At 43.7% G+C, this 143710-nt stretch overlaps 4 protein-coding genes across 6 annotated transcripts in view; 1 reads left to right on the forward strand and 3 right to left on the reverse strand.

The window, feature by feature from the left end:
- Nucleotides 1–3320, forward strand: part of ONECUT2 (one cut homeobox 2) — a 19299-nt gene extending 15979 nt beyond the window's left edge. The window contains exon 2 of the mRNA XM_052777379.1: nucleotides 2538–3320. Coding sequence (XP_052633339.1) covers nucleotides 2538–2824 — 287 coding nt within the window. The 3' untranslated portion in view covers nucleotides 2825–3320. The remainder of the gene's footprint in view (nucleotides 1–2537) is intronic.
- Nucleotides 3321–23635: 20315 nt separating this feature from the next.
- FECH (ferrochelatase) lies at nucleotides 23636–44971 on the reverse strand. The gene is made up of 11 exons (XM_052777380.1): nucleotides 44869–44971; nucleotides 42378–42483; nucleotides 41013–41132; nucleotides 40488–40636; nucleotides 34190–34324; nucleotides 33569–33675; nucleotides 31407–31505; nucleotides 30510–30617; nucleotides 29329–29493; nucleotides 28836–28895; nucleotides 23636–28368 (listed from the first exon to the last, which is right to left on the reverse strand). The coding sequence occupies exons 1-11, from the start codon at nucleotides 44924–44926 to the stop codon at nucleotides 28234–28236; spliced, it is 1242 nt and encodes a 413-aa protein (XP_052633340.1). The 5' UTR covers nucleotides 44927–44971; the 3' UTR covers nucleotides 23636–28233.
- An 8654-nt stretch (nucleotides 44972–53625) lies between these two features.
- Nucleotides 53626–68578, reverse strand: NARS1 (asparaginyl-tRNA synthetase 1). Its single transcript, XM_052777378.1, has 15 exons — nucleotides 68445–68578; nucleotides 67466–67548; nucleotides 67187–67252; nucleotides 66987–67079; nucleotides 66461–66550; nucleotides 65078–65156; nucleotides 64001–64071; nucleotides 63636–63722; nucleotides 60423–60644; nucleotides 59822–60021; nucleotides 59221–59356; nucleotides 58051–58164; nucleotides 56319–56450; nucleotides 55529–55660; nucleotides 53626–55121 (listed from the first exon to the last, which is right to left on the reverse strand). Exons 1-15 carry the CDS (start codon nucleotides 68485–68487, stop codon nucleotides 54990–54992), a joined length of 1680 nt encoding a protein of 559 aa, XP_052633338.1. The 5' UTR covers nucleotides 68488–68578; the 3' UTR covers nucleotides 53626–54989.
- A 658-nt stretch (nucleotides 68579–69236) lies between these two features.
- Nucleotides 69237–114759, reverse strand: ATP8B1 (ATPase phospholipid transporting 8B1). 3 transcript variants are annotated; one of them, XM_052778456.1, is made up of 30 exons: nucleotides 114565–114758; nucleotides 113532–113620; nucleotides 111378–111514; nucleotides 98578–98770; nucleotides 94812–94909; nucleotides 93378–93491; nucleotides 92766–92864; nucleotides 92598–92659; nucleotides 92081–92153; nucleotides 91917–91987; nucleotides 90603–90685; nucleotides 88791–88949; nucleotides 88527–88615; nucleotides 87571–87761; nucleotides 86450–86658; nucleotides 85538–85581; nucleotides 85235–85391; nucleotides 83911–84099; nucleotides 83043–83155; nucleotides 82399–82563; nucleotides 81928–82039; nucleotides 80703–80778; nucleotides 79778–79910; nucleotides 78329–78614; nucleotides 76053–76276; nucleotides 75001–75084; nucleotides 73198–73443; nucleotides 72806–72944; nucleotides 71573–71703; nucleotides 69239–70706 (listed from the first exon to the last, which is right to left on the reverse strand). In XM_052778456.1, the coding sequence occupies exons 4-30, from the start codon at nucleotides 98756–98758 to the stop codon at nucleotides 70476–70478; spliced, it is 3759 nt and encodes a 1252-aa protein (XP_052634416.1). In that variant the 5' UTR covers nucleotides 98759–98770; nucleotides 111378–111514; nucleotides 113532–113620; nucleotides 114565–114758; the 3' UTR covers nucleotides 69239–70475. The 3 variants fall into 3 exon arrangements, with proteins under 3 accessions (XP_052634415.1, XP_052634417.1, XP_052634416.1); XM_052778455.1 differs by lacking the exons at nucleotides 111378–111514; nucleotides 113532–113620; nucleotides 114565–114758 and adding an exon at nucleotides 102463–102558 and having other exon boundaries at nucleotides 69237–70706; XM_052778457.1 differs by lacking the exons at nucleotides 111378–111514; nucleotides 113532–113620 and having other exon boundaries at nucleotides 69238–70706; nucleotides 114565–114759.
- Nucleotides 114760–143710: the final 28951 nt, after the last annotated feature.

Below are 143710 nucleotides of genomic sequence, written 5' to 3' on the forward strand. Positions count from 1 at the left end.
GCCCAGGGAAGGAGAGGGTCAGGCTTTAAGGCAATAAAGACGATCCGAGGAGGAGGGGGAGATTTATTCTCAGATGAAAGACTTTTGCCTGCAATCCCAGGTGGTTTAGACTACTTTGTTGCCCTGGAAGGAGCTTCAAAATGCATGCTGTAAACCGAAATGCAGATAAACTCAAATATATAGGGCCCGGGTTTCTAGGCAGCTCAGCTGGCAAATGTTGGGAAAAAAAAAAAAATCAGCCCGTGTCTTTCAGCAAAGCTGCACGTTCATAGATGATTTCCGCTGGGAAGCATTACCTCATTTCTGGACCAACTTGTGAAGAGCGTCGTGCGGGGGGGGAGCGTATCGTGCTGTGTAATGCCATCCCTGGTTTCAGCGATGCTTCCGAGCTTGCTTATGGAAAATGCAGTCGTTGCAGTTTAAGACTCGGCTGTGAAGCAGCGATGAAGAGGACGGAGCTGCCGGCAAGCGGGGCTGCGCTGCACCCCGTGGCCGTGCGGGGGGGTGTGAGGTGCCTGGGGGAGGTTGCCCGCCTGGAGCCATGCAGCAGGCAGCTGCAGGCAGCGAGGAGAAGCCTTGGCTGGCCTTAAACCACGTGCATCAGGTGGCAGCTGCCGGGTGGCTTTGGAGCAAAGGGGCTGCCTGGATGTCCACGCGATCTGGGGATGCGGGGAGAGGTAATTGCTGATGAGGGACACTGCCTAAACAGCAGGCACTGCTACTGTTTCATCTCAGAAAGTTGCAATTTCATGTCTGTCTGTTTTTTCCATAGCTTTTCTACATTGTAGTCTGTGAGAGACCACATGGAAGTGCAACCTTATAGAGAGTTGTAGAATTTGAGACGCACTAGGTGGTCTGGTTATTTCTGCGCAAGGCCGTAAACAAATGGTCTCACAGCAGAAGTTAAGAGTTTATCTCACAACAGATGTCTGAAGTTTTGGCAGCTTTTTTCAGACAGCAGCTGTTGCAGCAGTGGATAGAAACCACAAATAAATGGGTAAATGGTTAAAAAGTGGCCACAGAGGTCTCTTTCTGGAGAAAACAAGCACACAGAAGGTTCAGCTGGAGGATGGCAGTTTGTGCTCTCGAACATGACTTTTCCCCAATGGTGGTCACAGGGAGCTGCTGCCACGGGAGCTTTGAGCGGGGTTTGCTTTGGGGTGTTTAAAGTAATAAAACTCCTGTGCCAATGTTAGACCTGGCTGTTGGGGAGGTGGCACCAGGCCTCCTTTTGGGGATGGAGAAGATGAACGTGGGGAGCGGAGCAGCCTGTCCTGGCTCAGAGAGAGCAAAGCTGGGAGCAGTGTTCGACCACGTGTCCTCCCCTGCCACGGAGTTTTACCTGTCCCTTGGTGTCTGTGGGTGTATCGCCAGCACCTCTCCGTCCTGTGGACATCTTCTGGGAGAGGACCCGTTGGCACGGGTGCTGTGAGCATCCCTCCTGCACGCCCGGCCGCTGGGCAGGAGTGAGTGGGGGAAAGGGGTGCAGAAGGACGTGGGGGCACCAGTTCCCGGGGAATGCCTGGCAGGAGCTGGGTGCTTTCGCTGGCAGGCAGGAAGGCAGCCCAGTGTGCTGTGGATTTCAGCTGGTGCCCGGAAAAGACACCACAGCCCCACATGGAAGGTGGTTTTGTGTTGCAAATCGTGTAGGGAGCGCGGGGAGGGGGCAGCGGGGCAGTTTCTGCTGTTCTGTCCCATGTACTAACCAAGCGGGTTTGGGGGGTTCCTGCCTTCACCATTGTGCCCACGGTAGTTGTTTTAAGTATGTGTTTGGAATGGCAGATCAAAGAAAAGGCTATCTGTCCCAAAATATGAATAGATTTCTTCTAAATGCATGAAGAGCAATTTCCAGTTGTGTTTCCTCTGTCCTGTACTTTACCCAAGGGGTGGGGTTTACATTATGGAATAGTGGCCTGCACAGTTTTGTTGAAAAATAGTAATCTGCAGTTGTTATATGCTACGGCACAAGATCAGTTTCTACAAAGAATTAATCTTTGTCTTAGCTATTGAAGGGAAAAAAAGGATCTGCTTTGCATTTTCTTTCCTAGACTGACATCAGGTAAGCTAAATTGTTAATTTGAATGCTGCTGTAACAGAAGAGCAACGCATTTCTCAGACGGTGGCTTTATAAAAAGCGTGGAGAATCTCGGAAGTTGGCCACTGTCCAGAAATGGCAAGCGAACTCGAGGGCTGTGTCTGGGGACGGTCGGGGGGAGCGCTGCGATTGCCTAGGAGTTCCGTGCCCGAGCACCCACCAGGCAGGTGCCCGTCCAACATCATTTCTGAAAAGGCAAAGGTCTTTGGGGTGCGAGCGCAAACACCGGCGTAGCCCCCCCGGGGATTCCTCCGTGAGCCCTCGGGTCCCGCGTGCCGGCACCGGTGCCGGCTCAGCCGGCAGCCCCGCACCCCTGGTCCGGCGGGTCCTGCAGGAGGGTGACAGCTCGCGCCCGCCGCTCCGCGTGGCCGGCGGGGTCTGCGGGCCGCTGCGCGCGTCCTGACGCTTGCTTTCTCTCTGTCGCTGCCCACCCCTTCCCCAGCCTGCAAACGCAAAGAGCAAGAGCCGAACAAAGAGCGGAACAACTCCCAGAAGAAATCTCGCCTGGTTTTCACGGACCTCCAGCGCAGAACGCTTTTCGCCATCTTCAAGGAGAACAAGCGCCCTTCCAAAGAAATGCAGATCACCATCTCCCAGCAGCTGGGCCTGGAGCTCACCACCGTCAGCAACTTCTTCATGAACGCCCGGCGGCGCAGCCTGGAGAAGTGGCAGGACGACCTGAGCTCCGGGGGCTCCTCCTCAGCCCCCAGCACCTGTACCAAAGCGTGACGGGGAGCGGCCGGCACGGCGCGGCGCGGCACGGCGCGGCGGAGGGAGCGGCTTCGCGGCGGGGCCCTTCACTGGTGACTTAAAGCACAATCCTCCTGGAAACGAACCCCAGCCCAGCTGTAACAGAGGACACTTCTTACGGCTTTTAGTCAGTCTTAGCAGGCGCAAGTTGAAAAATTAACCTCTTTCTCTACAATACTATGCTCAGGACAGGCGAAGCAGGTCTGAAACGTAGGGGAGTCGTTCGTGAGGCAAGTTTCTCCTGAGCCCCAAAGAGCCCCGGCCGGCGGGGGTGCCGCTGCGAGCCCGGGCAACCTGCGCGTGCCCGGCGTTTGCCAGCAGGGCGCCGGTGCTGGCCACACCGCCCTGCACCAAAGCTCGCCGCAGTGGCGCGGCCACGCGAGAACGGAGCACAAAGTCTGACACGTAGACGCTAAAGAATCCGAGAACCTGTTTTTAAAACTCAGGCATGGTTTTGTTAAGTGTTTTGGGAAAAGAGATCAAATTTTAAGTTTTTGTTTGTTTGTTTGTTTTATTTTTAGTTTGTTTAATTTAATCAGTGAGTATAGCTTGATCTTGGATCAGAAAAATTCAGTTCACTTGAGCTCAAAGTATCAAGCACAAAGCCGGTAGCTATAGAGATAGGTACGATCCTGGACTCACTACAGCGATTGTTTCAAGTTGCAGTCTAACTTCCAAGGTCGGTAGGGAACACCTCTGTGACCACACGAGCCTCAAGCACAGTTTGCAGTTTGTCACAAGTTCTGTGTTTGTACCTAATGCAGACGCACACTCAGGAGGTCAATTTAACTGCTACAGTACATGGAGCAAACACAACGTTTTGAAAGATCTAGATTTTTTTAGGTCATTAATACGTCCTTTTTAGTTACCAGGATTCTAGTTTCTCCTCAACAACGTTCTTGTTACTGAAACGTATTTAGCGTTCAGTGTACTTTTGTTCATTTTTTCAGTATTTTATGGTACTTTCAAGCAGGAAAAAAACCAGAAACAAGCCCTCAGATGCCACTGACCGTTTTAGATGTGCCGCATATGACTTCAATATGCCATCTAGACCTATTGCATCCCCTAAGTTCCTTTTATCCACCAGTTACCCAAGCTGGCGGGAACACAGCACACCAAAGAGACAGGATTACTGCAAGCCAAAGATGTTTATAACTTGCCATTTTCTCTTTGTCATCGCTGGTGCGGGTGGTTGTTTGGCGATGGGGAAGCCTCACAAACTCCAAGCCCTCTCTCCACCTCCGGCGGCTGCCCTGTGGCGGAGCGGGCAGGCAGCGCTGGCAGCCGAAACGAGCAGAGCCCCGGCCGCAGCCGCCGCGCCGATGCCACGGCCCCGTCCGCGCCTCGCAGCCCCGACCCGCGCCGCCGAAACGGCCGCGGCCGCTCGATGTGCGCGCTTACCAGTGAACGGCCCCTCCTGGAGCACCGGCCGAGTCCGCGGCAGCAAGCCAAGTGCGGTCGTGGTTCTTTAGAGACACTTGAGACTTTTTTTATGTACTACTTAATCGAAACCAAAGAAACGTTTTCTGCACCTACTTCTTCTGCAACAAACTGTTCCATTTAAAAATAAAATAAAAATAAAAAAAACAAGGAAGCACGTCAGGAAGCAAATGAGTAACACACTGTGTTTTGACAGACATCTTGGACGTTTTAGGAAGCAGATCTCAAAGAAAGGGTTGACAAGAACGAGAACAAAGCAAAGCCAGTACGATTGCTGCTTCATTTGACAACTCAGTCATCTTAAAGTTGAAGATTGTCTTTAATTTGTGCCTATGCAGTTTTTTCAAAAGAACAAGGAACAGAGCAACCAAAACCTCAACAGCTACAATACCAAAGATGAGGATTCTCACTACTTGTGTTTCAGTTCATTATCTCCTCTTGCACGACTAAATGCATATAGCACCATTGATCTCTGTACAGGTAATCACTTCTGTTTCTTTGCGCAACCAAAAGAGTGGGTTTATTTATGTTTTTCCTGTTTCTGCCCCACATGGGATCTCTCCAAGAGCTGCATGGACTCCAAGTGCAAGACGTTGGGATACTACGCTGGTATGTCTCCTCTCTCCAGAGCCACGTAGGAAAAACTTGTCGGTTGGGTATGAATTGTTTTGTCGGGTAGAGTGGGTCTCCTGTATGTCTAGAGCTTTGAACAGCCATCCTTCTGTATGTGAAATCGGTTGAGTAACCTACACCATTCTTTCCCTTCCCTGGGGATAAAACTTGCAATATATATGTACCGATTTATGTCATTGTAAGTGCTGAGCACTGCCACAGCCTGGCTCACTGAGATCAGATCCCGATCTGAACCAAAATTGAGGTTTCAGCAGTTCATGTGGCAGTTCAGTAGTTCGTTTTGACATTAGACTTGTTATGTTGGTTGATCAAAGTCATGATGATCCAAATCATGACACGCAGACCTAGGTCCAAATTTATCTTCACAGCTGGAGCACAGTGCTACCATTTTTCTCCATCTCTACCTTTAAATGAGGGCTTCTTTTTAACTACTTTGCAAAAGTGCTGCAGTTATTTTCCAATGCTTACACTTAAAAAAAGAAAGAAAATCAAAAAGCCTTGTCCACTCAGGACAGGAAACGTTTCTGAAAAGTGAATTCAGGATCCTCACAGCTAAACTGACAAGCTCTGGGAATCAAAACATCCCTCAACTTAGATTTCCAGACAGATCATGCATGATTTGAAAATGATCCAAAGAAGCCTTGTAGTCAGACATGGAATAAAGCTGCCAAAAAATGGTTCAGGTCTGGGCTGATGTGTACGGATGCCTCCGGGTATTTGAGTGAGAAGTTCTGAGTCAGCATGTTGTAGGGCAGGGCCCAGCTGAGGTGGTTTGGTCACGTTGAAGTTTCACCTTCATTCCCATCCAAGGGGGTCCACTCAAACCAGCCTCTCCATGTGCGCTTTGAACGTGGCATTGCCCTCCGGGGAAATGTCTCATTCTGAAAGCGTCCTCTCGCAATCTGCAGCAGGCAGATGCTGGCTTTCGATCACTTTTCTCACGCTCCATTCCATAGTGCCCCTGTAAGCACCGCAGGAGATGACACACCACCCGTGAAAACCCAACTGTCGTTCCTTACCTCCCCTCCCCTTCCCGCAGTCCCAAGGCAGAGAAGCGTGTCGTCTCGGACAAGGACCGAGTCCCAGGCACCCCCTAAGGCGTGCGCCTGGCGGCCGGTGTCCACCGCAGAGATGGGCACCTGGGACACTTCACGTTAGGGACGTCCGCGGACCGATGGGTTTGCCTCCCGCGTACCACCGTCCTTGGAGGCAGAGGGGAGCCTGCCCTGGGCTTCTGGTGAAGCCTGTGAGCAAAGACCTGGGCTTTTTATTGCTCTTCAGAGATCATCCCAATAGCCGTAACGAAGTAAGTCTAGATCAATTCCTGAATTATAAGAAAATGTATCTTCAATGAAGTCATTCATTTTCTCCAAATTGTGGAAGGTTTTGTTATGCAATATTATGGCTTAAGTTTTTTTCTTGATCTTTCAAATGTTGATCCGCCATCTCACACCAGGAACGACATAATTACACTGAGTAGTGCCAAGGCTGACCTTACTGCCCGCACTGCAGCATTTGTTTAGCAAAATGCATGAGGCTTCTCTGTGCTGGGGATTGCAAATATATCAATGCCCATGTTTCCTCCATATTTGTCAAAAATCATTTTCATCTGAACATCTGGAAATACTGCTGCATTTTTTATCCCTGCATCTTTCATGGCCCTATGTTATGTCTTCCATTTCACTGTCAACTCTTGTAGGCTTTTATGTAGCAGCTATCTCAGAAGAGGAGTGTCGATAGCATATACTGTGGGTAGATATATTTGTATGTACAAGTATGGGTAGAATATATGCTATATTCTGCCCTTACTAAAAAAAACTCAGATATGTTACGTTTATATACCATATATTTATGAATCTATAGAGCCGTGTAATGTAACTTGTTCCTTTTATTTATTCTGATACAAAAGACTGGTATGTACAGATAGTATCCCAGCATCTTCTGTACCGTGTACTTGGAGTTACTACCACAGGCACATCCAAGATGAATTCAACTTTCAAGAAACCTTGGATATTGCTTAATCATCCGTGAAGGAACAAAGAATGTGCTTGATGACTTCGGTTGAATAGCTTTATTCTGGCTCTCTCTTACCTAAAGCTGAATCCAAAGACCTGCGAAGGACTAAACCAGCAAACTACGCTCAAACCTGCATAAGGGAATAGGGATCTCCTCTTCCAAAGCAAGACACGGTAACGACATGGTATTGCAAAGAGTGTGCTAGCTTCGGACAAAACCCGATGTTTTTCTTGCTTGTCACAATACCTAAGTATTTTTAAGACATGGGGAAACTTTATACTTGGCCTCCTTTATATTTATTAAGGGGAATTTTTATTGTTTAAATTTTTTAAAAAGGCAAAGCTTAAAATGGTTTTATTTTTTTCCAGACACTTGTGGGTTTTAAGCCAATATATTATCTATCAATAATGTAATTTATTTAATTTAGTCTTAGAGTAGGTCCTGAAATCTCTGTTCAGTCTAAATCCCATTGAGTTTCATTTTAGCTTTAAAATTCAATGGGAGTTTTGCCTGAATACAGGCTGCGGGATCAGGCTCCAATGTTAGTTATTTGTTACTATTTATTCATAAATTCAATCATTTATGAGTTAATTTGGGATTAATTTTGCTTATTTATCCATTTTACTGTTGTAGCGCATCAGAGATGCGAAGTCTATGTTAGTAAATACACTTAAAAGTTAGTATTGCTTCATAGAGCAGCCAGGTTCTGTTACAGACAGCAGAAAAATTACGAGTTACGTAAAACAGGAGTCTAGTTTTGATTTCTTCTTTTAATTAATTTTAATTGTTTAAATATCAAAGTTTAAATTATTTAAGTTAATCCCTTCCCATCTGATTAGAAAGTGCGACGTACCTTTATTATGGCACATAAAGCCTTCATAATATAACTTATTTATTTAACTTATTCATCATCATCTGAGGATGCCCTTGTATAGTTTTTATTTTTTATTTAGAATTACCTTTAAAGCACTACAACCGATTTTCTGTAAGAACAACAGAGCGAATTTTGAGGACAAGCAATGAATATTCAACCAAAAACTGTGCATTCAGAAACGATAGGAAAAAAAAGACACTGGGATACTTTGCCTGAACTTTGTGGCTTCTTAAAACTTAAGCTGGGGGAAAAATAATACATGCCAAGCAAAAAGAGAGAAACCCTTAAACTAGCTGCTTCCAAGAATGAACTTCTGTGTGTGTAAAAAAAAAAAGAAAAAAGAAAAAAAAAAAGGAAAAAAGAAAAAAAGAAAAAACCTTTCTATTTCTAGTGAGAACCAAAGAGGCTACCTCACTGACTTTTTCCATTTGTAATTTTAATCGTGTTGATGATACCAAAGATACCAAAGATTTCTTTCTCTGTGCGGTCTGCATTTTGCTTGTGCTCTTTTATAGTTTCAACTGTTCTCTCCTACACACTGTAATGTACAGCTGCAACCCAGATACCCAAAGAAATACTTCTTCTGGAAGCTGCCAATTCTGGTGACGACATTTTCTGTGTTTCCCTTATGCCTTCCTGCCAGCCAAAAACGTTTGGAGACGTGAAACCATTTCACGTCCATCCCCACGCTGAATTCCAGTGGATGGAGCGGTTGTGTTGACCTGGAGATGAATCCAGGCTTTGTCCATCAGCCGATTCCCTGGGGAAAGGGATCTGCATGCGGCCACCTGCAGAAGTCCTGCTTAAGTATGTATGGGTGGGCGTTTGCAGCAGCAGCAGCAATTAGCATTAGAAATTATTATTTACAAGCAGTGCCATGCTTGAACAGAATCTAACGGGCTGGTCCGTGGGCCCCCACGCTGGCGGAGCCCACTGCTGACAGCTAGGCTGAGGGGAGGGGGATTCTTCTTAATTTTGGCCACCGAGACACCGAGCAGCAAGCCCTTTGCTCGGACGAACCCAGTTCTGCCTGGCCCACGCACACACACAGTGTCTGCTGAACCTGGCGAGCGCGGCAGACACGGAGGCTGCTCCCTCCTGCTTACATTTTTCTGTTGTTGTTGGCAGTTACAGTTTTCATATGAAATTCAATTAATTATTTTTCTCAAGTTAGCAATGAAACAAAGCTACATTAAGCTCCATTAGTATCATGTTCCTAAGCGATTACTTAAAAGTTGGTTGTTTGTCTTTGGGGAATTAGTGGTGCCCTTTAGCATTTGTTTCTTTGAGCCTGTTTTATCCTGTTTATACGACTGAACCAAGTGCTCTGATGAGCCGAATCCACTCCTGGGCACTGCTTGCTGCTCCCACCACGCTGTACCTCCGCAGCTTCCCACAGGCACATTCAGACACAAGTTCAGCTTTTCTTTCGGAGCCCCCCTAATCCTGCCATTAGCAGAGCCTGTTCCACAGTAAAAACAAGACGACGGTGAGCACGGGCTGGTAGGTAAATTTAAAAGAGAAAAAAAAAAAATTCAGATTGCAGGTATGCACTTTTGGCTGAGCTTAAAAGCTGGTTTATAAATCTCCGGACCTGACCCGCACAGGTACAAACGCCTCGATTTAATGACAATTAAGGCAGGCGACACTCACCCCAGCGCAGCATCTCCTGCGTCGGTGAGGCACCGCGTCGGTGCAGAGCCCGGAGCAGCCACATCCCAGGGTGGGACGGGGCCGTCTGCTGCAGGGGCTTGAGCCTTTCCCTAGGAAATCTGCCTGAGCAATGCCTTGGGCTTCACATAGACAAATTACCAACAGCTCAACGCAAAAGCTCCGCTTTGGTTAAGTGTTGCCTTTTAATTTGTGTTTCGTTTTTGTTTTAAGTCTGTATTGGAAAAGATAGGGACTTGACAAGTGTGCTTTTTATATCTATATATATATGTATTCCTTCAATAAAAAGCTATAATAATTCTCAGGATGCCCTCTGGGCGTGGAGGAGACGATCTGTCCTTGTGCTCGGCGAAACCTTCCCGCCGTGCCCCTCGCCACCCCCTGCACAGCACGGGCGGGTGGCAGGCTGGACACAGAAAATCCCCAGAGCTGGCAGGGTCCTCTGCAGCAATCGCGTTCCTTACCGGACTCATGCTTCACTTGCAAAGTGTGACATTACCACGGGACGAGTGCCTTGCTTGAACCAAAGCAACGATTTTGCCAGTCTAGACCTCTCTGTGCTTTTTTTTATTCTTCCTGTGAATACCTCAGCTTCAACTGGGCCGCCGAATCGTACCTGGGTGGGCTTTTTGTACTGTGGTGCTTTGCAATGCAGCCCTGCAAAGAACAAACTCCTAATAATACCAAAGGCTCTCCCCCTCCTCCCTCTCCTCCTCCCTCCTCCTCCTCCTCCTCCTGTTCCTCCTCCTCCTCTTCCTCCTCCTCAGTCCTCCTCCTCCTTCTCCTCCTCCTCCTTCTCCTCCTCCTCTCCTCCTCCTTCTCTCCTCCTCTTCTCCTCCTCCTTCTCCTTCTCCTTCTCCTTCTCCTTCTCCTTCTCCTTCTCCTTCTCCTTCTTCTCTCCCTCTCCCTCTCTCCTCCTCCTCCTCTATTTCTTCATGGTTCCAAGCTTTAATATAAAACTGGGCATGTTGGCAACGCAGACCGTGCAATCCCTTACCGAATTTTCTCAGATATACCTCATAGAGAATAGTTGTTTAGAGTAATGTTATTATAGCGTATGTAATAAATTATTCACTGTTTCTTTTTGGTAACTGTGATTTAAAAAAGAAAAAGCTTTATACGTTTTAGGTTGTGCTTTTGTAATAGACGGAAAAGGTGTGCGCTTAAAAATGTACGTCAGTCTTTCTTCCCGTTGGGTTTTTTTTCTTTATTACAGATTGGGGAAAAGTTGCAGAATGAGCCCAAAGTTTACAGTTTCATATTTTGCTGAAGAAACAATCTGTGTTAATTGCTCTGTTGAAAAAAAAAAAGAAAAAAAAAGATTATTTTCTACATTTGTGCTACTTGGTCTGAACAGCTAAGTGTTCTGTGTGACAGTGTAGTATTATAATTAGCAACTGCCAATCAGCGCTACCATTTTTATGCATGAGGCAAAACCTTAGCAGTGTGATGCATCGTGGTTCTTAATGGCAACTTCTTTTTTTGAATTTGAAAATAGGTCTTTTGGTTTGATGGTATTTATTTATGCATGGAGCCTGTTATCTGTTAGCAGCTGTGGCGCAGTTGTGTATACCTTTAAGCTGTGAAAACATGCACAGTTTTGCCTCATACGGTTAAGCACTGATCAGAACTGATACTCGCATCGGTTCTGATCCATCCATGTTCTAAACACAGACTCAAATTGAATTCCAGTTAAATTGTTTTTTGAGGAAAAGTTTGGCCGGCTGGCGGCTTTTTCCCAGCCAATTCGACCCGTAAGCCAGTCGCGTGAAAATACACGTCTTGCTCAAAAGGGAGCCAACTGTGCGTTTTTTCCAGGAACGGGAGTTACTTTGGCTTTATGGCAGGCCCGGGGCACCGGACCGGCCGCGGTGGCCGTGCTCGGGGAGCGCCGGCTGCCTCCCTTGCCTCGCCTGCGGCTCCTGCCCAGGCCGACCGTCGTGTCGCGTGTCGCGACGGGGTGGGCGCTCGGCAGGACGCAGGCCAGTTGGGGGTCGGCGGCGCTCCCCCAGCCGCCTCGCCTGTCGCGACGGAGGAGCCCGTCGCGGGGCATCGGTCCGGGCGGCGCGGCCGGTGACCCCCGCTGCCGCGCTCCCACCGGGAGGGAGCAGGAGCGCCGGCACCGGCCCCCGGCCGCCCCGCCACTCACCACCTCCGCTCTGGGTTCAGGTGTCTTAAAATGTTTTATACCCCGCTTTGATTTCGCCCTCGTGTCACAAACCGGTTTCACGCCCAAGACCCCCCCCAGTTTTGCAGTGCCGCTCGCGGACCGGCAAATTGATTGTCTTTTATATCCGGGTCCAGCTTCAGACTCCTAACGTGACCCTGACTCGCTGATCGTGCTGGACATAAAGCCAAATCAACTACTAAATACACTTTACTCTGCGTAGAAAGAGTGCCACTTGGGGAATAGGAGTACGAAAGTCGCAGTCTTCTAATGAGGCATCTGAGAGTAACGTCGGTAGAGTGTTTATATTGTCTGTCATTAAGGATATATTAGAGATGTGCTTTCATTAGTGCAAAGAAACATATTTTTATTTGGCCTTATACAGTAGATTGTGATAATGAAAGCTTTGTAATATAGTCTGTTCATTTTTTTTTCTATTTATCTGCCAAAGACAGTAATGGGTACGAGAATTTTTAAATAGGTTTTTTTTGTAAGACAGTTAATGATTGTAATAGTGTTTAATCTTCCAGGAAGCTTTATATGTTTCTTCCGCAATAAGCAGACTCGATATTCGTTTCGGCAGACTCAACTCATGCTAGCAGATCCCAACGCTACTCAGACGACACGCAGTTGTTGTAATACCTACACGCTGAGTTCACCTGCATTTTTCAGTCCAAAGGCAAGGAGGGGTATGTGAGACAATGGCAATGTTCACTACTGTGGCCAGCAGTAGATGGTCCAGCTTGCTAAAATTTGCCAAGGGTACTTGTATTATGAAATTTAAGGTATATTTTATTATGTCATTTTATGTCATTTTTTAACTTTGTGGAAGGTGATATGTTGAACTGAGTGTAAGCTGAGTTTTTCAGACAAATAAAGTAGCTAAAGAGTGAATGTTATTTTATCATTAAAGGGTTTTTACTCAATGATTTGTGCCAATAGATGTCCTTTATCTTAATGACAAGTATTACATTGCTTTCAAATTTTTATTTATAGCTATTGATGTAAAACCCACACACACATATTATTTGCCAAAGTTCAATAAAGGAGGAAAACAACGCTTTTGCTTCCTTGTGCGATGAAAAGTTCCTGTTTTTTTCCAGGTGCCTTCTAGTGTCTGGCTGCTCCCACAGCCCGGTCCCGCACCACGGGGCGGCGCGGAGCTTCGCTGCCCGGGGCCCCAGCACCGGCTCGGGCTGTTACCGCTGCCAGGGGTACAGCAGGGTAAAGCAGAGCCCAGCACAGTCAGACTGATGTAGGACCACATCCCGACAACGCTACGTTGCATGTACGGTCTGGCCAAGTATGAGCAAAAAAGTACTTGAAAAAAGACCTGGCACATTCTTCTATGAACACAGCTCGTGTAACTAGCGCCAGATGCAGATTATAATGGAATAGGGACAAATCAGGGCAGGGAGAGAGGCAGCTTCATTATCCCGCAGATGATCTCTCAAGTGGAGCGTTTTGCAAACCTCCTCTCCCAGGTTTCCTCTCGCACAGACTTTCCAGTGCATTAACCTTTACTCCTCCTGCTTATCATGCGCGGTACGATGCATACACATTGACTTCACTGCCACTGCTCAGCGGTCTTTGGCAAGACCGGACCTGGGGCTCTGGTGTGTGAGTATTTAAGGTCTTTTGTAAAGAAAAATCCTTTAATATGCAGCCTGACTGAAAATGAAACAGAGCACTGCATTCGCATCTGGTAACGTCGTAGCTTCTGGGCAGAGGGCGATGATATGGCTTTGCTCTAGAGGCTGAAAGCACGAGAAGAAAATGGGGATGAGCGCTGCTGCCTGCTGAGCATCCTTCTTCCCCCCGAAAGGGTCGTTGGCCCCCCCGGGGCAGGGGGTGACAGCACCAGCAGCGCTTCGGAGGTGAGGCGACGGGAACATGGCCCATCGTTCCTCTGCTCTGCCGGTACCTGGCTGCGGGACCCACGCACTCCCACCGTTCTCCCCAGGCGTTTTAATCTCAGCACTGGTTTGGGGGGTGGGGGGGGCACCGGGTTTGGGTCTCACAGGTGGGGACAAGCAGGTACAACTGCATTTATAAGCAGAGCTTCGTTATTTGTGTGCAAAATCCGGCCTCAGCCTGGCCACACACGTCAGGTCCTGTTCAAAGAGGGTGACTCCTCCGGGGAAACCGCCTGTCCTTCAGCAGCAGTCACTGACACCGCTCCCGAAGGGCTCGGGCCCCTATCCAGGGCAAACCAGCCGAGGGAGGGACCGGCAAAGACACAGGCCATCAGCCTCAGCTGCTTTGTCCTTTTCCTTTTCCAGTGGCCTCTGGTTTTCCCAAGAAAATTCCAAAAATTGGTTCAGTTGGTGGTAACTCGCTGCCTACATTACAGCAGTGAAGAAGTTTGTTAAAGGAGAAATCACTTTATATTTATGTAAATCACAGAATTACATGATGCAACGTAATTACCATAAAATTAAGTAAATTACCACACTTTCATTCCCTGAAGCAGCACTACTGGAGGAGGCAGGAGGTTCCTCGAGCCGAAATTTCATGGCAAGGAGAACGTAGCAGGTTTGCACTCATTCATTCATTTTACTCCAGCTATGGGCAAGGTTTTTTCTTTTTTCTCCTTGAGTAATCTCATCATAAGTAGATAAAACATGAAACTAAATGAGCAAGGAAAAGCACTTTCCTACGTTTACCTCTTAAAAAAAAAATCCCATAAAAACGGCCCTTTCCTTCCTTAACCTTTTGGCAGCGGTGGAAGATTCACTCCAGGTGCCATACCTCTCTCTGCCCACCCCGATGCCAGTGGCAGGGTCGGCCGCCTCGGCGCAGCCCTGGGGAGGGCACGGGTGGGCGGGCGGCCGCGGGAGGGACGCTGCAGCCCCCCCGGGAACCACTGTGTCCCTTTCCCGGGCGAGCACCGCGGACTGTGTAGGGGGGGTGCCGCAGCACCGTCACCGGTAAAAAGGGCACTGTGGGTTTTATTATCTTGAATCTAACCTTACCACCGATTTTTAACCTTGGGGTTAATAAAATCACAGAAGAATTTGTTTTCATGCTCATTCTCTTCATACCCCTCTCTCGACACTGAGCCAGATTCTGCCATTAATTAAATTTACGCTGCTTCATTTAACTTTGCTGAGTGGCTACCAGTGCAAATAAAAGCAGACCTGCCTCTTCAGCATTTTGTGTCAAAGCGCCCAGGACGCTGCTGTTCGAGTCTCCTTTCCACCTTCACCCTCTTCACCTGGGGGTGCGGTGGGGACCCCCGAGGAGGGGGAGGGAACCGAGCCCCCCCCGAGCCCCGTGCTCCCAGCAGCTCACACACTCCCTCCGGCCAGGCACGGGGCTGAGCATCTCTCCGAGCGCCCTGCTCCTGCCCCACGCTCCCCTCGCACAGCTACGACTGACCAGCTGCTCCGCGTACGGGGGCAATGGAAGCGACAAGGCAGCCTCACCCCAAAACCCGCTGCCCCCGCGCACCGAGGAAAGGAGCCCGCCCGCGCAGACTGGGCTTTGACCCAAACCAGATCCCGGTGCTCGGGCTCTGCGGGGAGAGCAAGAAGGATCAAGCTGGGTCAGGTGTGTTTTCCCGAGCCCTCTCTCCATGCAGAGCTCCGGGCTCCTGCCGTGGGCAGCAAACCGCCCCGGCAGAGGGGTCTGCTCCGGGAGAAGGCAGCGGTGACGACCACAGGAGCGAGTGCCTCCGGGATGGCTGCTGCTCCCAGGGAAGGGCCGGGAGGGTAGCTGACCACTGGGAGGGTAAAAACACTTTTAACAGAAAAAAACAGAAGCGATGACACTGAGACTAATGCAGCCCATGGTAGGTCATTTCCATTTCACTTGCGGGATCATTCCCCTGGGAACGCATTTTCTAGGCACTTAGCAATGGGCACATCTGGAAGAAGGAAACGGGACCATTTCATTAAGCTGACGAAAAGCTGAAGGATGACCTGAGCACGTGGCAGGATTTTAGCCGGGCTCTATCTGTTCGGCTCCAGCTACAAATGCTTTAACTGCTGAAAATTCCTCAGGCAAAGGGACACCTTCGGCTCTGCCAGTGCCCAGCTGCGCTGATGCTGAAGCCGCCGGCCTCGGTGGGTGCCGGGCTGTGCCACAGCAGCGAGCAGTGCCGCGAACGCTGGGCATTACCCACCGACCCGTCAAACGGGGGCAGCTGATCCAGCCCGGCGCCCAGCAGACTTGCCGGAGCATCCTCAGCACAGCCCACGCGCAGCCGTGGCCAGGCCCCCTGCCCACACAGCCACGCGCGCTTCCAGGGGACGGAGGAGCGGCCGCGCTCAGCCGAGGAACCCCACGAGGATTCAGTGCTCCAGGTCCTCCCGTTATCCTGGTGGAAGATCCTGGCTGCGCACAGCAGCCGCAGCAGCCACCCATGGCACCGGGCGACCCACACCACCTACGTGAGGCTCTTCTTTGCCCACCTCGGTTTATTGGCTTATGTTTGAGTCAAACGTGGGCCTGCAAAACACATCGGTATGAGCCCAAAAGGGCCTTCGACAGCCACAGCGTTTCTTCGCACACCCTCTGCTGACTCTTCCCTACAACCCGAGGGCGGGCAGGCCGCGCAGGAGCTGCGGCGGCCGGAGTGGTGTCCCCGGAGCAGAGCTGCTTCCATCTCCCGACTACAGCCTCCCATTCCCCTCCGCCGGCTGGCAGCAGCTGGAAGCCTCCCGAGACGAGAATTGCTGCTCTCTCCTTTTGCGGCTTTTCCCAGCACCAGGTCGTGACATCTGCGCTCAGGCCCAGGGCAGACTTGGCACCCCGTGGCGAGGGGATCGGCTTCCCTCTCCCTGTTGGAGCAGCTCACCCCTGTGAATTCCCCTCGACTCGCTGTTTCTTAACCCTGCTGGGGCTCGCACAATTATTCCAGGTTAAAACGCTTTAAAAAAAACCTCAGTTTTGTTACCAATGTTAAAAAAACACCCCACCAAAACCCAGCACTTACACCGTGGGGATGCAAGGGCACGCCGGGGCGGCCAGGCCGGCTGGTGTCCCTGCTCCCCAGCTGGGCTTCCCAGCACGTGGTGGGGAGTCGGGGCTGCTCCCCTGAACGCTCACTCCCGCTTGCAGGTAGGGCAGAGCAGCCCGGCCTGAAGGAGCGGGCATCACGGTCCCCTCCTCCTCCTCCTCTTCGGGCAAGCCGGCACGCAGCAGCACCGGGGACGGCAGTGCATCCGTCAGGCTGAACTTGACGGTAACGATCTGCCGTGTCGGACCCCGCGGTGGTCATGGCATGGGTCCCTCTTGACTGCAGATGAAGTGCTGGCAACGGGGTTTTTAACTTACCGTATTGCCATCGGTTTTGATCCAAACGCTCAGCCCCGGTTTGAAGCCTTGTAGGGAATCCCAGGGGAAAAGCCTGGAAGCCAGCACGCAGGGAAAGACACACCATGTTACAGAGCGTCGTTGTAAGGCAACTGCCTTTCTTTTGGGGGAAAACAGCAGAAGCCTTTGCAATGCCGCTGATATGTATTTTTAGCACATGTGGCACAGAAGTGCTTAAGCAAAACAACCAGGAGGAAAAAATCACTTGTGATACATAGCATGGCAGGGCACCGCAGCGGGATTGTCGATGTTCGGGTGGAAACAACCAGCATCAGTGTGCGCACACGCACACACAGAGGAGAAAAACCTAAGATTAGTTCTGCCTACCATAAGATGTACCCATTGGAAAAATGCCTTTCAGCGTCTGCACATATAAAACGTCTGCGAGTGACTCCAGGGTCCATCTCAGAAAGGCATAATGGCAGGAAGCCATAATATATTAAAACAGTAGATTAAAACAAACAAGAACACTTTGGATCGTATTACACATCACTTTCCTCACGCCTGACAACAGAAGAAATCAAAGGCAGTAAAAGACAATCGTAGACCATAATGGCCTAATAACTCTGTGATAAAAGCGCTTGTGGGAGTTGGCTGCGAGGAGCCCAGCGCAGCCGCAGGATGCAGAGCCAGCCCTGGAACCCGCAGCGCTGCACTCAGGAGCATTACAGCTTAAGTGCTCGTTTAAGACTTCCTTGAAAATGCAACGTGCTCACTTGAGAAACGTAATTAGGCCTCGATTGCGGGTGATGTTCACACATTATGGATCATCCTTAAAAATGACAGGAAAAGAATGACCGAGGGCTCTGGGTTCTGCATGACAGCTCCTTCTCCATCATCCCAGGAGAAAACCTCGGGCCGCACGGAGGGTCCATCCCGTCCAGGGCTCCTGGGCGGCCGCGCTGGAGGGGCCGGGGCCGGTTCACGCAGCACGGGTCACTCCGAAGGGCTTCGCTCCCTGGTATTTTCAGGAGCGCGGACTGTGGGCGCACACTCTCTGACTCGCCGTGCACACAGGCAGCCAGGCGAAGCTGAAGTTTGTCCCCGGGCACCTTCGCATGTTCGCAGACCTTTGAAAAAGATGTGAAGTGCCAGTGGCCGCTAAGGTACTTCTTGCACCCTCCAGCACCTCATGCACACACAGCAACTTACACCAAAGCCAGAGGCCAAACCTCTAAGTCATCCCGTGGCAGCTGGCTGTTTTCTCGGTGCAGAATTCAAGGAGAAAGTCCTTTCTCCGGGGTCCTTCCTGCTGTTTCTCACTCTCTAGCACTGGGACATTTGGGGTCTGTGCTGGGGCGTTGGGCAGAGGCCGCAGCTCTCCCACAGTGCTGCCAGGTGCCGTTTGAAGGAGCACAGATGTTTTGCACTGACTTGGCTGAGAAGCTGCAATCCCCCTTTGAAGCCATTTTGGGCTACTGGGTCCCCGATGAGCAGTAAATTATCCCCAGACTGTTCAGCTAACCAAAGGACCAACCGTCCTCGCCGTGAGAGCAGACGGTCATAGCAACTTAACTATGAAATCACAAATCCTGCAATGCTGACTCGGCTGTTCAGTTGGATTTGGGGTGGTTTGCAATGGCTGCTAACACCATTCTGGTGCCCACCGCTCCTGTACAAGCTCCCAAAGCCTCCCCGGGGACCCTCTCATTCAGCTGTGCATACGGCAGTCTTCAACCCTCAGACCCAAATCTGCTTTGTCTTCTCAGCTCCACAGCACATGGTAAATCCTGGAGCTGAACCAGGCTGACTGCAGCATTGCTCTCGTGTCAGGTGGCATCATGGATTTCTATTAAGCACTGAAGGTCCTTCCAGAGGGTACAATTCACATCACCTTCCTGCCATCTGCTCCTGGTTCCCACCATTGGTGCCCATTTGTCTCTGGGCAGGGGCGATGCTCGCACCACGCCGTCAGCAAAGCATCTCCCAGGCGAGACGCGGTGGATTAATGCTGTCTTCATCCATCAGAGAAGATCTCCGTACTGCTAAGCAGGCTCACATCAAGATCCCCCTCAGTTTCCAATAATCTGCTGACAGACCTCGATGTTCTGCAGACAAGCTTTTCAGCTTCCACCAGTTACCAGGCAGGGAGGCACCCGTGCTGGGCGCACTGGGAAGGAACTAGCCTGGAGCAGGGCATTTGCACAACACACTGCCTCTGTGCCGAACGTGGGCCATTTTCCTGAAGAAGCATGGAATATGGAAAGCATTCCTGTGCACAGCTGCCTTGGGCATCTTTTGAAGGGACCTGAACAGAACATGGATCCTGATGAAGTCAACAGAGCTGGCCAGAGACGATAGATAAAAGCCTGGGGACGTGCTGTCAGGCAGCAGCATCCTCCTTTTTTTCCTTTTTGTGAAAGCAGCATTTGTCTTCCATGTGAGCATCCATGTCAGAGGGAGGGTATACAAATACACTGACTCTAAACAATGACTGCTTGAAACTACAGAGCTTGTGGTTTATGAACTGCAATCCTGACTCCACCCTGACCATAAAGCCAAGGAAAGGAAAGAGCTCAACACCTGCAGCACCCCTTTGCCATCATCCAAAACCGTGTTCCTCATCACCCCAGGGTCTGGCCGTAGCCCACCGGCTTGGGAAGACCCCACTGGTTCAGCACACATCAACCCGGGTCTTAATTAAATTCCTGGTAGCTGCAATTAGCAAACACATTTGCAGGGGACATCAGGACATTATTTACTGCCCATTTAAGTCCCATCTGTCCCCACTGCATATGCTGAGCCCACCTTACGTAGCATGGGAGCATTTCCAGAAACACACTTTTTGCCATATTTTCCTGAGTTTGAGCGCTTTATGCCCATCGTAGCAGTTGCAGTTCGGACCAATGCAATGAGGCAGTGCTGCACTGCTGGGAAACAGTACATTGTTCAGCAGGATAATGCGAGATACCATTAGTCTAAATCATACGCATAGGCTCGACAATCCCAAATCTCACTTAATATCTTCAGTTTAGCTTTGTTATGGAAGCAGAGTGCTGCAGTTTAATTTAACAGGCTGTCTTCTGATCCAAGTTATGCTGGCATAATTATTCAAGTAGGTATATTGACTTCAAGTTATTTACCCCAGCCAAAATTAACAGCAGCAAACTGTCTCAAACCCCAACGTAAATTCTGAACACCTTGAGCAGAATCCTGCGCTCACGTGAAGCTCTGACATTACACCGACTCAGGCAGGCTCCCCTTTGCCAGAGGTGTGTTTGCACGCTCGTGGTGCAAGTCCGGCGACGCCTGCGGTCCCCAGCCAGCTGCAGCAGCCCCGGCTGCAGCAGCCCCAGCCCCTGCTGCTCGGAGAACAATATTTCAACCACCCCTCTGCCTCTCAGCTGCATCCATCAGCTCTGCGGTTTGAGATCTTTCAAAGCCTTTCAGGCACCGCATTAGGTGCCCCAGCACCTCGGCCTGGGAGCACTGTTTGGGGAGAGGTTGCTATTTATAATGGCTTTTTCCAGGCGCTGCAGCGTAGGTGCAGCAGTTATGTTTTCAGCTCTGCCAGAGTATTTCTGCTCTCCGCCGCTGTGTCAGGTTTTCCTCGCCACTAGGGAGTGTAAATGTGTCTTCACATGCATTTCTGAGAGACCCTGGAAACCTCGCCATAAATCAGCAGGAGGTAATGTCGCTCTTTAGTACTTTGTGGATAACGTATTTTGACATCAAGGTAATGAGACAGAGGTTTGACTTCAAACTCCGCATCCTTCGCGCTGGGTCTGGTCCTGGGAGGGATGAGCCCTCGCAGCCGTCGCCGCCAGGCATCAGCTCCGCCGTGCATTACAGAATGCAGCGGGGCGTCCCCGTCCCCATCCCCGTGACATTTGGCCCTTTCTCCTGCCCCGTGAGTGATGTGATCGCGGGCACGGTCCCCTCCTCCGAGGACAACGGCAGTGACACCTTTAGCGCTTTCTCCCCACGTTATGGCCTCGTGATCTCTTGGCCTTTGGAGTTCAGATGTCAGCGGGCAGCCGCTCCCGACGCAACCTCTGAGCCCAGGGGGACGAAAGGCCACGCATCTCAGAGGTGATCCATCTCCGGGCGGTCACGTAAAGGATGCCATTCAGCCAGGCCAACAGATGCAAATTAAATAACCTTTTCCTGGCACTTACTCATGAACACAAATTTGGCAGGAAAACAAAAGGCAGATTTTAGACCCTCTGTGCTCCGTTGCAAGAGCAGAACTTGCCTGTGAGGGCTTCAAAGTTATGAATTATAAATAAATCACTTGCCCAGTGCACCACGGGTGGTATCAAAAGAAGAGTGTGTTTCACAGAGAATGAAGGACACAGCGCAGCCTCTACGTGCTCTGATGGCAGCCTGACCCAGCCAGGAGGTACGAAGCGGTTTGAGCCTTTGACCAGCCTGTGCTGAGCAGAAAGGTGCGAGGAGCCGCTTGGCGGCCACAGTTTCAGGGTCTGCCCTCCACAAGGAAAGTGGCAAAGCAGGAAAGCAGTTGGACACGTTACATCTGCAGTTACCGACAAATATATGGGCCGTTTCCTTGGTCTCTGAAAACGCACTTGCAGCGGGCATGCTGGTTTTGTTTCTAAGGGGTTGCTGTAGGGTAGCAGGGAGTTCAGCTTACCTGCTGTTAACAGGACATGAATATTCATCCTCCTGCAACCTAAAGCCCCATCTATCCAATACAAAGTCACCTCGTTGCCAAGACAATTCCCTAACTTCCCAGGATTAGTTTAGGGAAAACATGTGTCGTGCAGCCCCGTGCAGCCACTGCGGGCCTGAGCTGCCTCCGCCTGCAGCATCACCCGTCACTCGGTGACGTCCCACGGATGCCCTCGTCGCCGGTCCCAGCGGGGCACCCAGGGCATGCACGGCTGCAGAGGGACGAGCGGCTTCCCCCCGAGGCCACGATTCCCCATGCAAACCTCAGCAGAAACCAGCAACAAGCTGATTTACCACAGGGCGAGAAGTTGCCATAATCAGCTTCTCTGCTATGACAGCAGCAGAGGGACTGTCGCTCCTGCTGAATGCGGAGGAGCTTCTCTTCGCTACCGCATTTGGGAAATGAGACGAGAAAAGCCAGCAGGGAGGCGATTGCCACTAACTGATGCTTGGCACTTTTTTACCCTACTACAACTTTCTAAAGGGAGAGTGAGCCAATGCTTCCACAATGTTAAAGAGATTCTTTTGGATTCAGATAAATGTAACATTGCTTAAGTTCTGCCATGTTTACTCAGCCAAACCAAATCTCCATTCAAATGCAAAATGGCAAAGCTACTGACTGAAATACCAGAGGAAAAAAAAAAGGAAGTAAAATCACCACTCTCCTTCACTCTTCCCATCTTTCATCCATTCAGCTCTCTCCCGTCACAATCTAGTAATGAGAGCTCACTAATGGATCAGCTTAAGTATACAACAACTCTCATCACTGTTCTAGAAAATAATCAATCAAGCACTTAATTTTTAACATAAGAAATAAGCTGCCTAGAGACTGTTAATAGATAACTGAATAAATTAACAATCACAGGTGGAATTCAAAACTACTGCAAATCTTTCATTCACCATCTTCTCGAGCCTGTTCTTACAGAAAGCACGCAAACCCCGTTTTCACAGAAAGCAGACTGACGCTCAATTCCACACCTCCTCCAAGCATGTAGCTGGACCTCGGCATGAGGAAACCACACCGAGCGCATCTGTGTGTTTTATATCCCCTTCCACATCCTGAAGCGTCACTCGGCAGTGTCCCAGACAGTTAGCGAGACTGTGGCAAACAGAGCCGAAGAGGCAGGGCGAGGTGTAACTCACCCCAGCCTGACCATGCTCATCTACGCGGGAACAGACTGCGCCTTCAAAAAAAAGGCTCAGGCTGAATTTGACCCCTTTTACAGGAAACTGCAAACAAAGGCACTGCTCTCTGAGCCAGAGGTAGGCAGATTCCTGTGCAAAAGCCTCGCTGTGCAATTGTCACCTCCACCAAGGGACCAGTTTAACTGATACTGGGGTTTGTTAGCCCAGCTGGGAAGTCACGGAGGTGAGGGCCGCATGAAATTATCACATCCAACATTGCACTAACTGCTGAAAGGTTATCTATACAGGCACTTCTGCATGAGCAGAATAAGCAGCTTTGACTACTGGGCACATCCATTTTCAAAACCACACATAAATACCCAGATAAATGCTGCTGTTCAAGAACTTCATTAGCGAGCTCTGCCCTCGCGTGCGCCCGACTTGACCCTGAAGGACTGCAAGCCCGGAGGGCTCAAGTGCCATTATTTCCCCTGAAAACCTAAGGGATGGACCCACCATGGCTTGGCTGCTTCAGCAAGTAATTTGGCACATCGGGACCAGACCAGTGTATCTCAGTGGGTGCTGAGGCCCTAACTCCAGGTAACATTAGTCTGGTTCCTTGCACCGAGCATTCAGACAGGATTTGGCCGAGACCCCCGCGCAGTGGGAGTGTTTGGTGCACATCTGGAGTGCTTCCTTCCAGAGGCACCCTGAGTTTGAACCCCTTGTGCACAAAGTGAATCAACTCTCTGTCAGGAGGAATCATGGCTTCGCAGTTCACTACAGATCCGAATCGAAACGCTGCCCAGGACACGCCCAAATACTTTTGCTTTCTGGTGCAGAGAAAAGGGAAGGAACAGAGAGAACATCAAATACCATCATAAAGGGCTCTTACTAAAGACACACAGCTCAGTTATTTCTTCCAAAAAATTTAATTGAAATTCCATCTTTATGGCAAATGATACACAGTAAGATTATACAATTTTTTTGTGTTACATTAAATGGAAGTCCTTGTTCAATCTGAAATATGTATGTTGGACTAAAAGCAAGTATTTGTACACATCTGGCATTAAAAAAAAAAATTAAAGGAACTTCTCTCTCTCTTGCATCTTACACTTCATACTGATTACCAACTCTGTCGGTGTGGTAGAACGGGAAAATAAAGTGAGCTTTTAGATATTCCTAGGAAAATCCCAGCCCCACTGAACTCAACTGTAACATCCTCTTCTCCAGGGGAAGCAGGAGTTTAGCTCACAGACACTATCCGCACACCTTTCAATATTACAGCACCACTTTTGGAAGCTATCACATTTTCTAAAATGCAGCCAGTAACAAGGGAGATTTTATAAACTCCAAAAGAGAAAAACTTCAACTAAACAAAAAAAGAAAAAAGCAAAGTTGCAGGGAGTTAATTCAGGAGCACAGCCTAATCATGAGCAAATTCTTCAAAACATTCCATTTGCAAACACCTTTACTTCCCACTTCTTTCCTTAGGACATCAAGGGCTCTGTTTCTGAACTCCTCTATTTTTCCATCAATATCTCCAAGCCAGAGCTCCACAGTGCTGTGGGAGCACTGCTGTGAAGATTCCACTCCCCAGCTCTCATTCCTACTTTCAGGTGCAGTCTCAGTTGTGCAGCTGTTTGTCGGCCTGCGCTGCAAACAGCACCGCCAGCATTAGCAGGAGTACGACCGAGCAGCTTGGGCACGGGGACAGCAACACCGTACTGTCCCTGAAGCCTCGCCACTGCTCAAGTCCAGCCTGAGGACTCGGCTCTTACTGACGAAATCTTGGGATACAACGCTGCCTCAACACATCACTTAAGCTCACTTCCAACTGGTTGCTTTTTGTCAGGGTATATGTAAATGATAAACACTTGCAAATGAAATAAAGTACTGAAAAAGAAGTGTAACTGATAACGAAAAAAATCAAACTGGATTATTGTCTGAGGACTAGAGTCTCCCAGATGCTGACACTTCCGTATGCTCAAACCAATCCAACCAGAGCAGAAAGTGCTCAGGATCTGACAAGGCTGGGTCCTGAGTTAGTAGCACCACATGTTTAAAATCTGCCAGAGGGGCAAACTGAATGCATAATTGTAGGATTAAGACTGCAATCTCCCAAGTGCAGCAGCTACACACCACTGGCAGAGTGCTGAAGAAGAAGGCACATAAATGGATGGGATTTATATCTCCTCACATTAGACATGTGCAACGTAGCTAACTACCTCCGAGTTAGTGCACCATGCTCCCTTCATGGTCAGAGGCAGCAACGGAGTGAAACTCATCCAACCTGCTGCGGACATCTGCTTTGAGAGATGAAAAATTTCTCAGAAATGCATATTAAAACAATCTTTTGACCATAAATAGTACCTAGGACACCAGCTCAGATGTCAACATGTAGATCGGAAGCATCTAAAGTAAGGTCAAATTAATTCCATTGTTAGTTAGCATAGTTAGAAATGCTCCCAAACAGAAAGCCCGGGATTAGATTTCAATGGCAGCAGAATTCCCACTGTTAGTAGTCTCACTGTTATCTAGACTTCTATTAAAAATATTAAGCAGAGCTGCCAGCTAACTTGCTCAGGTAGTTTTTCAACAGGTTTTTGATGCTGCTCTAAGACAAAATAATGTGTGTTAAATAGCAGAACGGAGTAATATTACATGATCTGTTCAGCAAAATGAAGAACCCCACCAACACTATGAGATGAGATCCATCTGCTAAAAGCTAGAAAAATTAAGTGATTTCTACATTATGGTCTAATAGCAGCAATGGGCTTAGTAATTATCTCACTTGTGGTTAGCATACTAAAAAGTGAATTTTAAATACCTTTCATTACTGGGGACAAACATAATGCCTCATAATTAGTGCCAGCTAATATTTTCAGTACTCTCTCCAGTATGGAAATAAAAAGCCAATCTATATTTATAGTATCGCAGTGTTCATAAGAAGTTAACCTTCACTTTCCAGCTTCAGCCACACTTCTAAATGCACTGGTCACAACCTGGATTTGAAGGTCAATATACCCTTCAGCTGGTAGGAAAGAGGTGCAAGTAGGAAGATTTTACAAAACAGATTGTTTTCCACTGACCCGTAAGTGTCAAGCAGAGAAATGGGATCAGAGAAAGTTCTTTGTCCAACAAGAGACGTAAGGCTAGTGTTCCCTTCCCAGATATATTGCAGCCATTTTTATTCTTTTGATGTTGATTCAAAGCTTTTCCATGAAAATTTCGTCCTTCCACACACGTGATAGTCCTACCTACTCCACCTGAGCAAGGGCAGGAATCAGCTTTGCACTCCTTTTTCCTGCCAAGGCAGCGAGCAGAGACCAAGAATGGAGCAAGAAAGGGAGAACAGAAGCCCTGGCTTCTAGTTCCCTGCCACTGAAACAGGCACAGGTATGAAGGGTCAAGGAAGACTTCTTTCTGCTAAAGCAACGAGGGACAGCAGTAATATAGGAGGTTCTGGCACTGAAGGAATTCAAGTCTGTCTCCCCATAATCACACACGGAAGCTGCAGTATGGCAGTGGAGACATCAATCAACTCTCAAGACATATTAGGCCACAGGCCCTAGCGAGGCTGTACAGTAGGATTTACATTGCTCCGTGGCAGTACTTGGCCCACTGGCTGATCGACACAGCATCCATTCATTTCTTTAGTATCCCGTGTTTAATTCTTTCAACATAAAATAGAACAAGATAAACCCCTGTTATACCAACAGAGGCCTATTTTCTTTTTAAACTACCCTATCCTTGAAAGATCAGAGGTTCAAACTGTTCATGCCTCATAATTACATACACAAATAAAACTGTCTGAGCAGCACGGCATCTGCTTCTCAAACATCATGATTAGCTGAATCATCCATTTACAGAAAACAACCTGTGTTGCCAAAGTACTGGCATTTCAGTGCTAATTACGTAAAGTAAACATTTATACCCATGAAGCTGACAGCTAGACTAATACACATATGGCTCAGTCCCACCAAACACTGTCACAGCTTTGCTCCTCCTTTGTCCCTCCCAGGAGGAGAGGTCCCTGTGCGAGAGGACCACTGACTGAGGTGCTGCGGTACTTCTGCCCTGAACTACTTCAAGTGCCGAGCTCAGGCATGCTTTGGGGCGACCAGCCTTTCAGAAAAGCCCCCTCCCAAGACTAACCTGGACACCGGTCCTGGTGCCGACAGTGAGGGAATACTGCCCTAAAAAGGTTTTTCACTCTACAAAACCACCACTGCTTAGGAGTGCATTCAGCAGTCCTGATGCACCCCAACGCCTGCCAAGACAAGCAAGAAGTTTAGCTGGGTTATGAGTGCATACTCCTGGCCCACTATCAGTGCCAGAAATCGAACAGACAAAATTCGGCTTTTGTCAAAAAGTATGCATAAGCACCCAGCTGTTAACCTGCGGGGCTGCCTGCTCTCGGGCATCTGCAATGTAAATTATTCCTGACTTATCATCTCAGTTTTAAACAACAACATCAATTAAGCTAGATCAATTGTACCCGTGGAACTCCATAGGTATCCCACAAAAACCACAGCACTGTGGCACAGTAGATAGCACAGACCAGATCTATAAACCTTCTGGAGAGCAAGCCTGACTTCCTAAATTTATGTAGCCAAACAGGGAAAGCCCTTTTTAATAGTAATTTTAAAAAGCCATTTTGCTTAAAAGATAAACCAACATGTTTCCATACATGCTGCTGATAGCTGCTGGATTTGAAACATACAGTTTGTTTCAATTGAGCATGTTCTTCAGCATCACCCAAGCAGGCTTATTCCTTTCATTTTATGCTCTTCAAACGCTGAGGCTTTCCTGCAGATAATGAGAGTGTTTTTTCAGAAAATGTAAACAAATCTTGTGCGTTCTACTATCCCAGCTAAGCTTTCACTGGAAGTTTCTGGCAGGATAAAAAAAACAAACCAAAACAAAGCCTTATCTTTATGCTCTAAAAAAAAATATACACATTATTTAAAAAGCATTAGAAGTCACTTGATCTTCAAACCCATCTGAAAAAAATCACCCTCAGAAGAGACAATTGTTGACTATGCTGGTTATACTGTACCTTAAGCATAATCAAAACAAATAATTGTATGCTTGACTTGGAAAGCTGAAATTAATGCACTCATGACAAAACTGCATACAAATAAATCCCTGCATAGGAAATAGAAACTAATTTGTAGAAAATTTTTTTAAGTTTTTCAGTGCATACTTATGGGCTCATGCTAAGTCCAATCAGAATCAGATGAAACGAGATCTTTTCACATCTCACAGGATAAACGCCCTTATTTCCCTGCTTTCTACAAACTCTTCTCAAACAAAGAAAACGTAAGAAAAAACAAAACAAAACAAAAAGTCAAGTTCTCCTCACTGTTACATGAGGTTAACACCACTGAGACTACCAGCCTGCAAGTATGTAACGGAGGAGAGTTTGGTCAAGCGATTTCTTTCCTTTGCTCTGCTTCACCAGGGCAATTTTCCTGCATAATCCAGTGGTGCTCTCCTAGACACCCATCACAGCTGTTGATTAGTGAAGAAGGCTTTTGTCTCCCTGCAGATGGGATTTACACAGAGCGGACAGCAGAGAGTTAACTGCCTGGAGCAGACTTCGTTCGACTGGATATGCGAACAGACCAAGTCTGCCAGAGCCTGAAAGACAGTTAATTAAAAATCAGAAGTGAGCAAACCTAGCTGCATAAAATAAAAAAATGCTTTAACATGTCACACTGACTAGTGAGATTGCCAAATTGTGTATCCATCAGACTACACTTTTTAAGCGCCAGCCCCCTTTACTTCAGCAGAAAATCCTGCTTTAAAACTGCATTGGCATAATATCTTAAGAAAAATATTTCATTAAAAGACTACTACAAATGAATACAAAACTGTTTTTCTTTTTTGTCAAACCAAACTTCTGAACTTCTTTTTTAAAAAAAAAAAAAAAAAGAGAACCCACAAACTATGGTAAAAGAAAACACTTTGTGGTATACAGATTAAGTATGGGGGTTTCCATTTTCACTCTTAAACTCAGAATACTTTAAAACTACAAGAAGACATCCATAATCTAGTGGGAAACACACAACTGCAAACTTTTACAACTATTGTAACAAAGAAGATACCTTGGAGAACAGTGGATTTCCATTAAGAGACTCTGCTCTTCTGATATTTTCAACTCCACACTGAATCAAAAATAAGGAGAGAAGAAGTTAAGTCTGCTAGATCCTTCACTAGTTAAGCCTTCAAAATCTTCTTTTCTACTTCTTTCAGAAGTTGCCCCAAAATGACAGAATTAAATGCAATACCATATTTTTCAATACAACAAAAATAACTATGATGCAAAATTTCACTTTGCTGCCATAAATCAACGATCCTTTTTTAGTAAGGATAGTAGTGGCTTAAAAAGTTAAATCTAGAAAGACAAATTCCCACCTGTTTTGTGTTGCTAAAAATTCATTTGAGTTATGCCAGTTCAGATTAATTTTCAATTTACAGAAAAATTAAATTTGTCCCAGATCATATTGCAAAAAGCAACTACAAAGCAAATTTCAATACAGGAAAAGTAATTTTGGGGCACCACTATCCAAACAGTTATAAGAACTATAAAACATTTACCTCATTCGCTAAAACTTGGGCATACTCAATATCCAGTTCATAAAGTGTTTCAATGTGGTCACTTGTAAATGCTATTGGGACCAACAACATGTTCTTCTTTCCTCTTTGGCACAGTCCTTTAATGGTCTCATCTGTCTGTGGACCAAGCCAAGGCATTGGTCCAACCTGTAAGAAAAGGGGGAGGGAAATAAAAAAAAAAAAAAGAAAAAGAAAAAAATCCGTCATTAAATCATGCTTACAAAGAACACCCACGTTTTCTTCAGCAAGACAACACAGACCAGATTATGTTTAAGATGGAGCCAGTTATTTGTATTTCCCTGCTTTTGATAGTACCTCTCACTTTCTCCATTAAATTTTTTATGAAGACATACTGTCCAGCCATTTAAATCATAAAGAAACAGAACCTGGGCTGGCCTAAATGAAACTCTCATTAAAATAAATGAAAATTCAAATAAAGATCTACTGTTTTCAGTTCACTAAAACCCTAACCACTACTGCACGGGGTTTATCGGCCTCTTAAAGTTAGCTCTCTGTGGCAAACTGTCCTTACCTCTCTACTATCCATGAAGTATTTGGTGCTGATGTACCATAATATGCAACTTTAAGAACAAGACAACAATGGCAATAGGTATAATGCCCCCGAGACATAAGGTTACTTGTACTACGTAATTCTGATAAAACTGATGTTCCTTGCTATTTGCAGTAGTAATAATAAGCACAAAGTAATGCAAGCAGTCTTCGTCAAGAATAATGAAGCCTGTTTGGATTAGGCTCATATCATTATTAAGAATGCCTGTATCACAGTGATGACTTTGGAAAAATTGCTCAGAGATCCTCAAAAGGCAACACCTTAAAAATCCAGAGAGTGCTCAATTCTTCCTTCTGACAGAGAATGATAAATGCCAAACTAGATGTTTTGAGATCATAGGTTTTCTAACAGACACATCAAAAATCTACGTTAAAAAGATGCAATATACAAAAAAAGGCAAGAAACTGTGGATAGAGTATCTGGAAAGACTGAATTTGAGTAATAGATGGGAATTCTGTTGAAGCAGAAATACTTGCTGAAAACAGGAAAAAGGCACTGAGGTTATGATCTTCTTAAGCTGGAAGATCATAAACTCCATCACCCGAAAAGCTTTACAGTGGCAGGTGGCTTTACAGCTTCCCTGAGCACATACCTTGGACTGCCACACAAGCCTGTAAGGGTTGGAGTAGTTCAGCTTCTCCATGACTCTCTGGACAGTAGCTCCCACTTCTTGAGGATATGGATCACCACGGTTCACCACCTTCAACACAGAAACACCAGACCTTTTTCTTCCAGTGAACATGTTTGGGCAAAGACCACCTAAATACTGGGGAAGGTGAGCATGCTGCCTGTGATGTGGCTGTGCCCAGGACGGTCTGTATCAAGTGCCTGGCTCATCCAAAACAGGGAAGAAAAACTGCATTCTTGCCCAGCAAAACCCATGATGAAGCTGCTTTACCCGAACATCTACTCCTCCTCCTTCCCATGATAAAAGATAAATTCTTCTATCATCACATGTAGATAAAGTTACATTTCAGTAACAGCACTGCATTTTTGAAAAATTATTTGAGAGCCATTTCACTGCAGTTGCTGGTTGCTGACAGAGGATCAAGTAATTTATTGCAACGTTGCAAAGATTTTACTTTCACTCCTTCAAGGGAAGTATTATTACTGCTTTCTAGAGGTGAGAAAATAACCAAATTTTCCCCCTCATTACCATCCAGGTTTGAGCTGGCACATTTGTGAGGCCATGAAAGCAGCCGTACTGAGCCTGACCTAACCCAGTGCCCCATCTTCAAGGGTGGCCAACTGCACAGATCTGAGTAAGCATGCAGGAGAGTAACCACAGCTCATGTGCCTCACCTTCAGCCCCACTTCAGGCTTCCACCTGCAACTCACTAACTCACCTTCCTACTTCTCTTTTATATTTGCCTGGCAATTCCACAACTGCGGCCCTACCGCACGGGTGTGTGAGCCACATACCCTTCCATTCAGCCCAACCACTGTGACTCTGGCCTAACAATGACAGAAACGATCTGACATAACTCACAGACATGGGCAGCGAGTGAGCCGAGAAGAGGATGACAACATCTTTCCTTTTGTCGGGTGGAAACAGGTTCAATTCCTTCTGTATGTGATCGGTGAAGCACTGTTCAGAAAAAAAAAAAAAGCAAAGACCTGAATCAGAAACACCAAGAGGCATTATGTGATCTCACATGACCCAAGACAGGCAGCTTCAGTGTTCCAGGTTGCCTTAAGAACTTCAAAATTCCCCTTTCAGTATGCGTCGGGCAATAGTGAGAGGCAGCACATATTACATACTGTCAAGTATACAGCGTCACACAGTGCCTGGTCCCAACACACCAATGGCCCCCGTGAACTTTTGATCATCCCAGTAGTTTTAAGATACTGGTAACAACTCTCCTCTACCACCTCTGAAGAGCGGTTCCCGGGCTGGGGAGGGCACATGTGTGCAGCTGCTTGTGCAGGGGGAAAGAGAAATGGTGAATGGGCAGAGCACAACCATCCTCTCTTTAGCAGCCCCATTACACTTAGACTGACTCAGAGTAGACACGCATGGCATCAGAGAAGAGCCTGCTCTGAGAAAGGTGTCCCCTAATGGGCTGTTGAAGTAAGTTTGAGATAACCGTATTCAACTGTATTCAGAGACCTCCACCTTGAGTGCAGCTGACAGGAGAGAACATGGGAGAGACGGACACCTCTGTCCATCAACACCCAAAATGTTCTTAGTACTACACAAAAAATCAGGGAAACACCTCTGACCCTTCATTCCCACCATCGGCGTTTGAACTGAGAGCCGTAACACTGCATACACACAGCAAGGCTGAAGGAGCATACGGAGAGAAAAGCAGCTGCCATCACTGCCGGCATATGGTGCTGCAGGAGCATGAAAATTCTGTCTGCCTGGTCTTCTCTCTTTGCTGTTTTTCACTGTAAAATATCTCAGAAATGTTAAAAAAATTCAGTCTCCATTTCAACTTTATAATCAGGGGCTAAGCCAGACCTTTCAGTTACAGCCTCCCTGGACTTAAAGAAATGCACACTGGTGAGCTTATTTAAAAACAAACAAACAAACAAACAAAAAAACCCCACGTTGTATGTACTCTGTCTAATGGAAACCATTTTGCAGCTTCCCTGAAGATATGAAAGGTTCCTAAATTCTGCTGAGGTGTTTCACTGAAGGCAAGGAGAATACATACTGAAGGCATGGAGAGTGCATAACAACGTCACATCCCAGGACAGCACCACACTCAGGCAGCTTGTCAGGGGAACATCACACAGTGCAGGCAGTTCCACCTTGCCTTCCTTCAGTCATTTTTATCATCTGTTCAGCACACCACAAAAATTGCAAAACCCAAACTAGAGGAGAAGCTCCCCAACAAAGACAAAAATGCCATTTTCTCTGAAAAGGAAGGAGCAAGAAGGTTTCCCTTTATTGCTCCTGCCACAGCCAGTGCTGTACCAAGAATTACCTCTTTGCTGCCAGATAAGAATCTGATGAACTGACATGATATGTACATGTGTCAACCATAGACCTGCTCTGAGCAGGAATTTGGACTAATGACCTCTAGAGGTTCCTTCCAGCCAACACTATTACAATAATATGACTATGCTTTTAAAACAAGACATGCATGATGGTCACTTTCACACATTATCATGCCAAAACATCTGGCATGAAATAACCATCCTTTTCCTGTAATTTCATACATAGTAGACATGACACATTTCATTACAGTAACTAAAACGTACCCTCAAATTGAAGTATTTCTGTTACTCTTCTCAAATATTTTTTCTTTTTTTTTTTTTAACGAAAATATATAAACACAGCCTAAATCAGCAAATAGGTTCATCTTCTTTCAGTACATTCTATAGCTAAAAATCTTTTAAGTTTTGTTAGAAGCTAAGACTTGATCAAAGTGAAGTGTTTCCTCAGAATGTTTCTGTTGCTTAATATTATACTTTGTTTTTACTGGTAGTAAATATTTCTAAAAAGGAAACTCAATAAAAATCTGTATTTACTTAGTTCCTTGTTGTTTTAAGGTCAGCTGGCAATGCAAAGATACCAAGTTTCTCCTACATCGACCAATCTAAGAAAACCCCAGGGAATGCCAATTTGATAACATATCAGACCTGCTCAGTTCACGTCTCATTCTGACTGCTAACTTCAAAGGCTCTCATACAAATCCATACCTGAATAAGAAGGGGATGTGTGGGCCATCGGTCAATTATACTCCACTTCATCTTTGGCTTCTCCCCTTTTTTATTGTAGTAGCGATAAATGGCATTTAAACTGCTTCCTGAAATACAGAATTAAGAACATAAGTTCAGCCAAGGCATTAGCAACCTGTCAGATTAAAAGTTTTGTAGCAAGGTATTATAATATTTAAAAATGCTACATATTTAAAATGCAACAGTCAGTCAGAACCGAGAGCCTCAAATGGGAACAATCATATCAAAGTTCATACAATGTACAAGCCAGTAACAATTTGCTACACCATTCTTTAACTAAAGAACAATTATTGTTCTATTTTCCATGAAGAAAGCTTACTCAGTCGTGTTCCTGAGCCTTCAGTTTATGTTATCTCACAGTAACAATGGTAACATAAAGCTGCCCCGAGTTAAGAAGTCTCTACCCAAAACTCGGAATTCTAGTAAATACAGAAGACCTTGAGCTGGCAATGAAGCTAACAGGAAGGGGCACTTTGAGGAAGACAGGACAGCTTGCACTGACACTCTGCAGGCTCCCTCAGGCTCGCAGACATGCGCCTCCGTTCGCCTCTGTCCATGCTCTGCTCCTGCACAGACGCTCACCTGTGGTAGAACAACTGTACTGTGGGTACTGGGTGAAAGCGATAGCCCTTTCAATGCCATCTTTCTCCATCTCTTCAATTGCTTCTTCTGTCAGAGGATGGACATACCGGAAGCCAATGTAGTATTTGTGAGGTGCTGCCAGCCAGAGCATAGGAAAAGGAATTGCAGGGAAAAAAAAAAACAAGAACTCTGAATAACACATCATTAATAAGCACAAAGTATAGAACCAGACAGACTGGAACTGTTGAAATAAACTTGTTGATAATTTTCTGGCTACTTTTCTAAACCACTGTCATATAAACACATCTTTCTTTGGCCAAGTATTTCTTCTGGTAACTGACTTTGCTGTTATTAGAATTTAAAAGTGATTTATACTATTGTTTGCTTCTGCAGGAAGCATCATTCTTCTGCTTTTACTTAGTTAAGCAGAGGTGTGGTTTCCAGACTGTACAGAGCTCTGACATTTTACTGGGCAAGTTCTGATTTAAAGGATGCATTGGTAAAAAAGTATCACTCTGAGATGCTAAATGAACACTACTATGCCCTAACCCAGATCACAATTACAGACGTGCTACAGGCTTCCTAACAGCACAGCTCAACTCGCGTACTGAAATCAGAAGTCAGATGTTTTAAATACACCAATGTAATTAAAATGCCAAAACCTTAGGAAAGACAAGGCTTTCTTCATTCCACCATACAAAAGGAAACACATTGCTTAAGCAGTTTGCACATTTCAGGAAATTTGATTTACCTAAACTTTTGAACATAATTGGGCTGCAATTTTGTGTTGCCAGCGCTGAGATATTCTGCTCTACAGGGATCAGTTTCAAACAGGAAAAGGCCCTGCACCTTATAGACATTAGCTGCTTATAAGGTGTTTCGAGAAAACCAGGTAATTTTATCCCTTTCATGCTCCAGGTGCCAATAGAGAAGTCCTCAAAACAGGATGCCTTCAGTGCACGAAGGATTCATTTGCCTTTGCCGGATCAGGCCCTCAGTCCCAGCACTGCAGGGGCATTCAGGCAGAATTCCCACGTACCAACCGTTTGCTCCACATGTCCTCCCTTCCTTGCCCTCTAACTCCTTTTTCAGCTTCAGCAAACACCTGCCTCCCCTGCCTTTCCCTCACCTACTCTCTTTTCCTTCATCATATTATGCAGATGTAATTCTATTTCACTTCTTTCCACTTCCTTGCCTCCAGTTAACCACATTAAAAAACAAAGCTAAAAACAAGACAAGGTGGAATCATTGTTTGATGCAACTTCTCTGGTCACCATCCTCGCGAGAGAAGATGCCCTCCCTCACCCTGGTAAGTCTGCTCCATTTGCACATAAACCCCCAAGGACCAGGACTGTTGTCTGGGGCAGGAGATCAGTGATACTGAATAAGGGATGCATATTCTTTCATTCTGTTTTCTGGGTGTTTTTCACAGAAATCTTCATGACTTTAAACACTTTATTTTGGAGGCAATATCATTCTCTCCAAGGACAACATTTTAGGTTTTTCCATTTTCCGCTTATCTTTTGGGTGTCTGCTTCGAGGTTAGGGGAGTATGGTTTGGTTAGGGGGAGGGAGGAAAGGGAGGTTTGCTGTTTTATTTTGGTTTTTTTTAAGTAGAGGACAGAGGTTCTTAGAACAAAAGCAAAGTTTCTTCTTCAGGGTTTCCGGGTCACTAGCTCTGAAATAACATTTAAAAGGTTTCTGAAGGAAGCAGATGTCCCATGCTTGGTCTCCACTCCATACATTTATGCAGGATTCAGAAAACAGGTTTAGTCAGCCCCAGTTCTCTGCAGGAAGCAAGACAGCTCCCAGCTGGGAGCAGCAGCAAATAATGACCCAATGTCAGGAGCCCTGAGAGCCAGTAACCTCATTAACATTTTTAAATGGCATTAAAAACAAAAGTCTGACTAACAAGAGCAAAGACAGTAGGAGTTTAACCTGGGAAAGGACATACTGGGAAAAAACATGGCCAACCTGGAAACTTCTTGCAATACTCTCACAGTATTACATTTTGTCCTGGGTCACAGGCAAAGGAGAGATTATGTTCATTTTGTTGTTACAGTTATTCACAACTACTGGGAACAGAGTGACATCTCCTTCCACAAAGAGCTGCCAATTTAAAGAAACAACATGGCCCCCTCATACTGTGAGCTTGCATTCTGCTGACAAGGGAATCTCAGCTAAAATACAACTTGTAAGAAATAATAAGAACCGTTATAATTAAAAACAGTAAAAAAGATGTGCCTTCTTAAAATATAATTACCATTGCAAGACATTAGCCTATTTGATGCCAGCACTAAAAAAAACAAACCCCAACAATAGAAATGGATTTTCCTATCACCATGTTTGCGTGATTTATTCTTACAGACTACCAAGCCTACCCAACCCCACTCATTCAGAAAGGAAGAGCTCTTGTTCATTTTCAGACAGCTGCCTGTAACAATAAAGCTTCATTTTAAAATTATATTGTTCCCAGATGACATGGGTGAGGCTGTTCATGTACTACTTTACATTAGTCCCATTGCCAAAGTGTAACATGCCAAATGTATAGTCCAAGTCAGTAAATCAGTAGATTGATTAATTTACACAGGACGGAATTTTACAGGTGGTTATTGATACTGCCTAACATGAGCTCTTCACCGACTGCAAATACACACAACTATAAACTCCATGCCCCAAAAGTCCAGATCAAGGTAAAACGAGTATGCGAAGTATTTCTTCTTTGCCATGTGTTTCAAGTCTTACCACCACAACTTGCGAGTTACTCGTTAACAGGGCTCAGCATTCCCAAAGAGCTACCTGTGAGCACACAATATTCCGAAATGCGTAGCTCAGTCTGGAAGCACATCCAACTGTTTCAAGCTATTCTGAAGCAACACAGTACTTGGTAACGCTGCAAGTTACTTGAAATGCTTAAGGAAATGGTTAGCACTTAATTCAATTGTTAGCAATGGTTAGCATGCTCAATTTTTAAAACTGCAGCTACTGCTGGGTAAAAAAGGAGGTCTCTAAATGACTTATCAGCTGTAAGAACTGCACAGAGGTGGGTGTGACTTCACAGAAAGTGGTCACCAAACAAAAGCAAGCGGGAGTAGTACACTGAGAAAAGCAGATAAACTTTCTAAGCTTTATCTGCAGAACCTGTTGCAAGCCTGACCCTTCAGGGGCTACTGCTGCTAAAAACACTACTGCCTTGGATGCCACAGCAGGGTGCGGTTTTGGCTTCAGGCTTTGACTATACTTGCAGGGACCACAGCTGGAATTAAGCTAGAGTAGCACCTGTGGAAAAAAGGATCAAACATCACCCAAAAGAAGGTATCAGTGATGCGTTACATGCTGAACAAATGAAATAAATTTGGTCCTAGCCTTCCAAGAGCATTACTTTTCACCTTCCAGACCCTTTTACCACTCTTCTACCTCTAGCCCTTTTCTACCGAAGCCTGAAGCAGGCACCACAAAGAACTACAAAATACCTAGGAATCAAATAATATGTATTGTCAAAAATGAAGGGGGATTCCCTGACACACCAGCACCACATCAGCAAAGGTCACAGAAACTGAAGGGAGAAGGCGGCTTGCAGCATCACGCATTGTAAAGCTGCTGAGCTGAAGAGAACTTTGAGTGCTCCTCTTTGGAGGCTTCTACTCCAGCAGTACTTCTGTTAAAAATGTTTAGTGTTCCTATTGGTGTGGCAGTATGAGAAGTATTGTCTGTAGCCAACACATCAGTGAAGAATTCAGAGGGGAGCTTAGTGATGTTGTTAATTCCTTCTACTCACAAAGGTAGTCTGCTGCTTCAAGAACAAAAAGCATAATGCAGAGAAATATCTTATTGGAACAAAGGTGACCCCAGACAGGTCATTTCAGGCAGACCAACCATCACGTCACTGTTTCTCCTGGCTTTTGTCAAAACAGTGGTGATTGACTGTCTTTTTCTGCCTGTCCCATGAGAGGCAAGACACAGAAGATGGCCATCACCCTTGAGCTGCTACATGACTGTGGAAGTTTAATTTCTAGTGCTGCCACTCACATTTATTAGCGCCATGGTTTTAATGTCACATAGCAAGAAACCGTAGCATAAAAGGTACCCTAAGCAAATGACCTATCACCTTCAGCAACCAGCAGAAGAGGAACAGGCTTCTAGTTCATCATAGCTGCTAACTGAGCAACAATACAAGCTGAAGTCAAATTCAGCTAACAACCAATTTGAAAGCAGTAGCTAAACTGGTGCAAATTCCACCATGAATGCGCTTAACCTGGGTGAAAAACGACTCATGTATCAATTTGGTTGGAGGTTTTAGGAGAGAGATCGAACATGGCTGAATCACAGCAAATTAACATTATGCACACAACCACAGTTGTCTTGTGTTTGCATACCTAGCCCACTGCAACTGCACAGTAAAACCTGTTAGCTGAAGCCATTAGTAAAAGGACATTCACAGAAGCATCTGCATCCATTTCCCATTACACTAGTGCTATCAGGTAGCTTGGCACAAGGTAATCCATACAAGTCACAGCTCCTTGCTGTGAAGAAGCAAGGTTCAGCAAGATTCTGTGACCTGAGAGAGGGGAGGGAGGCTGTATTCACCTTTCAAGTTCTCTTGCCACCAAGGAAGAAACGGCAAGGACAGCGTCTACTTCCACTCAAGCCAAACCGTTAGGCCTTATCTCCTGCTCATGTCCTTGGGTGGGGCTCACTGCTGTCACTCAACCAAGCCCTGCCATGTTCATCTACGAAACCTTGTCTTTTCTTCCAACCAACCTCCTCTTCAGTCCTGAAATCAGGCCTAATTAGTGTGTGTTCTTTCATCCATTATTAATAGTTAGATTCAGACAAAGCTTCAAAAGCTCTGGATACCTCCAAGCAATAATTGCAGAGGGGCATTTCGGAGGAACGAAAGACACCTGCGACTTTGGAGAACAGTCAGACTCCTGACACCCTCCCATGCAGTCACCTATTCTTTAGGCTCAGGCTGGCAAAACAAAGGCAAATACAAAACACTTTATAGCGTTAAGTTCTGGCCTCAAAGCTGTTCTGCATCAGACAGTCCCTGCACAGCATCGTGGCCGAGCTGGCGCTGAACAGGGAAGGGCACTTGCAGGAAGCAGCAGGAGCAGGGAACGCTGCACTGTCCTCTCTCTGAGCCCTAACTGCTGGCTGCTGTGAGTGTGCAGCAGCCGTGAAAGCTGGCCGTGCATTTTACAGCAGGACATCCCACCCCCCTGTGAAACTCAATAGCACCAGTGTGCAGAACATGAACGACCAGGAAACCCTAGGTCGACAGGCGTTTCTTATTCTGTGTGTGCATGCACATGCGCAGCCTAAGAGGATCGTCATTCTCCCACTCTACCTCTTCATAAGAGAATTACATGAGATTATACTGCCACTGCCAATGGTCACAAATCTCCACCTCATTTATGCTAGCAAGAATGCCACTCTGAACACCCTTCTCCCATGCCTGCCTTATTTTTTCACATGAAATATACATTCCCCTTTCTTATCATCTAAGGCTCAACCGCTTGTCTTCAGTGTAGACTTCTTCAAGCTCAAGCAGGGCTTACGGGGCAAGGTATGACACCTTGCACTCATACACACCAGCGGAGACTCCCATCGCCTAGCTTCAGACATCTGAAAATAAGATATTTGTCTCACAGTCATCTAGATTTCTTCCCATAATCAAAGGGGAGAGATAAGTGTATCTTTAGAGGGTAAGCCCGCCCTTTGATAATGACTTTAAGATGAATTGAATCACTTCCTCTCCAAGCCCTACTCTGTCTTGATGAAAGATGGAGCAGAGACCACCAGCTTAGGCCAGATGCCCAACTTCCTGATGGCCGAAGTTACGCAAGATGAAACACGCCAAAAGCATCTAAGGGTGGACTTACCCTGGGCAGCTTTTCAGCTAGTTACCTTGGGCACAGAGGCGGCAGCTGGAACACAGCACATACTGGATCCAGCCTGAGAAGGTGGGTAAATGTTTGGTTGTTGGCTTTTGGTGCTACACTGTGTTACTGCAGGTTGAATGAGTACTGACAGTACTCTCCAAAATCAAAGCCATTTTGCAATGCAGACCACAGCACAAAAATGTATTTGCATGTGTGGGAACCCCATGCTTTTGCATATGCTGAGGTTTTAATAAGAACTTCTGCAATATCTTTGTCGTAATTTCCTAGCAGGACTGAAAACACTGTTTACACTCACAATAGAAATCAAGAAGCAAAAGCTGCTTTACAAGCATATACTTTCAACACATGAAGCAAAAGAAACTTCTAACAAGCACAGTAGAGTAAAGAAGTACCGGTGCGAGGAGACATGCTGTCCAGCAGTTTCACCATGCCTTCTCCCTGCACCGCCGTCCACTTCTTGATTGGCGATCCACCTCCAATCCTGCTGTACTGCTCCTGGATTTTTGGTGTGCGGCGTTTGGCAATTAATGGTGCTAATTTACTAAAGCATTCAAAAGGTACACATATTAATACCATAACCCAAATCACCACCCCTTTCCCCAAATCTCTCCACTGCAGTGGGTTTTCTGTGGCAATCTCCCCAAATTATAGCAAGCCAGCACTGCATGGTTTAACGTTATATTCCATCACCCTTCCCAAACTTACTAGGTGACAGGAAACCACAACTTGCAATTAGAAGAGAATGATTTTGGCACACCTATTTCCAGAGAATTATAACATCGTTTCTTGCACTGACTGGTCCCAAGATGAGACAGTCTTAAGAAATGCTGATATACACAGAAGTTACATGTTCAAGCCTACAGCTAAGACAGCAACACCCAACACTGACTGTAACACAGGAGTTCAGTGTTTCTCACTTTTGAGCTGGAAGCGTCATTAGATCTCTGTCCAGGAAAAGACGAAGTAAGAAATCATGCACATCATCCAGCCGTTCTGGACCTCCCATGTTTAACATCAAGATTCCTGTTTTAGGTTTCCTATGGAAGCAAGAGATATTTCAAATCCTAGTGACCTACTGCTTTTTTTTATTATTGTTACAAAACAATCAGCTTACCCTTCTGCATTTGTCTTTTGCAAAAGCAGCATCCTATTTAGAAGCATGAGCTGCTTATGTAAAAATATGAACTACAAGCATGAATAAGCCAGAGAACAAGTATTTACATGATCTTTACTTTTTTTAAAAAAGTAATCACTTTACAACACAGAGTTTAACTGGAAATATACTGAGAAAATTATCTTGCAGCTGAAGGCTGTAAAGAAGGTTATAAAACAGGGTCCAAGGACTATCTCAGCTGAATGCCAGCTGTAGATTCCAACCAAACGAAGGAGCAGCTTCCACAGAAAACAGAAGAGCTACCCACACAGGTCTTTGTCTTCATTGCTTTGGAGACACATCTCATCTCCTAAAGCAGTGAAAGCAGCAAAGAGCCATTCTACACATAAAATAAGTGCAGGGTTGGTTTTGTTTGTGTTGTTTGGTTGGTTGTTTTTTTTTTTTTTTCCCCAAAATGGGTTTTCTATCCAGGTGCAGGCCTGGCACACTGTTCTATGGATAACGTCCCTCCCAGCACAGCAGAGCGGAGCAGATGGCGGTATCAGCTTTTACAGAAACGGCTGCTGATCACAGCTCCCACCCAAGGGGTGGATTTCCCCACCGAATCATTTCCCCTGCCCGAGGGAGCCCAGTGGCCAGGATCTCTTTCCTCCCGAGTGGACAGAGCTGAGGCTGCACAGGGAGCTTTGCCCTCCTCTTGTTCAAGCCAAAGTCTTACAAAGGGGCACTGAGAGGAGCCTAGGCCTGCCCCGATGTGTCAGGACCTCAGTTTCCATTCCCTTCCTCCTGGAGTGTCTATCAGGAGGTTGCTAAATAAAACCCAGGAAGCAGGAACCAGAACCTCAAATAATAATATCCTACTGTTTGTTCTTCTATTGCTTCTGCACTGCCTCAGGCCTTACTGTGGGCCACTGCCTCACTGCATTCTGCAGAGAACAAGGCAGGCCATCCTTACCCCACAGAACTGTGAAAACAAGAGGCTCGGTGAATGCAGCCAGCCAGATAAAAGCAATCACACACGCACAAAAAAACTAGATAAAGCCCCGTGACTGCCAAGTTTTACCACACAACCAGCTTTGCTATGCAAGTACAGCAGCACACCATATCTGAGAGGGACAGAGGGCAACGAGAGCACAACACACCCACCCAGACCTCACTGCAAACTTACCGCACTTCTGGCTGAATTTGAGGTTTTGTGCTTTCTGTCACTGCGGCTGCGGTTGCCTGACCTCTCCATCGCACCGGGACCCTCAGCTGACTGCTGCTTTTTACAACTGGAAGAAAGATAACAGCACATTGATAACCTTGCACCAGGCTGAGGGGCCTCTTCACCGGATAGGCACTAATCCCTCAACAGCTACATAAACACACTTGGCAGTATTGTGCTGCTTGGCATTTTCTCCCTTAAGCTCCAGGTCCTGGAATCAAAGAAAGTCAGGAAATTGCAAGCTTCTGCCTTTCTTTAAACACTTTGTATACCAACAGCTTTTCAGATACCAGGCAGTAACCTAAAACCAAACAAAAGCCTCACTGATCTTTAAGCTCCAGTCGTAAGTCCAAAATAACTGGTGACAACACAAGAGAAACCACGCGGGGCTGACACACTAAGGAAGTAAGTATGTCAAGCTAGGTAACTCCTCATGGTACAGACACACCTGGGCTAACTCTAGACAAGCAAAGTATTTCTATACCACCTCCACCATGTAGGTTAGACATTCGCCAATTTAGGGTCCCCAGCAAACTTCAGCAATGTAGGTCAGTACCTGTTAGCCATGAGCACACAGTTCCTTCGTTTGACCATGTGTCATGTACACTGAGCAGCAATTTCAGAATCCATTTACCTGAGGACACAGGCAGCCTTCTTCCTCCCTACCCAGCTAGGCGACTTCTATTATTCCTGGATTTCAGCATCAGCCAAAACCCAGTATATTTTACTTCCCACATGCTGGTTACGGTCTGCTTTTTCAAAAGCACGCTTTGTTTTCCCTAGGAGTTCATAGTCATTACATGATATTTTTTAGTGCAACAATAGTGTGAATTGCCCAAGATGAAAAAAATTGTTAAATTCTGCATCCCCGGCTCTCCAGCAATTGTTTGGTGTGACACTTCCCTTGTCAGACTGCAGGAGTTCAGCAGCAATTGAGCCCCAACAGCACAGACCTCCTCAACAGCCGATCCACCCGCTGAGAAAAGCATCCATCTTATACTTCACAGGTCCCTAATAACATCCTGAACAGATGCTGAACGCCCTCAAAACCTGCTGAAATCAATGACAGTGAAAAGCATCTTGCAAATCCAGCTGCTTACTTGGGATTAAGAGTGTGTAGCTGTGGATGCCTGTGTCTGCAGTGATATAAAAGGCTGCAAACTAAAGAACTTCAAGCATTGATGATGCCTGACAGACTCTTGTCAAATATTTATATTCTTCTTCCAGTTCTTCGGTTATTACTTTTTGAAGCACTGACACTATATGTTAATTACATAGGACAATAAAAAGAGAAGTTTCAATGGCTGTATCGATCCTTCTGTGCTGTAAATAAATACTGGAAAGCATTTGTTTTACTTAAGGCGAGGTCTGGGCACATTAATATCTGCACCATAAAGCACATGACACAGAACGCACAGGACATGCGACGATGATGGTTCCAGCCTGATGGAACGTTGATAAAAGTGTTCTTTTATAAGTTTTAGAAATGGCATTATCGTATTAGCCTCTGGAGCCAAGGCCCAACAAAACTGGTCCCTGGTGCGTGCCCGCACTTCCACTCGTCTCAGGGTCAGCACACCGGTGCCTCTCGGTAGGTACGTGAGGTTACTCCGCCATTACAGTGGTAACTGGGTAATGCGTTGTATCTACAAAGGTTAAGGAGAAGAGCTCCTGCTGAAGGAGCACGCAAACCCGACCGCATGTTGTAAAAACTGCAATACACACGTGTACGTAGACAGCATCTGTAACGCACATTTGTAGCGTTAGGATAGCTGTGAAACTGACTTGCAGCTGTATTTCTTATTCACACCTCCTCACCGCACCTGGCCTTATTTTGAAAACGCAACCTGCGAATGGTTAAACAAGGATGACTTTTTACACAAATGCTTTCTAAAAAGGGCCTCGTCTAAAATTAAACTCTCGTGAGGGAGAAAAAACCTAACCACAACAAAACACCCAAACAACGAAAAACCAAGCCCGACAGCAGCAAACGACAGATTTTTCCGAGACGAAAACATCCCAAGCCTCACAGCCCTCCGCTCATTCACAGGAAAAAAAAAAAAACCAAAACCATCATCAGCCTGTCCAGCACTTCCCACACTCGAGCCAGACTCACGGCAAGGTCTCCGCACCCCACGTACCACAGCGCGGCGACGCGACCCCCCCCGCCCCCGGCCAGGGGCAGCCCCCCAGCGCCGCCGGAGCCCCCCCACCACCGCTGCCCGCAGACCCCAGCCCCGGGCCACGGCGCGGGGACGGGAGGCCGCCGCTCCGCCGGCAGCGTTACGCAAAGGCACCTCACGGGCGTTGTGTAACGCGGTCCCGCTGCCCTCACGGCCCCCGCGGCGAGGCCGGCATCCCTCAGCAGAGCCCCCTCCCCGCCCTCAGACACCCCACACACACAACCCCCCTCCCCGTTCCCGCCGGTTGCGCACGGCGCCCACAGACTCACGATAACCCGCCGCCCGTCCGGCGGCGGCGGCGGCCATTTTGGCGGCGGCCGCCTGCATTCCCTCAGACGGCCCCGTCGCCTCCGCCGCCGTCCCCCCGGCACCGCCCCCGCTGCAGCGGGGGCGGTGCCGGGGGGACGGCGGCGGAGGCGACGGGGCCGAAGCGGGAGAGCCGCGGGCTGCGGTGCCCCGGCCGTCCGCCACGGTCCTGCGTGACCGTTACCACAGGACGGAGGGCGCAGAAATGGGAGATGGAGCACCGCGCGATGGAGACAAACAAAAGGCCCCAGTACGCCGTTTCTTGAAGCTAAACTCGTAACGGCGTTGCTTGCGTTGTGCCCGGGTTACGTTTTGAAGGTTTTCTTTGCAAACGTGCACGTGACATAAAATACATACTTGGGCATCTCTTAGGTTTGCACAGTTAGGCTTTAAAGGAGCCGCAGATCCTTTAAGGAAAAAATTTAAAATTGTTTTTTAAATCCAGGGAGCTGTATCAGCAGAGAAGCTCATCCACTGCCTCAGATCTTGGTCAGCTCTTGCACACAACCTAGGATCCTCACCTACAGCCATCCGTTGTCTCTCCTTCCCTGCTTCATGAAGACCCCAGTGCGATCCCAGCCTGCCTCTTCCAGGGGACATTAACCGATGGCCTCTTCCACCATCTGACAGTGGCGGTGCGTTTCTTTGCCCCTCACTGGACTGATTTACGAACTCGGGAAGGCTCGCTAGCCCTTCGCATAAGCGTAATGAGCCGGGCAGCGAAGCGACCCTTGGCTGTGCCAGGAACTCTTACCCAGCTGAGACAGGGAGAGATGCTGTGCGTCTCAAGGACTCCTGCTGCCCGGCGGAGGCAGGCGGGGGACGGGAGTAGAGATAGCCACTTCTCATAACAACCTGCAGCCAGTTCTCTCTCCTAACGACCTGGAGACCTTGTTATTGCAGTCCTCCCCTCACACGCTGCGAGCAGCCCCTATCTGTGTTTGGAGTTCTCAGTCTCGGAGTTTCCCTTATCTGCGTGTGAAATGGTACCAGCGCAGCTGGCATCCCAGCAATTTGTTGATGGCAAAAGTCAATCGCCTCCCCAACCTACAAGCAGCGGTACTACGGGAGGCCCTTGGAGCTCTCCCGGACCGCAGCGGGCTGGGACCAGCATCTCCCCCTGAGCGGGACGGGACGCCTCTCCGAGCTCCCAAACTCTCCTGTTTGCGAAAACTGGAGGTCTGTCACCGAAAGCCAACATGGCTGGGGCAGATTCTCTCCGCTGCTCCTTGAGGCTCAACCCTTCGCCCGTTGAGACAAATGCCAAAGCACTCGAATTGAATATTTTCACTGACCTCGAGGGGAATTTTTAACAGGCATACCTCTTTTTCCTCTCTCTCTTTTATTCTCTTCTATGTCTTTCTCTTAGTGTCTTTATGCACGTGCGTGTACTAACCTGAATAGTCTATAGTAAGTCAGTTATAGCAAGTATATTGTAAGATACAAGTTAATACTTTCAAATTTATACTTAAATTACTGTCGTGATTTTTATTCAGCCGTGAATGGATTTTAGGCTGCTGCTGCACTCATAATCCCTTTAGATATAAACCACTGCCCAAGTCTGGGACTAGGAGTCGATCCAGCCGCACCTAGACTCCAACGGGAGTTTAGAAAGCAAAGGGGTCTTCTCTGAACCTCGTGACTCAACGGGAGGGTCTCCCTTACCGTTTCCCACTGTCCTGGTTTCAGCTGGGATAGAGCTAACTGTCTTCTAGTAGCTGGTACAGTGCTGTGTTTTGGGTTCAGTATGAGAAGAATGTTGATAACACACTGATGTTTTCAGTTGTTGCTGAGTCACGTTTAGACTAAGTCAAGGATTTTTCAGCTTCTCATGCCCAGCCAGCAAGAAGGCTGGAGGGGCACAAGGAGTTGGGAGGGGACACAGCCAGGGCAGCTGACCCAAACTGGCCACAGGGGTATTCCATACCATGTGGCATCATGCCCAGTATGTAAACTGGGGGCAGTGGGTTTGGGGGGATCGCTGCTTGGGAAATAACTGGGCGATGGTCGGTGGGTAGTGAGCAATTGCATTGTGCAGCACTTGTATATTCCAATCCTTTTATTATTATTATTATTGTCATTTTATTATTGTTATTATTATTATTATTAATTTCTTCCTTTTTATTAAACTGTTCTTATCTCAACCCATGAGTTTTAGGTTTTTTTCTCCCCTGATTCTCTCCCCCATCCCACTGGGTGGGAAGGAGTGAGTGAGCGGCTGCATGGTGCTTAGTTGCTGGCCAGGGTTAAACCACGACACCCACATTCCCTTTTATCCTATTACATTTCGGTCCTTATATACATAAGCTTAGTTTGATTCTGATTTAATTTTCCTGTGTGCATTTCATCCATGTACTAAGTAATAGAGTGAACCTTGCCATCGAATTCTGTGAAGCCACACTTTTATATAAATGTCTATTAAATAATTTTTCTATTGCTAATACAATTGGAGGTGATTCTTTAAGTGATCCGTACCTCCCTCCCTCTCATTCCCCCCCGTGCCGTGACACCGACCCCTTATTTTGCCTCTAGTAGTTCTCTGCTCCTCCAACGCCTGTCCCCATGGCCCGTCACCCGCGTTAGTCCCCCTCTGTGGACAGTCCTGAAGCTTTAGGGCTGGAGATTACCCCGTCTGGAAAGGGAAGGACATGGCCCTTGTTGGTAGCGCAGGACATGGACATACAGTTCGAACGCAGCAATCCCACTCTGTGTGTCCGCATCAACACCCAGATGCTGCGCACAGCGTACGACAACGGCCTGAAGTTCATCTGTGCGTGTGACCGGGGGGTGTTTTCACCTGGGGTTTCGCGGGAAGACACGTGTGAGGGCGGTCGGCGTGTCTGGCTAAAGCCAGGGCAGCACATCCCGTGGGGCCACACCAGCTCCAAACCTGTCCTGAGCGCTTGAACCGGTCCTGAGCGCTCGGTGGAGCAGCCGGTGCCGGCAGTGGGCAGCGCTGGCTGTGCCAGCACCCGGCATCGCTTCCTGCTGCGCTGGCACACCCTCAAAACGACCACAGGAAAATTGTTACCCAGAAGATGGTACTCGCTTTAAAAATCTGATAAAATTACAGCGACAAAACCGGCGCAGGGGAATCGCAGTCCCTCGCCCTCGGAGGCTGCGGTGACTCCTGCGTGGTGAGTGGGGCTCATGGCCTGAGCCGGGAGCCGGCCTGGCAGAGCTGGGGTTGCGCGCCGGTGCTTTGCCTGTGCTCCCAAGTGAAATGCGTGTGTCAGTCTCGGCCCAGCGCACCAGGAAAAAAAGAAAAAGCCTAAATCATTATTTTCTGCGACGGGCATGTTTTTGCTCCGTAGACTGAAATCTTCTCTAAGAGATAGAAAAGGCTTTTCAAAGCTTAAATTCTGCCTCTGCCAGGGCACAGTGGGAAAGCTTCGCAACAGGGCTGCACCTCGCACGCAGGGACACGCACCGTGTTTACGGCGTGCATTATTTATGAGATTTCCTTCTCATGCTGGGAGGAACAGCGTTTCTCGGCTGGAGGCAGATATCCGCAGACCTGGATTTACGACCAGCAGCACCTCTGCATATCGTTACAGCGCAAGCTGTGATTCTCCGTCCTGGTTTGCAGATGCTAGGAATCGAAGGCGGCGGTTTGGTGGGCAGGAGGGGTCTGACAGGGAGGTACTGCTGGCTCTGCTGCTGACTTGCTCCACGCACTCTGGGGCTCTCACTGCTGGCCCTAACATCATGGTCCTTGCCCCTCTTTTCCAGGTTATAAATCTAGACAGCAGCACTGCAGGACCTGTGCCTGAGGAGCAAGACAGCCGGGAAGAGCTCCAGCTCTGGTGGAACAAGGACTAAGGGCAGCACACAGAATGGACTGCTGTGGCACAGCGCCGCACCAGGGCAGGGCCTGATTTCTGCATCAGGGCTCCTGGCGTGAGTGCAGACCTTGCCTGGTGTCACGGGGGGAATTGAAAAAATGAGAGAGAGATTCAGATCGCTTAAAGAATCACCTCCAATTGTATTAGCGATAGAAAAATGATTTAATAGAAATTTGTATAAAAGTGCCACTTCACAGAATTCATTGGCAAGGTTCACTCTATTACTTAGTACATGGATAAAATGCACACAGGAAAATTAAGTCAGAATCAAAACAAACTGATGTATATAGGGACCAAAAACATAATAGGGTAAAAGGGAATGTGGGAAAGGGTAAGGAAGACCCTCCCATCGAGTCACGAGGTTCAGAGAAGACCCCCTTGCTTTCTAAACTCCTGTCGGAGTCTAGGTGCGGCTGGATCGACTCCTAGTCCCAGACTTGGGCAACGGTTTATATCTAAAGGGATTATGAGTATAGTAGCAGCCTAAAATCCATTCACGGTTGAATAAAAATCACAACAGTAATTTAAGTATAAATTTGAAAGTATTAACTTGTATCTTATAATGTACTTGCTATAACTTAATATCTTATAATATGCTTGCTATAACTGACTAATAACTTATAATGTACTTGCTATAACTTTATTATAGACTATTCAGGTTAGTACACACACGTGCATAAAGACACTAAGAGAAGACATATAAGAGAGTAAAAGAGAGAGAAAAAGAGGTATGCCTGTTAAAAATTCCCCTCGAGGTCAGTGAAAATATTCACATCAAAACCTTTGGCGTTTCTCCCAACGGGCGAAGAGTCAAGCCTCAAGGAGTGGAGAGAACCAGCCCCGGCCGTGTCGGCTTTCGGTGACAGACCTCCGATTTTCACAAACAAACAGGAGAGTTTGGGAGCTCAGAGAGGCGTCCCGCTCGGGGGGAGATGCTGGTCCCAGCCCACTGCGGTCCGGGAGAGCTCCAAGGGCCTCCCGTAGTACCGCTGCTTGTAGGTTCGGGAGGCAATTGACTTTTGCCATCAACAAATTGCTGGGATGCCAGCTGCGCTGGTACCATTTCACACGCAGATAAGGGAAACTCTGAGACTGAAAGAACTCCAAACACAGATAGGGGCTGCTCGCAGAGTGTGAGGGGAGGACTGCAATAACAAGGTCTCCAGGTCGTTAGGAGAGAGAACTGGCTGCAGGTTGTTATGAGAAGTGGCTATCTCTACTCCCGTCCCCCGCCTGCCTCCGCCGGGCAGCAGGAGTCCTTGAGACGCACAGCATCTCTCCCTGTCTCAGCTGGGTAAGAGTTCCTGGCACAGCCAAGGGTCGCTTCGCTGCCCGGCTCCTTGCACTGAAGCGAAGGGCTAGCGAGCCTTCCCGAGTTCGTACATCAGCCCGGAGAGGGGCAAAGAAATGCACCAGCAGACCTGGTAACCTCCATTCCCAGTAGAAACACAGCGAAACAAAAACCAGAACAGTTATCCTGCACACAAACATTTGATTTGCATCCCATGTCTTCTCAGCAGCAGTTTCAGTCGCTCTGTGGACAGCTTATGGAAGCCAGGAAGGGCCAAAGGCAGGCCCCGCTCTCAGCACCCAAGGCCTGGCAGCACCCTGCTCCGCTTCTCGCCCCTCCAGCAAGCGGTGGCTGTTTCGGTCCCAGCTGCCCGGTGGGAAAGTGAGCAAAGAGGAGAAACCCCACGTTTATGAGGGATGCTGGGCTCTCTGGGATAGTTAGTGCCACACCACTGGCAAGGAACTTCGAAAGGTCCTTGCAAAGGGTGATGAGTTTCAACATAGATAAATATAAAATAATGCATGTAAGGAGAGGTAATCTAAACAAAGCCACACAATAGTGATCTCAAAGCTGCCAGTTACAAGGCTGAAAGGGTCTTGGAGCCAGTGCTAGCAGTGCGGTTTACCAAGTACCAATCCAATTACCAATCCAACTGTGTGGAGATACTTTGAGGGAAAGTGAAGGTGAGGATGAGGAGAAATCCAAGTTCTGATTACACATTTTCTCCTCTTTTGCAGATTTGTCTACCCTTTCTAATAAAAATAACAGCAAGTATTCTTGTATTCCAAGCAGCTGCAGTGCCTTTCTGAGAGCTATTATTAATGATCACAATTTGCAAGGGATGTAAGCTGCACAGGAATTTGTGATGGAGCCTGGAGGAAACTGCTGCTCCCTCTAGTCCCTGAGTCCTAACAGCCGGTGAGACCAACGAGCTGCTTCGCTTCCCCAGTATCTGACCAGTGTTGCCCACGTGTACAAAGTACTTGCATTAGTAAGGAGGACTTAAACATCGAACTCGGATGGGAGGGACCTAGGAACGCTGCTAGCCCAAAGAACATCTATAGCAGCAAATGTGATTAAATCAGCCCTGAATAAGAATGTACAATCACAAAGCTTTACTGCTGGAGAGCTTGGAAACTAGCTTTCTGGAGAGCTGCCAGAAACACCCAGGATCCTCATCAGTTTTAAATCACTGGAGACATAATCAAACTCAGCAAATTTTGTAAGAACACAATAAAAAAAGAAATAGGACACCATGCAAAATTGCAACTGATAGGGCATAAAAATAAAGCCAAGATACATTTATCATTTTTCAATCTCTAAAAAGTAATTTTTTTTCTTAATGATCAAAAACCTGAATTGAGCCTCGATGATAAATCAGGAACTACACCAATTCTATTTAACATAGCCAAGGTTTGTTTTGAAGCAGCATTTCAACATTACCATATTCCTGTCGGCTAGGTTTCAGTGGCTGCCTAAGAATTACTCCTTATTACTCCACTGGTAGATTTGCACAGGCTTTTGCTTAATTCAGGGATCTTTCCCACACAGGTGGTTTGCCCTGCACCACCTCTCTGCTCCACGAGCAGATTATGGAACTGCGCAGCAGTCTCCGTTCAACTCGACAGCATCTTTCATCCCAGTCACCTTTTAAGCTCCTTATCTGATCTGCCTCTTCCACGAGCTCCTCAAGTCCTCAGACATTCCTCGAGTAGCTCCCCTGATACGGAGGCTTTTAACCTTTACAAAGCAGCTCAGCCCTGCTGGTTTTAAGGACAGAAAACCAATTGCCAACAAGTGATATTTTTCTAGTAGTATCTTTTCCCAACCCTTGTCCTCCCTTCCCATCACTTCAGGCACTCGAAGAAAATTTTTTTATAAAAAGTCTTTATATGCTCATAAATTCCTAATTATTCTGAATTACAGAAGCCTCTTGAGCTCCCCTCCCTGCACCTGCCCCCCCTGCCCCCCCCCTCCCAACACCACTAACAACAAAAATCCCACAAAAACAAAATCCCAAGGGGCATGATTACTGTTTGGTAGCACGTTCCAACTTTTGGACTGGGGTGACTTCCCGTAGCTCGCTGCAAGTTGTCACACGAGAATAAAGAAATTGCTAGCATTTTGTTGCAGTCTAACTTGTTAATTTTTCTCCTCTTCCTCTAGCTTATGTACTTAACACATATGCAACAATCCCCCAAACCACAGAAATTTACGGTTGACTATACTTTTGCAGGTATTTAAAAGAATCTTTTAATTTCTATGTTCAGACAAAGAACAACCCATCAAGAACAGAGTAGGGCAAGTGTGAGAGAGAGCCGAGGCATGTTATTGTATGTCCTGGTTTCAGCTGGGATGGAGTTAATTGTCTTCCTAGTAGCTGGTACAGTGCTATGTTTTGAGTTCAGTATGAGAAGAATGTTGATAACACTGATGTTTTCAGTTGTTGCTCAGTAGTGTTTAGACTAAAGTCAAGGATTTTTCAGCTTCTCATGCCCAGCCAGCAAGAAGGCTGGAGGGGCACAAGGAGTTGGGAGGGGACACAGCCAGGACAGCTGACCCAAACTGGCCACAGGGGTATTCCATACCATGTGGCATCATGCCCAGTATGTAAACTGGGGGCAGTGGGGTTGGGGGGATCGCTGTTCGGGAACTAACTGGGTGTCGATCGGCAGGTGGTGAGCAATTGCACTGTGCATCGTTTGTACATTCCAATCCTTTCATTATTGCTGTTGTCATTTTATTAGTGTTATCATTATCATTATTAGTTTCTTCTTTTCTGTTCTATTAAACCGTTCTTATCTCAACCCATGGGCTTTGCTTCTTTTCCCGATTTTCTCCCCCATCCCACTGGGTGGGGGGGAGTGAGTGAGTGGCTGCGTGGTGCTTAGTTGCTGGCTGGGGTTAAACCATGACACTGTACAAGATTTTCTTCTGTTGTGGCTACAAAAGGACTGGGAAAACAGGTGAAAAGGGTGAATTCAAAGACAGGCAGATAAGAAAGAAAACCATCCTTGCAATGCAGTCTCTACTCACCTCCCCTGCACACCTCAGGTCACATAGCAATGCCACAGTGGTCCCCAACAAACCCCAGGACATTAAATCCAGATGTTTAAGAGCTCTGGAAATAACCTCACTTCTTCTAACTTACTAGTTGGTGAGGCAGATGTAACTCTGCTTACAAACCTGGCCTCACTTTGGGTAGCCACAGCTCCAAGCAACCAGAAGTCACAGGCCTGCTCCCCCTGGAGCTGCTGCCTTGGCAACCAATTATTTGGCACCACATTTATTCTCATTTCTTCTCTCTAGGATGTTTCAACTGGGTAGCTGAGGTGGTCTATCCAAATTATAAAAATTCATGCCTTTAAGTTAATTAAGGGGGATTTAGTTTAAAAAGAAAAAAGCTAGCTCCATTTTTTTGAGTATGTGTTTACTGCACTTGAAAATTTACTTTTCCTGTGCTTTTGCCCACATAAATACTGCCTATGCCAGGACAGGCTACACTAAGCAAGTAAGCTATAAAGGCTAAGGGAAAGGAAAGGAACAGACATTACAGGTCAAGAACTACTGTCTTGCACACCAACTCATGTTGCCATAATTTATTGGTTGCTGATTTAGACCAGTTTATATATGTAACATGCAAGATGAAGAAACCAGTCATTTATTACAAAAATATGGGTATCGCACAGCTCAACAATTCTATGAATGGCAAATCCAGATCAAGTCTCAGTGGAGGTAGCAAATGATGCACCAATTTTTTTTTCTCTCTAGTAAAAGGAATTACTTTATTTATGACTAAAAAGCATACAGATGACTCAACACATTAAATATTTAATTAATCCTATTTGATAACTTGATTACAGCCAGAGAATCTGCTCAGACACAGTAGCATAAGAAAACATGGAGCCAGCTAGGCAACATGGAACTGCTCTACTATGAAAACATACTTTAGCATGACATGGGAGAGCACTGCTTGAACGACAACTCACCTAGAGAGCACAGCAATTATCAGCACACAATGCTGAAATCCAATTGTATTTCAAAAGTACCAGTTGCTTTGGGTCTTCAATGAGTCATTTCTGGTTTGAAACAGATGGCAGAATCTTAATTTGGAAGACACCACAAACATCCCAGTGTCCACGAGCTAACAGACACTGCTCTGACAACATGTCCCTTCCTACTGTAATTCTGCATAGGCTGGGTGTGCATGGACCCACTATAGCGCTTCATCCACCGGTATCGGTAAAAAGTAGCAAAGCCACCCTGAGCCTCGTAATTTCTAATCAATAAATAATCTGGGGGAAAAAAAAACCAAACCCAAAACAACCCACATCTTTTGCAGTGGAATTCTGTGCTCAGTACTACATACCTTGCGACTCGAACTCAAACAGAACTTTCATTAAAAACAGTAGGAGCTAAAATAGTGCAGCACTTAACATAATTATTCCCATTTTTATACTTTGTTGAGCTCTTTAGATGATGTCTCTTCATACCATTCTCAGAGGTCAGTATTTGGAAATTTAAAGAGCTTGAACTCTTGATTTTTCCAACAAGAAACCACAAGAGAAAACAGATTAAAATTAAAGCAAATTAAAAAAAAAAAACCCACAACATCAATGCCCAGCATATTTTCTTTTAAGTCACAAAAATTAAAAGCAGAAGTGTGTCTTGTTTTTTAAATGACAGCTTATCAGGATCTTTATTTTACGTTGACTTGAGAGCATAAATACACCTCACAATTTTTCCTCAGGCTTCTTCCAGTTAATTAGTAGCACTTTCCTTTAAAAAGGGGTTTTGTTTATTTTCCTTTTCATGCCCTAAATTAGTATTTGTATTAGCAACAGGTTGCAGTAAGTCTTGTTCTCAGAGGGGCTGTAGCACAGCAGAGTGTATTGTTTTTCTCCAAGCATCAGTTGCTCAGTTTTCTAAGGGTTTATCACAACGATGGCTAAGGTTTGCAGCGCTGGACAAAGCGTGGATAGAGGCAGACATCTCGGATATGGTGTCTATTCAGAATCCAGGTTAGGAACCGTTCTAATCCCAAACCATATCCACCATGAGGGCACGTACCATATTTTCTCTGTGAAATTAAAATTAGAGTAGATATTAAACATTTTCTTGTTATTTATATTACAGTTGCAGTACTACCACCAGAAAAAAAAACCACCAAACCCTTCCAAGATTACTTTCTGAATGATGAGGAAAATGGACTATACTCTTTTCAGGCAAGATATGTGTGCTTAGCTGTCCCGAGTTTCCTGGGGCAGTGTAAGGACTAGAAGAGGAAAAACGAAGGTGAAAAAGAAAGTCTTAATGATTCTTTTTCAACCACCTCCTTTTCTCCTCCCCTTATGCTAGTTAGAGCTTAGCCATTCAAGTCTGTGAAGGCCAACCTCTCTTTATCTAACAATAAACACTGCAGAAGACTTTACAAAAAAAATCAAAATATCATGTATGACAAGCAGCACATCTATCTGTTTTACAAACCTGATCAGTATACCAGTAGTACGGTGTGGGATCAATGCCCTCTCTCTTATAGCCTTCGAGTAGCTCCTCACTGTCCCAGATACGCATAGAGCCTCCAACAATTTCACCAACATTAGGCATCAACACATCAACCTACAACACACAGCATAAGACCAAATTATTACAATTAAGCTGCCTGCATGAGGGGAAGGAAAAACAGCCCAAACTTAAAAGCGTATTTCCAGAACACATTCTGCCATGTAATTTTAATGCTCCATGACAGACCCAATTTATAGATGGAATAAACTAACTGACTAGGTTCTCTAACTTAATCTCTAATACTCTTGGTTGCACTGAACTGTAAAAAAAAAAACAACCCAAAACAAACACAAACCCAAAACCGAAACAAAAACACAAACCCACAAACCAAACCAAAACAACCACCACCACCACCACCACACCACAAACCCAGCAGCATTCCTAACAACCACCACTCTTCCCAGCTGCCAGACAGCTAGTGTTTAGAGAATACAGTCTCCAAGAAGCAACAGAAGTATTGTCATTAGACTAGCACTTACCTGAGGTCAGTGAAGAGCATGCTCACTATGATCTACTGACATTTTATTAGCACTTCAGAGTTGCTTCGTTTATTTCTATAGGATCAACAAGCCACGCCAAGAGACACCCAAAACAAAACCTGGTAAGAATTCTCCAAGATTTTCCTGTGGTACTTATTCATTTTACGCTCACTCACAGGGACATTCCCCACTCTATTTAGAAGCCTGCAACACTACGTAAAATACCAACTTACAGATTCAGTAAGGCGGGAATCATCATGACAGCGTTGCATATAGAAAGACTTTATCTCTGCAGGAAATCGGCACAACAAGATTGGTTCATTAATGGTGTCTGTCATCAGTCTCTCAGGAGCTTCAGGAATATCCTAACGTTAAAGAGGGCTTTATTAATATTTAAAACCAAAACCACTCAAGTTATTGGAGTCCCACATGTATCAGGCATGAAACAAAGACAGTTTCAGACCACACGTATCCACACGTTCATCCTAATATACCCGAATTTTTAAAACCAGCTTCTCTTAGAAGAAACTATATTTATATATAAAAGCATATATATCAGGGGGGAATCTGTTCAATTACAATTCAAGTCTTCCCAATGTTTCAGACAAAAAACTGAGGAAAACCTAAGCTGTAATGTAGACTTTCCAAAGAACCAGTTAACACTGAAGAGCCCAATCTCCTTCCTCCCCAATACCATTTTCCACAAACCTTAAGACCAAGAAGTTTAAGGGTTTCCTTGTTATGTATATGGACTATTTCTTTAAAAACCTCAACTGATCAGTTACATAGATTAGGTTATTTGTTTTTTATTGAAGTTTTCTGACTGAAATTTGATAAACTGTGAAACACCTAGCAGAAGTTTCATTTTGATCAATTCAGCAGTTTTACTGTTTAAAACTGAGAAGTGAAGGATGACACCAGTTACACCACTGTTACACTGACCAACGGGGAACATCACTGATGATGTGATCATAACTTGTTAAAGGAACAGACTTCATTTAGTCAAAACATTCTAGTCTATCCCTAAAAGGTTTAATTTGAACTTTTATTCAGCCAATGGTATCACACTTCCCTTAGATTCTCAGTTAAAGTCAGAAGATTAGATTTTTCTTTAATAGGAGAAAACAGCCACACCTGCTACTTGTTTTAATCCAAGTGCACACTGCATTCCAGCACTGACTGCTGTGGAAGCAGGGCAGAAGGAGCCAACTATAGCATGCGCAGCAAGGAAAGCACAAAGAACATAAGCCTTGCACAAGGGCAGCTCACACAGCAAATGTCAGCCTGCAAAGGGGGACAGGAGGCAAGAATCCTTATTTCCCTCTAGAACCTTAAGTTCAGTGCAACTTGAAGGCTTTTCTTTCCCTTCATCATCTCTATCATCTTTGATACAGATAGGAAAAACAGTAACAGCAAAAAACCCAACACGTCTGATTTTGAGCTGCCAAGGTTCCCTCGGAATATGCTGTGTAAACTTTGAAGTTAAACAATTATATGATCTCCTCCTAAAAATCTCACTTCTCTTAAATCCTTTGATGACTATGGCTACACTGTCAAGTCCTCTTGAGCTCCTTCAAATAATTTTTTCTTACATGTTGGAGGAGAGCGAGACAGGGAACAGATGGATAGATGACAACATAGATTTTGATTCCAATGTTCAAAGACATTATGTGAAAACCCAACCCACACTTGCATTCCCCATTATTACACCCCCCAGCACAGTCCAGACAAAAACCAAAGCCTCACTGAAGTTTATAGCAGAACTCCCTTTAACTTAAATGCAACTAGAATTTCACTTCTCATCAATATAATTTGAAACAAAACACAACAGATTCACACAGCAACGGTAAGCCCAATAGCATCATGGTCCAAACACACTGTTTTTCAAGAGACTTAAACACCCTGAGTGCAGGGCAGTGGGATTTTGTTTGTTTTTAATTCCTGAAGAGCCTCAAAAAGACTTACTTCCCCAAACTCATAATAAGTGCCATCTTCCTTCTTCACATCATGTTCCTTTAACCATTCAATGGCTTCAGTATAGTTCATTCGTCGGAAAGGACGTTTAGGGGGCTTGAAGCCCTGCAAGTAAGGGTAGACATAAAGACAGTTGGAAAAGTACCATTTGTAAAGAATACTTTTCTAGTTGATCAGCCAGTCCACCTCCAGACTTGAAGCATACACACTACTCTTTCCAAGTCATACATTAACAAATTATTACTTAATAAATAAACAAACAAAATCAAACTCAGTACTGAAAAGCTATAACCAGACACAACCATGTTCCAAGCCCAGTGAAGCTCACAGAACAGATGCTGAAAAGTTGGCAGGAGAGAGAAGAGAGGAAGTATTTTCAAAGCTGTTTCCTTTTCTGTAGGAATTAATCTCACGTGTAGGTGTTTTAAACTGAGCCATTAGCAGAGGTTCCACGGGCAAGGCCACAAAAGAACATTTTTGCTTCCCTATGCACAGAACAGCTTCAGAGCCCGCCTCTGTGAGGTGGGTTGTGCTTCTGCTATTTCCTACCTCCTGACCCCCGTCTCAGCCCAAATTTAAAACTGAACCTCCCAGTGTTTATCAGGAAAACAGGTCAAAATAACAGGGATGACTGAGTTTGTATGTGGTCTGAGAGAAAAGCTAGTGATGGAGATGAAGTTCGCAGTCTCTTAAAGCCATCTTCTTTGCAAAGGCAACAGAAGACAAGAAGACAAGAGTCTCTAACAAATGAAAATAGCTTTAGAGCTCCATGTTCCAGTGTGGAAAGTAAAACACCAGTTGTTTCATTGCTCCCTTGTGCTCAATCTGCAAGTACCAGCTGATCAATATTACGAGCTCTGGGATAGAGGGTTTTATTCCACTGGTACAGTACACACTGCAATAAATCCCAGCACATTGCTGGCTCCTGGAACTTGCTAGCAGGGAACTTCTTCCCCCACAGTCCCCTGCTTCTGGAAAAGTCATTACCAGCCTTGCAGCATTTTCATTCTTGCAATGTTATTTAATATTCTTATTATTAATATTAGTAAGCAAGCAGAGCTCACTGCCATGCCCTGCCTTCCTCAAATGAACATGCTGATCAGGAATGGCTAAAGATCATATTTTCTTGGTTATTCATGACTGTTCCACATAGCTGCCTACCGGGTTTAGGTCATAGAGTAAGCTTGATGCAGGTGATTTCAAGACTCTGTCTACTACATCACAAACCAAGCTCTCCAAACGGTCCAACAAATCCTCGAAACTTATAAAAGGACATTCAGCTTCAATGTGAGTGTATCTGAAACACAAAGTCACACCATTACAAAACCACACACAAGCAACAAATCTTTAGCTATGAAAAAAAATCTCATGAAAAAAAATCAACCCCACAACCCAAACCCACACACTTTTGTCCCCTTTTTCCTTTCTCCCACTTCTACACTGTAAAGGAAATAAAGCCACAAAAAAAGGGGGCAGGGGGGAAGACAACAATATGAACTGCATTTTCTAAAAAGACAAAGCTTCCTCAAAATGTATCAGCTCTGTTTTGCCTCAATCTTCCTTCACTAAATGTCAACGTATTATGACCAGCTGGACATTCACCAAGACAAGGCATTACCCTCAAACACACTTTTGCTCAGTCCTTCCGCATTAGCATTATACTGTCTGCTCACTGTACATTATGTCATCCAACTGCCTGCTACTCCCCTGCTTTATAAATTCACTTATAAATAAACAGCAAAGAAGTATACTCTCTCCATACTCTGCCAGGTGTCTACGGGTCCTCGATTGCTCAGCTCTGTATGACTGAGCAATACAGAAAACATCTCCTAATGCTGGAATACATGTCTCCAGATAGAGCTGGGATGATTGTGTTAAGTATGCCTCTTCACCAAAATAATCCAGTTTGAATAGGGTTGAGCCTCCTTCCACCTGTGTCTGGACTAAAGTTGGTGGTGTGACCTGTTAAACAACAAGATTGTCATTACTTGAGTGAGGAATTAAGGACAAAGATGACAACACATAAGAGCAGTGATGCAAGGCACGCTTTTCCAGACCACCACCTACAAAGCTTTTGACTGCACACATACAAGTACTTCAGTCTGGTATCTTTCAGCACATTAAAAACAGGTATGCAGGCTGTTTGTGAACCACGTTGTAAGACCTAGACGCCTCAGGAGTGTCTACACACCTTTGAGATCTATGTCTATGAAAGTGATCAAATAATAGTTTCCTAAGAAACAGCTTTTCTTTTGCCCCTTTCAGGTCAATTAGAAAGTCTACACAGTTTTTCCAGGAAAAAGATAGTCTTGAAGTCAGGACGTTACAGTAGTCACTTGCTGACAAGGGAAAAACATACTTACTTCATAATATCCATTGGCAAAGAAATGATCCCTGAAGGCCTGTACTACCATGGAGCGCACCTTGAAGATTTTGGACATATTCTCGCCTCGAATCATCATATGCCTGTTGTTAAGTTGCACATCAACCTCCGAATCCTCATTGAGTAGATTGTCAGCCCCTCCTGCTGGGGCCAGACCAATAAGCTCCCAGTAGTCACAGTTCAGCTCGTGGCCTCCTGGAGCCTGCCAATTTGAAGAGAAACAAAAATTTCAGAAGTCCATGTTTTGCCCCTTAGATGTCACCATCCGGCACTGTGGCAGAGATGTTAATCCAGTTTGAACAAAAGATGCTAAAATCCCAATTGCGGTATTTTCAAACTGCTTTGTAACTCAGTTATACCACACTCAGAAGTGCCATTTGTAACGCACCTTGAGTCTCTCAGACTTAACGCAAATGGGATTGAGTACTCCAGTCAGATAAGTAGAAGCATCCAGATGCATTCAGTTTAAGTATATCACAGACAGCTGGGTTTATTCAGCTGGAAGAACAGAAAGCTAAGAAGGGGGAAACTACTTACTACCTTCAAATATTTAATGGGTGGTTATAGAGAAGATGGAACCAGACTCTTTTTGGATGTGTTCAGCAAAAGGACAAATGTCTCAAGTTGCAGCAAGGGAGATTTCAATTGGCTATAAAGAAAAGAATTCTTCACAGGGTGGTGAAATGCTAGACCATAGACCAAGCCAGACTGCAGTCTCCATTCTTGGAGACGTTCAGAAACACATTTGGACAAGACCCTTGGCAACCTGACCTCACATTAGATCTTCTTCAAGAAGAGGGTGGACCAGATGACCTTCAGAGGTTCCTCCCAACCAAACCAAACCATTCTGTGGTAACTTACACTGTGTACTAGTTTTGGCTGGGATAGAGTTAATTTTCTTCATAGTAATTTGTATGGTGCTACAACAGAACACACTGGCACAAAGAACCTTCTTGTATGCCTTAAGAACACTACATGCACACACAGAGCGAAAAGTCTTCTCATCTATTAGAAGAAAATGCAGACCCAAGACTGCAGTATGACATTCAAGGTATTTTGTTCTTTATACTATTTGAGCCACATTCTCCTACTGGCAGACTTCAACAAAGTTGAAAAAACTTGCTTAGATCACAACAGAGGAAGAACTAGCTCACTATGGGTACTTTTGAGTTTGTCTGTCAGACATCTGAGCAATCTTTCTGCACTAGGTAGCATCTCACCACAATGTGAAAATAGCAAGTTTCATGCTGGCTAATCTCCCCTGTCCTATTTGCTGCCATACGGCAAGCAGAGGACCCTGCACGAGGGCTCAGCCTTGTCCGGCTGCCCAGGCTACAGAACAGACCTCTTCATTTCTGGTCTCACCAGCTCCCCCGTGTGGGTCACAGAAAGCTTCTGTCCCCTAAAAAGGTATTTTTTTCATTCACAGTGTTTTCAGGGTATAAATGCAGATTTTCAAAGTCTAATCAAGAGATTTTTACAAATCTGGTGGTTTTGTCCACTAAAAGCATTGCATCGTTGTGATGAGACATGAAAACATGAAGTGTTTTCAATGTCCGAAACATTATGAGCAGTAACATGCTCTGAGTTACTTATGATTACCAAATTGCATAAAGTTGTTTAAAAAAAAGTGAACCCTGTTTGGCTGCATTTATTTTTAGAAGTCCCAGTAGCGTAAGCTACGAAGGAAAGGAAATCTTGCTAACTTCTGATTGGCAAACACCACAGTGAGTGGACTCACATTTAACTGAGCTTGGCTCTCTAACCTTAGGTCAATCTCTTGCGGTAGGACCTGAGTGGCAGGGACAACCAGAACAATTAAGTCTATCCAAATTTCATTTGAAAAACGTGCCAGTAATGGCCAACAGTACATGGCTTACAAGAAAACTGAATTATCTACAAAGTACCACAAAAGGTTAACACTTTGACCTTATTTTACACGCTACAGGCAGCCACAGCGAGGGACTACTTAGCTCAAATACTGTCTAGTACATTTTGGAAACAGTTTGAAGCAATATAACACTCCAAAATATGATTTATTTTTTTTACCCCCAGACATATTTCTTCTCTCTGTTATCTTACTAGAGTTAGTACACTTACTCAAGAGACCAGACAGGAGGATATAGATTGCCAATCCACACAAAAGAACAACTCTCATTGCAAGAGTTGATGACAATTTTGAATATAAATCTAAAGGAAGAGGTAAGCTTACAGACTAGCAAGATTAAACATACATCTGTCCTCTAAATCTCGACATTACTGCTTTGCCTTCTCCTTCAGAAAAAAGAAGTACATTACTATAAGCAGCTGTCAGGAGCTCATGTCTTAAAAAGGACTACTTACAATTCAGGTAGAACAAATGGTGGCCTGAGCTTGCTTGCCGTTTCTGCATCACAAGTTTTGCAACACACCTCCTAATAACTAAGACTAAAGTCTTACAATAATTTTCAGTAAATATCCTGATATAGGCCTGCATATCCTGATGAGTGCATTGAGCTGCTGTCACAGATAATGGTTCCTAAAAGCTTCTCTCCTGCCTTCAGTCTGAATCCCTTTCATGGGCCATCGCTCACGCATACCTGCTTAACACAGCTTTAGCCCTAACTCCAGATTCAAATAATTTTCCAAACAGTAACAGTGTGTAGATCTAGACTGGAATGAGAGAGGCACAAGGCATAAGCATCATCATATTCTGGGACCTAAAATCACACCTGCCCAGTCATTAATCTGAGACCACCATTATAAATAAAATTTTACAAAACAAGTTATAGTGAACTGCCTACTTCATACACCTGCCAAGTGCTGGAGGACAAATACAACACAGTGAAGAGCTTACAAACCCATCTCAGTAAAAGAAGACAGCAACTCCCAAATTCTTAACCTCACAAAATAAAAACTGAATAAACCTCTTGTTAGGGAAAATAAAGCTATGTCATTTATTTAGCATAATTTTCCACTGTTATATTCTAGGTAATATCTATGGGACATATCAGTAGAGTATTGCTTCAGGCAAAAGCAGAACAGTCACATAGTTCACCTGTCACAAACTGAACTGTGGCTGACAGCAGCAGCTTCTCTTTAAACCAAAGTCCCACCAAAATCGTCTAATAATTATTTCCACCTCTGCTTCTCCTTCCATCTGGAAAATGACAAACTGTTGAAGAGGAGAACCCAAACACACTAACTCCCATACCTGCTTGCCTTCAGGAACAAGGTTCAGTGTACCATACACTGCAACACTGCTCTCCGTAGAGAGAATTAGCCCGTTGTAACACTGACACTACAAAGAGAAAAAGAGACAAAGGCACAGTTAAGGTTATTTTTTTATTTTTAGTTTTCCTACAACATCTATTGGAGTTACAGACAAGATTAACTCAGTCACTTCTAAACGGTTCTTACAATGACAAAAAAATTGTAGTGGTAGGAGACACAATTTAACAGTAATACAACTTAATCAGTAGGTTTAGGAGAACTTCCAATTGTCTATATAAAAGAAAAAACACATGAGGTATGAACACTTATTTAATGACAGAACAGAATGAAATCACCACAGCTTACCAGTTCATCTGAAAGGACACACTGAAGAAAACCTGTGCCATCTCTCAAAACAACGAACATCAAATTTTTTCCTAGTTAAAAAGAGAAGAAAAAAAAAATCAGACCACCTCAGCTTTATTCACCAATCCATTTGAACAGACCCACTCCCAAGACATATTAATCACTGATGTGCAGATTATTACAGAAGGACTGCGATCCCATTCTTCCATTTTAACAAAGATGCTCCAGGTAAGCACTGAAGTATTAGCAGTTATAGAAGCCTGTTACAGAGCTGTATTTTGTATAACAAGTTAAAATAAGTTTCAGTAGACATCAAGAGCAAAGCCTGCTCCAGCCTCGACAGGGTTGGGATTGCACCGCCATGCCATGACCTCAGATGTCCCTCTGGTCCTGAGGGACTACAAGTCTGTTTACAGAAATGCTGTATGCACAGGCCCAAGGCACACCTAACACGGATAAAGTGATGTCACCCTGGTCACCCACCTCTCCACAAAAGCATATAATTACAAAAATAATATGCTAGAAACAGTTCATGATATCCAGATCCACAACCGCTTCATCAAGTCCTTCAGTGATAACTTGAACAAATACCTGTGGAGTCAGAACCACCTCTGCCGTCCACTTCCATGCCCCAACCGAAGCCACCTTGCTAATCAGAATACCAATCATTTTGATAGCAAGTACTACTTACTAAACTTATCTTAAAAGACATTATGCTACTACATATAACTTTAAAATTCTAATTTGCTGATTTCACTATGAGCAGATGCTAGTTAGCTCCTCAATTTGCAGGATTAGTTTAAAACACAAAACAAGTCTTTTGAAGAAATTCTGCAGGACTGACCTCCAAACTGAAAATCCCGTAAGATTTCAACTAAGAAACGTCTATATACTCATTCATCACGCAGAATTTTCAGTGTTGTAGTGACCACTGTGATAGAGGACATCTAACTGATGGTTGAAAAATTTAAGAATAGGTGCTGTCTGATCCATTGTAAGTGTCCAAATTTTGAAGGCTACTGCATTTGTTCCATCTCTCTGCACAGGTTCAATAACTTCTAAATGCTTGTGGTTTACCTTGCCTCCGTAATCTGTGAATCCAGCCAAAAATCTTCACTCTCTGGCCTCTGTAAGCCTCCAGAGCATCAATCTTTACCTGTAAAGCAGGGAATAAAAGCAATCAAATAGAGAAATGATTCACCATTCAGATGGTGTTTTCCACATAATTACTTAGAATACAAATGTATATGATGCCTCCCTCCCCAAAATGGCTCCTCCCAGCAGCACTTTGAAGTGATGTTCCATCCAGGGCACAAGCACAGCTGTCAATATGAAACAGCTGTTTAGTAAAGAAAGAGTATTTTAGCCAGGACAGGCAGTACATTGGGACAGAGTTTCCAGACTTCATATTGAGTCCTTTCTATTCAGCAGGCTTACTTTGCCGTGCAGAAACTAAGGACTGTAATAGTTTTTAAGGAAGCTGACTTTGCATTTAACCAAAAGGAGAAGTGAAAACATGTAATAGCTCACACTTTAAGACTAGAGGACTCGGGTACTACTGGAAATCCAAGACACATTAAATCACCAAAAGACTTGGAAAGGATGCCGCAGACACATCTTCTGGTGCTCTGAATGCACTCTGGATTAATTTCTAAAGACATTCAGTGGATGAGTTCAGTTAGCAGTCAAAGAAGCAGAGGACTTCGATCTGACATAGGCACACCTAGACACGTAGCTGAGGTACTGACACTGCTATAGTCAGAACAATTAACCCAGCAGTCACCTTCAAAATGGATCACGCCTCAGGCAATTAAGGACTGCTACAGTGCACCAGTCTAGAAGAGACTGTGATTTCAGCACAGCTATGCCCAGCTGACCCTTTCTCAGAGCAGCCAGGGGAGTGCAGGGCTCCAATCAAAACCATCTTCTACACATGTATGTAGAAACCTCTTCTACACAGGGTCTATCCAAAAACCCATCACAGAGCAGCACACATAATACCTGCTTACGAAACTAAGGACTGCACCAAATCACCAAATCCAGCAGGACTCTACAAACAGCTAAATAAGAAGTGCATTCTGTGTCTCAATAACTTAAATTACATCCTCTAACCAGCACTATTTCTTCACTCTCCACCACTACAATAATCAAACCAAATCAAAGCAAAACTAATGATTTTTTTCCAACAGAAATATGCTCTCTATCAGTAGAGAAACAGACACAGAGAAGCCTGATATGTGAGCTAAGAAGGATCAGGCACCCATCAAGTGTATGAGAAAGACCAAAGTCTATATACCAGAGGACACACATAATCAGAAAAACAAAGTTACATTTATGGACAGTAACGAGACAGTGGCCTTCAACAGCTGCCAGAGCCACAAAGCAGAGACAGACTCAATCTTTGTGCAGACAAGATGCTGTAATACAGGCCATGTATCAAGCACACTGGATCTTACTCACACATTTTGGCTCTGGAAGACTAAGATCATTCTTGATAACAACCTTCTTCGCTTCCTCCAGGTTCTTCTCTCTTCTCAAGAGATCTTCTGCCTGGTATAAAAAACCCCCCACATTAAACAGCTGTAAACAGGCTTTGTAAGATTCCCACTCTTTACAATTACTGGGGACTATAATGTACACTTACAAACATAGATGTCATAAAAAGCCTTCACGTTACCCTGCTGGGGCCTAAACTTGCCCTAATTCAACACCAGGATGAGAAACAATGCACATATGCATTTCACATTTTTTCTGGAAAGTCTAAAGGCAATAGATTGCAGTTATTCAAAACTCACCCAGCTTCAACCATTTGCTTGTCCTAATCTAAGCAAAGGCAAGTTGCAAACAACATTGTGTAAAACAATGACAGACATGAAGAACAAACTGAAGCTTTTTTGGAGGGGCGGGAACGACAACAATGCAGTTCAATGTTTTTGGAAAAGAAAGGTGGCATGCTTCCTCCAACTTGCCATCATCTGCAACCTACCTCCTTCTTCTCCTTAGCTTCATTCTTCATTTGTTCCCTGTGCCACAGTTTTTTGACGTTTTTCATCTGTGACTTTGAAATAATGGCCCACCTCTGAATCAATCCAAGGAGAGAGCAGAAGACAAAAGATTACATTTGTGTCCCTTCACACAAAGGGGCATTAAAATAATTTCTACTAGGAAGCTCTAATGCTACAGCACCTCATTTTCTTTTTGCGAATCCACATAAATAGTAGGAAACGGTTCCTTTCCTGCTGTCATCAAAGCCTAAAAAGGGGGAGAAAATAACAGAATCAATGGCATTGCAAGTGAACTAAAGTCATCCTTAAAGAGACTGAGCAGACATCCTACTTCTGATCCTTCTGGTCAGAGTTGCAAAAACAGGTATAAAATTTGCATTTAGAAATACAAGGCCAATCCCTTGACCTAACGCGCAGTTCACACTCTTCAAAACGAACAGCAGGTGTTTACCACAGTTACCTTTAAAACAGTCTTGAACGGTTTCTTTTGTGTCCCATCACCAGTGGAATCATTGCCCTCTCGTTCAGAAACATACAGCTCTTCTGCAATACGTGACAAACACAGGCAATTAGTCAAAAGAAAAAAATTATCAGCTATGGAAATGGTCAGAAGAAACTGGACACGTGCAAGGATATAAAACCTTCATGGTTATCAGCAGCGATAAATCTTCAAAAACAACAGTTGGTCAGACAGGCTAAGAATGATTTCATATTTTCCATTCTAAAAATCAACCCATGCAGTAAACATGTTTTGTTAAAGCCTTAGGGACTCCCAAAGTACTGAACTCTTGAATGTCACTGGCCACACATCAGGAGCCAAGAAGGAAGCAGCCTTTTACAGAAACAACTTTTTCTAGGCAAGCAGGGAGGCAGTAAGTTGAGAAAAGCCAGAAAGTTGAGGTCTCATAGCCAAGGAACGACTAATTAAAAGCACAGCAAACACCTCCTCCTTCCGCCAGCGCCTGGAGCGAAACCAGTGCCCCAGGGCACGACCCCCGTGCTCCGCAGCCCCCCCGGCCGCTCCCTGCCCCGGGGCTCCCGCTCCGCTGACCGGCTGCTCAAACGCGAGCCTCTCCGCTCGGCTTCAGCTGCCAGGCGCGGAGCGGGTGCGGCCTGCGGCCGACCGCAAGGCCACCGCCAAACCCCCCTGCCCTCCCTCACCGGCGCTCCCTCACAGCCGCCTGCACCGAGCCGTCCCCCGAGTCTCGCTACGGCTCCCGCGCCTCCAGCCCTCCCCTCCTTCCCAGGGCTTCTTTCCTTCCCGGCCCCGGGGCGAGCACCCTCCCCGCCGGCCGCCGGCCAGAGCAGCCGGCACCGGCAGCCGCCCGCCGCTGCCGCCATCTTCTCCCTCTGGCTGAGGGGCGCGGGCCGGGGCCGGTCCAACCGCACCGCGCCCCGCCGGGCCCACGGCACCGCAGCGGCCGCCCGCCGGGCCTCACCCAGGACGAGGGCCGCCGTCCTCCCCAGAACGTCCGCCGCCATGACCGCCGCCCAGCACTGCCACTGCCGCGGCCGCAGCCTCCCGCCGGAAGCGCCCTCACCGCACTTCCGCCGCCCTGAGCCAACCCGCCGCCGCCTTGCATCAGCCGCCCCGCCCCTGCCCGCGTCCGCAGGGAGCCCCGTGCCGGGCCCGCGGCGGGAGAAGGGAGGGCCAGGCCGGAGCGGCGGCCGAAGCCCTTCCGCGGTAGGGAGGGGGCGAGGAAGGCCGCTGTGAGGAAGAGCGGTTGTACCTGGGAACTTGCAGCCTTCGACGCCGGCTGGTTTGAGACTCGGGGAAGCTTCAGCACGAAGAAGGTGGTCCCGGCGGGGATGGCCTGCCGGCTTGTCCCAGCAGCCAGGCGACGCCGGTGAAACCACCGCGGGCACCACGGAGCCAACTCCGCCGTTGCCTGCCCTGGCAGGACCGGCAGGAACACCTTCTCGTGAGGGGAGGGACGCTTTCAGCTCCCTTCTCAGCTGCTGCTTAACGCCTTGGTCACCCTTCAGACAATCAGACCTTAGCTAAAGCAGCTTCGCTTTTCGAGACCGGCCGAAGCCAAACAAAGGGTTGTCTTTAGTAAGTCTCGTCAGAAATAAGAGGACTATACCCACCTCAATTTACATATTTAATATTACACCCCATCTTAGAGTCCAACACGTGGTGGGGTTCGGGTTTTTTCTTTTTTTAAAGACCAACCTCCATCTGTCTCAATGAGAGATTAGTTATCTCCGCTTCCTACTTAGACTCCTCTCCCACTTCTATTCTTACCTATATACTTAAACTAGATGAGAAGCTGTAAACTTTAGGATATTTATTTGCATTAAATTTTTTGAAATGTACATTCCACTATACAAGAGCTGCGTATCATAATTTTTACTATAAAACCACTTCAGTAATCAACATTAGTCTGCGACTCAGTAGATAGAAGTGAAACATTCATACATCTCAACTTGAAGAGTGAAAGTATCTGCAAATGTAGAGAGACTCTCATAAAAACACTTTTTACGCTCTTAAGAATTGACTCACTAGCAAGTGAAATATGTTCCATCTAAAAGCAACTGTTTTCTAGTTATCCATTATCAACTGCTGTATCTAAAACTGAAATGAACAAACTTTCGCCAGCTCAGAGGGCAGCTTTCCAGAGATTAGATATATCTGTTCATAAATACACTGTATAAATAGATACAAAGATATTCTAGAGTTGGAAAGAGAGACAGGCAGAGAAACAAAAAGCAAGTGAGGAAGAAACCCCCTCTCTTAATTATTGACTCAGATCTCTTTATTCCAGGGGAAATCAAGGAATTGGCTATGAAGGGAATACTGCCATATCACTCGTACTAACAAGATGCAAAGAACTATCTATCTCTGTTTGGTGCAGCAAGCTGTAGTCAACGTTGAAGAAAGAGAAAGGAACAGAAACCACACCTATAAGTGTCAGATTTCCTAATAAGGACTGAAGTTCATCACCAGATATATCTTGATCTCAGCTGTACAAGCTCAGCTGAGAATACCTAAGGCCCTCTCAAAAGACTGATCATCTGATTTGCCATTATGACTGTGCAATTTAATGAAATGGTGCACACAGGGTAACTGCTACTTAGCAGTTTGCTTTCAAAGACAAAATATGAAATGTAGCTGCAGTTTTATACCAATGTATTATTAAAATGTGAAAAAAGTTTGCAATTCCAGGCATCACTAAAAAAAAAAAAAAAAATAAAAAATTACAATGCTGGGTGTTGATACCCTAGCACACATATCCTTCACTTTCACATTAAACAGATATCAGTTGTACAAGGATTAGTAGCTCCGTAGAGAACTCTTGGCCTTTCTATGTTTCCACTAGTCCAAAACCAGGGAGTTCCGTGATAAAACATAAAAATCTTCATATCCTTATGCCATTTGGTTAAAAAAAATATCCTGAGTTTGTTTAAAAAAAATATTTTTTTGTGCAATCCTTGGGATAAGAAGCTTCTCCCCAAAATGCAGTAAATCAGCTTGTTTCACAAGCATCTCTGACTTCTGTCACACCGTTGCCTAGGACTGCATCTAAAGGAGCCCGTTTTTTCCGTATGCTGCGCCCAGAAGCAATAAGATCAGCATATCCCCGCTGATGGGAGAAAGCATAAGCAGAACGACGGCCAGATATCCCTCGGCGAAAAGCACTCTGCCTTCGCTTCCACTGTTGTTCTTCTGCCATGTATTTCTTACGGTTCTTCTGAATCTTCACGCATGCAAAGACAGATTAGTTTATGGATTACAAGGGAAAACAGCTTGTTTGCATTTACTGTTATTTACCCGATACTTTTTTACATCCTTAAACTGCTTAACAGGAGGGTTCTCTTGTTTATATTTGATTTTGTTAGAAACATGAATATATGCAGTAACACATTGCCATTTCAGGAAGACTTACTGTATTATTTTGAACTTCATTATTTTCATTTATCTTTAAATGTCTTTCACTGAAGTGGACTGAATATATGTAATGGAAAGCTACTCCTCCGTTCTCATACTGACACTTCTTTAATATCTTTTTAAACACTACCACCGCAATTTTAACTTCTCATACCCATATGCTATTTCCCAGCTCAAGGCAGAACAGAAGCAAACAAAAACTGTCCACTATGCTCTGATGCATGACAACGGGCACTCCAACACAGCCCAAATAAAAACAGAAGTCAGGTCATCAGTAGCTTCAAAGCGGGTTTCTGTGGTTTTACAAAGTCAAGTGCTCAGCCAAGACAAATGATGAATGAGCCCACGCTGAACTGCGTGCTGAGCTTGTACATGTACCTCTGCATCCCACAGAAGCACACAAGGAAGATACTGGGAAAGAACACATCAAAGGGACACTGCTTTGGATGGCAAAACGTCACAGCACCAGTTGTCGTCACCCAGCTAGAAGGCAGGCTTGGTCTGGCCTTTGGAAAGCCCTGCTGCCACCCTCCCTGGCCATGGGACCTGAGCTCCAGTCTCATGTAGTTCTCCCTAGGTCACAGTCACTTATTTGTCTCTAATACGAGCACCCATACTGACTCCTGTAAGTAAATACAAGCCAAGTTAACCAAAATAACCTAAGACTTTACTCACTCTATCACTTTCCAAAGGCCAAATTGTCATTGATAAGAAACGCTGTGCCACTACAGGAAGTAAGCAAATAGCAATTGATAAAATCATGGTCAGCCAGAGGTACGGCTGTCTTAGAGCATTTGGAGCAGTTCCTAGGAATAAAAAGAGCAAAAAATTAGTTTATGACATGATCAAGTAAGCTAGTTATAAAATACAAATAAGATACTAAAAGCCACAGCTTTTTTCCTTAGGACCTAACATTCAGGTATTCTGCTGTGTAACACAACATCAAGCATTTATTCAGAGACTCTACTATAAAGAGAGCATAACAGGAAAGAATTTTATAGAGCCTTTCTACTGTAACGTATCCATATTAATGTCAAAGCCCTTTTAAGAGTTATGGGAGGCTGCAAGACAAACACTTGGCGGAGATGCATGGCTTTTGTCCTGCTTTAAAACAGGCAAAGCAAGAAAAAGTCTTCCTGGTATTGGTATGTACATGGTCTAGAAAGCAAGTGATATTTAGTAGCCAAACACCCAATCTCATGGAACTTTCTATCAAACTAAGTAGCAGCCATATCTTTATAAACTTCTGAAATGCATAAAGTATTCAGGTAGAAGGAAGTTACAGAAGTATAAAACATTGTTAAGGTCAAAGAAAAAACATTATATTACAGGCAACTACCTTTTTTCAGTTGGGCTCAGCTTAAAAATGAGAACATAAAAATGAGGGGGTTGGTATTTAGATCCAACGCGACATATGAAAGATTTGTCACTAGGAAAATTACGAAGCGGAGTTTTCCTCAGAAAAAAATTTCCAACTGGCTGCTACTTACACCTCCCTGGACTTCCAGCAAAATCCCAAGTAGCTGCTAACAGCATTTGGCTCTGTCTTACTTTGGGGTTTTACCTTCCACCGATCAGTTAGAGCAACTTGGCAAACGCATACCCTGCCAGATCGTCACATTCCCTTTACTTTAAGCTGCCCCACCAACTTTAACTTAGTTTTCATTTGCAGCCTCCTACTGCTGGGCAATGTCAAGTTCCAGCTGATTTTCATTGAAAGGAAAGAAATACTCCAATAAAGAAACCTGTCCCCAAACACAAACAAAACCCTTCCTTGGAAGTGAATTAGTATTTAACATAATTTCCTTTCACAGGAATCAGGTTCATGCCATGACATTTTGGCCGTAGTTCTGCTCAAGTTAAAGCTGTGTGAGACAGGAACAAGAAACATAAAACACAAGGACTGACCTGTGAACTGAAAGGCAGAAGGAAAGAGGACATGGATTCCAGCACTGTGGAAGTCAAATGTGATACCAAAGTAAAGTGCAATACTCCCAAATACTGAAAAAGCATTAACAAAAGTCCAGTAAGATGTATCCAAGCCAATCTGAAAGCAAACAAAAGCTCTAAATGAGTTTATTAACTCAAAATAACGTCAACTACTCTGAAGACTTACAGCGTTTTGGTTGAGTCATCTCTCATCCAGTTACACATCAGTCAGAGAGAGTACATCAACAGAGAAGGCAGAAGGCAAAAAAGGGAAGCTTTTTGTGTATTGTTACATTTTTAGTACACAAATTTAGGAACATGACCAGAAAGTGTCTCAGAGCAACAGATATCAGGAAGCTAAGCTTACTTACCTGAAAATTGACAACAAATATAAGAGAAGATGCTGCTGTGACAGCAAATGACTGATAATCTGAAGGTGCTTCCCCATCTTGTCCCATAGTTTTAAGGTAAGCTCCATATGGTATGAAGAAGATTATCAATGAAGTTATAGCTCCATGAAGCAAACTTAAAAAGAATTTCTTGTAGTTAAAAAGTAAATCTTTCTGTCCCAAAATGTACAGTCTAGGGAACCGAAGACTCAATTTGTCGCTCACATCCTTAATAAAGGGGGAAAAGAAAAAAAAAAAAAAAAAGTTGCTGCAATTTCCTGTTCTCTGTGTGAGCTCTGTGAAGAGTAAGAAGCTGTCCTGGTTTCAGCTGGGATAGTTAACTGTCTTCCTAGTAGCTGGTACAGTGCTGTGTTTTGGGTTCAGTATGAGAAGAATGTTGATAACACTGATGTTTTCAGTTGTTGCTAAGTCATGTGTAGACTAAGTCAAGGATTTTTCAGCTTCTCATGCCCAGCCAGCGAGAAAGCTGGAGGGGCACAACAAGTTGGGAGGGGACACAGCCAGGACAGCTGACCCAAACTGGCCACAGGGGTATTCCATACCATATGGCACCATGCCCAGTATAGAAACTGGGAGGAGTGGGGTTGGGGGGATCACTGCTTGGGAACTAAATGGGCATTGGTTGGCAGGTGGTGAGCAACTGCATTGTGCAGCACTTGTATATTCCAATCCTTTTATTATTATTATTATTGTCATTGTCATTTTATTATTGTTACTATTATCATTATTCTTTTCTTCCCTTCTGTTCTCTTAAACTGTTCTTATCTCAACCCACGAGTTTTACTTTTCTTTTTTTCCTCCAGTTCTCTCCCCCATCCCACTGGGTGGGGAGGAAGGAATGAGTGGCTGCGTGGTGCTTAGTTGCTGGCTGGGGTTAAACCACAACAGAAGCTCAAGTATACAATGTCCCAAAGGAAATGGCAGATTTCTTTTCCTTTTCAAATAGCAGTGTGGGCAGCAGGACTTTGCACAGAGTAATGCACGCAACTAGGAAGAACCAAGTCTGGAGGACATCTCTCACAAAGCTATCACATTCTGTTTCCAGGCTTCTACATTTTTAGCCCATTATTTGCCAAGACAAGATGTCCACAGTTGCGCAGCTCTTTACAGCTGTATATTGTGTTGGAGTCCTTTCCCAACATGGTGAATAAGCAGAAGATGCGGTGCTATCATTACATGTCCTGACTTTAAGCCTCTAACAAATACTCAAGTGAGATCTTAATTTGGTACTGAATTTATTTCTTAGCTTTTATCATAAAAGAAAGCAGAAACATTGATTTGCCTAATCAACAAGTAAGCCTTGTATGGAAAAACAAGTGGAGAAGGCCAAAAGCACCTGTCCCACTGAATTGAAACAAATGCTACACACCAAGACTTCCTGTCAAGTACAGTAATTCAAAATTGTTCAGTCCCTACATCTTCAGCTCAGAAGGGTAAGCAAGGAATATCTTTTCCATTAACAAAGCCGCCCGTTGCTGTGCTGTGTGAATGATGTCATAGAGTAGCAGGCACTTAGAAATATTTTAACAAATATCATTAGAGCTAGAGACCTCTGACCTGATTAATTTGGGCTATTTCAGTAACCCTCTGCTTATTGTCCCTTGTTACCTCATACACTGGGAAGAGGAATATATTTTTAAAATCCAAAAAACCAAACATAACCCCCAAAATTCCTTGTACATAAAACAAAGCAGTTTCAGTGTAATTAAAGGCTTGATGTTAGATGCTTTTGGATTCATCTGCTGTTAACAACATGGAGAATACCTGGTCAAGCAAGCCAACTAGCAGAACCGGGAGACTAGAATACAATACGTTGTACAGCGTGATGAACCAGTCTTCATATGCTGTCTGCAACAAGAGGAGAAATTGCAGTAGTTAATGATTTCTTTTTGATTACACCTTTCCCTTCCAATTCCTGAGAAATTTCACACATGCTCTACTACAGCATTAAATCACCTGTCTCAGCATTTACCCAAAAGGCAAGCAAAAGGCAAGCAGCACCTTAGCTCAAAGCTCTGTTGAAACTGATTTTAGCCTGTATTAAGCTGCCCCAGTCCTTCCAAACCATTGGTGTTACCTGACCTGGAAACCTATCAAAACTGAACACCTCAAACTAAGTCTCAGTCTGGTTTATAGCTGCACTTGTGACTGTGATGAGCACTTGGCATCTCACATACAAGTCTGGGAACCCTGGTTTCTTTTTATGTTCTTTTTTCGCTCTGTCCTCGGCATCCACAGTTTCCATCACAGCAAACAGCATTAACCTCAGGCAGGGCTGCTTGTCTGTGACTATGGCCCTGACCCTCCATGCTGGTCCATGTAATGACATCTGCCTGTCTTTTGGTTATGCACGGAGATGCATCTCAACTCTTAAAAGTCCTTTCAACACAACCTTTCAACACTATATGAACTTCAAACACTGCCAGTTACAACAAGCACATTTCAAGCCATTCTAGCCAGCAGTTCAAGACAAAAAAGTTCAGGTTTGGTTTCCTACTGACATATACATGCACCATCTCACTTCACTTAGGAATATCTTAAGTAGCAGGGTTGAGAAAGGTTTCCCAAACTGCTATATAACAATATCTTCCTCTCTTCCTCCCTGTACAATCATGATACTGACTTCAGTGTTCTGAAATCATAACCAACTGCTTACCTTGTAATTAACTAGCTTACTAGTTATCACCTATTCTCCTGCAGAAATTACTGATGATAACTTCAGGTTCCCACCACTTCCCAGGTTAAGCCTTTGCTATTCTGCACCGACAAAAATGAAGATCTGTTTGTTAATATTACACACGAGCATGCCTTCTTACCTGGGCAGAAAAGCCATTAAAGAATGAATACCAGATGTGGACTAGTGTAAAAGCAAAGTTTTTGTAGAAAAAATATCTTAAAAACTTGCACATCCTAATGTAAGACCATCGTCCGTGGACCAGCAGCAGTCTTTGGAGGTAGCGGAATTGCCCAAAAGAGTAGTCACTTGACATGACGGCTTGCATCCCTTCTTGGCCACTGATTCCAACTCCAATGTGGGCAGCTAAGTTAATGAAACAAACACCACACACTATGTTGAACAAAGGGAGAGGAACAACATGACCGAGGGCAAACCTTCTACTGGTTCCTATTCTCTGCTTCAGGTTCTTCTACCCCATTTTATTTCTGCATACAGCACAAAGGCTGCATTAAAAACTAACACAACAGTGCACAAGCCCTTCCTTGCCCTGTTATTTACTGCTCACGTCTCCATCATTGCTTGGATTCTCTCTCAGTGCTTGTTCCATCAGAATGGATGCTGGGAAATTTGACCAAGCGATGAGACAGAGCAAGCAAACCCCTGAACGAACTGGCCAGTCAGTTTACAAACACATTTGTAACATAAACCATATCCCAGAAGTTTCTTTCTCAGTGGGATTTCTCAGGAAGCAGGTCAAAGAGCACCAGTTGCAATTCAGGACAGCTAATGCCTCCAAGCAAGGGGCAGCTAAGCTATTGCTTTGTTCTTTCTATTACACATTTGTAACCCACTGTGGCGGTGAATTTCCTTCCCCCTCACCGGACTGATTTACGAACTCGGGAAGGCTCGCTAGCCCTTCGCATAAGTGCAAGGAGCCGGGCAGCGAAGCGACCCTTGGCTGTGCCAGGAACTCTTACCCAGCTGAGACAGGGAGAGATGCTGTGCGTCTCAAGGACTCCTGCTGCCCGGCGGAGGCAGGCGGGGGACGGGAGTAGAGATAGCCACTTCTCATAACAACCTGCAGCCAGTTCTCTCTCCTAACGACCTGGAGACCTTGTTATTGCAGTCCTCCCCTCACACGCTGCGAGCAGCCCCTATCTATGTTTGGAGTTCTTCTCAGACAGCCTGGGGATTTTCCAGTGCAGCTGGCATCCCAGCAATTTGTTGATGGCAAAAGTCAATCACCTCCCGAACCTACAAGCAGCGGTACTACGGGAGGCCCTTGGAGCTCTCCCGGACCGCAGCGGGCTGGGACCAGCATCTCCCCCTGAGCAGGACGCCTCTCGGAGCTCGCAAACTCTCCTGTTTGCGAAAATCGGAGATCTGTCGCCAAAAGCCGACACGGCCGGGGCTGGTTCTCTCCGCTCCTTGAGGCTTGACCCTTCACCCGTTGAGACAAATGCCAAAGCATTCGAATTGAATATTTTCACTGAACTTAAGGGGAATTTTTAACAGGCATACCTCTTTTTCCTCTCTCTTTTACTCTCTTTTACCCTCTTATATGTATATCTCTTAGTGTCTTTACACACACGCATGTACTAAGCATATTATAGCAAGTATATTATAAGTTATTCTCAAATTTATACTTAAATTACTGTTGTGAATTTCATTCAACCGTGAATGAATTTTAGGCTGCTACTATACTCATAATCTCTTTAGATATAAACTGTTGACCAAGTCTGGGACTAGGAGTCGATCCAGCCGCACCTAGACTCCGACAGGAGTTTAGAAAGCAAGGGGGTCTTCTCTGAACTTTGTGACTCAACAGGAGGGTATTCCTTACCCTTTCCCACATTCCTGATCTTTGCAGAAATCACAAGAAATTAATTCTTTGTAACATTCCCTTCTACCCTATTACATTTTCGGTCCCTGTATACACAAGCTCAGTTTGATCCTGATTTAGTTTTCCTGTGTGCATTTCATCCACGTACTAAGTAATACAGTGAACCTTGCCATTGAATTCTGTGAAGTGGCACTTTTATACAAATTTCTATTAAATCATTTTTCTATCGCTAATTCAATGGGAGGTGATTCTTTAAGCGATCCGAAACCCCCTCTCTCTCTTTAAATCCCCCCCGCGACACCCACAACATGGTAACAGATGCAATTCAAGTCCCTTCTCAGGGAATGTCTACAGAAAAAGCTAAAATATATCAGCAAAAACCACTAACCATTTCAGAAAGGGCTTCTTTAAAAAGGGAAAGCACAGGCATAGAAGCTAACAAAACCCAAGTGATGTTAACGTGGGTAATGAAATAGATGGTAGAGTCTTCTGAACAAAGAGTAATAGTGAAGAGACTGCAGAACACCCAGAAGAGATCTTTCCTACCAATTGAAGTTTTACAGCTGCCTTACTTTTAATCATGTTTACATCATTGGCACCATCCCCAATAGCCAGAGTAATAGCTTTCTTGTATTTCTTCACAAGCTCGACCACCATGGCTTTCTGTTTCGGAGTCACTCGACAGCAGATCACAGCCCTGCATTCGCAGGCCAAATCCACAAAGTTCTTCTGCTGCTGTTCTTTGTAAGCTTCAGCCCTTCTTCTCCTCTCAGTTTGCTTTTTCTTCTCTTCTGCTGTTTTAGGGAATTTCAGTTTAAGCTTCTTTTTCTTCTTTTTCTTCTCTAGCAAGATTTCATTCTGTGTAACAAAAATACATTATGTTCCTTTCTACACTATTTCAAATCGCGCTCCAAGTACTGCCTATACAACACTTAACTTCATTATGCTCCCATCACCCATTTATAGCATTTTAATAAAATGCTCATGCAGAGGAGCGAACAAAGAGCTATGGAAACAATGAAAAGAATGTACTTGGTGGGATTAACAAAAGTAAAATGCTTGTATTTAGTGTCACAGGACTTCTTGCAGAGTTCAAAGGAATATTTCTTCTGTTTTGAAAACATTCTGGTATGTAAACTTCCCTCTCTCCTACTTCCTCATCTCCTAAAGGAGGCATGACCATGCCCAACACACATGGAAATCTCCTGTAAATACCCAGGTTAGCTCTAGGGCAGTTCGGCTGGTGTAGGGGGTAACAGAGACCTGCAATTTTATGTGACGCTCCTGCTAATTACCTTTAGACATCCCCAGCCTGCTTCCTATGCCTTATACACAGATGTACATTTCTTTATAAAAAATAAAGGTTTAGGGCTGGAATGCTGAAACATGGCAGACAATCCTTAGCTGTTCACTGGACTTTCTGCTTTACAGGTGTCTCTAAGAGCAGCCTGCCAACAGGGTGGGTAATAGTCACTCAACTACTGCTAGTCACTTCTCTGCTAAAAGCTCTTTTCTGCTTTCTAAGCTCCTGTGAGAGCACTATATTGCAGGACTGAGCAGGAAACTAATGTTTTATTTCTACCCTTTCACTCCCATCTCTCATTTCAAGCACGATTTCTGTGCCTATACTGAAGCCATGCATCCTCTAATGCTGGCAGTCTTGTCTCTCTTTTTTTTTTTTTTTCCATTAGACCAGAGACCCCATGAAGAATAAATACTCTGAAAATCAGGCTGTGCTTTTGCAAGGGCTTGGCTTTACTTTGATGGCAGCTACCAGGGTGATTTGAAAGGCCCAAGACATTCCTTATTTTATTACGCGCTATTTTCAACCTTCAAAACCAAAAGTATTTCTGAACATAAATATCAAACAGATGTGTTCAACTGGCAGCACAATGGCCAAAGAATTTTCATTGATTGATTTAGCAAGGCAGACAAATGAACAGAGTCCTCAGTGAAGGACACTGTGACTTGGTGGTACCCCCAAAATCTCAAATACACAGAACAACATCTTTTGTACGTACCAACCAGGAGCCAGTGATTATTAAAGCACGATCTTTACTACCCTGAAAGAAGGGCTCGTTCATTCTTAGAGAGGAATGTGTACTTGATCCAGCTCTGTTCCTCTGGTTTTCCAGCCTAGTTTGAAGAAGAGCGCTGGAAAGAGAGGTGGATACTATTACAGAAAAATCAAGGATAAACTTTAAGCTAGATCAGTCCCAGGCTGAAGATCTGCAAGAAAGAAATGCAATATATGCTGCTAGGACTTTTTTTGCCATATATTAGGTGATGTTCTAAGCAGTGCCAGAGCAACAGTGAAAACAGGATCACACTAGTTTGCAAATAAGCAAAAAATTGCAAAAATGGGTCAGGAAAAGCTGTAGCACTGTTACAAGGCCCTAGTTCTCCTAGTCCCATGTTGTCTTCCCTTGGGTCTAACCATTTTGACAAATTCTTTATGACTAACCACTGAATACCTTGCAATCCATTGTGGTTTTGTAGCATAGGGCTGTACTGTGTACAGGAGCATGGGATAGGGTGAAAGACCAGCTGGGGTAATACTAGAGTTCAGGGACAGGTAGCAAGAGCAAAACCTGGTAACTACTCAAGATTTGTACTAGGAGGAGACCTGCTTAGCCCACTCCAGGTGGGCTCCAGACTTCTCTGAACTACAGGACAAATTTGATGTCCACAATTGTTGACCTAGAATGTATAGCTTCCTGCAAACAGGATATCACCACCTTTACCCACAATTAAGAGGTCACCTTGTAAAATTACAATTCTGTAAAAAGCAAAGAAACAGACAATGTACAGCTGAACAACTGCCAGGAAATACTGTTTGGTCATTGAAGAGTTACTGTCGGATAAGCCAATGTTACTGCTGGGTTAATTTTAAAAATGGAACATTTTTAATTCCCACAAAAGAAATGCTTTGTGCTTTTCACTTGCCTGGTATCTTCTCCATAGCAGATTGTTGTTTCATCTGTTAAGAGTTCACAAGAAAATCCAATATTTTCAGCAGTTTCTACAATTTAAAAAAAAAAAAAAAGAGAGAGAGAGAGAGAAAAGTATTTACTTAAAGTTCTGTCACGAGTAACTGTTGGGAGCAGCCAGAAGTACGTGAAGTCCTCTTAAGTAATTTTTGAAGCTATGTTTCAGTATGAGAAGTTCCCTTTCATTACCGCAGTGTGGATGAACAGGAAAAAAAATTTATACATAACTCAAAGCAGCTGGGGGAATGCTTATTCATTATTTGTCATACAACAACTGTGTGGCAATGAAGGCACCGTGGGAGATGGATTTAAAATCAACAACAGGGAATTATATTTCCTATGCAACATTTCCTATGAAATATACGTTACTGTGGTGGAATGCATTGTTACAAGACATTTTGAATGCAAAAACTGTTAGTGATCTGGAAAAGTCTTATCAGCCAATTTGCAGAAGAAAGATCTACCAGGGCCTATTTAACTTGATGTGGGAGATGCTGTCTCCATGTCAGAAAGCCATTACACCAAAGGCATTGCAAGAATCAACCACAGTATATGCCACACGATCTTGACCTGTCCTTACTCTGGATTCCTTGAACCAAGACTTTTGCCAGAGTCAGAGATGCTGCTCTGGCTGCACCTCCATCCAGGCTGTAGTACAGCCATTCTTACTTACAAATTTAATGCTGTTTTTTGAACTGACTTAACAAAATATGTTGCCGGACTGCAGACTAGCAAATACAAAAAGAAAAGCAGATCAGTCTCTGTCAGCAGCACTTGTGATTATTTGAAAAGTAAGTTTTCACTGTAAAAAGGCAAGTTTTGGTACCTGCCCTCAGAGCCAAGCAAGCCCGGTGTTAAAAGCAAGTTGTCCTGCATTTGCTTTGCATTGGGAAAAGCAGTAGCTGGATATTTCGCTATAGAAGACAGTCACGAAATCAGTCGTCTAGGCTAATCTGTTGGAGGAACAGAAGTTACACAGAAGCCCATCCAGCAACTCTGGACTGGGAAGAGCTGGGATGAAATTCTGCACATTGTAGAAATTCCTCCAGTTTTGATTTAAATGGACTTTCACACTAAGGTTTTCTAGAAACATATGCTTTATTTCTAGTCTACATTTGTTCCAGTTTATCTTCTAGCCCTTATCCTGTTTTTACTAGCTCTTCAGCTGTAAGTAAACCCACCTTTTTTGTCACCAGTAAGCACCCAGATTTTAATGTCTGCTTTTGAAAGCCTGGAAATAGTTTCTGGAACTCCATCCTGCAGTTTGTCTTCAATAGCTGTTGCACCAAGCAGCTGGAAGATATTGGAAATACAGGTATTTAGTAGGATGAACATGTATAGAAAACTGATTCATTTTCAGTAGAGAATGAAACTGTTACGGATATGTCTTCAAGCCAAGTTACAGCTCAAGCTAAGAATTCAGTAAAGACAAACTCTTGCATATAGAAGTGACCACACTGAAATACATGTACTAAAATACATTTCCCATCATTCTATTAAAGTCTAAAATTTGGCATGGCTCTAAAGCCAATAAAACACTGAAAAGACCCAAATCAAAATGTCCTAGTAAACAAGAAAAATTTATTTTCAAAAAGATCTGTTTCTTCTTATATAAGAACAAAAGTACCCTAAAAATTTAAAGCTTGACTTACAATCAAGTTTTTTTCTACGTCCTCATACACTTTGTCCAGAGCTTCATCACGATTAGTTGTAGCTACACTGGCCTCCACAAACTTTTTATTCCATGCTTCAAATTCATCATGACTAATGTCTCTATAGCACAGGCAGAGTGTCCTAAGAGTTTCATTTGCAAAAATCTGAAAAATAATTAAAAAAACATGTCCACAAAACAAAACTCTTCATTCGCAGTCCAAACATAAGGGTTAAGATCATAAGCATTCGGTAAGTCTGATAAAACAAATCTGACTGTGCAATTAGTCCTGGGTATTTCAGAAATGCCAAAAATTAAATTATAGTTGACAAGGCAGTCTGAACTGAAAGACTGAAGAGGTGACAAATAGAACAGAGTGTAGTGATCTGGAATACTGATAATTATGGAAAAAAAAAAAAAAAAGCATGTACACAAAATTTAAGTTCACTTCTCATGAATGTATTTTTAAGAACTTGCATGAAAACTTGTATCACTGATGATTTCTCAGGTTTGGGATGACTTGTAGAACCAGTTATAGGTCTGCATTTGGTTTAATAGCTTAGGAAAAGGAAATTAATAAAATCAGATTATAGTCAGAAATAAACAATTTTTAATTTAAAAACGGCATATAAAATACAAACGTACGTCTAGTGCTTCTTCTGTAACTTCTCTCTTTAGATTCCTTGGGTGCAACCGTTCATAAATTACTGTATCAGCTCCTTTACAATATAGCCTGATATTTCCACCCGATTCTCTTACTGTGGAGTAAAATATGAGAGGTAAGACAAAATGTTAAGAGTACATTTAAATAAAGGAATAGTTTCAGATTAGATTTTTCAGTCTACTGCTGTTAAGTACCAAAACTACAAGATCATGTTTCTTCTTCATCATCTTTACTATTGTTCAGTTATGTAACTTGGTTGACAAGTGCATTTCCTCTTCTCTCTCATGATAGGAGAGGATATTTAAACTCCCAAGAATTACGTTTTTGATAATGGTTCATATAGTATTAACATCTCCCTTGCCCACAGCAGCTGGGCAGAGACATATGCTAGAGATACGATGCACCATAATTATAGCCTTAAAAACAACAGATCTCTAACTGATCCAAGACTGACTTCTTTAAAGATAGTTAAAACCAAAACTAAAGAGCTATTTATACCTCAAACTGCATAGCTAGTATTCCAATAGCTAAAGGAACATACAACTTGTTTGTTCTCTGGGGAAAAAGGGGAATAAATCATCTCTGCAGCATTTCTTCAAGCTTCTACTAAAGGGACCTAAGATGGTCTTCAGCAGAGGCCACATCTGAACACCAGGACTGTCTAATGGACACATTTGCACCTCATTAGAAAGCCTCTCTTTTGCTATCCAGAGCTATGTGGATTAAAATCTATCATAGGACCGTGTGTTACACAGCTGTAATTCTTTACTTCAACTTCCTTTGCATGTACTTTTTCGCCTATGAAATACAAGTGACCTCTTCTTTAAAGGTTAGTTGTAATCAGCTTACCAATAACAGACATCCGTTTTCTATCACTGTTGAAATCCAAGATAGCAAGGACATCGTAAGTTCTTTCAATCCCCATTTCACTTATAGTGATAGTATTTTGTGTTCGTGAAAGGAAAACATAGCCAAAGTTTCTGGCTGCCGTAACAAGGGCCCCTTCATCTGGGGAAGCTGCTTGGTAATTGAGCTGACCTGTATCATTGAAACAGTGAAAAGAAGAGAACACCAGGATATACCTGAGCATTACAGGGGCACTTGGACACCATAGCTAAAAAATTCACATCCATTCTTTAGAGTGATTGAGAACTGGATGTGCAAAGTCCTTTCCTTTTCTGAAGTGGTCTCTAATACACTGCTGCAGCACCTGATAGCAGTGCACACAGAGGGGAGGGACTAGGGACACCCCCTGCCCCCCGCTTTTTATTACATGTACTTTCCAAACAGGGTAGGTCATGGAACCCTCTTCCCTCCAGGTATAAAAGCAAAAACTGTAACTTCTCTGTCTCAAAACAAATATAACTTAAATATCTTAATTTCTCAATACATTCATTTAAGCATTTTGAAAGGAAGCTCCAAAAGACAAATCCTTGGCCACACACACCAACACAATGTAGAGAAACAACCCCAAAAACATGAGTAGGAAGAGCAAGAAAAGACAGGAGACTGCCCGTTTCACGGATATCTCACGAAGATGGGAGTAAAGCAATACTGTTCTTCGATGTTTTAATTGAATCTTCCAACCTTATTTTTCACATTCATGAATTCTTCAATAGCTGTTCACCTCTGAATTTAGTTTCTGTCACATTTTTGTTATTCATTTTGCTTATTTGCTGCCGATACTCTTAGGACAGACATACATGATTTGTATCTGTCTTTGGGGCTGTGGGTCACGGAGTAAGAGCGTAAAACCCTCATGCTGAAAACACTTGTTCTTCCACATTGAAAAGAAGTCTCCAAATGTGTTTGTACTTTCACATATGTATGTGGAACCAGAGACTATGCTAGTGTCATTATCATTTTATTTGAGGTTTATGCTTTTGAGATTTTAAACATGTATTTGAACAGATAGACGACCCATAACATGAAAACACAAGACCTCTGTATAAGCTGTTCCCCTACCTTTCTGAATCAGCTGTTAAGATGCACATTTGCCACAACTGTAACTATCATAAAGACAGTCCTCCTTCCATAAAGGGTCAGATAAATTCAGCACAGGGAATAGCATCGGCTCTTGCTTTTAATTTAAAGGGCAACCTAACACTCCTTTTCACTTGTTTCCACTTACACAAGGAAAAAAAAAAAAAACCCAAACGAAAAACATACTCACCATCAGAAGTGTCAACCATGACTGTGTGACAAATGGCAAGCAGAAAAAAGAACTTTTGTATTTCTGGCTCCTTTCCAGATTTTATTTGCTCTATCAGATAGTGATCATAGAATGAGAACTTTCCATCTGCGTACATGTTCCAGCTGAAATCCACTTGCTGCTTAGAAAACAGATGAAGAGAGAGTTTGAGTCATCTCATGTGCAATTGCTTTGTGCCTACCTGCATCTCTTCAGACTTTGGCAAGTGAATGTTCCCTGTTCTACAGACCATAGGGACTTCAGCGCCAGATCGGACCGACCTACCTCTGGGTGACTCTGAAGCTGCCCTGCTCCATCCCGGCAGTCTCCTGCAATGCAAGCACCATCAATCAGAAGGCACAGGACAGAACAACAAAGTTTTTACAACTCATTCACAGAGTAAAAAAAAAAAAGATACATATAGAATATCTACCACACTAGAATAGCTCAGATTTAAAAAAAATCAAACTCATTTGCAGCCACAGTACCTTTATATACTAGTGACACCAAAGCAAATATAAGAAAAAAAAGCACGCAGTGGAATTGTCATAGAACATCCATGTTGGCTTAACACAGCTTTCACTGTCAGAAATTCCTCATCTCTTTTCAGAGGTAGGATGTTTAAAAATCACATGGTGTTAGCACACTGCATCCTTTGTTATTTGAACCAACCAAACAATAGTTCTGGAGCACATATGCTGCATATTCTGAATATTGAAATCCAGACAAGATTGGAAAAGCAAGTAATTAACACTAAAGTGAAAAACTGCTGCTCTTACTAGATTTTTTAATTTGTTCCTAGATTAATTTTGTCCCTGAAGCATTTCTACCAGAAGTAAAGTATTCTGTAAATTACTCATTTCTGACTTTTCTGCTGGGAAGTTTCCACAGAAGTCTATCAGTTTCCACTTTTTAGAGGGGAAAACAGTGAGGAAACCCAAACAATTCAATTTTACTGGAGCTTTACTAAATGCTGGGGCTAAATTGTGGAAGTTCAGTTGAAAGTAAAAAGACTTATACACACCTGACTTCAAACAAGCATTCAAATTCCTACTCATTTGTATAGACTGGTCAGAGGCTGCCAGCTGTGCTACACAGGGACTTGCATGGTCTTCCCCCATGCTCCTGTCACAAATCAGAGTTCCTGTGCTAGCCACAGTTTTCGCTCCAGGGCGCAGCAGCGTGGCACAGACTTACCATATCTTTGGCCGTTTATGCAACATTTTTTAAACGTCATGATGTTCTGTGTAAGTGTTCCTGTCTTGTCAGAGAAGATGTAGTGGATCTGCCCCAGCTGCTCATTCAGCGTGGTGGTTCTGGCCTTCGCAGCCGTGTCCTTCTCAGGGTAATACATTTGCAGGTCCCAGTTTATAAAATAGCTTTGGCCCAAACGAATCACTTCAACACTAGATGAAATAAAATTAATGTTCTCACTCCCAGCTGCATCTCATATTTCAAAATAATGACATATTATCAGATTCAGGGGACTCTATTTTCCAGGACTCAAATTGCTCAGACAGCCCAGGAGCTTAAGACAAAACAATTACGCTTGCCAGCACATTACAAAGCACCATCACCCCTACACAGGCCACTCAAACTGATGTTGGACCACACAGCTCAGCTTCAACAACACCGCAGTAACTGGGGAAAAGCCTCTATGGCCTTATCAAGCCAGAGGTATCGATGGTGCTGCTCCCATAACAAACAGAAATCCCACTTGGGAATAGCATTTTAAATACAACTTGCAGAAGAGCTGGTAGGAGGCTGGATGAATTCAAATATATTACAGACAGGTTTGTCAAAGGCAAAATTATTCATACTTCATGGACTTGTAAGACCTCTCTTTTGAGAATAAATCTAGAAAATATGATTTTTCCATTTTAATTTTTTTTTTCCAAGTAGTTTTCTTCATGCACTGTGACTGCAGAATTAGACTGAGAAGTTAAATACTAGCAGGATCAAGTCTGCAATTTTGTCAGATATCATTGCTTGGGAGAATTTTCTCCTTAGTCAAAGTATAGAGCAGATATACTTAATACTGTAAGAAAAGCTTGATATCTTTAAATTGAGTCAAAGGTCCTTGAGTGATGATTTTATAGGAAAGCAATACAGATCACTTTCTTGTAAAATCTCAGTGAAGAGGGTAAGACATCCAATGCCTTTTCAGTAAGACAGAGAATTAATATGCTTTTCCATGCAATGTGAAGCTGTATTTGTTACCACCAACGGGAAATTAAGTCCATTCACCATTATTCTCTACGTTAAGTAATTCAATCTTATCACCAATTCAGCTGTTAAAGGCCTAGGTACTTACTTACCTCACATAAAGGGAAATGGGAACCATGGTGTTCAGAACAATGATATATCCCCAAAAGTTAAGGAAGCCGCGATATGGAGGACTGAAGTCTTGTGCATCATAGAGGTACCAAGACAAGTTACCAATCTGCTGCTCCCAGTAAGTGTGTCCAATGGCAAGGCCAGCCGACAGCAGGATGAGGACGACAAAAATCTACAGTGTACAGAGAGAGGCCTGTGACACTTCAGAAACATTTGCTCGACTTAAATCCCAAATCTCCATGTTCAAAATAGAACATTACACATATTTGTAAGTAAGAAGGGGAGCAAAACTTTCCCACAAAATGGTCTCTTCAAATAATCTGGATTCTAATTTTAGTCTATACCCCAAGCATCATTTTCATGGTTTTATGTTCATTTAAGCAGGCAGCAAATAGAGTAAACGAACATGCTTGGAGCAGGGGCAGAACTGCAGTCGTGCTGAGATAAGTGCCTCTGCCTGCCAACAGGCCAGCTTCTCTCTCCTCTTTCCCCATCCCAGGGAATCACACTCAGTAGAGTGCAGGTTGTAGGACAGCAGGTATTCCTCATACACACATGCCACGGGTGCTGATCAAGGACGAAAACCATGGGTGTTGAACTTTTCAGGCTGAATGGACATCTGGACCAGGACCTGGGTCCTCAGGTCTCTGTCCAACAGTTCAGTGCAGACAAGCAGAAGCACCTGCAACACTGGTTTTGAAGCACTTTTCTGCATCATGTAGGCTGCCCAACACCTGCAGTTTAGGGTCACAGATTCTGCCAACAGCAAGGCACCTTTTTAGATTTCCTCCTCGTTCGTCTCAACTCATCAGGCCAAACAAAGTGGAAACATACTTATTACACCAAAAGAAAAAAAAAAAAGTTTCCTGAATTTGCATTCACTCTATTCACTTAAAAATGAACTCAAAACGTCTGAATTTTAAACAAAAAGGCTTACAGTATAAACCATGTAATTCATAAGGGAGTCAATTTTTGTCCTTTTAAATCTTGTCTTTCCACTATTTTTCATTATTTTTGTATCAGCACCTAAAAATAAAGAAAAAAAAAGGAAAGATACAATATGCAAACAAGTGCTATTATTACTATTTTACAAAACTGGGACATAAAAATACAGTCAATGTTTATAAGGTGAAGATGTTATTTCACTCTATAGGGCATGCTTTTAGTCAGTAAATATTACACATGTTCAATTCATAAATACCTGCAAATATGACCACTCCATGGCAGAAGTCTGTATTCCTGATTTTACATCCACGTAATAAAATCTTATCAGCATCCAGTGAATAACTCATGTTTCTCCAGAATAATGTTCCTGCAAACTTATCCAGTCGGTTATTAGGTTCTTCACATTCAATCAGTCCTAAAAAATTTGGTGGACAATGTTTAATATACAACAGTTAAATAAAAATGCATTGATTTGTACCCACCATAGAAGTAGTTTTACTTCATGAGGTTGTTTTTTTGAGAAAACCAGGTGTTCTGAATAAACTATTTATTTGAAATTCAGGGTGTACAAATATTCAGTGCTGCGTTGCTGATATTTTAAATATGGTATCTTCGGGTGGTATTTTACTTTCCAGATTGCAATAGCAGAAAGAATTAATTTCTGCACCAAGACCACTATGCACAGCATTTACTGCCAAATAGGGCACTTTTTGTTCACCTTCTCTTTTAATATTTCTCAAGTTTTAACAAACGCCTGCCTACAAGAGCCTATATCCCTCTGGATCTTACGCTCTAGCATGAATGTAGTATTCAGTTCATTTTGCCATTGAAGACTTACTAGCAATGATCCCACAAGGGGAAGACAACCTTCATGCAATACATTGCTATAGATAAACATTGCCCCTGTGCATTGCTACACCGCACAGATGCCTAAATATTACGGCTGAAAAAGTGACATTTTACTTTGACTCTTGGGACTTGCCCTATTCCCACTGCCTACTTTATGATTGGCACTTGATGCCATATATTTGCACTTCCATCCCCAAAACTGAGCTCATCCTAAAATTTTGGTTCATGCTGCAGTTATCATTATCAAAACTGTGTTTCAGAAATAAACAAACTGATTGCTACAGAGGAGCACAGAGTGTCAATTTCAGGCCAAAACACTGCTGCCTCTAGCCCTGAACCCTGCCTCTCATCAAGACAGGTGGATGTGCAAGGAAGAGTCAAATTACAGGTGCAGGCCACTGAAATGCTTTCAGACTTGCAGCAAGTTGCAGCCAACAGATCTTCTGAACCAGAGCTGACGCCTTTGTGGGCAGGCTCTCCTTCCACATAAATTTGCTCAAGAGATGTTCTTTGAAAGCACAAACTTTTTACATCCACAACATCCTTTGGCAAACTGTGAATTTTAACTTAACTACATATTGTGTGAAAAAGCATCTCCCTTCTGTTTATTTTTAATTTGTTAGATGCTCATTTCACTTTGTGTTCCTCAGTTCTCATACTGGAGGAAACCAGGAACAGTCCCTAGTTGCTTACTTCTCCATGTCACTCTATTGTAAGCCTTTTTGTTTTTTTTAAGCATTTGCAATTTTAGGATTGCTAAATATTCAGCTTGAGATAAAACTCTGTGTCAGATCTCAGCAAGAGAAGGGATTTCTGCCCTTCAAGCTTCCACAACATGCACAGAAAGCAGCCAGATCATAATGATAAATATGAAAAGGACAATAGAAGGTATTTTCCAGATCCATTCCCAACAGCAAACATACTTTTTTCCAAAGAAAACAGGCAGGCAAACACTAATAAAGGGTTCCACCATTTCTACTTAGTGTGCCATAGCTCATTCATGGCAAAGGTCTCATCTTCAGACAGACTACATTTTGCTTGGCAGCAATTTCCTTTGTGCAACTTGCTTACGCTGCCTCATGACAAAAGCCAAGATGCCACTAACTCCAGAATCACAGCATCATTGGCAACGCTTAGATCCCCAGTCACATTTTATTTACTTGTACTGTAAACTGCTTGAGCAACATTTTAATAGTTGTAAGAATATAACTGTACAAACCATTAAAGTCTGCCATTGCACTTTCTTCTTGAAGATATCTGTGTGTTACCTCAAGTGCCATTTTGAATTTTAAGTTAGTCTCACTAAGAAGAAAGGATAAAAAGGTCATTTTATTAAAAACATGGATACAAGAAAGAAGTTTGAACAAAATTAAGCAAATCAATATGCCATAGGTACCAACCTCCGAAGCAATGGCAAAGCCATGCATTTGCATGGATATGAAGCATTCATGAACCACGTGACTAGTTCTTACACTGGTTAGTTTCTTCACAAGCGAAATCCTACCCCTTTACCTCTGCTCGATGTACATAAGTGAAGCTTCTCACAATCATTGTTGTACTAATGCAGTAATTAAGTTTGCAGTAATGGTTATTTGAAAACAGTGTTTAATAACTGATACTGTTAAAAGCTTCAATAGAGAACTAACCTTTCCCAACACAAACAGATCCTTGTTTTGCATGATGTTGTAAGTTACCGTTTTTAAGATTACTAAAGGTTGAGTAAGAAATACACTACTCATTTGGAAAAACTAACATTTCATCTCATTAGGGGAAGTCCATATCATTACAGACTTCTCTAAAAGAATTCAGCACCAGCTTTTCTGACAACATGAACTAAAACATTTACAAAGCAATGTGAGAGAGACAGTAAGATTTATGCTATCTAAGCAGTTTCTATCAAAAACTTCCACAGAAAAAATTGTTTTCCCACTGACACAGCATAAGAAAAGTTTAAAATCATAAAAAAGTCCAGGTTGGAAAAAAACCTCTGGTAATCAACAGTCCAACCTCCTGTTGGAAGCAGGACGTTGGATGAGGTTATCCAGGGCCCTGTCAAGCCAAGCCTTGACTGTTTCCAGTGAGAGAAATTCCACTACTTCTCTGGGCAACCTATTCCAATGGTAAAAATTATCTACCATGAGAATAATTATTCTTGAATGCAGACAGAATTTCCTCTGGAGCTACTTGTAACCATTGCTTCTTGTCCTGTCAATGTGAAGAGAATAGCTTCTCTGTAACTATCTTTGAGATACTGGAAGACTGATTAAATCACCCGTCTCTTCTCCAGGCTGAATAAATCCAAGTCCTTCACCCTTTCTTCATATGTCATGTACTCCAACACTTCAGACATCTTTGTGGCACTCCAGTGGACCCTCACCAATTTTTAATGATCCTTGAATTGTGGGAATCAAAAACTGGACACAGTTTCCAGGTGTGGCTTAACAAGTGACAAGTAGAGTCTGGAATACACACTTCTTGCTCTTTTACCAGTAAGCCAAAATTAAATCCAAGAAATCCTGAGATAGAGCCTTACCCATCCAGTTCAGCTGTCTCTACGTAGCAGAGACTATTTGGTTCTGAGCTGGATAGCAGCAAAATATCAGCCTAGAAAAACAAATAAATAAGCACCAAATAAATCCAAGTCAAGATTTGTACAGAACTCTCTAGAAACAAAACAAATATATCTAAAGCACTTACAGGAACGAAAGTATTTTTCTTCAGACGAATGATATCACCAACTTTAATATCTTTCCATTTTGTGTTTTTGAACCTAATATCAAGATAGTTCAATAATTATTACTATTTAATCTAGAACACTATTCACTCTATAAATCTTGAAATATTGAACTTTCCTTAGTAGAAAAACATTACACCTTGGCAATGTGTGTTTTTTCTTTTTGGAAACTGCAATTTAGTTGGGCTTCTATAACTTAGAAGTCAAACTACCTCTTCTCTTCCCTCTTCACCTATATAGGAATTTCTGCCCTTCTGTCCAAAGAAGCTGCTCTTAGCACAGATTTAGTGCCACAAAATTAAGTTAAATTACTCCTTTGGGCAATTCTCTTCCATTTTCGATTGGGTTTTCACACAGACATGTGGAACAGTAGAAAACAAAAAGCTGAACTTTCCCTGTCATCTATGGTTTAAGATCTGTGATGAAACTTAGTAACAAGACAACAAACATCACTTACAAAGTTAAAGTAACAGTACAAACCTTCCATCCCTGATGACTTCACATGTCCTATTATTAACCTCGTTGTCCATCCTGTGACGAGCCTGAAAACCAGGAGTAGAGAATGTACTCCCTACCACATATCACAATTAAAGAAATTAACAACACTGAGGTGTTTTGCTTTTAATATTAACAAAACATGTTTCTTACAATGTCATCCACTAGGTCTTTGACTGCAGTTATTCCCAGCACCAAGAGTAAGGGCACCAGTGTTGTATACCATGACAGTGTAGTTATTTGGGGAATTGACTATAAAAGACAAATAAAATCAGTTCAGTAGAGGACTACCAATCAAGCTCTATTCAGAGACATTTCATAGTGATCTGACTGTAACATAAGAAGGAAAACCAACACATCAGAGAGAGAATTTTAAGTCAGGTTGTGAAGATGAACAAAGTCTAGGGGGAGAGTTTGACTGTGCTGCCCTACCTCAGCATTGGCTTCTCTTTAACAATTGTAGTTGCTCGTATTTTGTGTTGGAGCTTCTGATTCATGAGTGGAACTTAAGGCCATCATGTTTTACAGAGTAAAAGAAACATCTTTTCCCCATGAAATTCATGAACTCTGCAACTAGCTCATCCTAGCTAATACAACGCTAGGGTAGGTTGTTCCAGATTTCTATTGAGATGAGCTTAGTTTCTGTAGTAGTTCAGATACATTCCCTTACAGGATAGCACTGAATTGTGTCATAAGTATTATTCAGCTCAGTAGATTAGCACCTCAAATTCACTTTACAGTTAGTGTTCTCTCTGCCTTTCTTACCTGCAAAATGAGAAGAACGAGGAAATAGAAGTTGGCTGCTCTTTTAAACTGTTCAAACAGATTGAGTGGTAAAAAAGTAATAGGATTGTACTTGTACGTCTTAATTGCATTTGCCTGTTGAAGAAAACCAAACGTCATTCACAACAACAGATTCTTCTTACATTACAAATGTACAATGCCTATTTTTAAGTAAAGCATTTTACTAGTGAAATCTTTCCTATGAACTTTGTTAGAATTGTACCTTTCCTCAACAGTTTAACATCTTATTGTCACCATCTTAATGAAATAAGGCAAAAAAGGTCTATTTCACTGACATTAACATACCCCAAAAAGCATCTCAGACTGAAGCTTTAGCTACACCGAGGACTACGGGGCATTGCACAGTCACAGCGTAGAAAGGTTACAGTCTCTCCCGCAGCAAATGACACAGTGCACATGGCACTGCCAGATGAGAACAGAGAAGGGAATGAAACTTCAGTGCTCTTCTCCTCTTAGGCAATCTTCTCTGTAATGCCTTTTGACATTATTTGCTCAATATAAGACATCACTATTAGGGATATAATTGGTCTCAGGCATGAAACTACAAATAATGAATCCAGATAAAAAGGACTGTTAATTAGACCTATTCAGGAGGGACAACGTCAGATCCAGCAAAGGTTAACTCTCACAAGTGCCAGTCCCTACCTAGTCCAAACATGAAGGATTTCCATTTGAATAGCTCCAGTTGTAGCAGTTTTACTATTAAAAGTTCATAACCATGCATGAGATAATCCAAACTGCCTCAAGTTTGCAAGGCAGGTATCTCAGCAGGTACAAGGGAACCAATGAGCCAATGCATCACAGATAAAGCCGGGCACTCCACATGTAGTAACCCCACAGTCCAAGCCTCTGTCACTCACAACCAGCACCACATACAAGCACCACAGCTTTATTACTTTGAAAGGTTAAAAAATTAGGAACAGGAAAAAAAATTCAACCTTTTGTCTTGATAAATGAGATAAAAATGTCTCCTTTATCATAATTAGGTGTATCTAGAACTATACTGTTTAAATGACTAGATATTCCCAAATGTCTATTTTTAAGACTGTCCCAGTCTAGCTTAGTCAGGATATTGCTTAATACTATACTGAGACTTCTTATACGAAAGATGACACCTATGTGGACGTTTGCAACAGCCAATAAAACTCGGAATTTGGACTGAGGACACCTGGCTTCTAATTCTCTATCTCATCTTAAACAAGTCTCTTGATACCTTGATTTTCCATTCACAAACCCAAAACCAGTTATACTTCCTCACCTTTGTTGGAAATCCTAAGAAGTGTTAATTGTGGTTTTTACACTAATCACCAGTGGTTCCAAAGATCTTACTGAGATTAAGAAAGTATTCACCCTGACAAGTACTGTTAGCACATAACTGAGATAAAGAAAACTTACTGCATATTTGCTTTTTTTGAAGCACAGAAATACTGTTCTCTTAAACTGGGGCTGTTCATAGAAGCGTTGATCATTTGCTTTAACTTGCCAGCTGCAATCTGGAAGAGACAAGGCAAAATGGGTCAACATCTGATTGTTATAAACATGAAGGAACAAATCAGCCAGTTTCGGGTTTTCTCTGAAATGCCATCTTTTAAAGGTACTTTCAGTTGAAACAAGACTGGTACCTGCTTTTTAGTACATAGTCTAAAAAAAGGTTTTCAGGAAGTCTCCAGGCTATTTGTCTTTATTAACAATTAAAATATAATTTGAGGTAGGAAGAAGTGGTGATTAACAATTCGGAAGTTCTATGAGAAACTAAAAACCTATCAGAGTAACATTTATTCATGCTAAATTCCCTTCTTTCCCCTCTTTTGGTTTCCTTTTCTTACACCTGAGAAGCACTATGCACCCAAAACAGGGTTTCTCAGTCTTTCTAGAAATGAAAAGGTCCACTCAACTTTTGAAAACAATTATTTCATATAACCATACTGTGCAATGGTTTTCATTTACAACCATGAAAAAGGTAAAAATCTGAAGTGCTCATTTTATTTTTTCAGCCATCAATTTTGTTTGACTGCTTGAAAACTCACGAACATAAATTGCATTTTGCAGTAAAATTTAACAAAACTAAACAAGCAATGTCTGCGAACACCTTCTGAAGTTTTGGACAATAAACTGATAAAATTGCTTACAAAGCAGCTGAGCAATATTGCCTCCTTCTGTCACCTTCAGTACTTAGCATTTAAAACCTGACTTGACATTACAGCCTCCCTAAGGAAAAAGCCTCTAGAGGACTTGCTAACAAACCATCCAACTCCACCTTAAGGTCCCTGTTGTTAATCTAAGTCCTATGAAGTCCACCTTTAAATGGGGTTCATCTAGGACATAAGTAGCTTTTGGTCGACCACTATTTACTGCCAGAACGACTCCTGCTGTCAAGTTATTTTCCATGCCCCCCTCTTTCACAGGCTACCTCTTTCCCTTCAAGATCCTTCAGATCCCTTTCCTGCCCTCAAGCCTGCATCACCAATAAACTATTAATCCTGCTACCCACACCCACAAATTCAGGCCCTGCCCACATCAAAGAAACTCCCCACTGTACTCATTCAGCAAGTTTTTGAGCTGACTCACAGGAGAACTTTGCCTGCCTGGGAAGGATGAGGCAGACAGTATTTTGAAATCCAGCTTTCCTGACTCATCAGCCAAATATCTCCCCCTTTTCTCCAAACCACAGTAATTGTTCTTAATGGGTGTTCTTTCTGGTTTCATGGGATTCTCATGACCTAAGCCCATCCAGCACTGCAGAGCACGGATGGGGTGAAACTCCCGGAGGCAGAGGTGTGGGATGGGGACTGGCACCCACTGCCAGGGACTTGCAGGGAAGCACGTGTGAAGGCGCTCCTGGGCTGCTGTAAGGACCACTGTAAGGTAGTCAGGTCTGATAAGGCTGACTCAAACTTAAAAACTCAAATCCAGACACAAAGCCTTTTTTTTTCCCCCATCCAACACATAAAGCAAGTTCTTGTTTGATGTATCCAGGATCTGTGACTATACAACTTTCTTTTCTGGAATATGGGTTGCAAGCTGAGAAGATAGTAAATAAATATTTATCCTGCTGTAGCACTTGTATTTAAGATTGCATAAATGAAAACATACACCAGATGGTGAAGATACACTGTGCATCCTGGTCAGGGCTTACACAGAAGTGCTGCGAGTCACAGGGTCTTAACTGCCTTACATAAAATTTACCAAAACAAAAAAAGTTACTGGAGGATCAGGTTTTGGTTTAAAAGAAGATAAGCATTACTGAAGTGCATGAATTGAGAAAGTTGTTAATGACAGGACTGAAGCAAATTGTAACCATGTCTACAAGAACATTTCTTCACCACATTCACAGAAACATCGCAGTGCTGATAAAACCTTAGCAGCCCAGATGGAAGAGTGGCAAATTAGGTCTTAAATAAAACCTGCAGGAAGGAAGCTCCCTGAAATTACTTTAAACTGCTTAGAAGTGATATCAATACCTAATATTTGGGAAGCTGCATCAGTAGTTTATCACCTTTAAAGGAACGTAACAGGAAAACTGTCTTGTTGAGGGGAAAAAAAAATAAGCAGCAAAAAGGATGATGTTTTTGTAGCACTACTTGAATATAATTAGCTACTGAACCAGTCAGCAGATTCTACAAATTCTGCAACTTATGCCAGAAAATTATCTATTAACCAGAAAATGTACGCAAAGATGATTTAAACAAACAAAACCCAAAGGATCTAAAGAGGAAGAAAAAATTAAAATCTGACAAAAGTTTGTCAACTGCTTAGAAGCTGTATGGTTAAGAGTACTGGCCTACCAAGCCTGCATGGTAACATCTCTTACCTCCTTAAAGCTTTTGCCCTAGCTCGTAGTTCAAAGGAACTCTGCCATATCCATAGCTCTAGTCCACATTTTGGATAATAATTTGGGTAACATTAACTGTATAGACAGCAGAGACTTGTGGTTACACTGAATTAGTGGGGGCTACAAGCCCCTTGGAGGGCAGAATCAAAACTCATCTCCCTGCTTTCAGATTCTGTCCAGTTCACCAGGATAAAGGAAAAGGCACACTACACTTGAGAAAAGAAATTGAAGGTGTAGGAGGTCCTGTTTTAGTTTGTTTCTCTCTTTTTTTTCTTTTTCTTGTGCTTATACTAGGCCACAAAGCAAACTTGTGGTTGCTGGTGTACTGTGTCTATGAAATAAAGTATCTGGATAAAGTAAGACGGGGGGATCTGGGGAGAGAGCAACAGTCATGATAAGAACTCAAGAAAATATGAAGGATGATGAGAGGCTAAGAAAACTCTGTTTATTCTATAGACTGCATTACCTCAGTCGTCATAAAAAAAAACCCCAAACCTAAACATGTAATAGGTGGTTATAAAATGAAAACATGTAATAGGTGGTTATAAAATGAGAGTTGGTCAACTGTTCCCTACTGCCACACAAACAAGAAGAAATCTATATATATATATTAAACAGGCAATGGTTAAATAAAAAGTACCTACATTGCAACACTGGGAAAAAAAAAAAAAAAAAGGTACTTAAGGGAGTTACACACTTATCTTGGACAGAGGTTAAGAACAGGTATGTCTAAAACATGCCAGAGAGGCTCCTCCCATTTATGCTCCTATGCTGGTGGCAGCACACAGACTGCACTTGATGGGTTTTGTTGAACTCCTACTCACCTTACCTTTCTGTGATTCTGAAACTACTGCAAAGAAGATCATGAGGCTACAAAATTAGCATTGAAGCTGAAATCTCATCTGCACAAGACTTAGAAAGCAGAAATACATGCAAACCAACTGACTAAACACAGCAAATTGGTTTATGCTGGTTCAAGTTTCCAAATGATGGGGAAGACACATATCTGAAGTTCTGTTCGAGCAGTTCTCAGACCACAGGCTAGGTACATCTAGGGCCTGCCTTAATTAAGACAAGGTCACCGTGCAGATCATTAGCTTTATGCAACAAGCAGTGGCACAGAACTCTGGCTGCAGATTGAAATGAAGCTGATTTTCACTCTGACATTCATTAAACTGAATTGCCATCAATTACTCCTCCACAGATTCAGATACACCATTCCAAATCCTACCTAATGAATACGCACAAAAATCAAATTGATCCGTACATAGCTCAGCCTCTGTATTCAGGATCATTTGCTACACAATCAAGTTTCTGTCATAATATTACCTTTTTTCAATGGTTCTTGGCTCTCCTCAGCATCTCTGTTGATTTGGTTTTGTCCTGGTTCGACTGCAGGCTGCCGACTGTCCAACTCATCCTCCGTTTCATCGTCACTATATGGCATCACTTCATCATTAGGCTGGGAATCCTCATCGAAGGTGGTCTCTGAATCCCTTTCTGAGATCATGCTGCTAGCGCCCTGTGAGCATTTTATAAAAGTTGGGGAAAGGAGTTAACATAGCGAGTGCTGGAAACCACGTCTCTGTAATTTTACTCTGTTGATGCTGGTCACCAAAAACGTTTGAAACCAGTTTCCCTGGAAGAGCATAAAGCATAGGCTTGGTTTTCAAGCACAGACCAAAGTTATGAGGCAGTTATTTTCACAGCAAGTCCTTCATTACCATTCTGCTATATGTAATTACACGTGCTCACACAACAGTCTAAGGAACGCCCTGCGCTCGTGACGCAGTACACCTTGAGTGGGACACAGGAATTAGGGAGCCCACAAACACCTGACTCCCAGCAGCCATTACATCATCCCCTGTGGAGCCACAGGAGCCAGAGCCCCACTTGGCCACGGTGGGGCCAGGCACCACGTGCTGGGTCAGCACGAGTCGTGCCATTGAGGGTTTGGGTCACGCAGCTGTTCCTCCATCCCAGTCTGCCCAGTCTCACTCAAACCAGTCCTCGCTTCCTCTCCCCACAGGCTGAACATCAGCATTTCTCATTGCAAGATCCCACATCTTGGTGTTCAAATACCTGAGGAAGTTTATAACTAATTTGTAGTTCAACACACAAGACCAGTCAGTTGAAGCTGTGATATGTGTGTGCGTACCTCTGCCTGAAGCTTTTCAGAAAGCACACGTGCTCCCTAACCCTCGAGTGCTAGCACATTACCTCCCAAATTGGGATCTCCACTTTCCATAAAGTTTATTTAAATTACAGCTCTTGAAAAACTCCCAACGCTGTTGTGACTTGGGCTGCTGCAGTTCGCTGTGATCTCAGACAGGAGCAAAACACGCAATAGGGGATTTCAGCCTCCTCCAGCATTTTTACATCACTGAGACAGTTTCTACAGCTTACCCTATCTGCTGCAACAGACAGCGTTGGATTAACTGTTTGTAAACAAAATCCAGAAAGCATCTACTCATGGGTAACTCCCCTCCAACCAACACCTAAAAATAACTACCTACATGATTCCTAGGTGGTCTTCATCTACATTTGGCCAGTTAGTCACCTTGCTGAGTGTCCTGGCATTTTAATAACTGATCTGGTGCAAGTGTTCAGACCATTCTGATGAGTGCGTCCTGTTCATTTCTAACCATGCAATACCCAAATTTGTTGTGCTGAAGCTTAAATTGCACTTGTTTCTGCAGATCAACACTTCCAAACAGGTTCTGTCCTGTCTGTGCTAGGCACCACAACAACTGTTAAGAAAATTAAAAACCGTGAGGAGGGGAGGGGGCTCCATCACCTCAGCTATTTCTGCCAGGGCCCCGAGGGCACCAATAAGCCTCTCTGGCCCTGACCAGCCTTGCCCCAGCCCCCCCACACCCATGGGACCAGGAGCCACATTTTGGCTCAGCCCATAGAACCGGTCTGAGCTGCATGGGAGGAGGGCCGGTCTCCAGCTGAGCTGTGGCCATGTCCATGCCCCCTTCAGCTCTGCCTCGACACTGTGGACCTCTCGGGCCATCACTGGGCCTGATCCTAACCCTGAACTACACATCAACTTCCCGGCTTGACCTTGGACCTGCCTCATCACTGTGGCATTGCCTCATGGCCTGGACTCTGGTTGGACCTGGCCACCGTCTCGGGGTCTGTCCTGCTTGCCTTGTGAGCGCTGGGACCCCTGTCCGCTTGCTTTCCCATGGAGAGCAGCCCTGCTCTTGCTGCTCCCTAGCAACTTCAAAATAAAACCAAGTTAAAGGATCGCTGAAGCCAAGCAACATAACGTGCACAGCAGCTAGCTACCAAGTACCTGTCTGTTGATCGATCTTGCAAAAAGAGCCTGGTGTTGTGAAGGAAGGCCAGTGCCACCCTATACCCCGTATGCTGTTGCTAACAAAACCAGCAATCATTGGGGCTGACACCAAACCCTATCAACATCCACCTTAGTTTCTATTTTTGCAAAGCTGAATTGTCTCCCCTCCTTAATATCTCTTATAAGAGAGATATAAATATTACATGAGCACTTAATATGCTACTCAAATGACACGACTGTTGGCTGGGAGCCCAAAGCATGCAACACTCATGAGCTGCAGCACTGCGGCGCTCGCCCAGCATACAGGCTAATGTTTCAAGACTGCCAGTTTATAAAATGAACTAAACCCACCAGTATTATATGAACGCACAGTTTGATTTAATATGAATTAATACAACTTCTCCCAAGACTCACTCAAGATGTTAGAGACTGCTCACTGATGCTATTAGCCAGGAGTATGACAGCAGTCACTAACACTGTTGTGGAACCTGAAACTTTTGTGAAAAGATCACTTGTTTTCCTAAATAGCCTTGGAGTTAGGGAATTCACCTCAAGATGCAGGAGATTCAAGCTCAAACTCAGGCACCTGAATACCTCACTGTGATATTTTGGTTTATTTCTCATTTTTTTACCCCTTTTGTTCTTCCTCGCCTACAACCCCATACCCATAAAATCTCTATTTCACCAGATACAGAAAGGAATACAGCTATTAACCAGCAACCTGAACCAAAAATTTATCTCCAGAACAACCTATTCGTTAACAACTTAATACATAGGGCCAGGACAACTTGCACAGACATCATTACATGAACCGGTCTGTGATGCAATCCACGCAGTTTCTCGTGTGCGGTCGTCAATGAGCAGCTGGTGCAGCGCAGACGCGCTGCGGCAGCTGCAGGCAGGCGGTTGCCTGAACCATGTGAGGGCTCAGAGACCCCCAGGTTACATTGAGGTTTCATTCCCAGCCAGGGAAGACACTGCTGAATTGGGTATTAGTCTTGCCTCTTAACAATCCTACAAACTCTGACTTGCCAAGCAATACTTACAGCCAAACAACACTGATTTTTTCCAATTTTTTTTTTCTATCTGAACAGGGATATGGACAATCCTGCCCTTAGCCATCAAAGCTTTTGCTTTGCAGGCAAGCCTGGGTCAGACTCTTCACCCGCACATCTACTTTGGGGTTTACAGACACTTGGATTTTCTTTGCACTGAATGTCTGTTCAGGCAGAAAAAAATTCCTTATGTTTCCAATCCCAAATTGTTTGAGAGTTAGACAAAGTCTTTTTAGAGCAGGACGTAATGCTCAATTCCTCTTTGAAATATATATAAAATATACATGACTGCAAGAAGCCTGCAATAGTCAAGGATTCTGCCCTGCTGATACCTCACATGGGGACTGCTGGAGGGGAAGAGCTGAAGATCCTTAAAACAAAAATTACCACCAGATCTTTGAATTGCTCTCACTCCAAGACAAAAAAAACAAGCTCATACCCCAGCAAACAGAGATTCAGCCTTTAGTCTATTAAACTTTACTCATTAACTGATTAATGAACTGATTAATCATGCAAAGGGTTAGATGAGATGTCAAAAAAACACTGCATTTGTTTTCTATTATAGATGCATAGCTAAACGGAAATACCTAAAATACAAACAGAAGTAGCCTGTGATGCTAGCTGGGAACACCAGTGCAATGGTTTGTTGGGGGGAAGTTCAAATTAATTGTATTCACTTCACCTCCTCAAAGAGCACCGGCTGGAAAACGCTGCTAACAGAGATCTCATTAACTGTTACCTTGCAGGCAGCACAACTCTGTCCGCTAAGAGATAATAGCAGTGCCATTATCATTTCTGCAGAAGGCAACGAAATCGCACACACATCAGTGATTTCAGGCAGCATTTACTAACCCTGATACCACAAAGTGCAGAGGGCACCGCCTCTGCGCCCAAAGACCTCCTTGCTAACATCCCCGGTGGCCGGCAGAGTCTCCTGGGAAGCATCACTGCCTGCCTGCTCGGTACGTACCCTGACCTCAGGGACCAAGAGCAGCCAAGGGGACGGCAGTCTGACGGACGGGCAGCACAGGCAGGGCTGTCGGTGAGCGTGTGGCAGCGGAGGAGCCCGGGGCTGGCTAGGAGACTGCAGCAAGGCACCCGCAGTGGGAAGAGAGCAGAGAGGTGTTGTGGGGCCGAGGGTGAAGGAGTCTTCCAGTGACAGGGTGACAAATTGGTTTAGAGTTAAGTTTCTTGACACCTAGACTGCATGAAAAGGGCTAGACGGGACATCAAAGCGATGTCAGAAGTTCAGAGGAAGGTGGAGAGCGATCACGAGGTGAAAGAGGAGATGAGACGAGAGGAACCGACAGCACAGAGCAGCAGAGATGCCAACTAATACTGAGCCAGGAGTGGACAGAAAGAGAGGAGAGCACACATCTACCGGCACCTGGATGCGGGATGGACACAATGGAAACCAAAGGTGAATTAAACAAGGCAGGAAGAGAGATGGCCGCTACTGATTTTTGCAGCAGTCAATATTCTGAGGAGAAAAAAGGCACCACAATCAAAAAAAAAAAAAAAATCTAGAAAGGCTTATACCATGCAGGAGAAACAAACTATAAACAATGTTGAAATAATATAGAAGCAATGGTCCATTCTTAAAAGTATCTACTCTCAGAAGAGAGACAGACAATTTCTTATGTTTGTATGCACTGCTTATGTTCAGACTTGAGCTGAAATAAGCATCGCTTACAAAACGGTCTTTCAAGTAAGGCAAAAAAGGGTTTGGTTTGCTGGAGCTGGGGGTAAAATGGTTTCAAGCAAGATCCCACCTGCTTTTCCCATTTCACAATAATATAACTATAAATGAACACTGCTTTTACAGATCTTGCATTGAATGGATTAATAAAAAAGCTACAAATAAATAGGCTTTAGGAATTTCTCTGAAGGCATCATCTCTCACATCAAGCTTAGATTCAACCAATAATTAGTAATGTTTGAACATATGCAGTGGGAAAGAAATATAATTAGCAAAATAAAATTCCAACACAAGAAAAGCTGCACAGTTCCTCTCAGAGACAGGATGAGTCTTTCATAAAATGAGATCTACTTGACTACATGTAATGCAAGCTATACATTTAAGCCCCAAAGGATCCTGCTTCCCTGGGGATCGAGCTATGCAATTTTCAAGGGCAGCAAACTCCATCCCACCAGAAGCACTACACACAAGTACCTCTCCTAAATTCTGAATTAACTTCTAATGCTGCCAAAATTTACAAAGAGAGCTTTTGGTGTCTATGGAAACAGTTCTTGGAGGGCCTGAGATGGAACAACACAGTTGTTACATGCTGCTTGATAAAATACTCAACGCTTAAAGTTGGTTCTTGGTTGTATGGTCCTAATTTTCTAGTTCCTGACTTGAAGACAAGGGCTTTCACTCCATTTCAGATAAGTCACAAAAGCAGAAACCCTTACATTAAACAAAACTTCAGTCTAGAGAAAGCATTAGAAGAAATCAAGATGTTTCCCCAGCAGCTCAGTAGCCACTAACTCTGCAACCATCCATCAGTATCAGCCAGCCTCTGGAGAGCAGGCATGCAGAGCACCAACAACTTGAACTGCAGCTGCTTTAACCTTGATTGCAGTGAGATGGCCAGTGCAGCAACAAAGACCATCTCCCTCGGCGAGGCTGGGGTCAGCTCTGAGCCCAGGCGGGCACCGACTGGGGTGGCCATACTTCCCCGGGCCGGTGGGAAGCAATTGTCAGCTCCCAGTTCTGGCATAGCAGGCATAAACCAGGCTAACAGTCTCCTTATCTTAGAAAATTAAGCTGATCCAACAGCAGCGTTGATGTATGGGGAGGTAAAGGAGAGGAAAATAGTATTAAACACAAGTTTAATTATACCTGCCTGACTTTATTTACTAAAAGGGCAGAAAACTCAGGTGCAAATTCCACAGTGCTTTGGTCACTCAGGTTTTGTGTCTGCTCATGCCTCGCGGCAAGTACCAGCTAACTGGGAATAACAGAAACCTTGTAAAAAAAAAAAAAAACAAACAAAAAACCAACCTAACAAAAAACCCCACATTTACTGCATTTATTGAAGGCGGTAAATAGGCGGTAAATGACAACAACAACAAAAATCTTCCTCTAAATTCTCCTCTGGAGAGTCACTGCGTATGACACTGTTGCAAGAACTTGGGGTCACAGAGAGCATAACTTTAATGCCGCAAATCAGATAGTCACTTAAAGTGGCCCTAAAACAAAGTTACAGATCCATCTAGAACAAGGCATATGTATAGTAAAAGAATTAAAATGCTACTAAATTTGTTACTTTTATTTATTGTGGATATAAAAACCTACGATGTGAAGCAGAACAAGCCTAACAATTACATACCTGTCAGTCATCGGTCCCTTCACAACCTGTGTACAGCCTATAGACTGCCACGGTGTCCTTAGCATGCTGCTCTGCACAACAATCTCACACATTCATGCAGTACCTAGTACAACAATTTCCCAAACCTTGCCACAGACTGTTGTTTTAGAACATAACATCATCAATATTTTAAGCAAGAATCATAAAACAAACTCAAATAGTACAAAAAGCAAGCTCAGAGAGACCTTTCTAAACTACTTCAGGTCTCTGGAATTAAAATAGGACAAAAAAGCTACATCAAGATGTTTCACTGATATTTAACTATGCATTAAAAAAAGTAAATAAATTAAAAGCCTGATCCTCAGATATTTCGGTTTTGTCCCATATATCTTGACTCTAGAAAGATTAAAAGAGCCATCACTACGTATTAAAAAACCCAAACAAACACAAAACCCAAACCAAACCAAAGCAAAAAAACAGGTAAATGCAAACAAGCTTCCTGCCTCAGTATGCCCCTGAACAAAGTATTTCCTGGGCATCTGTCAAGAGGATCCCAAGAGGAAATCTAAACAGCAGCTGACTAATCACTGCCTTGGCAGGCAGAAGGCAAATACTGAAACTTCCATAGCTGCACCAACTCGGTATTTATTGAATCGTGATCATCTGCCGAGCCCTTAACAACGTAATCCAAATATAAAGCTGTCAGGCTTCATATTGTTGTGAAACAAGGAAACGCATTTTGTCAAACCAATAGGGAAATAGTCTTCTCCAATAAACAGCAAAACCATCGTTATAAAACACGGTAACACCAATGTCCTGTTCAATAAAATGAGAACATATTTCAATCTCACTTGGGAAACTCCATCAAACGTTTTAAAGCCAGTACTCTACTTGGAGCTCCAACAATGAACTAGTCAAATGATACTTGTTTTGCTTGTCAGCAGGAATAGTGTTGCAATAGAGTAACAGTAAAAAAAAAAAAAAAAAAATTTTTTTTTGAAATTTCTCCACCCAGGTACAATTTCCATGTTCACCAACTTGCATGTTTTTAAAAACTTTCCTATACTTACTAGATTTATTTCTTCACTATGTGTTACTGGAGAAAGAAACATTGAAAAACACAACCTACTCACAGGAGGACTGAATATGCACTTCCAAAACTGCAGCTAGAATACTACGCCTAACGTTAATCTCTGGGGTGGGGGTTTCCCCCCCCAAGGACTTTCTAGCAGATGCACGATTACTCCACTTACATTTTCCCCCAAGGGACAGAAGTTATTATTCTGTCATCTTCAGCTGTAACACATTGCTCATCTTGCCAGTAACTGAGATTTTAAGCTAAAAAGGGAGCATGAAACCAAGACAGCCTGTTAGGTAAATACAGCAACTGAACAGACATTTGCAGGACTGCAATCCAAACAACCAAAAAAAGAAATCAGAGCCCACAGAGTACTTTGATGGCTCTATCAAAGCAGACACCTGTATTTAAGAGACTCAAGTCTATACCCCAGCTTATACACCGATAGGTTTAAGAACAGTTTTTCATCCATGGGCACACATTTAAAGAACAGCTCTAACAATGTCTGAGAACTTAAGTTTGTAATTGAAAAGACAGCTCACGAGCTACTCTTGGGCAACGTTGCGGGTTTGTTTTTTTTTAAATAACCTGGTCATCAATATCAAGTCCTGGGCAAGCAAAACAAAACAACCACTTCCTAAGGATCAATTATCCATCCTTTCTGACAACACAGATATAAAGCGAAGTATTTAATCCAGATGACCATTTTGTAAACCTGACTGTTAGAAACTGAAACTGAGCTCTGAAACAGCTAGGTAGGGCACACCGAGACACGACTGGGGTAATCCCCACCTCTTCACACTACTAGCAAAACCAGCAAATTCAGCAGAACTTGGAGGAACAGAGTCCTTCAGAAAAAAGAGGCTCTGCTTTACACAGAAAAGCAGGAAGTATCCAGAGGTGCATGCTTTTTGTCTTAGGACTAGCATTCTTGATCTAAAAAGACTGCAGTGGGCTTCAAACGGAAAAAAATTGGCTTAAAACAGAACAGAGGCATTGAGCAGCACAATTCAAAGCATATGGATGGTTCATCCAGTCAACATGGAAAGATTTTTTTTTTCAGCTGATGGCAGCAATTGACATGGCTAATTATTAGCTATTGCTATTTTTAGGGCATAAGATGAATACATCCAATGCAGTTGCTTAAACACAAGATGTTTTTATACCATGAAAGACAGAGGAAGGGGTAGTAAACCACACCAGGAGCCCAGCTTCTCACCACACAAATTCTCAGAGGGATCTGTAATATCAGGGAGAAAACAAAATACCATTTGTTTTATGTGTAAGGTGAAATTCCTACAGTTGCCACCTAATTTTCCACCAGCTGGTATAAGCAACAAATGACATAATAGCTGTAGGTGAGCATTACAGCATCTCCAAAAGAACTGTTACCTTGGGACACGGCATGGCAGTCCATCTCCCAGCCTGATAATCATCAAATTGGTAACATGGGTTCAGTTAATGCTTCTACAGTTCTTGCTCGCTATTTAATCCTCACAAAGCAGCAGTCAGAACTGAAGTCCTTCGATGGCAGGATATTGCATTTCTATTCTCACTTCAGTGATCCCAGCCAAATGCTTTAATAGAGTATCGTCCTTCATTAAAAATGTATTAATCAACTAATCTACCTGTAACAAGAGCTTCTACAAGGGAATGGGCAAATAATAAAACTAGGTTTGCTTCCAAAGTATAAGAGACAGATCGCATATTACTCAAAACAGGTATGAAATTTTACTGGTAACAAGTGCTTAGACAGGTGGATAGAGGTATCTTCTAAACAACTCAAACCTTCTAGCTAATCTTTATGATGTTTTAAGAAAAATGAAGTAGTTACTCGAAATAGCATGAATCAGCACAAACAGGCCAAGGAAATAACCTTTGTTCCAAACACTACTAAGCTTCGATTAGATTGCCATGCAAATTACATGCTTTAAGGTCATCAATTTATACAGCTACTTCATACATAACAGTTATATTTACTTCATTGAATGACTACTTTAAAATAATTGAACACACCCAAAACTACTTCTTCAAGGGGAACGATTTCTGTCAGTCATTTGTTCTGAAACACACTGACTTTTGTATGCATCCTTACAGTATGCCATGACTGTGGTAAAGCCCAGCTCTTGAAATGCCTCGGAGAAAGGCAACCACAAGAGTTTAGATACCTATTTTAAGTCACCTGTGACTGGAGGCTTGCTCTTGCTCATCTGAGGCAGCCTCCATGAAGTACCGTCAACGTCGTACATTAGAAGCGGGGCAAACTGAATCCCAAAGCTGAAGCCTCAACTCCTCTAGGCCAACCAAGTACACTTTGCATTAGGCAAAAAAACATAGCTTGTAATTCAGAACATATCATATGCCACGTGTGCCCTTTAGTATCATCCTAAGTGCTCCCAATGACTATCAGAAATGGCATGGCTTGGTGCTTGGTACAACTGACAGGCAGACTCTGCCCAGACATTGCAGACAATTAGGTTCCTGGCAGCTGATGTAGAGGCACACCCCAGTTCCCAGTGTTGCTTCAGGAAAACAGAACTGCTGAACGCTTATACCACGCATTGCAAATGGGTCAGCTTACAGACAAACCGCTCCAGTGGAAATACATCAGAGCTGAGGAAATAAGCAGAGGTTTGCTCATCTGTCAGAGCTCCCACAGCTCGACTATTCCATGTACAGTAACAACATTCTGGGTCAGGCATGCTTTTCTAAAATAAGTATGCTCAAACCACACTTGAGAGCATAAGCTAATCAAAACCGAGATAGTACGAGAAACAAACTCCTAACCCTACACGCGTTCTTCACTGCACTGTGACCTTGGAGAAGGTCACACCTTGAAACTGCCAACGCATGCCTAACATGAGGTGACCCAGAACTCCCACCAAAAAAAGGTTAAAATTCAAGCGATTAAAATATGGCTACAGATAAAATGCTCACAGGGAAGTAGTGCACCTACGAATCCCAGGACACCAGAACACACACGTCATACCTGATGAGTCCAAGATCTTGACCACTCAACAGAACCACAAGATTCAAACAGCACTTTTGGAGACTCAGGCTATTACTGCAACATGAGAAATCCTTGGGGAACCTGTTTTGTAAGCAACAGGTCTCATATGAGTCAGCTTGGTTGTACTGTTGTCTTGGCTGTAGACAGCATCTATTGCTGTCGTTCACCCATCCCCAAGTTTATACACATATGCACGTATAAATACATACACACACAATTTTTAAATATGAAGTATATATATTTTGATTTACAATAGTACCTCATCTCACAAAAAACATTTATAAAAAATGTCACCTCAAGCAATTTGTGACCACAAATTGTGCAGAGGTTACTTAGAATTTAGTCTGAATAGCAGAGGTTCATTTCACTTTCCACAAGCGTTAGCGTCATGAAGTTAACATCTTGTTGTATCTATTGATTAGAAATAATGCATCTTGCACAATCTGTACACTAACAGAGAATGAGCAATAACATCAGCATTAATATCCACCAGAGGAAGATGACCTGAAGATGGTTAAATTCTAGTGAATAAATGATTTCTCCTTATCACCCCTTACCACCAATTTTGAAATTTTAGTGCCAGGATAAAAATGTGGGAATACCACAGTGCAGACTACTGATGGAGAGTTGCGTGTTAGCAGATAAATGCTAAGGCGCCATAAGCCCACAGTTACTCACTCAAAACTTTTATGCTTATCAACTTACCCATGTTTGAAGCGGGCAAAGAGAAGTGCCATAATTGTACAGATTAAGGATGCTGGAGAAATAAAGACATTCTATAAGCAAACCTGCACTGTTATTTCCCACAATATAAACAAACTGCTTTGGCAAAACATGGGTACTAGAATGAGGCTATTCTGCCACGAAGAAATGCCTTGACACAGTACTGGGAGACAGCTATGGCGTCTCTTTCAGTTTGTACTGCAATAGGAAACATGCACACCCAGCCTCATATAATGTACCGAGGGCAACCACTCATTAAAAAAGGTGTTTCCAAAAAGGTGTTTCAGCTATAGCTTTTCAACTGCAAGGATCAAGGACTTACCAAACTGGACTACTTCCAGCTCAAAGAGATTTTTTTATTGGCATCATACACAGCCAACCTTGTAATATCCACAGATCTTTCTTTTACAAGGTATCAACTCCAGTCCCTCCTTAGATGCCATAATGACCCTAATTACCTGCACCATCAGGAGGTAAACACCAGTGTAAAATTGTAACACTTTGGTACCACCAAGCTCTGTGAAATTTTACTGTCTCCAAGAGCTATTCTTTCCAAACTTGGTTGAAGGCAAGTGACAGTTTCTCCAATGAACATACTGAAGACCCAAACAAGCTGAGATACCAAAACCCTAAAACCCTCTGGAGAGGGGTAACCAGAAAGAGGGAGTACAGTTTTGTACTGTTGACAGATGTCCAAGACCAACCTTGGGGGTGGGAGGGAGGGAGAAAAAAATAAAAAGCACAGTATCAGCAGAAAAAAAATGAAAACATGGGGGACACCAGCTTCCAAATGCCTTCACTCCTAATGCTTCCCATCTCAGTTCTGCATGATCACATCAACTGGAGAAAAGCACCTCATTTAAAAACCAAAACAACACACCCTCCTCATAGAGGAAGCACTAGAATTAAACTAGTGGCCATTGTGTACTCACCAATATAGCTACCTATTAAAATGTTAAGATTGCTATATATGAAAATGAATATGAAGGACATTACAATATAAGTGAATTGATCACTATGAGCCAACAGGACTCTACACAAGGAAGAGATTAACTAGTCACCAACAATTTAACAGAAAATAGTAACAGCAAAGAGACACCCATAGCCTACAGTCCAAGTTGCCTGAGGCTAAGCAAGGGTGGTTGAATATGGGCCACTTGCAGAAACAAAATAATAATTTTACCCATTATCTGCACTAGGATTTCTCATTAACAGATATGCAGACTTTCCATCATTTAAAGTCCAAGTCAAGACAAGTTATCTTTGCAGAAGATAATAAAGTTGGTAACCTTTGTTCAAGCTGTAGGTTCGAGTGTACTCTGAAGGGGTTTCAACCTGCCTTTTACAGAGATCATTACGTTGCCTCTCAAGGTTCATGTTATAAAACAGCATATCTTTGTTCTAATAAAGGAAAAAATAATTATTTTTGTGCACACAAACTGCATTGTTTGGTGTGGAAAATTTTTGGAACTTCAGAGTTATTTTCCTAGATATTACCCTCCCCCAGCAAAACCAGCAGGTATTTTAAACTGCCTGTAAAAAATAAAGGCTACTTCCTGCTAACAAGGTTGGAGATTACACAGCAACACACTTTTTCTCTCAGCATCTAAAACTGACGCTAAAGATATTTTCCTAAACTGACCTTTATCCAACGCAGTTTGTGACTGAACCAAGAGACTGCATTACAGATGTAGCTTGAAACGCTCGTACCGTCAGCACACAGAGACCACCAGCTGCTCAGGAAGAATCCCCTGTTTTGGACTTTAAGTTAGGCTCCATCTGTAACGAAACAATGTTAGAAAATGGTTTCTTGGCTGCCTTCCACCTCATGAGACTATGTGCATGCAATAACAAAAGAAAATTTCTTTTAGGCAAATAGTGAAATTAACTTGTCTTGCAAAACTTTCTTAACAAAAAGAGATTTCTGGTTAGTTGTCCAAACCCTTTCATGCTACCTCCTCTTCCTCCTCTCAGGCAGAAAGTCACTTTGGCAAATGACCCGGTTCTTTCCTTGATTTGTTTCCTGTTTTCTCTACACTGCTTATTCTTTCCCCCCTCCTTGTTTTTTCCTTTAGATGTTGCTTTTGTTTTACATCTCCCTGTGCATAACTGTACACCATTTTGCAAACAAAAGCATCCAGGAACGTGCTGAAATTGTCTGTCTCTACTATCAAATTAAAAATATATTTCTAATTTATATAAGAACACAGCACTAAACACAGCACTGCACATTACAGAATAATTTTGTAAGCTTGCCGAAAAGCAAAGGTGCAGCAGCAGTGCTCTGTCACAGAGCACAGCGTCTTCAAAGCAGGGTTGAGAGCACATGCACCATCACTCTCCTACGGATATAACGAGAATCATGTTCTTCACCCCTGACAAGTACAGAAACACAGAGAGGTTAAGTGATTTGCCCAAGGCCATATGGTAAGTCACAGACAAAGCCAGGGTTCGGTTTCAGAAGCTCCTGGCTAATATCCTGCATTCAATTACATCTACACAAAGTATCTCATTTAACAGAGGCCAGATAAAGGAAACAGCCAAGGGAGAACAAACCCCCTCATAATTAAAAAAAAAAAAAAAAAAAAAAAAAATCAATCAAACCCCTTCCCATATTTAAAAGCAGGCAGCACATTACACTCAGGCCCAATATGATTTCCTATGCCATCAAAATAAAAGCCACAACAACAAGAGCACAGAAAATAAGTTCTAGCTGATTTAAATAGAGGGTTTTAATTCCAAGTGAGAAAGTGGCTTTTTGAATCCACCATCACAAACTGCAAAGCAAGGGACTAGAACATTCACAGGCTGTCTCACAAGGGAGAATTAAATGAAGAGAACAGTTTAGAAGTTACCAAAAATAATCTTTATGATACCTACAAGTCAACAGAGAGACAAATACAGGTCTGAGACAGATACAAAAGCAACCACACTCTAATGTGAATGTCAGTAACAGCAATGCAGAAGCTACCAAGGAAAAACACAAAATGACCAAATACCACTTGACACCTGAACCAGACTTTGAAGAGAAAGACAAATAAAAAACCAGAACCAAACAGAAAATTGTGAGCAAATCTGAGCCAGTAGAGACATTTACTTATGCAAGAAGTTAAGCCCAAGGACTCTAGCAGCAGTTACAGAGGTAGGGACTGTACAAGGACCAGGTTAGCTGTATGTCCCACTGACTGGCCCAGGGCACTCTTCAGCTATTTACATCCAGACCCCCCACCACACACACAAGATAAAAAGACACTGCACTGTTACTCATTACCAGAAACTATTTACTGCCAGAAGCGCCCTGTACAGTATGCCTTCTTCAGTTTCAAAACGTTTCTGCTGACATTCAAGCCAGTGGTGAAACGCTTCATTAGCTGCTCCATTTAACACAGTTCCATTCAGACTCTTAAGAGAAGGGATGCTATTTAAGCTGTAGACACAAAGCAGTAGGAAACATGACCAAGATACTGATTTTTTGGGGGGGGGTCAAAAAAATGCTTTTCATCTCCCAAGTGAGTGACCGACCTCCCAAGTAACCTTTCCAGTGTTTTCTGTTGCAGAATTGTGACGGTACCTTAATATGGACACCTATTACTCTTCTAAAGGCTGTATAAACATCGACTATTGAGTAATCACCCCGCAACCATGAAAACTATTTTCCTCATTTATATAAGGGGGGAGGGGGGGAAGCCAGAAGCAGAGCAACTAGCCCAAGGCCACAAAAGCCAGTCAGTAAAACGCCGGTATCTGCCAGAGCTCAGGGAGAAAGCTAAGCTGCGTTTGTTCCCCTGTGCCTTACCTCCCAGCAAACACTTGTTCTTCCTTTAACCCAAAGTTTCAGACCGGGGAGACTCTGCGGTCAGGCTGATGATCAACTGACGCGCATCTCTTTGGGTGGAAGTGAGAGAGAGACTCAAATCACCGAGAGGGTTTTTTAGATCGACGCCGCCGAAACGTGCTGTCCCTCAGGGTGAGAAGGTGAGAAGAGCCCCGCACGCCGGCAGCCCGGTCGGTACCGGCCCCGCCGGCCAGGCAGGGCGCGAGCAAAGGCCTCACCTGGCGGAAGGGCCCTCGTGGTCCCCTGACGAAGCCGCTCCTCTCCAAATGAGTATTTAATTGTGTAAATATTCATTGCGCGACTGGACCTCCCCAGTCCAATGGAAAACGAGCTCCCTCAGGGTCCGGCCCCGCCCGGGCAAACAGCGTCCGCCCCGTGAGGCAGAGCCATCGCCGCCTTCACACCCTCAGCCCCAACCGGCAGATCGAGGCCTTTCAGCTTCCAAACCTCCCAACAAAACCCCACCAGGCTCCAGATTAAGGAGGTGGTAGTCCGAGAACCGTTTCGGGGCCGCGCTGGCGCCAGCTCTGACCTCTCCCGTGGCACGGGTGCGGGAGGAGGAGGCGGCGGCGGGGGCGGTTTGTGACAGAGCTCTGCCCCGCCAGACCCCGGCCCCGACCCGCCACCGAGCGCTTCTCGGGGGCTGCCGGGCTGCCTCGACGGGGCCGACGTACCTACCGGACGACGCCCCGCTGTGCGCCCCAGCCGGCGCAGCCGCTCCAGGGCTTCGCTCCCCCGGCCCCGCCGCGCCCGCGCTCCCCCGCACGGCGGCCCAGCCTCGCCGGACTTTGCTGCCGGCGCGGCCGCAAACCCGCGCGGCGGCGGGAGATACCCGGGGCTTGCCCCGCGGGGGCGGCTGGGGACCGGCCCCGCTCCCCTGGCACCCAAGCGCCCCCGTTCCGGCAGGAGCCGCCGCTCCTCGGCGGGCGCAGCCGGCGGAGGCAGCGCCCGGTTCCCGGCAGCGGCGCGGCCCCAGCCCGCCCGCCGGCAGCACCTGTGGGCGCGGGTCCCGGCGCCGCTCGCTCGCTCTCTCAGGGCTCTCTCATGCCTCCGACGGCCCCGCTCCCGCCGGGCCTCCCCGCGGGAACCGCCGTCAGACCGGACAAACGGGTTCCCCCAGTTCGCCGGGCCGGCCCCGCCGCGCAGGAGGAGGGGAGGGGCCGCGCCGGCCCCGGCCCTGTCCCTATACCTGTCCACGGCACGGCCGCCGCCCCCGGCCCAAGAGAGGGGAGGCGGCGGCGGCGGTGACGGGACCCTCCGGCCCCCGGGGCCACGGCTCCGGTTACACGGCGGCGCCGCCCCCGCCCGGCCGCGCAGCACGGCTGGTGCCGCCCCCGCCCCGGCAGGTGAGGGGTGGGAGTGCGCCGTCCGCGGGTAGCGGGGCCGGGCGGTCCGTGAGCAGGCCCGGCGCACACGCAGCGGTCCTGCCCCGGCCGAGGTCCTGCAAAAACCCCTTCTCCTTTGCGGAGAGTTCCCCCCCCACACCCCGCCTTTCCGCCGTCCGGGGAAGGCGGGACGGGCGCCGGTTCGCACACAGGGGCTCGGGAAGGAGCAGGGTGGGCTCCCGGGCCTGAAGGGCAGAAAGCCGAATCGTGAGGGGAAAAGTATTGTCAGCGGTAATAAAGAGCAAACAGAAATCATTACCGCGGGGCAGAGAGACTTCGTCTCTCCCCTTTCTCGCAGCACGACGTGTCGCAAGGCCGCCCGCGGCTCTGCCTGCATCCGCACTGCCGTTACGAGGTGTCGGCGGTGGTTGTTCCGTCACCCAGGGGAGATGCCGCGAGTGCTTGAACAGCGGCGCGTTTCTCGTGGGCGATGCGGCACTTGAGGTGCGGGCCGGCTCGCGCGGTGTTTTGGGCCACGTCGCCCTGAAGGTCGTTGGGGAGCGGTGGCTGCCGAACCGTTGTGGGAGGACGAGGACGCAGCCCCAGGCCTCGTCCCCGTCGGTTGACAAAGGCCAGGCGTGCGGAGCGCAGTTGTGCGTCGCTTCGGGCCTGCCCTGAGGCAGCCTGGCCCTAGCTCCATCATTCACTGCTCCGGTGACGGTGATGACTGTCAGAAACTAACGCCGTACCAATGGGGGCTGGGGTGATGGCTACGGCCGTCTGCTCGTCACCCCGCCGCATTGCGGGAGAAGCGGTCTGTCTGGCGCAAGGGCTCAGCGTTCAGTGTGTGCAGGGGTGCTCGGGAGGTCCCTGCTCCCAGCCCAGGCTGTGGCCTGGGCGAACGGATGCCGGCACTGAGGAGGCACAGCTCTTTCTATAGGTGGGACCTCCCTCCCGGTGTTACTTTAAGTGACAGCATTACTTTAACCCACCTTAATTAGTAGGGCTGTACAGTGTTACAGAGAAAGCTTTGTAAGAGGTGCAGGATTTTAACCTTTTGGCCTTTGTAAAAGGTCAGAAAGGACTCCTGGTTCCCAAGTCCTTTTAAGGAAGGATTGGAGAGTTGGAGGATGCTCAGTCATTGTATTGTTAACACTTGAGACCGATAGTTTTGCTTATTAATTAACAAATAAAGCGGTTACGTTTAGGGTTGATAGTAGTGCAGTTCTGCTATATGCTGTATCTATTTGCAATCCTTTTCACTGTATTTTTCTTCTTTCAGGCTGCAGCAAAATACATGTAAACGTCTCGGGAGCCTACTGGGAACTCATCAAATGAATGTGACAAGCTCTGACTGTAAGTTTTAACTCGAGTTTTATGAGCTTTATGAGTTTTCATAAGCCTTAGTATGTGATTGTGGATGCTGCTGTACTTGGCTACTAGTTCCCCTGACTTGAAATCTGGAGATTGAGAGGTTTTGCTAGTTTGTTTGTATCCTGGGTTTGTTGACTGGGTCACCCTGTCTCGAAGGCCTTCACGCTATTGTTTTGCTTTCACACACACACACACAGAGACACGCACCCGCCCCGTATCTGCATTCATGTGGCAGCCCTGGCAGCCATCCTGGCTGCAGGAGGTATCTGGGAGCAAACAGCAACAATGGCCTCATCCTGCTGGCGCTTTGACATCCATGTACACCGGTGCACACAGAATAGGGAGTCCCTCAACCAGGAAAGTATTTAGAAATGGAGTTTAATGAGAATTCAGGACTGACTGTGCCGATCAGGCAGTTCTTCCCCAGACCACCTGGATCCCTCCCTTCTCCACCTGTGGTTCCTCCCCTGACCATCCCACCCTGACCTATCCCCAAAGGCTCTTCCCTGCAACCTGTAATGTGTCTCATGCCCCCGAGGCAGTAGCCCCCCCATCAGTCTGTACGGTTATGGTGACTCGCTGTGATGGGTGTCACCCCCAGACCTCGGGGCTGGTGGCTCTGCAGTGACAGCCCCAACACGGGCTGTGGCAGAGGCTCTGTTGCTCTGGATGGGTCATTTGGGTACTCCTCTCCCCGACCCCCCATGCTCCTTTTTGTGTGGGGAGACGAGGTTTTTAGGGCATAACCTAAGATGAGGAATTAACCCCCACCCTACAAATGTCCTGGGCATTCCAGGGCCCAAGGACAATTTTGAAGCAGTGCAGATACAAGCCAAGAAATTTGGATGAGGTATCAGGAATGGTGGTGTTAGGAAGGGCAGTTTGTGAAGCTGCTGATGGTAGCCTGCACCAGTCTGTGTAGCAGGAAGAATTGCCTAGACTCTTTTTATTGTTTTCCAGAAATCTGTTTCCTGCAGTGCCATTATAAAGATTTTAGAAGTTTATTATATAGCCCAGCTTAGAGCAAAATGGTCACTAAAAGTTCCTAAAGAATAAAGCAATGTTTTTTAAATTATTATGAAGTTTTTGCATGCACTTTTATTCACAAATAATGCAGTTTATGGCAAGTGAAATGCAGATATGTTTACCGATCTCATTAAATAGAAAAAATTGAAAATATTAGCTATCTCTTAAAGTGATGATGGGAACTGTAACATAAGCCAAATGCTCTAGTATTTAATATGCTTTCTGCAATAATGCTTTCTGTTTTTTGCTCAGTGGCTGGCCGCTGTAAGTTAAACATGTGCTTCTGTCATGTTTTCTTTCTAAACCAGCCCAGCTTCTTTATTTTCTTTTAAATGAAACTTTATTTATTTTTTATTTGACTTTATTTGTACAAATGAAGCCTTCAAAACTTTACTGAAAATCGTTTCACTGCATTCTGTTCCTGGTTTTGTTTTGCTACACCTATCCTGGCAGCTCCATTGTTGAAGCTGTGTACGCTAATGCAAATTGAGACTACTCTACCAGCATTCACAGTGCTGTATCTCGTTAAAGACAGGATAAAAGCTGCTTGTTATGGTATCATAATACCTGTTGGTGATGTTTGGATCCATTCTTGTCGTGGGTGTATCTCTCTCTTATGCTTTGTGTTACCACTGTTGATGAGTTCTGCAGTACCTACAGTCACTGTGAGAGCCCCTAGGCAGAGAACCGAGTCATATCCCCAGGCGCCGTGACCAGACTGTGGTTTTGTCCTCCTGATGTGATGACTGGGGAGGTTCGGGTGTGTACACAGGCAGAGACTGCTGCCGCACAAAGTACTTGTCTCCACTCTTGCATCCTAGCTACACACTAGTATCTCCTTACAGCACCTTGGTCGTCAGCAGCAAAAGTCTTCTGCTGTCACAGTGAACTGCATCAAAGGGATTAATGAGGCTGAAAAAGTCACTTCCGGTTTTTTGCTGTGTAAAATATCACCAGGGCTGATTCCCTCATCCAGGTTGTTCAGATCATCTGTGAACTCAAATGTTTGCATTGCATGGAGCAGGGAGTGGTACGGTGGTGGAGGAAAACAGTTGGGGAAGTTGTTCAAAATTGGAAAGAAGTGACATTTGGGTGGCAATACTGGTTTAAATGCACACCAAGTATGGCTTTGGGGTCTTTGCTATGTTGTCAGTTTGCATGATTTGGGTTAATTTCTCCTCAAGAACCAGCTGCTCTTTCCCAACTCCACTTCTTTACCATACAAGGTAGCGTCAAAGCGGTGACTAGTGTTAACAGGAATTTCCAAGATTGTCATCCATTTTAAAACCAGCATCCACCTGCCTCTTGGGCTGAAATTTGCCATGTTGATGAAACCTAAGTGGAATGAAAAGCTTCTTCATACATCAGAATATTTTAGTAAACACAAAATCCCCTTGTCCTTCAGCTGGTGAGGAGGAAACATAATTCCCTGGAAGGCATCTGGTTTGCTCCCCTTTATGCAGACCCCCTCCTGAAGAGGACATTATCCATGTTTAAACATGGTGGCGTTCAGGTGTGTGTGTCCAGGAAATGGTTTCCATGTGGCTATAGCTATACTGGCATCTGATCTGTCGCACCTTTGCTACTCAAGTCATATTACAAAAACGAGTAGGAAAGACTACAGTGGAATTTCTTCTATTCTTGAAATGAGAAATGTAGTTTCTACCTTAAATACATACTTAGTTTGGCATAACACAAGTCTTATTATTGAACAGGTATACAAGTGGGTGGGGGGCAGGGGGAGAAAAAGCTTGGTATCTTGCAGTTTTTAATCCATACACCATCAAACCATCATATCTTTTCATCCCTTGCTGCAGGCTGGTAAAAGTGTGTTTGATCATTGTATATATGGGAGAACCTGGCTGAGGTTAACACTGTTTAGCTATTCATTTATGAGTAGGTGTTGCAGAAATAGAATCTGCCTACTTGTGGATGCTGCTCTATAATAAAAGTGATCTTTGTTTTGGACTGACAGATATGTAAGAGATTGCTCGGTTTACTTTCCAGTAGCAACAATACTCAATTTTCCTGTGCCAGAAAAAGCCTTGTTCAAATAGACTTTTTTTCCCTAGACCTAAATGTGATGCTGGATTCCAAAGTAGTATCTTTCAGCACCTTTCTCTTTTACTACCTGCCTCAAATTCCTCACACAGGAATAGAAACGAAGTTAATTAAAAATCAGTAACATTTTGGCTTTACAAAGCAGCAGAGGTTTACTTATGCATTTGACAATTCCATTTCTGTCCAGGAAGTTAATTCATGTCCAGGGCTGAATGTTTGGTTTCTACACCAGTTTTCATCAGGTAGCTGTATGCACAGCTAGGTTTGCATGACGCCCTTTCAGGAAGAAGATTATTAGAGATAAAAAGGCCCCTTAACAGTGGTTAATTGCTATAGCAGTGATTAATGGCCCTGTCCAAATATTACTTTTTACACGTAACAAAGTACTGGTCTGTGCTTGAGGGAAATGCAGCAGCCATTCTGTAAATCATGGGCATGATGAAGGAACTTCCACTGCTGCCGCTCACAGACCCTGATATTGGTTGGTCCCAGCAAATATCTCCAATTGTTTCTGGATTTTTCTTCTATATACTTTCTTCCTCTCCCTTATTCCTGGGTCTCATCTTTTCACTCAGGCCCCTTTGCCCCGAAATAGCAACATGCTCTAGTCAAAAATACACGCGTTTCTGCACTGTTGCTCCTTCTCTCTTTCCTTCCTCCTACTCCTATTTGCCCCATTTTGTCAGTGTTTGGGACTCACCACGTCAGATCTGAGATTTTCTGGGAAGATAGGAGGACTTGAGCAGAAATGGCTCTTGCTTAGCCTCTCCTTACTGCCAGTCCAGTGGAAACACAAGCCTTGGTACTGTGTCCACAAGTTGATGCGTATTTCGGCACGTGGCGTGTCCCCAGCCCTGCTGTACTTCTGCTTCCTGATGAGTCTCCTGCTCTGCTCTCCGCTGGAGATTTTAGGAAAGGGAACATAGGGGACGAGGGGGCATCCTGCGAAAGGATGTAACCCTCCATAACGAACCGGCGTGTCCTTCATCCTGCTGCACAAAGCCTTGCAAAAGGAGCTACTGTTGTCTCGAAAAGTTAACCCTGGCATCTATTAATTCCTGGTGGATGGAAAGTAAGTTTGTTTTTGATAAACATAATCACTTAGAGATAAGCAAACTGAAAACAAGCGCAGCTGCTGTAATGTTTTGAATCTACCAGTCAGGCTATTATTTAATTCCCATCAGTCTCGTACAGATTTCTGTACAACCCCTGAGGTGAATATAAAGCTGCATGACCTGAGTTTGTTTGGTTTCATTGTATTCCTCATCACCAGTGTGTTTTAGAGCTTCAGACATTATTTCTTTTCTGAGAAGTGGGAATTGTAGCCACGTTTTGCGTGAGGGGGGGGGAAGACACAAACACTGAATTTCTTTTTCTTCAAAACATACGAGCAGTTAGTGGCTAAACTTGAAATCGCACCCAAAACTTTCTGAGTATTGGTCTCTCAAAACCAAAAGCTATCTTTTATTTTGATCATCAATACAGTCCTTTTCAAAATGAGCTGTATAAAATAAGTATATAGTATTACAATAGCAACCCTTGGTTGTCAGTTTTAACGTTGGGGTTTTTTTTCTTGCAATGAGCAGATCTTGATTTAAATAACTGAGCACAGTGTCAAGGCAGGCTTTATTCTTGCTGATAACTAGTTGTTCAAAAATATTGATGGGCACTCGATTTGAACCTAACACTAACAGTTGTTCCTGTGTCGCATACCGGTAATTATATATTTAAGCAGTTCTCTAACGTATTTATTCACATTCGTATTTGAATAATTTCCTAACATGCAGAAAACAGGGAATGGTGTGGCTTTTTTTTCTATTCATATGTAACTCCATTTTGAAACCTGCTATTCAACTAGAAAAGCTCTTTTAGGGGGCTGAGAATGGCATTACCATCAGGGTATTAAACACATAACGAAGTTATGTCATCCCGGCATGTTCTCAGTTTACTTTGACTGGGTTTATTAAACAAAGACCAACTGTAAGTTTGTGAAATGACCAATTATTTCTGTGCCAGACCTCATCTTTGGAGACAGATTTCTTGCCATCAGCTGGTAGGGCTCTTTCTTGCAGTGTTCCGGGAAGGACGAGGTCCCCAAGCCTTGTAGATGTCCTGTGGGGCCCCAAGCAGGATGGTATCCACACACAGCTGTAGATGCCTCTGACAGCGTGGCTCAAAGCCTTTTGAATTTGCAGTTCGAAGCCTCTCTGATTCACAGGCTGTGCTATAAAAACAGTCTTCTTCCTGTTCAGCTTTCCACTGGTTTATCTACCAATTAACTCAAATGGGGAAAAAAGTTCTCTTTTAGCTAATCTGGAAGCAAAAGTAATTTAGACGGTAATTTTAAACATTACTAATTTGAGGAAAGGGTGGATACTAGAACTTGTAGGGTTTGTTGAGACAGAAAATAAATTGTGATAATACTGTGTGCTAAAATAATTGTGTGTTTCTATGTTGATTAAAATGTGTGAAAAGTGCACTCACTGGTCTGCCTGTTTTGAAAATGTATAATTACAGGATTTCTAGATTCAGGGTTAATTTTATGTTGTAATTTCACAGGCAGCTTTGGACAGGTTGGATTTTTTTTCAGTGTTCATAAAGGTTAATCTAAATTGATTTAAAATATCCTCATTTAAAGTATTCCTGATGTAGATGAAGAGCTCGCTGTAGTATTTTTTCAGAGATGTGAATTTTTATTCACTGTGACCATTCTTCATAAAACCTTCATGGAAAGACAAGTTTTTATGTACGCAACAAATACATGTGAAATGCATGGGTTTGGGTCTGGTTTTGGTTTGGTTTTTTTTTTTCACTCAGGCCTGCTCTGTTAACTTGACTAAGAAATTTCTACTCTTGGATTCTATTTCCCAAATGGCTTCCATCCAGCATGTCAGAGATTCAAGCTGAATCACAAGGCACACTTTGCAATGCCACGAGTGAGAACCAGACCCTCCTAAGTGATGCAATCATAAACATAACAAATAAATTTTATCCATTCTGTAATAATGATAACTTTATGGCTGTAATAGTTAAGGCTATAAGGAAAAAGGAAGCTTGTACAGAGAGGCAGTATCTTCTTTTAATAGCAACGTTTGTATCTGAAGAACAGTCAACTTTTGGGGTACATAAGCCGTTCCTCAGTTCTAAAACAGAAACAGAAGACTGCAGGCTAAGTGCAGCTTGGGGACAATTTACAGGGCTTAACTGAACTATGTAAATCATAAATTAGAGTGAGTGTTCCTAACCTGTACTTAGTTTGGTGTTTGCTGGTTCTCTGTCAGATCTGAAGACAGGTTTGAGAGATCCAAAGTAGTCTGTCTCCTTATACTGTAAGTTTTTTACATACAACTATTTTTCTCCTCCTCCTCACTGCAGGTTGCATTAGTTAATAGCTTGGTGGATTGAAGCAGAAGATAGGCAGTGTTTAACCATTTGTTACTTAGAGCTGAAGTTGGAAGTGAGGCATTTGTAATATTTATGATTTTTTTCCTCTTTTTGCTTTTTTTCACCATTTAAATCAAAAGCTTTCAGACCAAATTGATAGATTGGAGGTCTTCCTAGGTTAAAGTCCTGTTTCAGTGTCAAAGAGGCTGAGTCCAGATCTTTTACTGCTTCAGCTTTGGAAGATTCAATATCCTAAAGTCAATATTTAAAAGTGAAGGAACCAACAAATCAATAGTAGACAGAACTCTAGAGATAATTCTTGGGGCATAAGAATACCCATGCCTTCATGTGTCTTCACATAGTAATGTGATTTCAGATGGAATATTAGTCATTAAAATCAAGAAAAGGGGTGGTTTCATTTTGTGCCAGAACCTTAAAAATTCTTCTAATAACAGAATAGTCTTAAGTTTTGCAAGCTTGTTTTTTTTGTTGTTGTTTGTTTTTGTTTTTGTTTTATTTTTTTCCCCAAAGCTTGATACTGTAAAAATGAAAGTGTCATTAACAGGATGAGCGAAGAGACTTTTCTACAGTAACTTACATTGCAGGGACTCGGTAATCTAGCAAAATACAGAAGCAAGTATTCCTAACCTTTGCTTTCTCACAGGTGGCTTCTGTGTTTGTAATACAGGTTTCTTCATGAAGGTCATCTCTGCATAGATACATTTTCCTGCCTGATGTTTTGCACTTGCTAGAGATAGCTCTGCTTTAAATGAGGTATCCTTTCCAATTTGATTGTTAATTAGCAGTGTTGGGGTTAGGGCAGCTCAGCAGGGAATTCCACAAAGATGGAGTGCCTGCTAAACTGCACTTAGAGCATGCCTCATTATTCCCTGTTTTAAGGGATGTTCTCTTATATCACGCTTATACACACAAAGAAATCCTAATGCAATTTTCATGGCATAGTCAGAGATGTAGAGGAAGTTTGGCCCCTGCATTCTACAGAAATAGAAGGATCATGCTTCATTAATAGACTGGTAGCTGTTGCTTATTTGTTAACTGAAATTAATTTTATTATCAATTCATTAATTGATTTATTTATTGATTGAATGTATTCAGTGTATTCGTTAATTGAAATACTCGGGGGATACTTGATAATGATATCAGAATGCATTTTGCCACGCTACCTGCAGGAACTGGACACCTAAAGGTTTCAATTAGATGGTGTAGAGATCTCCATTTCCTTTGTGCAGATGTTGTAGTGCAACTGTGAACTGATTCGCAGCTGGAATCCTGCGCAGGGTGGAGTCCTCCATGGTGTGGAGTTCACATTTTACTCATCTGTGTTACGTGCTGGAATAGGTTAGGAGATAGATACCCTAAATCAAGGTCTTTTTCCTGGTAAGCACTGTTGACGGAGCTGTGTGAGATCCCACTGCCTCCTCGGTTTTGCCTTACCTGTACCTGCGAATGCCTTAATTTCTTACTCGAGCATTTGTGTAGTTCTGCTGGTGGTGCCCGTAGAAGGTCACCCGTCCTGATTCCAGCTTGTACTAGTAACATATGTGAAGACTCAGTGGTAAGAGACTGTAGTATAAACTATAGTATAGCAGCTTTGCAAGAGAGCTTAAAATAACAGTGGGATCAATTTGTAACTGTATCCATTTCAGAGAATAAAATTAATTTCCAATTCCAACTATTCAAAAAATTTTGTTTCCTATACATTCTCTTTTCTGACTGTGATCCATCAAATATATACACCTGGATTTTATAGAAGTCCTTGTTTCTGTAAAGAAATCCCCTTCACAGTCAAGCAAGCTAGTAATGTTTCACATGAGGAGAGCAGCTTTTTTCCCAAAGTGATCTACTTGTAAAATCAGGGCTTAATGTTTCTAGCAGGTACAGAAGGAACCCTCGACTCCATCTGTTTTCTAAATCTATGATGATACTGTTGGCTTTTAAAGCAAATAATGTTTAATCATACCTCCAAAAACTATGCAAAATATTTGAGATTAATTTTCGTAAACCACAAATACAAAGAATAAATCAGTAGGTGATTTTTACACAGAGAAAGAAATGTATAAATGTATCATTCAAAAACACTTGTTTCTGTGCATTTTATGTACTAATGGTTTTCCTAAATTGAAGGGTTTTTTTAGCAAAAAGAAAAAAGAAAAGACTCAGCATATTATAACTACATATTCAGCTGTCCAAGTAAAGCATTTTACAACAAAATGGTGAGATGTCAGCCCTGGAAGGCATAGCCTGTCATCTTCCATTTTCGTGAGCATCAGCCCCCTCCCGTCTCAGGACCGGTGTTATTCCTTCCCCTGGCCAATAGATGGAGAACCACACCACTGAAACACCTGCCATTAGCTCTGTGCAGCAGCGTTCAGCATTGCCATTTTTGTTGATTCTAAGGCTCCTGCAGTTTGTTACGGAGCACATTTTGCTCTAAAGCCAAGGTTACACAATCAGTTCAACGGCCCGTAAATCTGCAGCTTCTTCATATAGGAGGAGGTCATGCTGTCTCCCAGCAGTGTCTGCTAGTTCTTGCCATTTCCTTTATAATGGCGGTAGCGTTTGTGCATCTGCGCAATGAGCTGGAGCTGCAAAAATGACCAGGCTGAAAATGAATTTGAGCTCTCCACCCCAAGAAAAAAGCTTCAGTTTCAGCTGGATCAGTTGCCTAATATGGCTTATCACAGGGCTGCCTGAAGGGTGGCCCCATTGTAAAGAAGTGGTAGGAACGAGCAGAGACAAAAAGAGGGAAAGTGGAACCACCCATTTTAGCTGCAGCTTGGATTTATGCAGAATAAAATTGTTTTTTCTTGAATGAGTGGGATGACCAAGAGATGATGTGTCAAAATTTGGTCCTCTGGAACTGGATTTGCAATATGATCCTATTGTTGTGTTAGGTAGCTTTGGAAAATAATTGTTATTGGCCTTGAAGGTTTTTATGAACTCAATTTTAAAGATGCTTAGAAGCCAAACTTTTCAGGGGACAGGTACTGAACTGCCTGGAGATGCAGTCTCACTAAGTACAGCCTCAAGCAAAATATCTAAAACTCAAGACAGCTACCTTTGTTGCACACTTTTGAGAATCTTGAATGTGAAGTTTTAAAATAATGCTTTTAAAGCATTAGATATATTTACTGTCACTTAAGATTAGTTCAGGAAGCAGAAGAGAATGGAATTCCTGCATGGTTTAGATAAATTTCAGACATAAGTTCAGCTGTTGCAGTGCTTTGTGAGTTACTGAAGTCTGTGAAATTACAGATGATGTTGGTTTAAATGTTAAATTCAGAATAGTAGAATATACTCATGCTCTCACAGAAATTTTTGGAAATTAAGGACTCTTGGATAAGAGAAAGGAACTGAAAAGCGAGTGACTCAATTTCTGTGCCTGTTTTAATCTTATTTCCTTTCCAAACTGGGGAATTTGCCAGTGACCGCTGTTAGGATTTGACTCTGTGACAGCATGCCAGGTGAGAGGATTGTGCAAAGAGAAAGAGAAGCAAAGTAGGGGCTTCCCTGTGTGCCAGCCAGCATTAAACTGCTCTGGAGATAGGCAGACATTTGTTACTCCTGCACTTTGATGGGACCCAGTTTGGACCTTTGTGGTTTTTGTCATGCAGGTTCATAATTCAGTACCTAATATAGTTTTCATGGAAGGTGATTTCTTTTTCTTTTTTTTTTTTTCCCCTAGAAGAGCTGAAAAGATTTAGTCTTGGAGCTATGTTTAGCCATGTCTTACTCAGGTTCCCGTTTGGTATTTCAGTGGGAAACAGTTTTGTTTACAGATTTGCCAGTATTCGCCACCTGTGTAAAGCAGCGTAAGGACCATTCCACACATGTGGTCTGCATGGCCCCAGCCTTGTGCGAGTGCTGCTGTTTGTTTAGCTGGGTTAAAAAAGGAAAAGATGTGAATATGGTAGTCTTGTGTTACAGACTTCAGGTTTTACCTTAGGCCTTAGATTTTCTTACAGAACTGGTCTCTGGGCCCTTTTGAAAACTGAAATTTTACCATCAGAGTACAGTTAGGAAGCCTACCTTCTATTTTTTTCTCCCTGTGAGTCTGTGTTTCCACAAATCAAAATTCAGTATTTTCTGACTGTCACTCTTCTTTTCTGCAATCTGTATAGCAAGCTGTCTTTTGTGATTTTGATGTGTCTTTCCTGAAGGGAGCATTGTTCTTGTTTAGCTTATGCGTAATGTATTTCATTGTTCATCTCTGAGCAACTGTTTTTCTATATTATTGACCTGCATTGTCGGATGCACAAAACTGTGCACATTTTGGGTAATTTACTGCTTTCATACTTTCTGAGACGAAGTAATGTATGTTGGCTTGACTGAAGCATCAACAAAAACCTGCTATTATTTTCTGTAGCTTACAAAGGGAATCTGTCTTGTGCTTCCCTGCAGCTACTGTCGGAGGCACTTCTATGATCAGCAATTACTGTAACGTTATTCATAGAGTCCTTTGTGCAGGGTTTACTTAGGACTGTTATCCCAGATAGTATACATTGGTTATTAGTGTACTGCTGACTTGCTGGCCTGCTAGAAAGATGGGAGAAACTAGTCTGCCAGGCAATTCTAGCAATAATTCTATGAAAATTCACTGTCAATGGAATCCCCCAGGAGAAAGAAAGGTAATAAAGCAATAATATTACTTACAAATTCAAAGTATTGTACAAGCATTAAGTAATCCTTAAAGCAATTCCAAGAGATATGTTCTAGTAAAGTAATTTCAGTGACTTAAATGCTGCTGCACACTCTGGCAGGCATTGAATACAATTACGAAGAAGAAAGTAGAAGAATACCAAGGAAAATCATTGTGGCTGCAGGCTATGCATCCAGATGCTCTTAATGGATTATTATGTCATGGGCTTGTACCTTACAATTGCTCTCTTGCTACGCAGTCTGGCGTGTCTGGACAGGCTACCACAATTTTAAGACATAAAAGTAATAATAGATTATGTGGATTTTTTTTTTTCCCCTATTTCAAAAATAGTTTGTAAGGAGGACATCCAGCACTGTGTGATAAATCATTTCTTCACAGAGATTCCTGGCAAGGGCTCCCTGGACACGTAGGCCCTGGGCAACAGGTAAGGAACCACTGCTGTACTCGTGACCAGCCGGTGTTGGTGCTACCACAGGGCAGCATCAGGTGCTGCCGTTGTACCTGCACAGTTCAGCTCTGGGACTAGGTCTGCAGTTGTCTCTAGGATTTGCAGTATTTATCCATCACATAGCAGCATCTCTCTGTTTTACCAGAGGTATGCCATGTGAAAGTGAGTCAGTTTGTTTGTTTTTAAGGGAAGTTACTGCTTTTAGCAACCTCTTAAGAGTCACTTTATGTAACATTTTCATGAGTGGGTTTATATCAACAGCCATGGCTATATATATTTTAGAGGCGTTACAATAAAGTGGCCACATATAGTCTTTCTAAAAAACTTGTCACGGCATCCTCCTTTTCCCATCTTAGAGCTTCTGGGGTTCTTTTGCACGTTGCATATAATTTTTTGTGGGTACTGCACTTTGTGCCTAACTTTAACACATGTACATACAAGGAGACTCAGCAAGACAGCAGGCACTTTCCCACTGGGGGTTTTGTGCTGTTTAGCAATTAGCCAGTGGAGCACATGTGTTCAGATGAAGAAGGATTTCAAGTAGTAATGGCAAGTTTGCATCCATTTAGCTGTAGTCAAAAAATCTGTTCAGCCTTTGCTAAAATATAACAAGACAGGAAGTACTGATGTGATTGACTAAACTTCATACACAGTGCAAATAAATGATTTTGGTCTTTTTCCTCTTTCTGTGTACTGCATCTCTACAGAAAGGTGCTTTATGGAAGTTAAAATGCTGTTCCCTATAGGCATGGCTTGAAGCCTGAAACTAAGGGGAAAGTATTCCACAAAAGAAATCACACAGCAGAGCTCATGTTAAGTTCCCTGAGCTGTGGGAAAGATTGGTTTAAAACATAACGAGGACAGGGAGAGGTTGTACTGGCCAACCAGCTGCACTAATAGTAGTTGGGACCTTGGGGTGCTCTACTCACTGTTGTAACTCTTAGCCCATCCTTTTAGAACTAGAAGAATTTGGACTATAACGTCTGGGCTCATCACCATTTTCATATGGGTTAAAGGTGTTGTTGGAGCCTTTGTACACAGTGCTACATCATGCCATCTTCTACAACTGGCTCATTTTTATGTTATCTCTGAACACTGCAATTTTTCAAGGTGCTCTTGAACTGCAAAGCAGAGAGAATCACATATTTAGTGCTGTAATAAATGAGAATGCATTATTATCAGACATCTATACAGTAAAAGTGTCTCACCCTTTGATTTGGGGTGGTTTTTTTGATAGGCATTTGGAGTAAGTTCAAGACTTAAAATTAATATGCAGAGAAGCACGAGCTAACTAGAAATTCATTCACTCATACTACTTTAAGCCCCCATTACTTCTTAAAATGGCTGATTTATGATGTTAGAGGTTGATAGCATTCATTTGATTAAACTCCCAAAGTAAGCAAAGTAGAAATGCCTAAGCACTGGATTGCTGGTAAATGCGATTTATGCTTTATGTGAGATGTTCTATAAAAATGTCAGCAATTTGAATATAGACACATCTGCATTAAATTTTTTCAGCTTCTCCAAAAGTGCTGCTATTTGCACCAAAAAATATTCAATACTATGTTTATATTATATGTGCACACCCAAGTAAACATGCATTCTCTTTTTCTCTTTGTGGATTTGCTTAAATACAGTGTCTTGTAAATAAGACCCTTTTATTCCAAGTTTCACAGGAGGAAGCATGTAATTATTAGATTTGGTGAGTTAGCATCTATTGACTTAGCTTGCTTCAAAGGCAGATTTATTTTAATTATTTCAGCTATTGCTGCTGCTTAGCTAAACCAGACTGTCTCTGGTATACAGCCCATCATCCAGGCTGCTTGCTGGGGGATGGTATTTAGAAGTAACATATTTAGGTCTATCTTGAGTATACTGTGGCTTTCAAACTATAAAGATGTGTCCATCAAAGCATAAAAATATGATTGAGGAAAATAACTTTGGGAGATAGGGAGCCTACGAGAGAGAGAGAAGTGGAAGAAGAACTAGGGAGATCTGGTGGGAAGGAGAAATGAGGAGTTGACTCAAGTGGAAAAGAAAAAACAAGGGAGAGAAGTGGAGAAGGCAGTTAGTTCTTACTCTGGGACCAGTGGTCTGGGGACAAAGGGGGTCTGTGTGTTTGGGGAACGCTGACAAAGATCAGAGGTAGGACGAGGGCTAAGTAAGGATGTTGGGAGGGCGGGGGGAATACGGAGATGATGGAGGGAATACCAGCTGCAGGCGTTTTCACCCCGCGCCGATCTGCAGGCAGGTGGGTGGAGCGGAGCCTGTCCCACCATCGCCCGCTGCGGCACCTGCGCCCTCGCGGCTGCTCGGCCATCTGCCGCAGCCCCGCTCGCCTGGCTGAGTGCAAGACCTTTTGTCCTGTTTTGCACAGATTCGCTGCAAAAAGCGGGAAGCACACAGAGTAGCTAGGGCCAGCTGGCATGTCTGGGTTTTCCTAGCAGGTCTGAGATGGATGGTATCTATGCACAGGTGAAATGTGTGGTGTTCCTGGAGGGAGAAACCTACCTTACCATTGCCTTGGCGGAAGATGATGTCAAGAAAACTTAATTTTATTCAAGAGGTTTTATTCATTTACAATTTTAAAGAAGGATGAGGGTTTCTGGAAAATGGCGGGGGGTCGGTTTGTGTGCTTTGAAGCTGAAGAGCTTTTGCTGAGGTGCTTGTAATGGGTGGGTAAAACCACAGGGGTTTTTTAATCTTTAAATTTTAAAAACCCAGCATTTTTATTTAAGATAATTAAAAAAACAGTTCATATGGCTGATCAGCTTTGTGAGACAGAAAATCATAGGTATACCATAAGGCTATGGCTGATTAAAAATCAGGCAGAACCACATGGAAATCTGTGTTGACTATGTAAAGATGTATAGCCATCTACAGAGTTACACATACTTAAGTTTTTGACAACACGGAAGAGTCAATGCCTTACCTAATGCCTTTTTTCTCTCTCTACTAATCCTCCTCCCACTCAGCAAGAAAATTAACTGCAAAGGCTTATACAAATGTCACATTGCGAGACTTATTCTAGAATAATTTAACAGATCTCTGGAGAATTATTCCTGACTCTTGCTTGGGTAGGTTGGGAATCAGGCTCCCTGTAGTGTTCAACCTGTATCCTCAGATAAACAAAAAGTTTAGGTTCTGGTTGACACTGGATGATTCACATTGCCTGCAGATAGTGTTTTGCCTAACAGAGTCCTCCCAGGTTGTGTGTTTCTTTCCCAGAAACTGGAATTCTCGGTTAAGGCTCCACTTTTGTAGCTATGCTGGCCAGCTGACAACCCCGTCATGCCACTGGAAAGCCTCGAAGCTGCAAGTGACTGGAAATAAACAGTAAGGAAATAATGGCATAAACATTTCACATATATCTTACTATTTTCTGTTCTTTTGGCAGCATGCAAATGGCAACCATCTTGCTCTCAGAATTACTGCAGATTATTGTCTCGGCAGAGAAACTCTGAAGAGCCTGACTTCAGTGGATTGAGATGTCCCGTCCCCAGCTTCCCTCTGCCAGATGTTACCATCCCTGTAAGTGTCAGCAGAAAAGACTGTGTTCAGACTTTAAAAAACAGACAAGCAAAAAATGTTTCTCTGGTACAGAAATGCCAACCTGCTGAACCTTAAGTAGCTTAAGACTTAGTATTTCTAATGGATTTGTAGGTTTTCCTTGCTGATGAAGATTTGTCTACAGATCTTTCAGTGTCAGCGAAGGAGTTTGCTCTTCTGAGGGCTGTTCGAGTCAACAAGATATGTGATCCCCTCCCTGAAGAGCATGTCCTGCCATTGGCATTATCTGCTACTTGGAGGGTCTTCTGGCAAGAAGAGGTATCACTCACTGCATTCTTCTGGCTCTTCTTCCAAGCACACCAGATGGAGATGAATATGGAAACACCAGGAGAACAGTCTCCATATGATGTTTAGCCAGTCAGGACCAAATTTCATCCAGAAAGATCAACATCCCGAGTCATGAGCTCCTTTTCAAACAGAGCTGACACCCTGTCTCTCCTGCAGCACACAATGTTTCATCTTTGAAAATACCAGAAGAGTTTTACTCTTAGTTCTCCTGGGTTTATGGTTCTAGTGCATTAACATTTGTACCACAGGGAGTGCTAAGAGGACTCAGGAATAGGAACTGAATAGCTAAGGATACGGCGCTTCTAATACTTTGTCTTATTTCATAAGAACTGCTAAGTCTGTTGTCCCAGCTGTGCTCAGATTTTGTTTTTTCCTGTGCCCTTGGTGCTGAAAGGAAATAAAGGCTTTATCTCAGATGTTACCTGTCATGGGGTTCAGAACAGACACCGATACTCTGAACGCAGGCACTGAATTGGTTCATACATATTTTGCATGACATCTTACCAGTGCCCTGTCTGGGACATCTGTGGATCCCAAGTGGCTGCACAAGTAAGCTAACGTTCGGCTCCTCCGAGCAAAGCAATAAAAGCTGGGCTAAGCTTGTTTGTCATTCTCCACAGCTTACAATTTCATAATTGAGCTTCCCACTTACTTATATCACTAAACTCAAGTAGGTGATAATTGCATGTACTTATCAAGACCTTGTTCATTGGTGGATCGTCAGTTAGTGTTCCACTGTCCTACACAGATGTTTTGGTGTGCTGAATGTAATATCTTTACATATCCACTCACCTCTCTGCACACTTGTCTTCCCTCATGTGCGCAACAGAATGTTCTCTGTATGTGTGGACATTTCCTAGGCAGACCAGCTTGGGCTGTGTGGAGGTAAAGCTGCGGTCTGAAAAGCAGACCTTCGTTTCTGGTGAAATACACTGACTCTGCAAATTCTAAAGAATTAGGGGGGAGCAATTCCTTTTATAATCCTTTACTATACCTCACTATCCTGTACTTATTAATTGATTCTGTGGAGGAGAAAAGGCCATTCAAATCCAGTCTGAAAACATTTACGTAAAATCCTGCAAGGCTTGCAGGGTAGTTCTGACCTGCAGAAACATCTCCCCCAGTTTTCCACTGGAAACATTATGTCCCAAGCTAGCAGCATGAATATGTAAAAATGACTGGAGATGTTTTATCCGTCAAAAGATACCTTGTAGTTTTGTTTTGTTTTGTTTCTGACCTAGTAGAAAACACTCGTAGAGGGAGCCCCAGTTACCGTTCTGTGTTTGGAAGCGGAGATCTGGGTGGTGCAGTCCTTGAAGGAAATACCTTGCTGCTCTGCCAAGAACTGATCAGGCAGAAAGTCCTGACTTGTCTCAAATCCATTCCCAAATGTTTTCAAAGAGAAGGACGAAGACAAGGATTAGACTGTGCAACAGCTTCTCGGCAAGGTGTGATGGAAGTGATTTGGTTTAGCCAAGCAGCCTGTTTAAAATCGCCCCTTGTGAGCTGTGCTTCTGCCACCTCTGCTCTCTTTCCTGGGAGCCACATCAAAGGTGTTTGGCTTTGCAGCCCATTCTTATACTTGCTTAGGCACAGACCTGTCCTTCAGCTCTGCTCCTACCTTCCCCAGCCCTCGCCCCAGTCCTTACTGGTGTTGGGCCTGCAGCATCGCCCTGCCTCTCATTCCAGCTGCAGCTTTTGGATGCTGCATTTCCCCAGTGCTGCTGCAGACAGCACAGGTTGTGCTACCACAGGTTTTGTGCCAAACACCCGACTTTCTCATGACACCCTTGCAGCTACTGTATTTCTTTAAACTTACATAGCTTATTATTTTAGTAGGCTTGATTATGGATAAAATGTTTCCCCTGCTGCATACATGCAGTCCAGAGTCAGCAGGGACACCACCTCCAGTGAATGAGGACTGAGCAGAAGTGAGCTGAGGGGTACAGCGTGAATTGATATGGTTAATGCTGCTGCAACAGATGCTGCTGCTTCTGCTGCCAGCAAAAAGCTACTGCTTTGATGTTGCACATTTTGAGGTCAAGGATCGAGTGGCCAACACAAGAGGCTTACAGGTTAGGAAAATTAATTCCAGTTTCAAAAGTCTTTCAGTCAGAGAAAGTGCTTAGTTATTAATGAGTCCTCCATGGCTCTGCTGCTATGAAGAAGGATATTGGGAAAATATATGTATGGAGTGAAATCCTGAATTACTTTAATTTCTATGGAGGCAATATTCTGAAACAAGAAGTGAAATACCCACTAAAGCGCCTAACAAAGGAAGTCAAATTTCTTTCTGCCAAAATCTGTATTTGTCTAAAAATTCAATGATTTTCTTAGCAGCATAGAGGATGAGCAGCTTAGGAATGCTGGACTAGTCCCACACTTTATTTAATACAGGATTGCATTTTGAAATGCTCTGGATTGCAGAGCAGTGGTGGTCTGTGAGACCATGGTTAATTATAGGCAAATAGCCCACATAAACATGAAACATAAAAAGGGTAATTACAGATATGAGTATTTGGTGGTCTAGGAAGAAATTTGAGTTGACTACTGTCTGTGAGACCAAGAAGTTTAGGAGATGCTATAAAGAAGTGTAAACTTACAGAAATAAATAGTAAGTGTAGATAAGGTTTTAGGTCAAGAGAAAACATAGCAGGTTTCACATAATCTGTTTTTGGCGATTTTTTGTTTGCCAGGTTAAGTGTCTTAATTCCCTGTATGGTTGATTAAGAAAGAAATGTCCATGAGTGTAATTCAGAGCATGGGTGCATTGAACTGATTCCTCTTCAGTGCCTAAATTTGCTCCATTTGTTGTGAAGAGCTTCTTTTTCAGTGGGCTGACATCCTAGCCTGGTCTTGGCCCACCCCATCCCCATGGCCCTGCCTGGCCATCCTGGGTTGTCTCTGGACACGTTGCTTTCATTTTAAAAGAAAGATTGTTTCTATTATTCACTATTTTGCAGGCACGTTTAGGAGAAACACATCCCTGCTCCAGGGTACACAAATACCAGATTACTGAGGAGGCAAAAACAGGTTTGGAGGAGAGTAACTCTATATTCTGGAGAGCTGATTTCAGTGAAGTTTTAGACCTGTGGGACAGTGGCAAGATCCTGAAAAACTGGAACTATCTGGCATGTAAGTATGACCCATGCAAATTCCTCCTTCTTCAGGGTGAGACTTGTAAAAATAATTTCAGTTTGTATGTTTTGCACAATATTTAATCCCACTCTTTTTCTCTACTGTGTTTTGTGCACATTTTGAACCTATGTCACCACTCAGACTCACATACATGCATCAGCTATGTGACTCACTTTTTAAACATTACTTAACCCACAAAGATGAATATTGATTTTGCATAACATATCTCTGGCAGGGAGTGTTATTTGCAGAAGTTTTTGTATGAATTAGAAGAATCTGGGATACCCTTTGTAGACTTGTTTCACGCTTCAGTGTTTGACTCACGACTCTGTAATCTGGTATCATCTTCATGGCTTTATGTACCTCTCACCCGCCTACATCTCAGATTTATTTTCCTCCTACTCACCCTTTTGCTCACTACACTCCTCCCAGTTCTCCTCTAACTAATCCCTTCATCTCATTTTCCTCTTCTCTGTTTTGTTCGTTCTCCCTTCTTCTTCCCTCATCTCTGGTGCTTGGAGTGTCTAGCTGGTAGGATGCTTGGCCAAGGGTCAGTGTGGACTTTACAACCAAGTAAAGTCCACCAGTGTGGACTTTACAACCACACTTCCAGTGTGGACTTTACAACCAAGGGTGAAGTGCCTTTCTGAGCTCCTTGAAAGACTTACACTGAGTACTTCCATGAGTATTTTGGTATATGGATTTTCTTAACCGTTACTCCTTATCGCATGACAGAACTCTCTTGTAATGTTAATCCTAAGTAGCAAGACATCTAGATGGCTTTTGTCAGCCTTATGGATATACTTACAGAATTGTGTAGGTAATAGTGGTTGTTATGACAGCTATCACCAGATATCCCTGTGATACGTACTCCTAACGTGCTTATTTCTCATGTGCACAAAATGCTTGGGGTTGAGAAAACCTGCTGTTATGTGAGGTTGTTTAGAGATGGTAGCTCTTGGAAAAGGAGCTGGTGAGTCATCAGTGAGGTCCATCTCCAATTAAGGCTCCTGAAGTACAGTTGCTCTCTTGGAACAAGGAATTGGTGCAATTGCCCTCTGCTTATGGCACATAAAAAGTCTGTATAGAGTATACCCTATGTCTGTATCTCAAGTTTCTTCTTTATTCCAGCCTACAAACCCTGGAATTCAACTACTGAGCAAAGTGTCAGAATACTGGTGTCAGAATATGATCCTTGTGAAAGATGAAGCTAAAGTAAAACAATTTTCAGGCAGATACATCCAAATAAAGCAATGTATCAAAATTGGTTGTACCATATAGTCAAAATGTGGAAAAGCTGAATAAAATAACAAATAATTTGGATTTTTAAAATGCATTCTGTAATTCAATTCCAAATGTAATCTAATATTAAAAAGGGTGTGTAATCTTGTAGCAACATGCATACTATTTGTTTAAATATGGAATCAAATGTCTTTGTGGCAGGTCTTTATAAAGGATACTAAAAAAAAAAAGGTATTTTTAATTAATTAGTAGAAGATTCTGAATCTGTGTTTTAAAGAGAGACCGTGCTTCTCACAAATCTCTCCACAGTCTCTGGGGAAAGATATTTTTTCATAGTAGATCTGTGACCAGAGCAGTGTTGGTCACACAGGGATGTGTTAGCTGTTGCTGAGTGAGTGGTGCTTGCGCAGCATCAAGGTCTTCTCTGTTCCTCACCCTGCCCCGCCAGCGAGCAGGCTGGGGGGGCATGAGGGGCTGGGAGGGGGCACAGCCAGACCCCACTGACCAAGGGACACCCCAGATCATATGGCACCACGCTCAGCAATAAAAGCTGGGGCAGAAGGAGGAAGGGGACGTTCGGAGCGACGGCATTTGTCTTCCCCAGTCACCGTGAGGCGTGATGGAGCCCTGCTGTCCTGGGGGTGGCGGAACGCCTGCCTGCGATGGGAAATATGGGAAGGAGAGAAGGAATTCCTCCTTTTGCTTTGCTTGCACGTGCAGCTTGTGCTTTACCTGTTAAACTCTCCTTACCTCAACCCACCAGTTTTCGCACTTTTACCCATCTGATTCTCCCCCATCCCACTGGGCGGCTGGGGGGGGGCTGTGCTGCCCTCAGGGTTAACCCACAACACATACCTCCCACTGCAGCACATACATAGTACTGTATGCTGGCCCAGCTCCACATTCATTCATATATATTTTTGCTGTAATCTCATTAACAGGCAGACATACAGACTGCATTTATGGCTAGTATTATAGATAATGCACAAATGCATTTGCAGCTTGAGTTTAAGCTAGACAAACAGTGTGAGAAAGCAGACAGAAAATATTTCAGATCTGTTTTACACATCATTGATTTCATGGTATGCATCCCAGTTTCCTCAGCCTGCAAATGAACTGTTTATAAAGATAATTCAACTAACATACAGATGACTGATTAATTTTCATACTGCAATCACACTAATGAAAATTCTATCAAAATACTTGCAAGCTTCTTTTACGTTCTAAAATACTATTGCTGCAGTATTCATTGCTGCAGTATTCATTGCTACAGTATTCCTGTGTTTTAAGATTCTTTGAGAAGTTCATTTAATAAATTGTGCTGTTACAACTTTCTTTGGTTGAATGCACAAAAATTCTTAAAAGCAATATGAAACTAAATGGAACTAAACAGCTCATTAAACACTAATATCTAAATGCTTCTGCTTGAGCTGATGGGATTTATGCCATATCGTGACAGTCACTTTGTGGGGCTGGAGCCTAATCTTCCATCCTTTTCAGAGTGGTGCTATTATTTTCTGTCCCCAAGGATCTTCCAGGGTCTCCAGGCTAGCTTTCTGCAGCTGGACAATAGAGAAGGCAGGTGACTTGCTCCTTACAAAACTGCTTTGCTATAGCTAGGAGACAACTAAACCCTGTGGTTTCACAAAAAAAACCCCAAACCCCCCAAAACCAACCAAAAAAACAACATAAGAATAACTGTGCTTCTTTTAATGTAGAATGTTTTATTCAAGAACAGATATTTTCTGAAAGATTTTATTTGGGGACGTTACCTGGAGGAAACCACAAAAGGTCACTTTTTCCCAAATCTTCATAGCCCTGTATTAATATACTTGAAACCTTGTTTAGGAACAAGGTGTTTCCAGTAGAGCACACCTGGCCAATGTGAGTTTGTCAGTGTTGTTGCCATTTGTGCTGGAAGTGAGGTGAAGGATGTTGGTTCCATGAGATTTCCTGGGCTGCTCCGAGCCTTAGCGCCACTGGGAGGCAGGGCAGATAATGACTTCGAGGGAAGAAACAACTATATACCTTTTCCTGGTTTCTTGGACTTCAGTAAAATTAGCTCCTGTTTACATCAGTGTGAAATCTGAATGAAGTCCTCAGGCTTTGTCAGATCATTGACTTCTCTACCGGCAGCAGCTAAACGTACAAATCCAAGAACTACCGTAAGAGGTGTGTCAGTTGGTCTTAGATGGCTGAGATAGAAGACAGAGAAAAGGCTGGTCTCTCCATGACGTAGAAAACCAAACATTAGAAACTGTAGGGAACACTAATAAAGATTGGCATTTCTGTCTCAGGCTTTTCACCTTAAGACCTCTGTGTGCCTTGGAAATGCTCCAGAGCTTCTGTTAGTATTGTTTTAATTTACATGCACAAAATGAAGGCACAGAAATGGTAAAGGTCATTGCTACTATTGAGAGGGAGATCAAGCCTCTCTCTTTATGACAGGAAAAAAGATGGTGGGGCTGAAATTTCTTGACATACCCCCTTGAAGTAGTTTGCCTGTTATTAATTGTATGTTTGTCACATTTTGAAGGTCATGTTTTGGGGATCACTGCTGCTCCTCCTGAAACTTCAGGCATGATCAGGTGGGGCTGTGACTCTGCTGTGAGAATACAAAAGATTGTGGAAAAGATCCATTTTGACTGACCTGCCTTGAATTCTACTAGAAGCAAAGGCCTGACGTCATCTGAATTTGAGGCAAGCAATCAAATTCTCCTTTATAAAGATGACATTAAAAAAGTAGGGATAGCCCTAATAATGTATCTCATTATTAATAGAAACTGACATACACTAGGAGGAGGGTTGGATTATCTAATTAGCCTTTCCTAGCTTCAACTTTAATGATTTTCCCCATCAATCTCTACAATTCTCACAGAAGTACCAGTATATTCTCCATTCCTTAGTAGACTGCCTGTGCTAACGAAGTGGGAAACAGTATTTATAATGGGTTAATGTAATGGTCTTAAAATGGAGCACGTGTGTGTGTGTGTGTGCACATGCATGTAAAATTTCAGTTTGGTCAGAGGCAGTCATAAACAGTTCATCAAAAGAGTGGATGGAAATGGCTGTAATATTTCTAATTACTGGATCCATAACAGCTACAACATAAGATGAAAAATCAGCTAAGGATACACAAGACTTGTAGAAAATCCCATCAGATAAATCAAGACACACATGACTCCCTGAATATTTATGTTGACCTAACCTGGACTTTTCATAGAACTAGTAGAGCTCAGTATGAGTGAGAACAAAACTTAGTACCACATGAGTGAACAATACAGTCACTGGTATTTGTAAATGATAGTTACTTTGCCCTTCAGGCAGTGATTAGATACAAATCCTTTTGGCAAGTCCCTGTTTCACCACGAGGCTGTTTGCCTCATGGCTGTTGACCAGGACTTTCCCTCTGTTGTCGTTCGCAGCAGTTTGATTGCAGCTCCTCTCTGGCTTCATCATCGCAATGCAGATCATGTCACTTTCTTGGCAGAGCATATGTAGTTGGCCTTTATTAACATGTGGAGCATTGAATATGCATGCACGTGCTCTGTAATTACCGAACACTGCTTCGTACTGCTTTGTATAAATGAGCTGGCATGCTGCTACAGGCCACTTCTATCGTAAGCACCCTTATTCTTTGAATGTCTGTATGCACAGATCCCTCACAACATCTCTTCATTTGGTGTTAGCAATAAACCTAACTACCTGGTAGTAAGGGGAAGTTCAGCTATAAAAAAGCTCTTAAAATCAAGAATTTCAGTGGTTGTAAATAGGTTGTAAAAGCCAGTTGATTTGACTTTGGTTAAGAAAAAAAATCAGATACTAAAATATATATACATCTCCTGAGTTATGTCAATAGGGTCTCATGTAACAGTACATGAGTGATTGTATTTAACTTTCATGTTGGTGCAGTTATAAAGTAGAATTTTTAAGAGTCCCTCTCCTTCGTGATTTGCTCTTAATCCTAGTTTATTTTAACAAAATGAAAGAAGTAAGAAAGACAAACCAGATACATATGTATGTAATGCCTGGGAGAGTGTAGGAGCCTTGGCTCAGGGCTGTAGGTCTGGTCTCCTTTAAGAAAAATATAGGCTGGGTGCGATGGTGAGGAGCAGGTGTGTGCTAGGTGTCTTCCACTACAGTGTGGCATCTTTTCACCTGGAGATGTAATAGGCCTTTTTGAAATGCAATAGTCATTACTGATGGAGACAAGATAAAGGACTTCAGGAATAAGGCAAAAGAGCAAAGGGTGTAGGATTAGCATAAATACCATTGCCTGTCACCTTAGTTTTGCGTTTATCACACAAGTGATTTAGAGTAGTAAAAATAAGATGCCAGAAGATCTGTGTGGGATGGAGACAAATATGCTCTAAACCGAAAGCAGGCCCTCCTGATACAGAGCAGTTGAGAGGTATGATCTGTGAGCCAACGGCGCAACAGTGAATCACCACCCTCTCTCTGCTGCTGTAGCCAAGGCCAATCCAAAGTACCCCAGGGAGTTCAAAGCAAGTGCAGTTTGCACACAAAATCATAGCTGGAAGCCATATCAGGGAAAAGGTTACTAAAGGCAATGTATTTCTTAATAATTCAAAAGGTAAGAAAGAAAAGTTACTGACTCTTAGGATAGATAATCTGTTCACATTCTCTCACTTGCATCCAACTCAACCTTTTACTTAACTAACAAGCAACGCCATGTGCATAGGTGTACACTAAACTCATTCTTCTTCACTCCCTTTTTGCTGTTTGTAATTCCTGTAATCATCTCCATTCTGAATTTTTAGTGGGACTGTTATTACACCCCTCTGCTGTTTTGAAGAGTCCCTGTCCATGCTGACCAGTTAACACCATAACTATAGTTGGAGACTGAAAAGTAGTGAAAGTAAGGTGGAAGATATTAGCGTACATGATATGCTGAGGATAATGATTCCTCCTAGAACAGCTTCTGTGACTTCAAAAAGTAATGCAGAACAGTGCACAAAAAAAATAATTGTAGCAGGTACGTGGCCCTCTGATACTCATATGGACATGTACTGTTCTATGGCAAACTCACTGTGAGCGTACATATGCAAAGCAGTGACACCACAGGCCAAATTAGCAACTGGTACAAACTACCACTGCTCTGTTGACTTTGGTGGAACAGTTAATTCTTCTGCTCTAGTTGTGTGTTTGTCCTAGGCCTGATGTATTGCAGGAAAACCCCTCTAGCACAGGCACCCTTACTGGTTAGACAAGCCTGAGGGACCCAGGTGTGCACCACAGCCTGTCTCCCAGCTCCGTATCAAGACAAGACCCAAACCCACACTGTTAGTTGTGCTCAGGACCTGCATTAGGAAGGATACCCAAGCCTGTGGAATGAAAAGTTGCTGCAGCACACGTTGGCCTCGTCCCTTGATCTGGGTGGTGGTGGGAGCAGAAAACATGAGTACACTTGCTGTGCAATCTGGTTACTGAAGCCTAGAAGCCAAAGAATGAATTAGCCTAGAGAAGAAGCTGTCCTTCTGCTTCTAAAACCTCCCAGGAGTAGGAGAAGGACTTGTCATAACTTGGATAAACCTCTCCAAAGCTACTGTGCTGCCACTTTGCATTTAGAATGGGAGAAGCCATTCAGTACCCTATAGACACAGGAGGAGAAATAATTGTCATCTGCAACACAAACAACTGATGTTACGAAACCCAAAACACAGGGAGAGATCTCCACCCTAAAACAAGTGATACGCATGCCTGGAATGAGAGATTTGGAATTCAAATGGGACGGGTGGGGTGGTTTTGCTGATTACTGTTTGGGGCAGGAATGATAGAGGAGAGGTGATTTAGATAGGTTGTGCTCCTTCCCAGAGCGTCCCAGCTTGAACACAGTAATGTCTCCTTCAAGAAATGTCTAGAGAAAGGGATTTTAGATGGTGCTTGCTCAAGGAGACCTGTGAACAGCGAAGCTGTATGTGGTGCCCAACGGTAAAAGACTATGCATTTCTGAAAATAAGTGAATTAGCCTATCTTGACTTCTTCTAATAAATGAAATAACCTACAGTGCAACCTTTTACCATTGCTCAAGTTTAAATAGTGCAAATTTCCTCACTGATGATAATCCTGCAGAGAATGAGCAATATGGGCAACAATCTGGAAACTTCCATAAGACCTAAATTCATGTGTCCCTCTTCCCATGGGCAGGGCTCCAGAACTCGAGCTGACCCCTCTGTTCCTTCCTTCTTCCTTCTAGTTGGCCACAGCCCAGAGCTGGTTGCGTTTGGCTGTATAAACGTTGTTTATTGTTGAATTCTCATCAGTGAAAGGCAACTTTCACTGCAGATAGCTTGTGTATATTGTCCCAAGTGTTGCAGACCAGCTCCAGCATAGCGGGGGGAAAGGAAGCTACTGCTCAGCTTTTCTGCATCAGCAGAAAGATTGCTCAGGGGCGTTGAGGTAAGCTGGAATTACTGAAGTCTTGCTGTCTCTGTGAATTGGACATGAGATGCCTAAAATTGAGTCCTGGAGGTTAGTGAACACTGAAAACATTGGCTCGGGATTTTCACTGTGGGTATGCCAGCCAAAAATATCATTGCAGTATCCTGGCCTTGGAATCCTACCCTCGGCAAACATATTTCGAGCTTATACAGAGTGTACCACCATGCCCATGTGTTAGAGTGGCATTATGCCAGTTCTCAAGGTGGTACACCAGCTTTAATAGGACATAGGTGCTAAGAAAAGACATATTTAGTAGGGCAGCATTCCTAATGCTGTAAGTACCAAATCTGCAGCCAGAAGTCCCTTTTATAGAAAGCTGCAAGCCTGTTGACACAGGATTGTGTTTGTCAGTGCTCTTATTGCCAAATAGCCAACCTGTAATGCACTAGGAGGGGATAAAAGAGGTTGTGATATAGCAAAAAAAAAAAAAAAAAAGACAAGGGGACTAAAAAGGCAGGTGGCCTACAAAATCTATTAATAACACAAGGGACAACAGAACATGGTTGGACAAAATCATAACCTTGAGGCACAGCCTGTTAAGGCATGACAATGGCAAATAATGACTTTTGGGCAAGATTTATCACAGCAGCTGAATTGCTATCTCTCAATATACAAGTTACGCATTTGCCGTAAAATGCAGGAGACCAGCAGAGTTTTTAAATAAATACTGGCTTCAGCATGGTGTATTTTCAGTCTTTAACCGTGTGCTTGTCGCCAGGACTTTATCTAGACCCATGCTGAACATAATGTTTGCCATCACTTGTGACTTGAGTATTTAAATTGGCAAAAGCAGGCTTGCCATTTCTCAGTGGTTGATCATAATGAATGGGTCACCTGCTTCCGTGCTGCATTCTGATGAAAACAAAAGGAAATTGATAAGAAAAAAGCCTGCTGTTTACTATGAAACTTGAAGCTGGATTGTTAGCAGGTGTATGGCAGTCATTCACAGAAACCCTTCATATTCTCTTTTAAAGGTTTTGGCCAGTGCTGTGCACCTGCCAGTGTAGTTGGGCAGAAGTGATGGATATGGACAGTCACTAGCATGTCCTCTGTTCTCAAGTCCTTTCCTGCATGGGGGATAGAGGCATCTTCCTGCCTGCAGCAGATAACCAGAAGAGTGGGGGACCTATTTGGGGAGTTG

This window comes from Harpia harpyja, chromosome Z (assembly GCF_026419915.1).
Source record: "Harpia harpyja isolate bHarHar1 chromosome Z, bHarHar1 primary haplotype, whole genome shotgun sequence".
In the NCBI taxonomy this organism is placed as follows: Eukaryota; Metazoa; Chordata; class Aves; order Accipitriformes; family Accipitridae; genus Harpia; species Harpia harpyja.

What these genes read in the sequence shown, in the direction of transcription:
- FECH (XM_052777380.1), bottom strand. Translation starts at nt 44,926, where the DNA reads ATGCAGGCGGCCGCCGCCAAAATGGCCGCCGCCGCCGCCGGACGGGCG. An exon ending in CTCACTCGCTGCCCATGTCT is followed by an intron (nt 30,618 to 31,406) that starts GTGAGTTATGTC and finishes TCTGTGTTGAAG; the next exon opens with GTGGTGAACCGTGGTGATCC. An exon ending in CCCAAGTTTTAGCGAATGAG is followed by an intron (nt 28,896 to 29,328) that starts GTAAATGTTTTA and finishes TTTTTGATTCAG; the next exon opens with TGTGGAGTTGAAAATATCAG.
- NARS1 (XM_052777378.1), bottom strand. Translation starts at nt 68,487, where the DNA reads ATGGCGGCGGACGTTCTGGGGAGGACGGCGGCCCTCGTCCTGG. An exon ending in GACGGCGGCCCTCGTCCTGG is followed by an intron (nt 67,549 to 68,444) that starts GTGAGGCCCGGC and finishes CACGTATTGCAG; the next exon opens with AAGAGCTGTATGTTTCTGAA. An exon ending in ATTCGCAAAAAGAAAATGAG is followed by an intron (nt 67,080 to 67,186) that starts GTGCTGTAGCAT and finishes GGATTGATTCAG; the next exon opens with AGGTGGGCCATTATTTCAAA.
- ATP8B1 (XM_052778455.1), bottom strand. Translation starts at nt 102,555, where the DNA reads ATGCTTCCCAGGAGACTCTGCCGGCCACCGGGGATGTTAGCAAGGAGG. An exon ending in TTACAGAAGAAGCACTAGAC is followed by an intron (nt 82,564 to 83,042) that starts GTACGTTTGTAT and finishes ATTATTTTTCAG; the next exon opens with ATTTTTGCAAATGAAACTCT. An exon ending in TGATGTAAACATGATTAAAA is followed by an intron (nt 76,277 to 78,328) that starts GTAAGGCAGCTG and finishes TCATTAACTTAG; the next exon opens with CTGCCCACATTGGAGTTGGA.